The sequence below is a fragment of the Anarhichas minor genome, unplaced genomic scaffold (genome assembly GCF_050575085.1).
Source record: "Anarhichas minor isolate MPS153535 unplaced genomic scaffold, ASM5057508v1 ptg000027l, whole genome shotgun sequence".
Taxonomy (NCBI): domain Eukaryota; kingdom Metazoa; phylum Chordata; class Actinopteri; order Perciformes; family Anarhichadidae; genus Anarhichas; species Anarhichas minor.
The window spans coordinates 10,598,030-10,738,701 of NW_027466473.1; the positions used below are offsets into that span (position 1 = coordinate 10,598,030).

Here is a 140,672-nt window from a genome sequence, read left to right on the forward strand (position 1 = left end):
ACAGATGTCAATCAAGCAGAGTGTACACACAGGCATTTTCAGGGCGAATAATTGAGCTGACCTGTGGGTGCACAGGGCCTTTAAGAATATAGTAGTGAGAATATTAAATATAAGCCACCGTTTAACCACATGATGGTGCTAAAATCCACTTGGACCTGTTGTCCCTGTCACTGGATTTGTGTGACATAACAAATTCAAAATGTCCACTTCACCGGAAACCCAGCTCAATATTCCCCGGCATGCCATTCAAAGGATTAAATGAATTGCCTTAAAGATTTGTTTTTTGTAATAAAGCCATTTGTGTCCTTATTTTGTGAACCTGAGATGCTGAGTGAGCTTCAGCGCCTCCTGGTGGCTGAAGGTAAAGACACTTCAATCCTGCAAGAATAGCTAAATCTCTTCCTGTATGAAACATTTTAGTTTAACTTCAATCAACAGATATGAAAACACAAACGATCCTTACCTGAGTGATGATTGGAAAGTGTATCAAATAGCATTTCTGTGACCTGAGCACAGGTGACATGTTTTTGTTTCTGCAGTAGAAACGGAGCAAGACTGTTTCTTAACATTCAAGATATTTAAATTGTGATTGTGAAGGTTTAGGTTCTTTCCACACATTTCTAATTAAATAGGTTACTAACTACAACTATGGTATCCACTGTCAGGTGTTCCAACTTTAAACTTTGTATTATGTTGTTGCAATTACACCGTTTTTATTATAATGGTTTTAAATAGTACAATCACTGCAATACATTTCAGTTGAGATTCTTAAAATAACCGTCTTTCCAATGATGCCTGTGATAAATGTTTCATTGTAAAAGGAGAATAACTAGTTAGTTATTCTTATTTGTGCTAAAATGTTTCTAGGCTATTTAGAAACTATACCATTCATTTAACAGCGTGGGTCAATGTACCAGAACAAACATTTTAATGTCACGTACCAGGCTGAACGACACATGAAAACACTTATTTTCTCTCCGGTTGATCAGCTTCACAAGTGTATGAATAAAGAAACGGTGCTTCAAAAAAGGAAACCACAATCACTGGCAGGAGAGGCTATTATTTATTAATATTATGTACAATTATACCATTGTCATGTCCAGATAATACATTGATAAAGTCAAAGTATGAATACTGGCTCCTGCTTTATTAAGATGCGTCTTACAATGTTTTTATTTTTTTTTCACTCAACTTTGAATCTCAGATCTTTAATGTTTTTGTTAATTTAACTTTTATCAATATTCTCTATTAATAATCCTTAACGTGTATCTGAGGCACACAGGGAGAACATGAATAAAATAAGTGTAAAAAAAAAGAAGAAAACCAAAACTGAAGAGATTTACTGTGTGCGGGGGTACATATCTATAAAAACAGTGATTACATGATGTTTCGAACAGATGAAAATAAGAGTTGATATTTCCTTGGACTCTGTCGATCATCGGCTCATCCTGTCTGTCAGTGTTTTGTTGTTGTTGTTGTTTTCAGTGTTAATGGACTCACATAATTCTCTTTCCACAACCATTCTTCCTTCACATTAGCATCGCTGAGATACATGTGGTACTGAGACAAAAATAGTACAGAAAATTTTTTCTGAAGTGCATTTTGGACTTCATTGTAAACAAAGACAGAATTGTCAAATAACGTCTTCTCCCCTGTTTAACTCGAGGAGCAGTGTCTCTCAGGAAAAAGTGTGTGTGTGTGTGTATGTGTGTGTGTATGTGTATGTGTTAAGTGAATGAGCGTGTTAGACGTGTTAAAAGGCTTCAGGTAATAGTGGCATTTGTGTTTTTTATTTGAGCAGCTGAAGAATCAACTGTTTTTGTCACATTTTTACATTTTACAGATTATGTGTGTGTGTGTGTGTGTGTGTGTGTGTGTGGAACTGTACTTAAACCAGCTGTAGGTAGTGAGGGCATGTGTTCAGGTTTTGTGTCATCTTGTCCTGCATACAGCGTGTGCGTGTGTGTGTATGTGTGTGTGTGTAAACTCATATCTAAGTCATATATATTATGTACAGTACAATGTTGCAGTTTGTCTGTTGAATCTTACATACAGTGAATACAGGGTGCAAACAGTGTCCCAAGACGGGAGCAATGTCTGTCTGTTTGTTGGACGTGCGTGCGTGCGTGTGCGCGTGTGTGTGTGTGTGTGTGTGTGTGTGTGTGTTTGCGGTTTATGTGCGTGGCTCAGTTCCAGATCTTAAGGAAGCTGTCCCAGGACCCGGTGCTCACCGCCATGCCATCATCCGTCACACCCAGACAGCTCACACGATTGTCATGGCCGGCCAGGACCCCTGCAGGGGGGACAGGGACAAACAAAAGAGGAGTTGTTGCTGTAAAAATGTTCTGCTCTCCAGACTGCGCCGAAACCTTTGAAAAACCACACAGAACACAGCAACCTTGTGTCTATTGCTGCTGTAACTGGCAACACAGGTTCAGTTTTCACAAAACAAGGCTCTAGACGTGTGAATTTACTGGTAAGTCTGGCACACCCAAAAATGACTCAAAAGTCAACTTAAAACTGACAAATTATTCAGTGTTATAGTTCTTTAAATCCATTTCATGATGATATTATCTTGTATTTTCTGCTTACACCCCTCAGTTTCCAATTACAAACCACAATGTATGTGCATACCATGTTACACATTGTTTTACGACTCATTACAGACACATTATGATTGTTTTTGGTTCAGTAAAAACAAAAACGATTTGGCTATTTTCACCTAAATCCTATTGGTATACATTGGTTGAGTCATTTGCTCCACGGTGCTCAGTTAAGGACACGGACTATCACATCGACCGTCGCCCATTCAACCAGTTATCATTAACTTCATTTGAAATGTGCAAAGTATAACTGCACTTTCCGCTATTTCTAAAGGAATCTGTGTAACTCTTCATTATTTTTAAGAAGGTAAATTAGCCTTTGAATTGGATAATGAAATGAGGCATTACGTTTTCACCAAACACGCTTTCACTTGGTTCCTGAGTTAAATATTGCAGGTGATGGTCCGATAAGTGTTAGTTTTACTTTGCATTGATACAATATGGACTGTTGCCTTTTCATCCTCTAATCCTTCATATACGTAAATGTTTTATTTGATGGTGAAGTGTATGAACGCATACCTACGATCGTCCCTTTCTTGCAGAACTCTACAGACTAACTAAGACACAAATAATGTTAAAAGCAAAGTCATTTGGTGTCTCAATGAAGTAACTCCACGAGGAAGATAATCCTCACCTGAGCTGCAGGTTGAACCTTTCTAGACCTACTCTTTGAGCTGTTTCCTCTCGCCTGACCCACTCACCTGCTCTGTCTCCCTTCATGGCGTCCCAGATGTTGCAGTTGAAATCATCATAACCAGCCAGCAGCAAACGGCCGGAGCGCGAGAAAGCCACGGAGGTGATGCCACAAATGATGTTGTCATGGCAGTAGAGGCTGAGCTCCTGGTCTGCGCGCAGGTCAAACAGCCTGCAGGTGGCGTCGTCTGAGCCGGTGGCAAAGGCGCTGCCGTTGGGAAAGAACTGAGGAGGAGCACGGGGAGATGAATGAGAAGCAGGAAGTGTGGATACAGGTATATGAAGAGACAACAAGTAGGTGATTCTGTCCCCTATATAGTCCCCTATTCCCTACATGCCCTTCTATGACAGAAAACTATGCTCTCATTGGCTACTAGTGTCTCGGCACTCGGGCTGAATCTGATCAGATGATCGCGGTGTTTTCAAAACCAAATCTGTCCAGCTGTCATCCATCAGATTTAACCTGTGTGGTACATCCAGACAGTTGGAGTCTGGACTGATGCAGGATGTTCAGATATGGTGTTAATTGATAATCTTGTTAATCCTCTAGCGTGCTCCCAGTTTAAATCCCCCCCCCCCCCAAAGCTGGAGACATGACAATGTGTGACGTCACCGAGACAAATCCTGGAGGCGCTCTGTTGATCGTGTGTTAGGCGGTTTACAGACTGCCACTTTAGACCATTGTTGCGCCGATACCAGTGCGAAACATTTGGAATTCCTAATGGACATATTAGTTTATGCACAAAACAGTTTCTTGATCCATTTTTGTTCCATCTCTCTTCAGATTTGTTATTATTTCTTAGTGTGTGAAGCTTATATTTTTCTATTTAGGATTATTTTTTAAGACTTAACAAAGCTCCTGCAGAGTTTTAGGAAGAAAATGTTTCCCATCACGCATGAACTGAACTTCATGTGTAGAAATTGACGAGTGCCCCTTTAAAATGCAATCACAGATCATTTTTTTTTTTTAAATAGTACGAATGAAGATATACATATATTTGTTCTTGTTTGGTCACAGGGCCACCCGTTCCCTGAGCACACTCACACAGATGGCGTTGATGTCCGACTCGTGGCCTGTGAAGGTCTGCCGGCACATGCTGTCCCTGATGTCCCACAGTTTGACCGAGGCGTCGCAGGCTCCTGACACAAAGGTGCGGAGGTCGGGCGACAGGGACAGGCTCATGACGTCGCCGCTGTGCCCAGAGAAAACCGTGGTCTGCTGACTCGTCTCGATGTCCCACAGTGCACTGGGGCGGAGAGGCAGAGTTAGACACCGATCAGCTCGCGACAAACACGCTCGCACCGCACACTGTCTGTGTTTTTGATCTCAGTGGCTCACCATGTGGTGTCTCCTGAACTCGTGATGATTTGATTGTCGTCAATGAAACGGCAACATGACAGGTAACCTGAGAGAACAGAGCAGGTGTTTGTTGAAACTTGCATATGGACAGGTGATCCTATACTTATTTAACAATAGGTGATAGTAAAGTGGCATTCCTAGGGTATACTCTATTATATAACAGGCACAAAAAAAAACGAATATTATTGCAACAGCACAATGACTTTACAGAAAAAACATTCGGGTAAAGGTAGAGGTGATGTGAATGCCATTTCCTGCAAATCTATACATTTATATCGATCACGCGAATAACAATTCATGATGGAATTGTTATTGAGCTTTCCGTTGTGTAGACACCTGATATGTTATATTGTATTAGAGACATCTTGATATTGCGTTGCAGCCTATTCTGCACATCACGCACAGCAGCACAGTAGCCACAGTGTCACAAACCGGAGTCTCGCAGACAGGAGTCGATGGTTATTAAGACGGCGCTGCCCTGCGATTAATTGACCACGTGAACGAAGTCTTCAATGTTCAGGGGTTTGGGAGCAGAGCTTTCCAACGAGGTAGGGGTCTCATCGGTTGATGTGGTTGAGAGCGCGACGTTCTCTCACCTGTGTGGCCAGGTAGCTCCCTGCTGACCCTGACGTTGCCCTCGCGAGTCTTCAAGCAGTAAATGGAGCAGATGTTGTCCAGGCCTCCGCAGGCCACGTAGTTCCCAGACGGGGCGTACGCACAGGTCATCACCCAGGAGGAGCGCAGGGGGATGGCGTGTATCTACGCAGGCGTGGAGGCAACAGACGTTAAACTTTTGGCCTCGAAAGAAAAACCCTACACCCTAGTAATAACACTAACCTAATGCTAATGCCACTGGCTAACGTTAGAATAAGTCATGACAATGGTAGCAAAAGAAGCTGTGACGAGTCAACCACCGACGACTGATGTGACTATTTATCCAGCTGATGAGAAGAATTACTCGGCTGGCTTTACCTTGTTAGTGGTGTAGCTGTCCCAGATGATCAGTTTTCCATCTTGAGAGGCACTAACCAGAAGCCTGGAGACACAAACGTTCAAACTTCATTCATCTATTGATGGACATTCAGTTTGGCTTCGTGTTCATTTTCTGAATGAATTCAAACTGTGGACTCATTTGAAACAAACACGCCAGTCTTCCACAGTGATCGTTCTACTGGTAATACAGGCAAAACGCACTTGGAATATCCTTTGTGCTACTTGAGTCTGTACAGTGGCGTTCTAAAGCTAAAACTGCTTTTTGGATGTTTTGGCTCCGTGTTTTTGAAGCTATTAGTTTTGTGAGGCTATACTTTGCTCAGCATGCTATCACAGCGGCAATGTTTGAAGTGTTTGCTACAGTAGAGACTCACTTTGAGTCAGTGCCCCAGTGCATGGCGTAGATCTTGGCGAGGTGGCCGCGGAGGGTGCGTCTCGTCCGCATCTGAATCCGCCCCACGGGATCCAGACCAGCAGTTATCTGGGTTAGAGGGGAGAGGTTGAACAAAGCAAATTAGTATTAATAAAAATCACCCTTTTTTATTGATAACTGTGGGATGGGAGGTTCCACAGTGAAGTGTCTTGAGATTGTAACAATATTGTAATATGCCATGCCAAATTTGATGATACAAATACATTTAAATGTAAAAAACAAAAAAATCTAATTTACAAAAGATGATATTCAAGTAATGTATAAAGCACAGCACAGGAAAATGTTAAACCTCCATGTTTATACTGCTGGTGATCATGTTATTAGTTATAAATCATCAATAACTAAGCATCTATATTTTCCCAAAAATAATGAATTTATGATCACGTTTCCAAATCGATGGTCACCAAACCACTTCTTATCACTAGAATCAAACCCCCAACATCTTGAACAGATATAGCAGACATTCAGGGGCTCTTACCTGTGTCAGGGTTGAATCTCCACATGCTTTCCTGGCATCCTGTTGGACAGGGAATCATAGGACGAAAGAAACAAGACATTACACAACATGTAAATATATCAGTGGATGAAAACTAAACTCTAAAAACATTGGACTCACTCTTATCTGGTTCCGAAGCTGCTCGGCCTCCTGGCGAAGCTGCTCCAGCTCACTCATTTTGGATTTGTCTGAGCCGTCACCTGTTGGCCGTGGAAAAACTTCAAATGTCAGTCTCAGATTTACATAAAGTATCATCTCATAATTGCTGTATATGAGTGAGCCCCACAGGGATTAGCATAGTTTTATGATTTGATAATCCACTATAATCCAGGAGTCCACTTTCATCAAAAATGAATCAATTAGGTTAAATAATTTACTTAAAACACTGTTTGTAAGAAATAATAAAATAAAAACACACACATTTTAATCTCTACGGTTTACTGAACCCACACAGTGAGAAAAAACCTTGTAATCTGTTTATGGCTGTGCAACCATGCCTGGTTTAACTGAGGAGAATAATCTGTAATGACTAAACCTCCATCGAGCAGCCAGCATCGCTACTGAGCGAACACTCCCTCTAAAGCAGAGGGAACTTGTTACACTCTGCAATTACAGGTTGTGTATCAAGTCAGAACTGGTGCTAATGCTGGATACAGTCATCTGCATGTCGTCGGAGGCACTGCGGTTTGGAAGAATGAACATGGCAGGAGTTATATCATTTAGCTATGGGCCAACTGGGTGCTCTCACACTGTACATCACATCAAGCTTTCGGGAGGAAACAGCATTTCCTGCTCCTGATAGGAGCACAGTTACACATTCAAAACCGCTTCCCAAACAAGGAGCTTCTATTTGCATTTGTGCAGCAATTCAAATCCACAGCAAACATGCATACAGTGCACACTGCAAAGGAAGAGCAATCAGCTACAGTAGGTCACTGTTCCCTGGAGGGGACCTGCGACCAGATGGATCACACGGCACTAATGGAAGCCAAAAGGGCCGCATCATGGGTCTCAGTCTCCTGGCACAGCTGCTCATTTAGCCAATGAGGAGGATAAAAAGCTGAGAGGGGGGGGGTGATGCATCACAGATAAGGCCTGGATGGGTCCGACCAGATGCTCGGATGCATGTTCCGAATTGCCTGCGAGCATCGACTGGATGGCGAGCAGAGCTGTGACGAAGTCATGCCGATGGACGGAGTGGAAAAAAAAAAAAGACCCCCACACATCACAGCCAACATGACTCCACCTGCACTGATGCATGGCCAGACAAGAGGCTGTACCTCCTTCACGACGATGAGGAGGGTTAACGTTAGAATAAAGCCTCATCTGAACATCTGGGGGGAGTAGTGGCCTCTTTTTTTAAAAAAAAAAATGTTTAAAGAGCACATTTTATAACACAAGGAGAGAGAAATGATGCCCGAAAGTGTGCCTGGCCCCACCCCTTCGGATGCACATCTGATGTGGAGCTACATCGACATGGCATGACTGCATCTGCAACACTGGAGATGGAGTGCAGAAGCCGCTGCATCTTTGACAGAGCAAATGTTAATGTCAGAGAGACTGTGCGGCTCCGCTCACTGTAACCCAGGTTAACACACACACACACACACACACACGCATAGGCCTGTGTGCTGGGAGCTCCGCACGGTGTAAAAAAGCCGCAGTAAAGAAAGAAGCGGGTACAAGCCAGATTCAGATATATAGGATGTACTCCATAAGGGTCTTTTTTTGTTTTTGTTTCACCGCCCGCCGCATTTATATATAAGCCCAGTGTCTCCAAATAAGAAGGGCAGGCCCCCGTGAAAACAGGCTACATCACATATCGATCAGCACCGAGCGGCTGATGGAGGCCTTGACCACATCTCGTTTCAGATGCTGAGCTCCTAAAATGCGGATGTAGCTAAGTTAATTTAGTCGAAATGATGCCACGAATAGAGCACATCATCGCCCAGCCATCTTACGCTCCCTGCGCTGGCCTACAGCGGCTGTCACAGTGTTTGATAATGGGGTGGCTACCTGTTAATTCTCCCGATGATTTTGCAGCTTTTTTTTTTTTTTTTTTTTTTTTTTTCTTCCGCGAAAAAAAAAAGCAACGTCCCCCGGAAAAAAAAAAAAAGGAATCCCGTGGAAGGGTTTTAACTATACGTCTTTCTCACTCATTAAAAAAAAAAAAATGAGATCCACTTTAAAGTCCGTGTGTCACGATTAGGCTGTTTCCCAAACCCTTCAGCGAACAGGCAAACGGAGGAGGGCTACACACATTTCCATTTCTCTGCTTTAGTGGAGCCTCCTGAAAAAAAAAAAAAAAAAAAAAAAAAAGAAGATGAGATCTGCTGCTGCTGCTTGTGTTGCCGTTTCCTCCTCGAAATGCTTTCCCCTCCTTTTCTTTTCACGCCCGACCAGTTAACAAAAACATCTTTGTCCAAATGCGACGTAAACAAACAGAATTTCGGCTCGGTGCTCGGCCCGCATCAAGCTCTGTCCATTAAATACTACACAGTCCGTTTCACTCCGATTCTGCTTTTCGTGACGTTATCCTCGTTTCCTTCCTCTCTCTGGTTTCCTCCTCCCTCTGCCGACACTTCATCAGGACAACCGCCTCCGAGCCGACAATGAATTACTGAGTAAAATCTGCCTCATGTGAGAAAATAATGCCATTAAACAAAAAGAGAAATGCTTCTATAAGCTGCAAGACATCAACCCATCAGTAGACCGACTGCGTGGGTTTTGTCACAGTATAATGAGCCGCGGCCCTCTCGGTCAGTTATCCACACGGTTCCTGTTTTTTTTTTGTTTTTTTTTGAATATCATTATTCAGAAACAAGCAGCCAGATCACGCGGTGGGCGCTTGCAGAAGGATCCTCAAATCCGGGCATGAAGCATGTTTCAACCACACCCATCTCTTAAATACTAGTAAATCCCATGACCCCCCCCCCCCCCCCCCCCGATCAGATCATTCTGCAGTTTTGGGATCCTTTTGTCAACCTGGACTCGTCAGTTGTAGATGTTCAGAGGGAGGTTGCTCATGTTAAAAATGCAATGTTGTTGTTTTTTTACCAATGCTCATTTCATGTTTGTTTTTTCAGGATGCAGCACAATGAGTAACATATGTGGAAGCATGGCCTCGTTGTGAACATACATGCCCATCCTCTCCACTCTGACGTTACAGAATGTACATCACGCATCACGGAGGTCAAATGAACAAGAAATCACAGCATACAGAGCTGAACTGCTGGCTGGATCAGGTGACGTTTTGCAGTAGCTCCACTCTGCTGAGACTGATTCAGTTAGTGAGTGCTTTTATTTTGTATGGGGTGTATGAAATAAATGTGGATGTGATTCAGAAATCCCCCCAATGTTCTTGCATCACTCCTCATTCATTGCATCTATCTATCTATATATATATATATATATATATATATATATATATATATATATATATATATATATATATATCTGGCTGTCTATCTATCTGAAGCTGATTAAATAAAGGCAAATTATCGTCTCTATTTCTATAAGCAACTGTTTGAGAACTTAACATGTTGGCCTTTGCTCAGTGTTATAAGATATTGGGCAGAGTATTGGAAACCATTGATGGAGGCGCTTGTGAAATAAGATGGAGATGCTGCATGTCTATAACATCACAATCCCCTTTGTTCATTGTCAGAGCGTGTTTGTTTTTTCTTCTATAGACTATTTGAGCTATTTCATTTTTGTTGTTATGATAAAAAAAAAACTATATATATATTTTAACGATAACCCCACTTGACATCACAGGTCAGTCCTACTACATAATGACCCTCCTCCCTCCCTTTCTATTTATGGACGTCGTCTCTGTCCCAACAGTGACCCCTGGTGTGGAGAAGAGACATTACAGTCCAGCCGACAGAACAACTTTACACCAGCGCCTCATGGTCATACATGTGTGTGTATGCAAGTTGTTTTTAATCTTGGTGGACCCAGCAGATTAACAACTCACCACCTCATGTAGGCTCACGTTTGACTGCAAGTAAGGGGCGTGGTAACTTTAGGCAAGCAGCACTACCTCTGCTCATACAGTTTGTGGTGTTTTTTTTTTTTTTTTGCCCTCCCCTTTTGGCAGTCACGTGGTCGGTTTCCGCTCTTCCCGTGACGCTTTTGAACAAATAATAGAGGAACGAGGCGTGCCATGGCTGCTGTGTTGTTATTGGGCGGCACATCTTTCACAGCATCCAACTCTCGGGACAGCTCAAGTCCTGTCATGTCCACCGGCCTGCTGCGGTTCTATTTCGACCGTCCACTGCGCATCTGACCCGGGCTATCTTCTACTAAAAGCTGAGACCAGCAGAGAGAGAGAGAGAGAGAGAGAGAGAGAGAGAGAGAGAGAGAGAGAGAGAGAGAGAGAGAGAGAGAGAGAGAGAGAGAGAGAGAGAGAGGCAGACCTCACTCAGTGGGCCACGGAAACAAGTAGGAAGTGGGTGAAACTGTCCCGTGGAGGTTCATCAAGGTAAGTTAGGCTGTCCTCTGTGTTTTTTTGGGATGCTGGACATCAAAGGGTGCGTCTGACCGAACACATCCTGGAAGTTGCCGTTTGAATGACACAGGCACACACTGCGCGAGCGCTTCACGCCGGGTGCGTTGCTTTATGACCGCCCCGGCCGGCGCGGCCACTTCCTGCCAGAGAGCCTCAAAACGTAAACAACATTTCCCCACCACGAAGCTGCTAAATGACGTATTATTCAGCCAATGTTTTCACAAAAGACGTACAGTTTTAATGTCGCAGTCGCTCCACCCTCGCGTATGTGTATGTGACGGAAATGGTGATTTATTTGGGTGACCGACTTGTTTCTGAAGTCGGGTCCGTGGACCTCTTTGGGTGGGCTTAGGCGGTCTTGCGTGGACGCGAGAGATATGAGCTCAGTGCGCCACTGACAGCATCCTGCAGCGCACGGCCGAGAGGCTAAAGCCCACTTCCAGCATCACCGAATCGAAGGGAACTAGCAGAGCACTTGATATGGATCAGTACATGACAGTAAACAGTTATCAGTGTGAACTACTTCCCTTTTTCAACTGCTCATATCTCATCTCCCCATCATGGGGTTGAGAGAATGTTTCATAAGATGTATTTTACTATGTTTGTGAATGTTGTGCAACTGTAATACAAACAGCCAAATTACTTTTAATCAGCAAGTGGTGGACAGACTAAAGAGTAGCTCACTGGAAACAGGCATACATTTGTTAAATTGAGCTGCACCTGTAATTATTTATAAGATTGAATGATCCGTCCATTATTCTCTTGATTAGTCATCGATAAGTCATTGAGCTTGAAATTGCTCGTCCGACCAACAGTCTACAACTCAACACATCGGGGGACAAATAAAAGCAGGACATTGTCAAATCTGAGCGGCTGGAACCAGAGAGTTTTGGGAATTTTTGCTTTAAAAATGATCTGTATGATTAATGGACTAATTGTTTCAGCTCTAAAAGGTAAAATACAGTGAAGTCTTAGGTAGAAAAGAATCAGTAACTGGGTGTAAGCCTTATAATAGTGAGGAGATCATGTCCCATCATGTTGTGGTCATGTGATTCCTGTATGACTACATGGCTCACAGAGAGCAGTGTTGTTGAGGCCACAGCTTCAGTGATGAAAACTGCCTCTTTGAGGAAAGAAACATGGGAAAAGTTGAGCGCTGCTGGCATCTGAGAGAGAGAGAGAGAGAGAGAAAGAAAACAACCACGATCACCTGAACACAGAGGGGCATGCTCAGGCTGCTCAGCTGAGATGTCTGCTCTTCTCTTTTGAGCTGCGTGTAAAAACAGACAAGCAGCTGTGAATCAGGTGACTGCAAATACCAACCCGAAGTGTGAGCCGCAGACTCTCTCTGGTGGCGTTTCCGGTGCTCGATGTTTGCAATATTTAGTAGTGAAGGAACGTAAAGAAGGGAAGTGACGGGTCTGTGGAAAAATAGTAACAGAACAGGTACTAACATTGTAGTATCAGCCAGGTGTGGCGCCAATTGCTTGATTTAAATTAAGAACGGTTTTATTGTCAGCAGCTCAAAAAGCCTCACAACGTTCATGAGGCGGTGCGTGAGCTGTGCTGCTGATCACATGATGATCTTCATTTCTTGGCCAGCGCTGGCAAGGTTAGAAACCTCACTGTGTGTTTGTGGGTGTGACAAAAACAAACGCGCCTGTGTGTTTGCAGCTTGCTGCTACACTTGATTTCAACAATACATCAAGTAAACAAAGGCTGTATACACACATATGAGTTACATATATAAGTAACGCTGATATTATATGCTGCGTGACGGTTAAACGGTCACACTTTGTCCGTAAAAGATGGGAACTTGTTCAAGGACACACGTTGGCCTTAACAGTGGACTGTGTGCATCCGGGGCATGCAGCATCCTTTACCCTGCAGGCCTTCTCACAAACATGTCTGTGTGTGTGTGTGTGTGTGTGGGGGGGGGGGGGGGACATCTGCTCATGGGAGACATTTGTCTGTGGAGCTTAATGATGGCATAAGACCATGATCTCCAACTTCAACCCTTTTCCTTTCTACTAAGCATGCAGAGTGCTATACAGCCAGGCAGTTAACAGTTTGTCTCAGAGTAGTGGACAGACAAGCATGTCAGAATTATTGCCTTCCAGCAGTTGATTCAATACCGTATGTATATTTTGACACCCGTCCTCATTCATTTTGTCTTTGACAGACTGATCCCAGGCTCCTCGCACCAACCATGTCGAACGAGCGCACCCCTCTGGTCACCTCAGGGGTGTGCGGTCTGGCTGTGACCGCGGCGGCATGCGGCGTGGAGTTGGACGCCGCCAGTGAATCCGGCCCCGGGACACCGAGCAAAGACCCTCGACATCTGAACACTTTTTTCGGGGTGATGGTGCCGACCATCCTCTCCATGTTCAGCATCGTGCTGTTCCTGAGAACCGGTGAGCGGCGTGCGTGAAGAGATCAGAAGACTAGAAGGCCGCTTTTGGGTTGTAGACAGTGGGAGTTAGCATGAATCCCTTACAACACAACTGAGTCATTGTGCTTCGCAGTAGTGACTAACACTGACGTCATCGCTCTCTCTTGCAGGGTTTGTGGTCGGTCACGCGGGGCTGTTACAGGGTCTTCTGATGGTGGTTGTGGCCTACACCATTACATCTCTCACAATACTCTCCATCTGTGCCATTTCCACCAACGGTGCTATACAAGGGGGTGGAGCCTACTGTATCCTTAGAGACCAAACTGTTGTTGTCCACCGAGTGTTGCTTGATCTTGGCATTTCAGTTGAAACGTCGGCCTTAACTAAATGTGACCAGACATGATAAGCCGGTCTCTGGGCCCAGAGTTTGGAGGAAGCATTGGTTTGATGTTCTTCCTGGCCAAAGTGTTTGCATGTGGAGAGTACGTTCTTGGTCTTGTGGAGGCGATCCTCAATGTATTCGGTTCAGATCCTGGTAAGTCTTTGGTTCATGTTCTGTTTTTTTGTGAACTAAACTACCTCCACCTACTTCTTAGTACACATCCCTTGTTTTCTTCTTGCTCTGCTGTAGAGTCGTCTGTGTCCGAGGGCGTGCGCGTGCTTCCTCAGGGTTACTGGTACACGGTGCTGTACTCCTCAGCGGTCCTCCTGCTGTGCCTGCTCGTGTGTCTGGTGGGCGCCCACATCTACTCCCGCACCGCCTTCATCATCCTGCTGGTGGTCACTGTATCCTTGCTGTCCATCTTCATCAGCTCTGTGGCGGTCAAACCTCTGGATTTTGTCATCGCCCACAAGGGGGCCGGCAACCAGACCCTCCGCTACAACGCCAGCTACACGGGCTTCAACGCCACCACTCTGAGGAACAACCTGGGCTGTGAGTGTTTGGGGCTTGATGTTGTTGTCAGAGAGGATATGAAAGTACATTGACTTCTTGTACATTTTTGGGGGCATCTATTCAAGGTCTCGCTATTGTTCCTCATTTTTGTCATTGCAGCTGGTTACTCTTTGGACTACAGCACCAACTCTGTCATGTCTTTTGCCACCGTGTTTGCCGTCCTGTTCACCAGCTGCACCGGGATCATGGCCGGAGCCAACATGTCAGGTTAAAGCTTGTTGTCTCGCATGTATAATCACATTGGTGGAAGGTAACTTGTGGAGTATTTTTGCCATGATGCCACTTTTACCTTTTGATTTATGTGCATGTCGTTATGCAGAACATTGTCAAACGAGAGATTTGTTGAAACACGCGTAGCGATTCAGTAAATCTGCGTTGTGCACACAAACGTGCACACGCTGACGTTTGCTCTCGCTCCGCATGTCTCCGCAGGGGAGCTGAAGAGTCCGAGTGTTTCCATCCCTAAAGGCACCATCGTGGCCGTCTTTTACACTTTCACGGTCTACGTCCTCCTCTTCATCCTGGTCAGCGCCACATGTGACAGGTCTGAAATGGTTCATCGTGGTGTTGTCTGATATGAATCCTTAAAGAGAGATCAACAATATAAAGTCATTTGTTTCTTTTTTCTTTAGGACCCTGTTGATTCAGGATTATGGCTTCCTCCAGAGGATAAACATCTGGCCGCCGTTCGTCACCATCGGGATATTCTGCGCTGCCCTTTCAGCTGCAATGTGCGCTATGATCGGAGCGTCCCGTATCCTCCACGCTCTCGCTCTGGATCACCTCTTTGGTACGGCTTGAGGAGGTTTTTGGCTCATCGTATCAGTGCCCTCTTCACTCATTTCCTAACAGACTGTTGTTTTTCCCCTCACAGGTTTGCCATTAGCCCCGGCTACAATCACATCAAGCTCCGGCAATCCGTGGGTGGCGGTGCTGTACACCTGGGGTTTGGCACAGGTGAGCGGAGCTTCTGCGGCTTCCAGTCTCATATTTTCAGAATAACGACTGGTGACTGAAGCTGTTGTGCGTCTGTGTTTCAGTGCGTAGTGTTTGCAGGCCAGCTCAACGCCGTGGCAGGTTTGGTGACTGTTTTCTACTTGCTTGCCTACGCTGCGGTTGACCTGGCCTGTCTGGCTCTTGAGTGGGCGTCGGCACCAAATTTCAGGTAATAAAAGATCAAATCGCTATAAAAAGAAAAATAAGCAATCAGTAGGCATTGCCATTACAACAAAAACACCTGCTGTTGAGGTATACATATTAAATACTGCCCGAGAAGGACACGTTTTAGGCTTTCAGTTCTGAAACAGATGTTTCTTATTCATAGTGCCATCATTGAGTTTGGCCATGAATTCTGGCAAATAAAGTAAGAAAATCAATCTAAAATTGCTCAGTGATACAAGAAACGCTGACAATGTGAGCTAGCTTAAAGGTCTCTTCTTTTAGAGAGTACAGGCTCACAAATACAACAACAATATATATATTTAAAACCCAATCGGCCTCACTTGGATTTATTACTATCATATAATTTACAGGGCAATAAAGCCATATTTATTGTCTTATTGTCTTCTGTTTTTAATGTGACCGGCAGCCTCTGTCCTTTGTCTCTGTGTGTTTAACAGGCCGACCTTCCAGCTCTTCTCCTGGCACACCTGCCTGCTGGGCATCCTGAGCTGTTTAGTGATGATGTTCGTCATAAACCCCGTGTACTCCTCGGGCAGTATCGTCCTCCTGTTACTGCTGCTGCTTTTCCTCCACTACAGATCGCCCACCAGCAGCTGGGGCTACATCAGCCAGGCTCTCATTTTCCATCAGGTATCTGGACTCATGCCGAGACAAACGCACACACACACACATGAACAGACGGCGCCACAGCGTGTCAACAATGCCGTCTTCCTGTTGGTTTAGGTGCGTAAGTACCTGTTGATGCTGGATGTGAGGAAGGACCACGTGAAGTTCTGGAGGCCGCAGATGTTGTTAATGGTGGCCAACCCTCGCTCTTCCTGTCAGCTCATCCTGTTTGTCAACCAGCTGAAGAAGGGAGGCCTCTATGTTTTGGGCCACGTGCAGCTGGGAGATCTGGGTAATTCCCTGTGGATGGTCTGTGATTGGCCGTCCACAGCTAACAGTATTAAATTAATCTTATCTGTGAGTCATTTTAGAAGCCAGATGAAACTCACCTTTTGGCCTTTTCGTGGGTCTGGAAGCCTTTCACTGATGTATTCGATCAACATGGCATCATGTGATTAGTCTTATCATTCTATCCGAGAGCACATGGAACAAGCAGGAAATGTTAGAGCCGGTCGCATATTACTGAGGTTGTGTAACAGATCTGATTGGCTTCCCTGAAGTCACAGGCACCATCCTGGAAGACTACCTCGTGGGCTTTCACTTTCCATCTGCTGCTTCTCTTGCATCATTTAATAAGATAAAAAGTTTCCTCTGTTTCATTGTTGCATCAGCACCTGAGAGTTTACACCAGACGTCCTTACTTTCCAACGGCAGTGTTGGAAAGTAACTTAAGTCTATTAACGCAAGCACTGTACTTAAGTTCAAATTTGAGGTACTTGTGCTTTACTTGAGTATTTTCCATTTTTAATGTAAAGTATTTTATGTTTTACTTCACTATATTTGTTTGACAGCTACTTTTTAAGATTAAATCGTACCTTTTTTAGCGTTGGATCGCTTACAAAGAAGTCAAATTTACCAATAATTTGTTGAAACTTCAATTAAGAAGAAATAGTCAACCGCTGGAACCACTGGACCAGACTAATTGTATTGGTTTTGTATATAAAGTCCATCTCAACCAGCTACAACCGTGAAATGCTGCTGATGCACTGATTTACCACTATTGACAATATAATAATGTGATAATAATAATATATCAGGTCCAGGAGACATTTTACTGCAGCACATGTACTATTACTTTAAGTACATTTAGTTGTACTAAAGCTGATAAACTTAAGTTATGTACATGTACTTTTCGGTTTTAAATGCAGGACTTGTATTTGTTTTGGAGTATTTTTACATTGTGATACTTTTACCTTTTACTTAAGTAAAGGACCTGAGAACTTCATCCACCAATGTAACTGTGTTCAGTAGTTTTGAATCTATAAAATGAAGCCCTGTGTTGTATTACTGTTTGTACTCTTCAAATCTATGTATGAAATACATTTCCTACTAACTCTGCTGTGTTCTAGACTCTCTGCCATCGGACCCGGTTCAGCAGCAGTACAACTTCTGGCTGAGCCTAGTTGATAAACTCGGTGTGAAGGCCTTTGTAGACCTGACGCTGTCCCTCTCCGTCAGACAGGGAACGCAGCATCTGCTGCGCATCACAGGCCTCGGTAAGCTCTCTCACCCCTGCCATGCCCGCATTCAGCACAGATTATGATGTCGCTTTATCCGTACTTCTGTTTCTCTCTACAAGGTGGCATGAAGCCCAACACGCTGATTCTGGGTTTCTACGACAGCTGCACTCCCGAGGACTTCTTCCTACAAGATTCCGCGTTCTGTGACTCTTCGATAGGACAAGGGAGTGAGGGCGAATATAATTTTGGGGTCGACTTGCCTTCATTGCAGGCCCATTTCCCACCGGTCCGACATGTTGAGAACCCGCGCTGGCTGTCGCCAGAGGAGTACGTGGGCATCATTTCTGACGCCATTAAAATGAACAAGAACGTGTGCCTCGCCCGCTATTTCTTCCAGTTGGAGGGAGAGGGCAAAGACAGCAAGGTGGACGGGTCGGAGCGGACAATAGATGTGTGGCCCCTCAACCTGCTCCAGCCGGACAGCCGGGATTACGAGGACGTGTGCAGCCTGTTCCTGCTGCAGATGGCCTGCGTGCTCAACATGTCCAACAAGTGGCGCCATGCAAGGATGAGAATCTTCCTGAACGTGGAGACGGAGTCCAGCGACCAGGGCTGGGTGGTGAACGAGGAGACGTTCCGGGAGCTGCTGAGGAAGCTGAGGATCAGGGCGTCGATAAAGATCGTGCCCTGGGACTCTGTGGTGCAGCACCATGTTCAGCCGAACGGGGAGCCCCCCGCAGAGCCCACGCGAGCTCTGTCCGAGGAGTTCCTGTCCGCAGTGAACTGCATGTTGATGGAGCACAGCTCTCAAGCCGCCGTCCGCTTCCTGTATTTACCTCGACCCACCGGTCAGCGCAGCCAATCGCAGCAGTACTTGGCTCAGGTGGAAGCAGTGACCAATAGTTTGGGGCCAACGCTCCTGATTCACGGGGTCACCCCAGTCACATACACTGATCTGTGAGCATGCGCGGCCGTTTTGTTCACTGGTATTGTAGATGCAGCAAAGTCTTATCTGCATGAGTTTGAACTCTGGTTACATGTATAACTAACACGCAAGTTACAGTAGCAACAGTTGCAATATGTTCACCTAACGAAGCTTTTTTTTGTTGTTTTACTCAAGCTTACAAAAGGATCACGGAGTGCATTTTTAGAATATGCCACTTGAGGTTTTTAAATAGGTTATTTTCCTATTTACATATACTTGAACTGACTTAGAGATTGAGCAACAAAATGTGGGAATACTAACTTTTGTGGGTGCGGTTTATGTTGATACATCCTCTTGTTTGGATCAGCTTTAAATCCGTCTTTTCACATGAGGCGGAAATAAGAAATCTGTCAAAGATTCAGAAAAAAACAACACAATTTGTTTGGAGCGATACGGGTTGTCTATGACATTTAATATAGAAATTGATATACGTAATTTCAGGGATGAAATTATGAATTTGTGATAGCAATTGACCAAGGTAAAATGTTCGAAATGGTATTGTGTTAAAGCATAACCTACATTATCCTACATCCTCATATTTCTGCTGGACCAAGTCATCCAAAGACTTATTTTGTTTGTTTTCTGATTTTTGTTTCCCATGCAGTTCTGCAAACGCGTCTTCTTTCGCTGTGAAATGTGCGTCTCTAGTCTTCTCAAAGGGAACCGTTTTATACATGTGACCTCAGAATGATGAACAGCATTTGTTGCTGTTTGTATGTGTTTACTTGAAAACTACACTTGGATTTTGTGCTTCATGATGCAGACTGTCAAAGTACATTAAAAATGGTTTCATTGATAGTTACTCTAATCCACTATGACCAATGATGAATCAGACCAACTCGAGGCTGAAACCGGAGCAAGTACTCACATTTTTACACAATTAACTTACAGAATACATGTTACTGTTTCTTGTCACGTCTGCTGTTATAGTTCGTCACTCAAATTAACCTTTTAACATCCATGAAAGGTCCATTTAACAAATAGGAAGTTGCTCAAAAGGCCATTTTGCATGGCCTTTTGGTGTGCTCCATCTGGAGTTGTTGTCAATGAAAAAGCCTGAAAGGACTGACTCTTGTATGCTAAAGGTCATTACTGTAGATGTACATATTAAACTGCTGTTTGTCTTAGGTGTAAATATATGCTAAATGTAGTGTGTATCGGTATCAAATGTAATATTGTAAAATCTTCACAAAAAACAAGTATTTAAAAGATTGCTTGAATGCAATACAAACAGATTGTGTGTGTGTGTATTTTTGTGTAATATATAATATATGTATATATATTAATATAAATAATTACTGAGCAGATTTGCTCCATAGATGAATCAAAACTTAATGCAACTGAGAATAAATAAATGGGCAAAATATAACAATTTACATTTTTAGTGTAGTTTATTTGCTACAGTAACCATGCTATGATACGACAACACGCATTTTGAGAAATCTGTGCAGTGGTCCTTTGGTGAAGCCTATTTTCATCTGTAAAAGTCAACGTGTATGTCAGTAAGAACTCCTGTGCAGACGCAGGCACACGACTACTCCTCCTTTTGACCAAGCCTGTCCTTTTGCTTGCACACGTTTGCATCATGTCGGCTGGCTGTTGCGACGTTTCGCAGCTTTCTCAGGAGGAACGGTGACATGCGTAACCAGTCCGGCAGCAGTACCGTGAGAGCCGCGTTCTGCAGGACGATGGGGAAAGAGAAGGAGAGGCGTTAAGATATCGCTGCAGCTGACGGCTTTGTGAGTGATTCGGTCTCTCGTCCCTCTGACCTGGAGTGCGTGGGACAGACAGCCGCTGGTGTAGCTGGAGTGACCCACAGTGTTCAAGGCCTCGCGGGCGAACCCGGAAGCGCTCTTCACAAAGAAGTTGACTGCTATTTGTTTCGTCATGTTGGTGGACACCATGAAGGGGGCCACGCACTAGGGAGAAATGTACTGTGGTTGGACAGGTTGAACTTCCCTTTGCATTCATACACATTAATGACTTTTAAAAGCAATAGACTTTTAAAAGTTTAGTTTTAGTGGAACTGAGTAACTTAGAGAGTATGTTGCAGCAAAGTGACAAAATTCACACCGTTTAAAGCCCTTACAAAGTCTCTCACACTCAACCATCCACCAGGTGACTTCAGTAAGTCCCTGAGGGTTCAGGGTTTGAGGCTTTGGGAGGGACGTTGGGATTGGGCCAAACTGTATCGTTTTCTGTCACGCCCTCCGTTGTTGCCACCTGATCTCGCGCACTAGGCGAGGCGCAGTTCATCTCGCACAAGCCTATTGGGATTGGGCCAAGCGTGCAGTGTGGAAAAAAACAACATTACGCATGCCCAAAATGCCTCGTGCGGCATTTAGATGCTTTTGCTGTTTGCCAAGTAATTGGCTTATAGTTGACAGAGAAGTCACTGGTTAGTACTTATTTTAAATAAGATAGTAGCTGTTGGTCACCGTGAACCCATGTGGAGAATCTGCGCTGATCCAAATTGACAGCGCATACAAACGGGGGATTGAGCAGCACAACTGCAAACTGATGAGAACAGGTAAGTGCCCAGTGGGACTACCTGTGTTAAAGTGTGTGGGGAATGTCATATTGCGCTTTATATCAAATTGTGTAGCCAATCTTTTGGTTTCCCACCATTTATTTCCCATCTAATATTACCACTGACCAGGCAAAAAGTAGGCCACTTTTACTGAGTCTCTTATTGTAAAATATCCTTAAAAACAACAACACAGAAACAAGCCAGTGTAATGACATAATTATTTCCAATTATTTTCAAGTGTCAACTCCTCTAAATTCTAGTTGAGTGTTTCGTCTGCATTCCTCTTGCTTAATTCTTTGTTTTTGTAACATGTTGAAATAATATCTTGTTTTAAAGTAAATACAACTTTATGGGCTAAATGATCATTTTCGTAGCTTAATACATTTCCTCCAGCTTTAGTACATTCGTACTAAAGTACTCCATACTTTACCTGAACAATAATTCCCTTTGACTTGTACTCTGCATGCAGACACTGAGAGAAATATGTTACAAAAATCTGAAATAAAGAAGAAAATCACAAAACAAGCAGAAGAGGGGGTGAAGTGTCATGACGTTGTGCATTAGTGAATATGTAATTGAGTTTGTGTGTTTGGATCAATGTGTACATGTCAATAACATACTGTCTGGATGAGAAAGTACCTTAGTGGCACAATAAAGGGACAACAAAGGCTGTGGACGGACTCCCACTTCAGAGGAGATATTGATAATCAGCCCTGTCCCTCTGGGAAGGAGAGCAAAGACAAACGTCCATAAATTCATCTAATATTCTCTTTACTTCAGATCAACCGGTAACTTCTGCACGTTTGTGACATTACCTTTCAACCATGCCTGGAAGAACCAGTCTGGTCATCTGAGTGAAGAAGATATAAATCATCACCATCTTTTTTTTATGCAGCATCAGCCATTTACAAAAAAATAAAACTTCAGATATAGTGGAAAAGGTGACTACTTAAACACACAGCCATGCAGTAAATACTCACATAGATATCTTACCTGAGGGACTGAAAGCATGTTGCAGTTGATAATCTGAGTGATTTTCTGGTCAGAATAAACACACAAGAGAAACTATGAGTTAGAAATATTAGAGACAAACATGACCTCTAACAGCCTGAGTCAGAAACAATTAATCATCTGTTGTATTGCCTTCAGAAAGTGATATTTAGGATGCAAATTCAGATTCAGACAAATGTTACCTGTTCAGCATCTGGTATTTCCAAGAAATAGGCAAGATGATCAGAGTAGCTCATTCCTACATTGTTCACTGTGAGGGTTACAAAGACACAAACAACGTTTGTTAACGTTGTCAATCATTGACTGATTAAACTGAGCGCTACATGTTTGATGTTTTTTCTGGCTGCTGAGAGTTGAAAAAATGTTCATATTTTGGGGGTCACTGTCACAATCACAGTGTAGGAGGGGCGGGACAAATACCACAAAAGTAGCCTCCTCCTTGAACCGGGTGCCGTGCAACTTCAGCTCTTCAACCAAACAATTTCCAAATTTGTCAATAAGATCACACCATAGAAGCTAATATACATGCAGTAATAAATAATATTTCATTTTAGATATAGTATATACTATTACTGTTACTATCTACACAAGATAAAAGTATACATTTAGCCAAGCTTCTATATCATTTATTCACGTCCGGCATTTGCAGCAAACCAAACTGCTTGAAAATCGGTTGACAATTCAGCAAGTTATGAGGATTTTTATAGTGAATAGACTTCCTGCCTCCTTGGATATGCATGCACAGACAGTGGTTTCCAACCTTTTTTCCTTGAACTAACTACTTACTTTAACTTCTGTAAATGATCTTTATCTGCAACAGAATATGTGGTGAAACAGAATAATGTGGCTTTCTAAGTAGCCTACTATTTTTGAGTGAGTAAAATATCTATTTTAAATAATTAAATATACAGATTTTTGTGTAAATTATCCTGAAAGTATGTTATGATTTTAGTCCAAGTGCACACCCTGTGATCTTTGGCGCCCCCCAGAGCGGGCCTGGATTAGGAGACGTTGCTTCCCCGGACCAATATGGCGGCAGTGATGACTTGCTCCAGTAAACAGCAGCTTTTTCAATGTCAACTTTTCGAGAGTAAATTGCTTGCAATATTTCTCAGTTTCTAAAGCTTGTCTTGTGCTCTGTAATTGGTTGTCCTATTACCCAGAATCCCAATCTCCAGTCCCTGTAGTTGTTCAGCAATAACAGGGTAGATACTTTGGCTGTCTGTGAAGTCCACTTGGATGGTGCGGGTCTTTCGTCCGTACTGATCTTCTGTTGCACATGGAAAGACAAATGTGTTTACTGTAATGGGAAAACCATAAACTGTATATAGAAGTGTACGTTGTCACTGTGACGTCGCCCGTTGGTTTGTGGACTACTAATTCTTCAGCTTTGAAGCCTTTCTTTCATCATTTTGGCCGTGGCCATCTTAGTGTTTGGCAGTCACCATCTTGTTTTTTTGCAACCAGAAGTGACACTAGAGAGTGGCGCTAAGTACAACAGAACGATGAATAAGACACATTAGGCAACCAAAAATGTTACAATTAACTTTAAGTAAATAAAGTTTTAATGCAAAAACATTATTAACAACCTGTTGATCACAAGCTACGCCGTAAAGCATGCCCTGTTTTATGGTCTATTTTACTTAATGGGGCCATAATTTACTAAATGAACATTATGCTGTATTGACAAAGACTTGAAACTAGCAATTGAGACCATAACCTCATGTTTACAATGTTTACTGAGGTAATCGGTGAGAAGTAAGGTCATTTTCATAGACCTCTATACAATCTGACTTCTTTTTGCAACCAGAAGAGTCGCCCCCTGATGGCCATTAGAAAGAATGCAAGTTTAAGGCACCTCCTCATTGGCTTCACTTTTCACAACTGGAGGTTGCCGCCTGTGGAGAACAGTAGTAGAACAGCAGTTTTATTTTCACTTCACTCACCTATTTCTTTGGCAATCATTTGAAGTTTATCATCAGATCTGCTTAACAAAACAACATCCAGGCCTCTTTGTGCCAGCTAGGAGGAGACATACAGGACAGACAGGTTTGTTGACTCTTTTAACCAACAGCAACACTCTGCATTGGTGAGATCTCAAACCCTCGATCCAAAACAACTTAACAAATATCAACCAACTGTCTGGCTCCTAACTGGAAATTTGAACCCCAATATGGAGAGAAATTGTTGTAGTCGGAAGTTGGAGACTCACCTCACGGGCATAAGCTTTGCCAATGCCAGATGTGGCACCAGTGACAACTGCACAAACGAAAAAGCACACACGTTAGAGGAATACATTTTACACTCATTTTAGATTTGACGGAAGTTTACAAGATGTGGATTTGACTACCAAGACGACTCGACATCACCCTGATGTTATGTAAAAATGAAGGTATTACACCTGCGTTTATTAAGTAGCTACCTTTCTTTCTTGTAGTCGGTATATTTTTCTAACCTGATGCTTAAATATTACCTCTAGAACTTTGACACACTAACTACAATCAAGTCGGCTCCTTTACCAAACTCCTCAACCAGCGCTGCAAAAATACAGACATATTTAAAAAAAAATATTGCAGACTATTCTGCATCTCAAACAATCGGCATGGATAAAGCAAAGTTTGCCACATTGAGCTTCAGGTGCAAATGTTGGTTATTAAATCATCCAAGTATAAAGCAGAGCCAAAGGGAAATAGTGAGGTCAAAGGGGTAAGACTTCAAAGAGATGCTCAGGGGAGAGGAGATGTAAGAAGAGAAAACACTCTTCTACTGTATGAAGTTAAGATCCTCCTCACGCAGAAAAACAAGACAAGCCCAGTTTCTCTTCGTCTAAAAATTGTGCATACACTTGTTGGGATCTGGCCCTAGTCTAGAAGCACCCATGCTCATTCCTGTCATACAACGTCTGATGGAAACTCCAAGATGAATGACTACACCTCCCAGCACAGCCAAAACTTGATCCTGGCCCCTCATTGGCCATGAAGTGGCCCCCCACTGGGTTCGAGACCTGGTTTATAAGCGAGCAGGAAACGCCATTCGCTCTCTTCCCTCCGGACCTCGTCCTGGCAACAAGAAGATTCACGAGGAGCCGCGGCCTCATCAAACCCTATCAGGTCACATGTCACCTTCGCTGGTCGAACCTACAGACTGTGTTTTATTTTGAGTTTTGGATCCCGTAGTGCGAGAACGGATAACTCCTATGCCCCGTTCTCCCACCCTTTAGTGCACACCTTGCCGGCAAAAGAGGGCAACTGAGCCCCTACAGAGCCGAAGATTTCCGGCCTAAGACGAGCGACTCCCGCACGCCTCCGACGTTAAGAAGATCCCTCTCTGCAGCGAGGTGATCGAGTCTGCGCTAGCTCCGATAGCCGCGCCACCGGGAGCCCTCACCTCCCGAGGACTGAATGATTCCCACCACGGGAAAAGGACCCTGCCGAACGAAGCTTCTCAAAGTAAGAGTTACTGGTATCTGGGCCTAGCTTAGCTTAGCTTAGCATTAGCTTAATTTAGACTATTCGTTTATGTCGTTGTTATTCCTGTATCTTGTTGTGTTAAGTTACTGTCGTGTTATAACGTGTTATTACGCCAGCATCGCGGACCACGGAGTCCCGTTATATTGTGTATTTTCTGCTGTAACCGTTCGCATTTGATCCGTCGCTGTTAGTGGATGTGGAGCTTGTGATTCTATCACTTTAAAAACTAAAACTACGGTGGCCGACTCTCGTCTGGCCGACCGAGTTTCGGGGTGATAGGGAGACAAACTCGCGTTTCACCGCAGTGACAAAGATCTGTTTGTTTTGGGGATTCTTTTATTTTGTTTTTGGTTTTATTCTCTCCTCTTTAAATCGGCTCTGCGAGTGAGATCTAGAACCGCAACTATCACCGCAAAAGCGTGCTGTTCCTCACTGCCTCACTACTGCGCAGAGCTCGATTTTCTCTCTCTCTCTCTCTCTACTAACCCGCACACACACGTAGTTAGAGCTACTGATTTTGGGTGAACCTCTCAGACTCGTGATTACTTAATCTCTGACCCCTACCCACATGGTACACCGTCCCACGTGGTTCTAGCAGCCACCTCTCCGCCATTTTGGTCGCCGGTCTCTAGACTCACCATCTTGGCCTGTAGGCTCACACGCCCTATTGAGATTAACCACCATCACTGTTGAGTAGGCTCCCCCCTCCCCCTTTCTTTACACACACACACACACACACACACACACACACACACACACACACACACACACACACACACACACACACATATATTGATACACATATCCTTACCCCACTTTATTCATTTGACTTTAGGTATTAGATATATAATTGTATGATAGTGTTTGTTGATTTTGATAGTACTTGATTTGATCATTTATTGTTTGATTTAATAAACTCTGTTATATTTTAAAGAGCAGTCGTCTGTGATTACTTGTGCATATGTGTGTAATAATAACTGGATGTCGTGGCCTGTGCTCGAACTTAAACCTTCACTTTCACTCTGAATGTGTAATAGTACTCAGACTGTTGACATTATGAGTGAACGCTAATTATGAGACTTAGTTTTATTGTTTGGTTATTGGTCCCTGTTCACAGGGTGGTGCCCCGTTGTTATTAATAATCATTAATAATTGTTACTGACATTAATATTTCTATTGATGTCAAGAATTTAATTTCTTAGATGCTGATAAACCAAACACGCTCCTCTACGTTCCCAACACACTCTTCTGATGAAAAAAATAATTTGGGGTCCAAATAGTTTTTTTTCATCAGAAAAGTGTCAGAAGTGGAAACAAACAAACTGCACTAACTTAACAAAGGAATATGGGAAATTGGCTTGAAGCTGATGTGTGCCTGTAGAGGATCGAAATGTTTGCAGGAAATGTCCCATCATGTAGGAATGTGAACATCTTATCAAGTCCCCTTATCAAACTGCCTTCTGCTTCTAAAAGCATGAAAGCATGAAAGACAATTCAAAAATAATATAAAGTCGTCCTCTCTCAGCTATCTGACTGTAACAACTCAAGCTTTTGTTTAGCCACAAAAGCAACTTTTAAGAGATCATAACGTAGATTTCCTTTGACGTTACCTGCCCATTGCCCATATGTCTTTAAATCCACATGCCAAAGCTCCGACAAAACAAACTGTCTGAATCCACACCAACATCTCCAGGCCAGCGTCAGCAGGTGGAAAACAACAGTGAATCCCCCAATGATGGCCAGCGCGTCAATAAATGACATTTTTGCAGCAGAGCTCTCGACTGAACAGGATTTCCTTCACAGACAATGTTAAGTATATATTAGAGGAAGTGAAAACTTTGTTTACATACTCCTCCCACACTGCTCCACCCATCCCTGCGTGGTGCTGCTGTCAGATACTGGGAGCTTGGCAGACAGCAAATAGGCCGAGCCCTGGAGCCCCACGGTGCACCTAAAGCTTTAAAACTCCCTGCAGACTGAACTAAAGGAACTTTAGTTTGGTTTTTTTTAAATCGCCATTCAAAGATGCAAGATCCTTTTCTGACAAAAATGTCTTTCAAGAGCTTAACATCAAAGAAATTGGGGTGCTTTAACAGATGAATATCTGCAGTGAATTAGCCGTCTATCTCTGTTTTATTCAGGTATCAGATGAACCAACAGAGGGTGCTGCCGCTCTCTAACCGGCCACAGCTGGACCAGGATTTGACAGAGAGATGCAGTGATGACCAATGAGATACCTGCTCAGTTAAGTTATTGTGCAAATGTAATTCTGCAAATTAGTGTTTGTTTGACATTTTCTTTTATCCATATTTCAGTGTCAAAAGAAATCGCCTGGAACATACTAGTTCTACGGGTGACCATAAACTCAACAACATACAATATGAAGTGCAAGTTAAATTAACCAGTAATCACAACATTAGGGGGAAACCCTCTGAATGTGTGATTCTCCAGAGGGATGTGAAGTCTGTCAGAGTTGAATTGTTTCTGTTTATTAACTTATGACATTCTACTGTATGATAGTATTGTTATTTCTCTAGTGCCTGTTAATAAGATGTATCATACTGTTAATTATTTAATAAAAACAAACAAAACTGTCAACTGATATATTGAAAACCTCAAAACTATTAAATTGTATACAGTAGATTTTCAATTAGTTGAGTATAATCGATCTTTTAAAACTTTTGGAAACTGATACTTTGATTTAATTGTTTCTTAAATGTTTTGGCTTATTCTTCAGGCTTTAATCTTTATAGATTTGTATTGTGACATTGTGGAGGAAAAACATCCTGAATTCCCTGCACGCATGTGCACTGCAGTGAGCAGTCACAGATCTGCATGGACCAACTCCAGTTATTCAATGATAATAATAATAATAATAATACAGATTTTTATAGCACTCGTCAAAGTTCTCAAATACTCTTAACATACTGTAGGATAAAATAAGGAAACACGCAGTAAAATATTTAATACAGATGGGGGGGGGGGGGGGGGGATGATGATAATATAACAGAATAGAATAAAGATGGACTACTTAAAAACATGGTGGGTGGGTTTTGAATGATGACAATGTGGGTGCATTTTTGATGTGGTTTGGTAATGAGTTCCACAGAGAGGGGGCGACGACTTAAAGAGCCCTGTCACCCGAGGTTTGGCACTTGGTCCCAGAAGAACTGCAGGAGGTTGGCATCAGCAGATCTGAGGCATTGGGAGGGGGCGTGTTGTGTTGATTTAGGCGGCCCCTGTGGACAAAAGCCATAGTGTCTCCATGAGCGCCACAGCTTGGTGTCATAAAGATGCAGCTGGTTCTCCCATGTCTCCCTCCCCTCCAGCAAGCCCAGCAATACAGCCTGTTCCTCCAGCTCCGTGGTGTCAGTGTTGGCTCCTGAGAACATATAGTGGCATCAGTATTGCATTGAGTTTTTTTCATAACTAGTTAAAAGTTTGTTGTAGTAATGTAAATTAACACTCTTTTCAGGGAAGGTTCCCTGCTTTCCTACAGCTCTGAACAGATGATTGCTGGGAACACTGAGTGACGTCGCTGTGGGAGGCGGCCAATTGAATTCACCCGATCAGTTACGTGGGGTCACTGATGGGGGCAAACGTTTAAGCTTCTCTATCGCTCCTCCCACAGGATTTCTTTTTTTTCAGTATTTGATTAATGAACTTCGACAAATAGCTTCTTCGTAGAAAGTAAAGAATTCCGAGAGAGATGTACTTAGAAATCGTCAAATCACATGACAGCTTTGAGAGTCATGTGACCAAGCACATGCCAGTATCACACTGGCTGCTAAAGACAGGTATGTCATATTAGAATATAGATAGTGTATTTAGATAGATAAAATGACACTGACTACTACTTCATTTAGCATATTTTGCCTACATGACTGGTTGTTGGTTTGGGCTACAGATTAATAACATTCAGGGCTAAGACAATGGTCAGAGGTGCTTGTATCCTCCTGTCAGTATTGTGCAGTGTTGCTACCTCTGCGGTTGCTGGTTCTTTGCTCAACTGGGCCGCCTGTGTGTCTGACCTTGCTTTGAAGTGATCTCTGTCAGTGCCGTTAGCCATGTCACTTTTAAGAGGCTTGCAGGCAGCAGATCAGTTTAGTACAGCCCCACCTGACTAATCTGATTACTCCAGCAAGGCTGCCATCCATGTGCAAGGCAGGACAAAAAAAACAAACGCATCATCACACTTCCATATGTAGGGGACCGTCTTCAAAAATCTCAGCCGAGGACACTGAGGCTATATGCTGGATGTGTTCACTGTGTCGTTCATGAGAATCTTTGTTTTTAAATGTTTATTAAAAATGTGGAGTCACCCCAAAAGCTTAAAATCCAGCTGTAGTGAACTGTACCTGCTGCGAGGTCAAAGGAGCAACAGCAGGCTTTCAGTAGCTTACCACAAGATATTTTCAGCCCGCGGCTCCAGCTCACATAGTTCATGCTCCCCATATGTAAGATGCCTTTGCTCTCTGACTCTTATCTTGTCCAGAACTTGAAGCCCAATTTCGGAAAAGGAGGCAGGCTACAAAGATGTCAGAAACGTGGTCATATTAAAGACATCTTAACATAATCGATCAATCTACAATCTAAATGATGAGATAAAAGACCAATTTTACTGAAGTATGTGGAGAGTTTTAGCCATGCTACATTTCAGTTCGCATCTTTGGCTACTGTCGTAAGACTAGTGGAACGGCAAAGAGCATAAGCGAACGTCTCAGAGGGATTTGAAGTGCAGCAGCAGGGTTATATGGGGCAACAGATACGGGCGCCTTAATCCCTGCACCAGGTTCAAGCTTCAGGTGATTACATGCAATTCTACAATTTAAGGTAGCCATCGGGGATAAGTGTGCAATAATTAACATTGCAAAGGTTTTCTTTGTTCTGCTCTGCATGAGGAGATTTATTGATTTTTCGCTTTGGGGACATTTAGTGCTGAGAGAATAGGGGGTTTCTCAAGGTGTGCAGGATGATCAATGATGGAACGACACTTAGCTAAGGGTTGAAATTGAACCCATCTTTCTTTCAAAGGCAAAGTTCATGGGTTTTGATGAGTGGAGTGTTCCTGTTCTGGCACAAGAAGTTCCATAAACTCTCACACCAACTATGGAACTGAGTTCTTCACAAGATCATGTACTTTTTATGGTCCTCCTAATAAATAAGACAATCAGTACAGTTAGCCACCATTTTAGTATGATTCTTCCCAGTTCTGACTGTTGAAATAGCCAACCAATCTATCAATTGAGTCAGTCAAGTTTTTAAAAAATGTATTTAAAACGTTCTAAGCTACATCAGCACCTAAATGTATGCTCCTGTGTAAATGATCCAGAGTGAACATACCTTTACTTTCACCTTCTTTTTCCTCCCCACCAGCCCTCCCCTCCCCTCCCCCCCCCCCACACACACACTCTTCCCACACTTGTGTGGATTAGAAGCTAAAGAGGGCTGAGGAGTCAGAGCTTGGCTTGCCAGTCCTTCCCACTCTTACCTTTCTTTTACCTGTTACCTCTCCACAGCTTTCGGACAGCTTTTAACAATCCAGACGCTGGATCGGGGTTTCACCTCTTTCCATGCACTGTCCCTCTGTGGTTTGGGGTGGGTCCCAGTCCAAAACGGGGTCATCGAGAGCTAAAGCAACTACTGGAAATGTGGAGATTTTTCGTTTTCAGTATTGTCTTTAAGGAACTTGGATACAAGAGGAGATAATTCATTTTTTTTAATTTTTTTTTCCCACTCTCTTTGGATTACCTATGATATTGTTTCCCAGTAAAAGGACAACGATCACTGTTCCTGCTGTATACTCCCGTATACTTAATCCATCTGGAGTTTGGATGGTGCTATTCAACCGCTCCAACATCGATATGGCTCCTACAGTATGTAGTGAAACTGCTCCAGGTCAGAGCTGTCTCTTATTAAATCTGTTTCATTGAATTTTATTGTCATTGATTTACCACTATCAAGTGTCATTGTGGCCACGTTCGAATCTCTTTGCAGCAGAGCTACTCCAGCAAAGGTGAGACTGTTGGAACGCCAAGGCTTGTTCATAAAGACTAAAGAAAATACCACTATTCATGAAATGATGTGTTAACATCATTTCACCTATTCCTTATTCTCAGCATCACTTTAGAACAATGCTAGCATATATGTCAGTGCTACTCTGAACCTATTATGAACTGATAAGCCAATGACCGTATTAGTCACTTTAGAAGGCCTGTTGGTCGCCGCTTGCTTGAAGGCTAAGACTCAAATCAGCCAGTATTTTTGGCCTTTAAAATGTCATTTTTGAACCACTGACGGCTACAGGTGGTTTATATGTAAGATTTAACATAGATTTGGCCTCATTTAAGATTCAAGCACATATAAACTAGAGCTGGAGAGATAAATCAGCCAGGCTGATAAAATGGGCCGATTATAGGAGACGTATTGATATTTTGTCAGCTGATAAAGAACAAGAGATTGCAGGACAGAAATGTCAAACTGAGTTTGAGATCATTTAGAAACAGGGGTAGTCTTTTATAGTTTGTCTATCAGAGAGAACTGACAAGTTCATCTTTTAGGTGTAAAATGTTCCACTTAGTGTATATTATTGTCACAATTCTTAATTTTCTTTATTTAATCAAAGGAATCAATAACAAGATATTTGTTTATGCCATATTTAATGTAAAAAAAAAAAACACTCACCATTAGATTCTCAGATTTCGATGTTGGCCTGAAAATATCCAGTATCAGTCAGGCTATAATATATACACAACACAACAAGCACAAGATTAGCATTTTTGTCATCCACTGTTGTTTCACTAAAGGGAAATTCTTTCAGTATTTTAAGCTGTGCACTTTAAGTTTTTTAAATTCTCTTTATGAACCAGCATTATCTTGGTGGAACTTTTTTATTTCTTTCAAGCTGAACTTCCTTAAACCTCAGAAGCAATGCTCTGAATTTTAGCACTAGCTGCCACTGAAGTTCCCCTCACCACTGGCAGGTTGGTCAGGCCTTTTGCTCAGCTGTCAATGTCCCTTCTTTTTACATCAGCAGCCATTCTTAAGTGTTTCTGAACACAGAATGAAGTCAGCTGGTACAAATTTAGATGCTGGTTTTAAGAATCCGAGGAAAGAATAATCCAGAAATCAATGGCTGAGAACATCTCAAGAGATTGACTATTGAAGGGAGAAGAGATGCCAAGACTAAATGAAGACACCAAGGCCAGATTTAGCTTCACGTTACCTGGCACTTATAAACTCCAAGCAGAGCTTACCAGCTTGCCACACAAGCCATTAATTCTTCAAGGAATAGCATTGGCACTGTGGGCTCATGTAATCAGTGAGACAGATGGATGCTGACACAATTCAACATCACATTCTGTGGCACAAACCACTCCACAATTGCAAATTCAGGTCAGGGATCATGTCAGTACAAGACTGTTTAAGCCCTGAGGTATCCTTGTTTGTGTCACAGAACCTACGGAGCGAAAGCAGATCACACTAAATTGTTGAGCAACACGTTTTCTAATTGCACCTTTTTTCTCCCTTATTCCCCGGAGGCAGTGATGACTTGGGGTTGTCTCGTCGCCTGTCCAGTTTTGGACTAGAGGCCTGCTGAGTGCCAAGGGAGGCAGTCCTATCCACAAAGACACATTCACTGTCACACCACAAACTCTCCGCTCCCCCTGCTGTGTCTAAAGCATAGCTGTGAGAGGAAAATGGCAAGTCACAGAGACCCTCGCTTTCTGCACAACCTGTCCTACCACCCACGATGGCAGCACGACTCAACAAAAGTGAAGAGAAAGGGACGCGTGCGGACAGTGGCTGCAAACAGTTGCAGTGGATATAGTGTGTTCAAATCATTAGCAGCTTCATCATCAAAACCACAGTTGCCGTCATCCTCCATGCAACGCTCCAGGAGCTGGTGTGGGAACTGGCTCCTTGTGCCGTTGTTCATACTCTCATTAATGCCCTGTCAGGCCTGGGCGACCACTTTCAAGGTGGTCCTGGTTGGACCCTGGACGTGTGACCTCTTATACTCCAAAGCACTTCCTGACTTGGCAGCCCGCCTCGCCACTACTCGCATAAACAAGGACCCCTACCTCAACAAAGGCTACTGGTATGACTACACGCTGGTCAATGAGGACTGCAAGTCATCCCGTGCCCTGGCTCGCTTTGCTGAGCTGGAAGGTTATGGTGCTGCATTTCTGGGCCCTGCCAACCCAGGCTACTGCTCCTCCGCCGCTTTGTATGCAAAAGAGTGGGATGTTGGGATTCTTTCCTGGGCTTGCCTCAAACCCAACATGAATAAATTAGGGATGTATTCCAACTTCCTGCGGCCGCTGCCACTGTCCTCCCGTGTACTTTTCTCGGTTTTGCGATACTTTGGTTGGGCCCATGTTTCCATAATCTCAGAGGAGACAGATTTGTGGGAAGCCACGGGACATGAGCTGGCCTCGTCACTGAGGGCCCTTGGCCTGCCTGTCAACCCTGTGGTGACCATGGAGTCGGACAAGGATGGGCCTCAGAGAGCGCTGAAAAAAGTGCGGGAAGCAGACCGGGTCAGAGGTGAGTTTTAGATGTGATGACTGAAACAAGAACAAAAAAACATGAATGTAACAACATTAAAACGTCCTTCACACTGTTTTATTCCACATGAATCATGCAAATGAATCCGTTTTTAATCCCTCTTCTCTTCACAGTGGTGATTATGTGCATGCCCTCTGTCCTGATTGGTGGCCAATCCCAGTACGAGCTTCTGACAACAGCCTTGTTCATGCGTATGATCGACCGTGGCTACGTGTTTATCCCCTACGACGCCCTCCTCTACTCACTACCCTACAACGATGCACCCTACTATATGCTTGGCAATGACACCAAGCTGCGCAAAGCTTTTGACGGAGTCCTCACCATCACTATGGACTCTGGCAAAAGCAATTTCTATGAGGCTTTCAAAGACGGTCAGGACAGCTATGAAATCCGCAGCAGCACCCCACCAGAACAGGTGAGATTTGTGTGATACTTGTGTGTATAGTAATGGTAAATGATAATAGAAAAATATGACAAATCTGGAAGAAGAGGATACTCAAAGGCACTTATACAAACATTTGAATTGACTCAAAATCATCACATTACTGTCTCCTCTGTAAGGTGTCTCCATTCTTTGGCACCATCTACAACATGATCTACTACACAGCTATGGCTGCTGAGCAGGCCCGCGCCAATGGAGGCCGCTGGGTAACCGGTCCGATCCTGGGTGACACCAAGGGCGGCTTTGAATTTGAAGGCTTTAATCAGCACTTGAAGGCTGGCAAGGAAGGGGAAGGCATGCAAGCTCGCTATGTAGTGCTGGACTACAGCGGCATTGGCCACTATCTCTACTCCACCCATGTTCTGGATGCCGCTCATACATATGGAGGGGTCGGGAGCTTGAAATACCTCGGTCGTTCCATCCATTTTGCGGGCAGCACGCCCTACACAGACTCCGGCTGCTGGTTTAGCCCATACTTTGCCTGTACTGGAGGTGAGGGCACTAGTAGTGTCATTGCAGAAAATAAATATAAGCTGGTGCACTACTGAATAATTCAGTGCATTCAAACTGTCTTTGTGTTTCTCTTCTCTTCCCAAAGGCCTGGACACAGTCACTTTCTTCTTTCTTCTCCTTGTGTTCATTGCGGTCATTGGATGTGGAGCTAACTTCTTTAATAGTCTCAAGTATGTACAGCAGAGTAGCAGAGAATCATATCTCATCCGGTCTTGTGTGATCTTTCAAAAAGACTGATTGTTTTTCTTTTTTTTTCTTTTGTCCAGGAGAAGTGGCAGGATTGGGTTCAGCTTTGGAGGTAGTAACGGCGGATCAACAAAGGTAGTGCTGACACTGGACGACCTGGTCTTCATCAACACTCAACTCAGCAAACGGGTCAGTTCCTTGCTGAATCTCTGTCTATATACTGTCTGTATTTTGCTTCTCTCTGCTTTGCAAGTATGTGATATATGGCAGTTGTTTGCCTGTAAAAGATGATGTACTCTGAGCTGCCCCGTCCTTTTTCAACTGTGTGTGTGAGCAGAAGATAAATGATGAAAGTATCCTGAAAAGCCAGCTCGATATGAAGACTCCTCATCACTCGGTGTGCGGTCGCAGTTACTTGGCGTCCACACCAGACAGCTCCAATGTTGCTGTGTTTGAGGTGAGGCGACTGACATATTCAATAAACTCAGATTTAACCTTTTGGTTGGTTTTTGGTTTCACAAAGTCTGTCGTTTTGTGTTTGTCCCAGGGTGACTGGGTTTGGTTGAAGAAATGCCCCGGTGGACCTGTATCAGGTGTCAACAGCAACACTGAGTTTGTCTTTGTCAAGGTTTGTGAATGTATGTGTCATTATCCAAATTACTGACTTTCCATTGTTGCCAGGAAACCCCAAATACAGACTGGTCTGGTCCCTGGCCACAATAAAACGCATCAAACTGAGTGACTTGTGTCTTGATGTTTCCGTTGTCTTCCAATCAGCTCCGAGACATGAGGCACGAGAACCTCAATCTGTTCCTGGGACTGTTCTGCGACTCTGGGATCCTTGCAGTTGTGACCGAACACTGCACCAGGGGCAGCTTGGAGAATCTGCTCAACAATGAGGAAGTGCGTCTTGACTGGATGTTCAAGTCTTCCCTGCTAATGGATCTGATTCGGGTGAGAGAGACAAAATGACCAACATGCCTTTCATTTCCCATCTTGTCATGTTGCCTCATCGCTCAGATGTTTATCTCAAACTGTCATCAGGCAATGAAGTACCTGCACAATCGTGACATCGTCCACGGACGGCTCAAATCCCGTAACTGTGTGGTAGACGGCCGCTTTGTATTGAAGGTGACAGACTATGGGTTCAATGAAATTTTGATTGCCCAAGGCATTGACACTAATGAGGAAAAGCCAGAAAGTGAGTTCATGTGCATTCGCTGATTAATTTAGTGACCAAGCTCGTACCTATCAATACTTTTTGTTTATTTATTACTTTGTGCAATCTTTGTAAAGATCTGTTTTGGACGGCTCCTGAGCTGCTGAGAAGCACCAGTCAAAGGAGGATGGGCACTTTCGCTGGGGATGTCTACAGCTTCTCCATCATCGGGCAGGAGATCATCTCCCGCTCTGCACCTTACTGCATGCTGGACATGCCGCCCAAGGGTGAGTGATATGGCATTAGTAACCCCAAAGGATGGATACGTGAAAAGAAACTGTGACGTAGTAGAAGGCCATGTACAAAAGATCTATGAAGATTTTGAATAGTTTTGTACAGGTTCTATTTGAAATCCTGTCTTTTATGTTCCCCGCCTGTGGGGATAATGACATGCTGTTTTTTTTATTGCTCTCTGCTCACACTGAGCTGAAAAGAACATTACAAATATTAGGATTGTTGCTGAAAATGCTGCCAGATGTTAGTTTTTTTTAAATCACCAATGACATTCTTGTTTATTTGACAAAATTGGGTGCAGAAAATCACATTAGAGACAATGATTTTTCCTTCCGAAGTGTTTTGTCTGTTTTTGTGCATTTCTGTGTGCGCATGCATAACATCTGTGTGTGTTGACAGAGATCATCAGCAAGCTCAAAGAGCCGCCTCCGTTGTGTCGGCCTGTCCTGTCTGCTGACGAGGCCCCGGTGGATGTGATACAGGTTATGAAACAGTCCTGGAGTGAAGAGCCAGCGAAGAGGCCGACCTTTGAGGAGATCTTCAAACTGGTAAAAACACTGAAAGCGCGTGTCGATCCACGTCTACTCCTTATTTGTTGTTCTGTGTGAAAGCAGCAAGCTGGAGATGAAAATCCTGCTCCCTCCTTTTCACATCACAGTTCAAGAGCATCACCAAAGGAAAGAAGACCAACATCATCGACTCTATGCTGCGCATGTTGGAGCAGTACTCCTCCAACTTGGAGGATCTGATCAGAGAGAGGACAGAGGAGCTGGAGGTGGAGAGGCAGAAGACTGACAAACTGGTGGCTCAGATGTTGCCCAAGTGAGTGGCAACTTTACCTGACACACGACAGAAACTGACGTCATGCTCACTAAAGATCAAGGGCTCTTGAGGCCTGTAGAGCATCAGCACAATTACAACAGATTATGCTTACTTTTGTATCCTCAGGGAGGTCAAAGGTCAGAGACGGCCTCCCTGAAGCTATTAGGGACTCAGTGCTCATTTCAGCAGGGTGGCTGCTCGCTGACCTACTGTAGTGGTATCAGGTCTCCTGCAGAGATTCAACTTAATAACTCTCAGGAGCTGTGGGGACCAAAATGCGGATGAATCAACACATGTTGTGAGACTCTTCATCTCGTCATCTCTTAAGCAGGATAACACAAACAGTCAAAACGTATTTTTTTTATTTTTCCTACATCTGTCTTTCTCTCGCCATGACTTACATTTTTTTACCGAACATATGGCTCTAGTTATGCGGCAATTTTCGAATGTGGGAATATTAAGTGCAACAACCAATGATGTGGATGTGATCAGACAGTCAAACCTTCTTTAGATTTTGCTAGCAACCATGTCCCGCTAGTGGAATGTATTCTATCATTTGAATTAGTCACAGTCTGTTTCTATAGGAGGCTGTTTGTTTGTGTTAAAGGAATGTGTTAATCAAGGAATCAATGATGTGTGAAAATGTGTTTCATCAGGCCAACAAAGAATACACATCTACAATACTGCATGATGTGCCTCAGTATGTGCAACAGATCAGCACCTCAGTTGTGTTTCCTGTATGATTTGTAATTCAACTGATCTTCTGTTTCTGTTTTAGGGCTTGACGTTAGAATTGTCCCTAAATAACATCACAATGACAATCAATTGGTAACATCACATCATTTGTTAAATAGGGTCCAGCTGTGTGCACTTTAAGTGTCACATGATATAATGGAGCACCATTAAATCCATTATTAGAAAATGGTAATATAATAATATGGCATCCCCAAAACTCACGGACCAGGCAAGTAGGGCATTAATCAGAGATGCAACAAGAAAAATAAGAAAACACATTTGGAGTGTCCCACAAACTCCAAATGTGTTTACCTATTTTTACTTATAATGTCTGTTTTCTGGCCACTCTTCCATAAAGCCCGGCTCTGTGTAGTGTACGGCTGAAAGTGATCCTATATGGACAGATACTCCAATATCCTCGGTGGAGCTTCCTGCTCCTTCAGGGTCGTCTTTGGTTTCTTTGTTGTTCTTCATTGCATTGGATTAGTTTAATCATATCTTATTGAATCTTTATCATATTTAATCATATTTGTGTTTGAAATCATCACTGATCTGCCAAAGAGAGGTGTCTTTCCTGTATTTAACAGTTACCCACGCATTGAGAGGCAAGAGTCACACCATGCTGTCGTTGTGTGTATCTCAGTCATGTTTTTAGAAATGCCAGTTTGCCTGTTTGCAATGATCAGTAAGAGAAAGGGACAGCCGTAGAATGTCTGTAAAAGTCTGTTTGTGATGCCCCAAAAAAATATCAGATTACTTCGAGCAGTCTCAAGCTCAGTCTCCAGACTGTTGCTGCTTCAGCACCTCAGCAGTGTCGCCCACTCATCATCTTCCTCCTCCAGGTCTGTGGCCCAGGCGCTGAAGACAGGCAAGCCGGTCAAACCCGAGCATTTCAGCGAGGTCACGCTGTACTTCAGCGACATCGTGGGCTTCACCACCATCTCGGCTCTCAGCGATCCCATCGAGGTGGTCGACCTACTCAACGACCTCTACACACTCTTTGATGCCATCATTGGACTGCATGATGTCTACAAGGTGAGTGTATAGTAACGAAGAACGACTCTGTTTTTGAACTATTTTACTCTGCTTATGGTCTTTTTGTATCAAAATCTCTAAAAGAATTTGATCTAGGATTCTCTATGTTGTTGATGTTGTTAAATATTTCTTCTGTTGCTCCTGAATCTGATCTGACCCAGGAAATCATGTGCCACCTCAATTTATGTCCACTATTTATCAAAAGAATTCTATGCGGTTGTGTGTTTGCTGAACTGTTATTTGTTTTGCATTAAGGTGGAAACTATCGGAGACGCCTACATGGTAGCCTCAGGAGTCCCCACTAGGAATGGCAACCGTCATGCAGCCGAGATGGCCAACATGTCTCTTGACATCCTCCACTGCATCGGGACCTTCAAGATGAGGCACATGCCTGAACTGAGGGTCAGAATTCGTATTGGCCTGCACTCTGGTGAGCAATATGTCCATCCTTTCTGCGCTGTGATGCTCTCTCTATATACGGTACTAATGAGTGATTACTTTAAGAGCCACGTGCACGTGTAATGAGTAATATGGCATGAAATAAATCAAAACTTCCTTCCAGAGTGAGAAAAGGTGTATATGTTAGAGAGGAATAAGAGTACAGGAGCCCAAGCTGCTAAGGCAAGGAGGTATTTTTACCTCCTTTATCCTCGTCTGGAACTTATTCCTGGAACAGTGAAACGCTATCCACTTAGAGCGCTGTCATCCAATTAACACACTGCATACTTGAGATTTCTAACTCTAATCTATGAATTTCTTTATGCACGCAGAAGTGGTAGTTCATAGCTTTGTCTTGATTTGGGTAAATAATTGCGTGTACTTTAATTGAAATGAAAATTGATTAGTAGTCTAAAAAGAGAACAAATTGACACACAAAATGGGTTATGATGTACTGCTTGTCTAGGAGAAGCGTCATAGTCGTGTGTGTGTGTGTGTGTGTGTGTGTGTGTGTGTGTGTGTGTGTGTGTGTGTGTGTGTGTGTGTGTGTGTGTGTGTGTGCGTGTTTGTTTGCTATGTTTGCAGGCCCAGTGGTAGCAGGAGTAGTGGGTCTTACCATGCCTCGGTACTGTCTGTTTGGAGACACTGTCAACACGGCATCTCGAATGGAGTCCACAGGGTTGCGTGAGTGTCTCATACATCTTTTCTTCTTTTTTATTTTTTTTTAAAGTTCTATCGCGGTTGAGAGTACATACAGTATGTAGTTTGTGTGCATGCTGCCTGAGCCTAAACGGGGCTTTAAGTTAGCAGTCCTTGGTAATCCTTTAAGACTATCAGCAGAATTAGAGGCCAATTTGAAGTTTCGGTGTAAACGCCAACATCAGTGACCAAGTCTGACTCCGCTACATTCTGCATGCTGAATAAATTAACTATGAACTTACGTAGTAGCTGCTGAGTACACTTAACTTATGTTTAGGAATACAACTCTTCCATTTGATAGAGCTCCCAGAAGATCGTACTGTAATACATGAAACTATTCACCTTCACTATATATGAAACTCAGTACTCAAGTACTGTACTTAGGTACAAATCTGAGTATTTCCATTGTATGCAGATTTATAGTTCTACTCCACTTTATCTCTAAAGCAAGTATTGTACTTCTTTTTCTCCACCACATTTGTGTAAAAGCTTTAGTTACTAGTTTGTCCTAGTTCTTACTGATGATTTTGAAAAATGATTTTTTCTGATGAGCTGAAGGATGACTTGTTTCTTTATGTGTTGAGACATTTCTTCTACATCTTCAGATAAATAAACTATGTAAATATCCTCTTGGGTCAGCTGGAGAATGCATCGTCACAAAGCTGAAAGCAGGGCTCTTTTTCTGAGCTCATTAAGAGTTTACGTTATAGAGAAGCATGTTTCTTACAGGACAGCGACACTACAAACATGACACACAACAAATTAACACAACCTTAAACATCTACAACAGTAAAATGCAACACACACATTAAGGCAGCAGTAATATTAATCCAATAAACATCATATATAATAGTAAAATACTGACAAGTAACATTTTACTACACAATAAGTACTTTTACTTTTGATAATTTAAGCAAATCTTGCTGATAATTGTTTAATACTTTTACTTAAGTACGGATTTGAAGGCAGAGCTATAACTTGTAGTGGATTATTTTCACAGTGTGGATTTTTACTTCAGTAAACGATCTGAATACTTCTTCCACCACTGCTAAAATAACAATTAGGAATTTACGCCATTAGCAGCAAGGTATTAATGGGTAGTCTACTGCCACCAGGTGGTTTAATACCAAAATGACAGCACAGGTCTCAGATATTATCATTTTAAACCTTAAAGTTCCAAAGACAATAGAGATTTTACACGTTCAACTGATATTAAAGCCCTTTCAGTGTGGAAATGTTGCCGTGTGTTTCTGTCATTTCCATCATAGCTTACAGAATCCATGTCAACCGAAGAACGGTCGATGTTCTGAACGAGTTGAAGCTGGGATACAAAATTGAACACAGAGGCATGACAGAGTTAAAGGTAAAATGACCAGACACGCTCTCATAATGTACCCACAGTAACACCGGCATCGTAATAATAGCTAATGAATTCTAATGGTTGTTTATTTTTAGGGAAAAGGGATTGAGAACACATATTGGTTGGTAGGAAGAGAGGATTTCACCAAGCCTCTGCCTATTCCTCCAGACCTTACAGGGTAAGAGAATGTTTTGGTTGCTCCTCCACATTATGCATTAATGTGATTTGCCTGATTTCATCTTTACACTGCATTCCAGCCTCTGTGCATAAAAAGCTGTATTTCCTATTACAGGGGAGCCAATCATGGTATCGCTTTAGAGGAGATACCTCCGGACAGACGACAAAAATTCCTGGATCGACAGAAGAAGATGGGCTAGGCTGATTTTTTTTTTAAGTTCAATTTTTTATTTATTTACTGATGTTCCAGAATGAAAAGTGATACTTTCTAGATCAACATTGTTTTTCAGTGAAAAAAATAGACTGAGAGATGTGTGGAGGAAAAGTTGAACATGCAACAACCACAATCTACTGTAATTTGTGCTACGCTCAAAATGAAATCAAGCACCAGTCACAAGGGATTTCACACTCTTTGGAAATCATTTCTATACCGAAATAATCTTTATTGTAGAAAAAGCAACTGTCCTTGTATGTGTTCAACTAAAAATAGAGTATACATACAGCATGATATGCATACCAAGGTTGAATGACCGATCCCACATTGCATTGGTTTAGAGGACAGCAAGAAGGGATTGTGATGGATGAGTCGTTTACAGTATCATGTGTAATACTGTACTTCCAGTACTTCAAGTACTGGATGTATTTGTACTTGTACGGTTTTCCGTATTTGTACTTATCTTTGTGCTCTGTAGAGATATTGGAGATATTTTATCATGAGCATCCCGGGGGTGGAAGCTATTACTGTCTGACTATTCATCTCGGGTGAAATAGAACACTCACTTTCAAAGCATTAGCCTTTTGCAACAACTCGGAATTGAAACATTTTCACAGTAACTTAAGCTGGAGAGCACCGGACAGATCAGACAGGTTGAGAGCTCCGGTCGAGGGTGGCTCTGATTTTGCTTTGGTGGCAGCATTACTCTGATTATTCACACATTTGATGAATGAAACCTCATAATGCAAAAATTGTTCAAATGTGTCAAACAAATGATCCGGTTTGTTTATTTAATATTTGATGGATATAGATGAAAAAACAAACCACAACATCTTTGTGATATTGTCACCTAACATTTTGTCCCCTTACTGCAATAGGCATATTTGACTAACTCGTCAATTCAATTAGGTGTATCAAAGATAAGGATGTGCTCTAAATTTTAGATTAGATTACTTGTCCCAGTGGTAATTATAAAGATACATACTGGACATGATATTGGGGCCAAAACATCTGCAAAGCTTGAAATAATGAATAAAATCCGACATTTAATGACGGATCATTTTCAGAAAAATGCACAAGTGACCCACAAAACATTGTTTTTAAAGATATGTTCCTCTCCCTAATAACGTCATGATACTATACATACAGTATGTATTGTTTTTTAACAATGTGTGTATTGCTTTGCTGACATTTTCTACCAAATCATAGAAGATGTACACAACATGAAACAAGACCCAATCTATTGCTCACTAACGACAATGCGTTTTCACGATTGCTTCCCCTAAAGTACATGTAGCCTATTACTGAAACATGCTGCATGCATGGCTGAGTGTACTGTACAGCTGTGTGTTTAACCGGGTCCTAATGGGACAGCAATGGGGAGACCTGATTTCTGTCACGCACAGTATTTCTGCTCTGCACTGATATGCAGAATGTTTGAGTCAGTCGGCTGAAATTCTTATCTCCAATAATGTGCTTCAGCAGATTGAGCTTTCGCATGTATAGCGCAGACTTCTAGCGGAATATGTCTGGCAGCGTCTGGGTTTTTCGCCCATTATTTTCTCTTTGGGCTCTCCGGGAACCCACACAGCGACTGTATCTGAAGGTCCTATGAGAACAAATGTTCACTAAGTCGCTCCCGTGCCCAACCCCAGGGGATTTTTACAGAACATGTGGGGGAAAGCATACTCATAAAACGGGGAGGACATAGTCCTCTGAGTCATTTCTGTTTGGCTTGGGGATGTGTACATACTGTAAATTTGTACATAGTTAGTTTGTGATTGTGTCCTGCAGGGTTAGGGACTTTTTAGTGGAGTTTTTATTTCTGCTTGGGTTCCCTAAACCCCTGACACAAAAGGAAATTACCAAAAAACAAGGATTTAATCACAGTGCATTCAAGAAGCGAGCGACGACATTGTTCACGCACTCTCTGTTGGCTGGCTAATTGTCTGCTGCAGCACTGTTATTGAAGCAATGTCGGGATGTGATTTTTTTTCTGCAGACATTTTTTCCTTGGGAGCTCACTTGCTGACTCCCTTCAAAAATCGACAAAAAATGGACATGTGATGACTTGATTATCAGGTTGCTCGTGGTGTAGTCTCTCACACCATTAAGTGTTTATCGCTGGCTCTTCAAAAATGATGAAACCCCCGACGAAGACGAAATGCAGGATTCTGAATCAAGATGAAGAGCATGGGGAAAAGCTGTCTGAATGTTCCTTTGATGAGTTATTCTATTAACATAGGACCTGCGTTTGCTAGATTTTTAATCAATTTGCCAAATAGATTGATCTCATCAAAACTGAATGCAGGTGTTCTCAATGTGTCTCTGTAAATAAATGATGATTTTAGGGAAGATTGTATCGTCGTATGTGTGTTGAGGCTATTTTTCCAAATGGTGCCCTGACGGTACATTCAACTATGATCCAAAACAAGTGGACCAATAAGTCACAGGTTTAATAAAGGCCTGCAAATCACACATTAAATGACAGATTTTTAGCTTGATATTTCTAAGTTGGTGCATGTTAACGGTCAACTCATACTTTTTACTTAAAACAAGCTTTAAACTTTGAAATAGCGGTGTTGCAAATGGGCAAAGGACTTTGAAACAAGTGGTGACATACTTAAAGTATCAGCAACTTTAAAACGCCACTTAATTGTGAAGAAGAGTAACTCAATGGGAGTCTTACATCACCATTTCACCGTAAATGGCCAAGCTAATTACAGTGATGCTAACAGGTTTTCGGTTGGTTTAACACTGTTTTATTTTGTACTGGAACAATCCAATGAAAATGTAAGGATGGCTTTACATAATGCAACTTCTGTGCAACACACTGCACATCGTAGACAAACCCTCTTGAGTGTTTGAGTCCGAATTTCCTCCTGAACATTGCAAATGTTGATAAATCTTATGCATGTTTATCTAATGGATTTCCTGCTGAAACACAACCTCCACGGAGCTGAAGTTGCATTTCAGTTGCACCATCTTACAGTAACTTCGGCCAACAATTTACCTAGATTTAGACATAGAAAGCGTTATTCATAGTTTTCCTTCAGTGTCAGAGTATATTTCCTCCTTTAGGTCCGGAGATTTCCTTAAAAAGATTCTTTAAATGCCAAATGTCCTATGTGTGAGCTAGTACCGAAGACAATATGATAATATTTTGATCTACGAAATGATTCAAATGTTATGTCCAAATCATGCAGATCCTGTCTGCACTGCTAGTGATATCAGTGCCCTGAGGAAGATGTCGGCTCAAAAGCAATTCTTGTTTCTGCCACTAACGGGGGTTGCTCTCAGGACAATTTGATCAGTTTGACAGGTTGCTCTGCCAAACCTTTTTTTGGCACTTTGGTGGTGCAATCACACCCCTGGGATTCAACCACAGACAGTATGAGAGACTTTCATTCTAAAGGCCTATGTTGTTTAGCATTTTGTTTGCTTAGGGTATAAATTATTTTTTATTAATTATAAGCGTGTGGCATTATTATTCTGCTTATACTCTGTCTGTCTGTTTGTATGGCTCACCTTGTAAAAAAATCATAAAACCTGAGTCCACATTAAAAGGATACCACCATATTGTGTGAACACTGGCTTGGCCATATTGGTCCGTTTATTGCCTTTGGTGCGCCGAACCATGTGACAATAGGGCAATCAACTCTATGTATTATGATACTTTATTAACTGTATATTTAATCTGTGATTGTTATCACAGATTTAATCGGATTACTGCGAAACTGCATGTCATCATCAGCCAATAATGGCTTGCAACTGATGGTCAAGACAATCAGTTTGCAGCTGCCCAAGTGGTTGTTGAACTATCTTTACACTGATTTTAGTTTTATCTTAAATTACACTGAAAAAGGATGAATCAACTAATTGAACACAGATGAAGCCATGTTATTCAATAAAACATTATAATGCAATTTTGTATCACTATAATATTCCTAAATAATAACTAATAGTGTACTCTAGATAATAATACGCCCTTACATGTTTTCCCTGTAAATGATGCACACAGGCCTTTGCACTTACAGTCAGCATGACATCCAACTGCTAAAATCTTCCTAAATGCTGAATTAAACGACATGAACATCGTCAACGTGATCATAAACGAAGTCTTTTTTGGCTGGACACCGAGTTCCTCTGCGCACCCCAGCAGTGCTGAAGACCCCCCATGGCATTCGACTGGCAACGGCTTGGAGGTGCCAGTCGAGCAGAAGCTGAGTCAAGTCAACCAGAGAGAGCCAGGCGGAGACCGGAAACACAGCAGGTTGGCTTTCACAATTAAAGCACACTGGGTTGTGGTCACAAAAAAAATAAAAAATCAGCATACTCAGCATGTGATTTACTGAATCATTACCTTGTAATGTGGTTTAATAAGAAGGCGCTATCAGGTTTTACTCTGAAATACCAGTTCATGCAGGTAGACGACCCGCTTGCGCTGTTTTCATGTGACGACAAAAGAAAAGCCAACTATATGGTAATGCTGCAGTAATGTGTATGATTTGTACCAGTCCAGACATAGTTGTATATATATATATATATATATATATATATATATATATATATATATATATATATATATATATATTGTTGATTGTAGCATGCTTTTATTATCATAACTCTGTTATCTTCTGTTTTTGCACATTAGCTAGTAAAAAAAGGGACAAAACAGGTGTTACACTGCACAGATGCTGACCACTCAGGGAGACACTGGACAAGCCTGGTACTCACAAATATACTGTAGCACTGACGGGAGCTGCTGGGGAGGGGGGGTGCCTGCGCTGTGGTGTGCTTGTCCTACTTGCCATTTTGACCCTGACCAGAGTATAAGTGATGAAAATAGATAGAATGAGAATGGATAAGCAGATGGGTAGAAAGGCCTAATCAGTTCGACAGTGGTTTTATTTTGAAAATCTTCATCTTCAATCCCCCCCCCCCCCCCCCCCTTAGCTTGATGGTGGTGGGTATAGACTGAATGTGGGCAACCTCAGACAGGTAGAGGAGACGAACTGCACCGTGGTTGGACTCGATCGTGCAGGACTGGGTTGGGCTGCAGGACGAGCAGCGGTGGACGCTGTGCACGCTCGGTGCGCGGAGTCTCCTGCGGCTGCTGGATTCACAGTATGATACCAGATCCAAAACATGGTTTGGCTGATTCTCCCATCCTGAGCCTTCGCACACATGCTGGACACTTAAATGTGGACGCGGGGAGGACGAGGGACGTAGGCTATAGCTGCAATGGATTAATGAGGTGTACACATGGACTTCGGGTTTTTTCCCCCTGAGATTATTCCCTGCTAATATATATTTATCACCGTGTCTTGGCCATGGAGAACCAAGCAGCCGAGCCGCAGAACTATGAAGACGTGCAGAAAAGCGGCTATCTCCGCAAGCATAAATCAATGCACCGGCGGTTCTTCGTGCTGAGGGCGGCCTCGGAGCATGGTCCTGCTCGACTTGAGTATTACGAGAACGAGAAGAAATTCCGCAGTAAATCACCCGTGCCCAAAAAAGTCCTGAGCCTGGAGACTTGCTTCAACATCAACAAGCGGGCAGATTCCAAGAACAAGCACATGATAGTGCTTTACACCCGCAGCGAGAGCTTTGCCATCGCTGCGGACAGCGAGGAGGTCCAAGATGAGTGGTACCAAGCAATGCTGGACCTCCAGGGCAACTGTAAGATATGAAACAAGTGTGATGTGATCTCTGCTGTCTGTTTCTGCATCGGGCCCATCCTGGCTCATAGGCTGTTTGTTCTCCATGCACATTTGGCTCGACCATTCCTGGTTGTTCATTGCATATCACTGGCTCGGAATTGTTTATATATATATATATATATATATATATTATTTTTTATTTTTTATTTTGCTGCAGCTCTAATTTAGCAATTTAATTTGAATAAATCAGTCTTAAGTTAAGCAATTTGGACGGTGTGTTTTTAACCAAGAGGCAGGTGGATCCGACTGAACTGGGTAGACCAACACGCTATGGGCGGCATGTGCCGTGTTTGTGCTGCACAAATCTCAATGAGCGTTGGTTTTAATACACCTCGAAGCTGCGGATCATTTTCTGTCAGCAAAATGAAGCTGCGGATCATTTTCTGTCAGCAAAACGTAATTCGGTGTTTTAAATAGCGCCTATACATAACAATATTTAGATGCTCGCCCTTTTTTCTGTCTGAAATGCAGCCCGTTACATTCGACGGTGTGTTTTTGCATGGCGCAGTGGGCATATAGCAACCATCCAAGGGATGCATCATATAGTAGTAGCCTATCGTGGTGCACTCCGCTGGAGCCTGTGTTGTTGTTTTTCTGCACAGCTCTGACTGCCGTTCGCCTAACCTACATTTGTGTTACACGGTGCTGCTGGAGGAGATGGCATCGTCAGTGCGCTCTCACTGGGAAATGTGTTTCTGTTGGTCATCCTCGTGTTTACGTTGTTATCCTTATATGCTGGAGCTGAGAACACCACCCACCCTCCCTGTTATCTTTTTTTGCATTCCAGTTAGCTGAGACTGATGGGCTTGCCCAGCTTTAATTTTTTCTCACACGTTGTGGAACCTTGAATAGAGACACTGAGTAGCTACAGACCCCCATTTTGTTGAGATTATGTCTCAGGGACAGCCACCATAAAACACTGTTCCTAATTTATATACCTCTCCATAATGTGCACGGGGACGCACAAATGGAGATTGAAACACATTAATATATCATGTTACGGTGATTCCAGTGGGGATCATCTCTAATAGATTTAACATTTTTCTTGAGGATGGGAGAAAACCACTACAGTTGTCAGATGTTCAGTGAATATAGCTGTGACTGTGTGGCAAGAGAAAAAAAAAAAAGACCAAATTATAATTTGAAATGTGATTGGCATTGAACTGAAATATGATGCATTATTTCACAATTGAGAATGCTGCTTTCGGTAGATGTATTCTATACCTCCTAAGACTTAATTGATTATAGAGCTGTAGCTTAAAAGTGATGGTGATGAATTAGCTGCAGCACTGTTGCTTGGCAGAAGCTGTGACACAGTAGAGATTCATGCATGTAGAAGTTTAGCAATGGTAGATATTACTTATTAGTGTCACCTTCACTGGTTTGTCATTTTGGCTTTGATTAATATTCAAACAGGTTATGTATTATATGTAAATGTAGGGTGTTTATTAATGTATGTATGATATGTTTAGTCATGAAACTATTTAATTGTTTATTTATTTATTCTTCATTGTATTCATAGGTAAAACTCCTGAAGACTATGGCAGTAGTGGAGAGTGTAGCTCTCCGTCTCCTGTTCCAACTGTCAAGGAAGTATGGCAGGTCAAGGTTTGGCCTAAAGGTCTTGGGCATGCCAGGAACTTAGTGGGCATCTACCGGCTGTGCCTCACTGACAAGACAGTCAACTTTGTCAAACTCAACTCTGATGTGGCATCCGTGGTGTTGCAGCTGATGAATGTTCGCAGGTGTGGCCATTCAGAGAATTTTTTCTTCATTGAGGTGGGCCGCTCTGCGATTACCGGCCCTGGAGAGTTCTGGATGCAGGTGGATGACTCTGTGGTGGCTCAGAACATGCACGAGACCCTGCTGGAGGCCATGAAGGCCCTGAGTGAGGAGTTCCGTCAACGCAGTAAATCTCAGTCTGTGGGGACGTTGTGTGGGGGTGGTACCGCTTCAAACCCCATCAGCGTCCCGAGCCGTCGGCATCATCCAAATCTGCCACCGAGCCAGGTGGGCTTATCCAGACGAGCCCGCACAGAGACCCCTGGAACGGGAGGCAGCAGCACGAGCACTTCGCCTACATCACGCCACGGATTCCCGAGGGCACGGACTGCCAGCATCGGGGCCAGGTCGGAGGAGGGCGGAGCAAGTGCCAAAGGGACATGGGCCAGCTCCAGCCCAAGTCTTAACGGTTCCTGCTCAACTACGCCGACACTGAGGCCCAAGCCCACCAGGGCCCCAACTCCTGCTAAGATTACCCTCAGCCTTGCGCGGTACACGCCTAATCCTGCTCCCTCTCCTGCACCGAGTCTGTCCTCCAGCTCTGGCCATGGCTCAGAGTGTGGCCTAGTGGGGGCAGCAGTAGGAGGGATGACGATCTGCTCCTACCCTCGAGTCTCTCAGAGAGTTTCTATGTCAGGTTCGCCGAGCGACTACGGCTCCTCAGATGAATATGGCTCCAGTCCTGGGGAACACTCTCTGCTCGTACCCAGTCTGTCCGGACATCACGTACATGGGGAAGGCTCCTCTAGCTATATAGTGATGGGACAGCGAGAGGGCCTCCTCGGTTCCCATCATCGCTCAAAAGGCCGACGGATTTTGCGCAGCTCGTCCAGTAGGGAGTCTGAGGCGGAACGTAGACTATTAAGTAAAAGGGCTTCTCTGCCTTTGGCACCCCATGAACGACTGATCCCACGTAGAAAAGATGAAGATGATGAAGACGATGAAGAATATGCCATCATGTCGCAGAGTACTAATCGAGAGAGGGCTGGCTCAGGGGGTTTGCTGGCTGGGGGTGGGCAGCTTGACGCAGGAGGGAAAAAAAGAGGCAAGAGGGCTGACAAAAGCAGGCGAGAAGTGGAAGGTGGAGCAGCTGTGGATAGCGGCTATATGTCAATGTTGCCGGGAGTCACTTCTCCCGTTTCACTCTCTCTCTCCATAGGTATGTCTGACGCCAGAGCTAAACCTGGGGCAGATGATGAGTATATGTCCATGACCCCCAACAACAGTGTGTCCCCCCCTCAGCACAGCCGCCAGCCCAGCACAGAGGGCTACATGGTCATGTCTCCCAACAGCAGCAGCTCCACGGACCTCCACGGACTGGGCATGTGGGACAGCAGGGCCAGCATGGAGAGCCGGGCTGCCAGTGACTACATGAACATCTCACCTGACTGCAGCCGCTCTGCCTGCAGCACACCGCCTTCCCACCCCGAACAGCACCAACTGCAACCAAAAATGTTCAATTCCTACTTCTCCCTGCCAAGAGCTTATCAACATACTCTCTATTCTCGCTTTGAGGAGGACTTAAGCAAAGGGGAGGGAAATAAGGACAGCAGTGGGCATGACAGTGCTGGAAGGGGAGGGGGAGTGGGATACAGCAAGAGAAACAAAATTGCAGCGGGCTCTGCAGGAGGCTGTCAACTCTCCATGTCTTCCTCTTCCTTCTCCTCCAGCTCAGCCAGCAGTGAGAGCCTGGAAGACAAGTCCATATCGGCAGGGAGAGGGTTGAGTTTAGTAAGGACTGGAGCAGAGGTCAAGTTTGTGGGAACATGCACAAAAGATGGGCGCCATCATCAAAAACGTGGATCAAGTAGTAAGAGCCCAAAGCAACAAAGGAGGGGTCGTCCCCTCAGCATGTCTTCAGACATTATTAAAGCAAATACCCTTCCCAGGGTGAAGGAGAATCTGCTGCCATCCGTGTCACAAAATGTCGGTGAGTATGTCAGTATTGTGTACAAGGAGGACAATAAGTATAGCAGAGGAAGACGTTCAGGTTCTGAACGCAGACAACCTGTGATCCATGGAACCCTCCGGCCTTTGAATCAACCCCTCCTCTGCCACGATAATCCTGCTATCCTTCCTCGCAGCTTCTCCGCTCCGTTGTCCACCTCCGCCGAATACGTCAGCATGGATTTAGGGAAGTCCTCGACGCCCCTGACTCCTGTTAGATCCACATTCAGCACCCTACAGGGCCCACCAGCTGTTGCCCCCAAGGCCCGGCGTGAACACAGCACGTCCTCTCTTCCGGCAGCGGAGGGCAATGCCGGGTACAGAGCAAAAGTAAAGATGGCAGCAATGCCAACAGACGCCCCTACTCCATTCATAGACAACAAAGGTTCAGATCCCAGCATTTCAGCAAGACCTGCCATCCACCCTGGTCAACCCTCATCCATGGAGCGGGAGACAGGCTCGGGTTTCTCCCCAGTCAAGTCCTACCAGTCTCCCGAGCGGAGCGGCAGATTGGTCCGAGGTGACTCGCAGGGACGGCAGAGGCACCGTTCAGAGACATTTAGCTCACCTCCCTCCCACCCACGCCACCCGCCCTCTTCTACCTCCATCTTCCCGGAGGGCAGCCAGGCGGCGAGCCATCGGCATGGTTTGGATTGCTCACTGTGGGAGAACAGGCAGGCGGCTAGTTTATCTGTAACACCTCCGCCACAAGCCTCCACCTCATCTGCTGAACAAGGCCTTAACTATATTGACCTTGACCTGGCCATTAAGGAGAACCCTCAAGCCGGAGTGGAGCGCGCCTCTGCCGCCTACAACATCGGAGGGAGCGCCATGGGCAGCGGTGCTGTCTCCGGCCTCAACACGTATGCCAGTATTGATTTCTATAAGTCAGAAGAACTGAGAGCACACCAGAACAGCAGGAAAGATGGTCAAGGTAAGTATGACTTGGACTGCAAACCCATCTCATCTTAAAATATCTATTACATTTTTTTATACAACGTGAGATTTTGTGTTCATAAAATGCTCAGATATTCTACAGCTGAGGCTCTGTACATTCTTAGATGATATTACAGTTTATGACAGCTTGTATAAGGTCGCAGTGTCTGCTTTGGCGCCTTCATTTGTTCTGTTGTAGACAATCAGGTAATTGGTAACTGAACAACACTTGTTACAGCAAGAGGGGGCAAGACAAAGTATGAGGCTAAACTAAATGTATCAAATATTTAAATAATATGGAAAATACAGCTAAATACGATTCAAGTGTCTTATATTCCTCCTCTTCACTCAGTAGGACGCACTCAATTACTTCTTGATTGTTTGACTTTTTATAACCTTTCAAAAAAAGAGTTAGGATAACAAGCATTGTTTGCATCTTCACTTTGTCTGGAAATAGCACATCAGTAGAGCTGCGGCTATTAGTCGATATAAATCTCCAACAATTTCATGATCGATTGATTGATTCAGTAATCTTTCAAACAAACAAAAAAGTTTAGGCTGCTTAAATGTGATGATGTGCTGCTTTTCATTGTCATATAGTAATATGATTATCCTCTCGTAATTGGACTGATGAATTTGAAGATTCCACCATATACTCTTGATTTTGATATCGTCCCCCAGATTAGTCGATTAAGAAAATAATTGTGAGTTGCCCTAATTTTTTGCATTTTTATTTATTCATTGCAAAATAATGCAAAAAGAAATGATGCTTTTTTTATTCAAGATGCAATGTTATAACAGCTGCAATTATTAGTTGACTAATCGATTAGTCAATCAACAAAAATGTATCTGATTTATCGATAAAAAAATAATTAACCTAGATTTTCATTTGCAAATATTTGCTACTTTTCCTAGTCTATGATAATAAACAGCATATATCTGGGATATAGACTGTTGGTCTGACAAAATCAGCTGTTTGATTTTCTCAATTTGGGCTTTTTCACAATTTTCTGGCATTTTATAGATCAAACCATTAATAGCTGAATACGTAAAATAACCAGCTGATTTAATCAATAATTACAATAATTAGTAATTGCATCCCTAACTGACAATAATAAATAAACGAAAATGTGAAAGAAATTATTCAAAAACGGGTGAAAGGAAAGACTACATAATTCCTGGTTGCCTAGCTAGATGTAAGCTTTTTATGTGCATAATCCACAGACAAAAGTAATGTCTGGGTCTTAGTCACTCCTTCCCCTTTCATCCTCTCCTGATGTGTACCTTTGCTTTAAGCTGGCGAGCAGCACTGTGTTTCCAGGCTGCGGGTTGTCTGTAGAGTCTCTTATTATCACAAGTGGGTGTTCAGAGAGCAAAGCCAATTGATTTGTCTGCTGGTAATGAGCCATTTCACGTAAATGGAGGTAGAGAGGAGAGAACTCGGGCCAGGTGTTTATGTTCATGTGTGGGTGTGTTATCGGCTGCAGGATTTCACATGGCAGCTCTGAGGTTTTCCTCACATTGCACAGATGACAATTATTTAATGGTTAATGTAAAGTACATTTTTGATGGATGAATGCTGAATTACTCAAGAGATCTATTGCTTTTACATGCCAAGAAATACAAGTGTGTTTAAAATGTACATTCAGGAAAACATTAGCATTAATTAGGGGACTGAATGGAACATACAACTTATTTATTCGGAGCAGCTACAACATCTGCATGATTGATTCATCTAGAACTATTCAATCTCTACGTGTACATGTATATTCATAATAATTGCCTAATTATTTAAATTGGGGATATATATGGGCATTAAACATGCACAGCAAGCAAAAGAAGGCTCTGTTAATATTCTGTAAATTACTCTTTCATGTAATTTTCCACACTGCGATTAGTGATTGATTGCTTTCTATAACTGCAGCCATATTCTAATAATGGAGCTCACTATATGAAGCCTGGCTACAGGGGAGGACGGTGACTGTGCTGCAGCACGTAAAACCTCCAACAAACAGGCTTCTCAAATGTTGCTAATATCACCTTACTCCACCTGTTTTAATTACATTTTAATTAAATGCTCAAACAAAGTGTTTATTAAAACCCCCAGAATTAGATTAGGATATTTAATTGTGCCCCATGTTTTAATTGCTGTATTGTCACTTCTGCATTACGAGCAAAGTGTTCACGTGAACGTGGTGGAAGACTTCTCGGCTCTGCTGATGCAGTTTTATTGTCTTGGCAAGATGCAAAGACAATGATGCAACTTAAATCTTCCAGTTTGTCTGGTGTTTGTAAATGGTTAATGACTTTTATCTGATCCACTTCCAGCGATATGAGTCGTTATTAGTGAACAAGACCGCAGACTACCCATGTCCTCACATTCATGAGCTTCATGCAGGAGAATGAACCAGACTGCCTGCATCTTTATACTCTTTTAAACAGTCAAAAATTGTAATAATGGCTATTTGCATAAAAAACAAAAGAATACAAATGCGGTGAAACGCAGTGCAGAACATTTCCACCCGACAGTCTGCCTTTTTAACACCGCAATATGAGCGCAGAGTGTTGAGGTAGCAGACAATCATTTGACTCTCAAAGTGGTTGGAGGAAGCTGTTAGACTGCAGGTTGATTTATAAACACTTGTGTCTGAGCTAACTATGATTACCCTTTAATAAAGGCAATTCTTCTCATTTTTAGACCTCAAGAGAAAAATAAATCTTTGCAGACAATCACAACCCAGATATTTGCTTGCTACTGACTTTATTCTGCTGATATGATCAGAACTAGAGCCGTCTTTGTTTCGGTGGCTCATTCAAACGAATCAACAGTTCAAAATCCCTGGAACTGGTCTGACGCAAAGACACAAGGCACATAATATTGACATCTGCAACAGCGTGCATGAAACTCCAATCGGTAAAATCCTTTCAGTAAGATATCACGCGTCATGTGATATTTACCCAAGCAGATAGCAGGAGCTCAAACGCAATATGATTTGGAGAATATATAATCTAAACTGCTTCACCTTCTGCAGCATTTAGTGTGGGGACATTTAAGTTACATTAACTGTGGATTAGTACGCAGACTATAATTATAATAACACAATCACTGTAACAAGTAGAAAAACCTTTTTGGGTGATTTTGATTATTTCCTGCTTTTAATCCTTTTCTTTCAGATTGTTGATCTCCACAAGTCTGTGATGGGGACGGTCGGCTGCTGATCTGTTGCCACAACACAACTGAACGCTGAAAACCCTGGAAAACTCATCCCCATCCTGTCGGCTGTTTTCTGTCAACCAAATGTGTGCCACACACACACACACACACACACACACACACACACACGCACACACACAGATAAGGGAAAAGGTTTTGTTTTTGCCTTGATTCAAACAAAAATGACATTTGATCACCTTTTAGTTCAATGCAGATAAAGGATGACAATTTGATATGTGATTGTGGGCGACTTCTCAGGTGGCCGTTCTGGCAATAAAAATGTCCATCTGTACATCTTAATTTAAAACACACTGTGATTGGTGCATGAGCCAATCTTTTCAACTATTGTAAATCAATCTCAGCTGCACTCTGGAGTGTTTATTTATTCAGTGCCAAACTTGAGGTTCATGTTTTTATATATCATCCTTTGTCCATGTGTATTAAGTTAAATGATCATCAGGTGTCATTTTGACGGAAAAAGGAAGGAAATACAGATTGGCAGAGGTTTCATACACTCACTGTCAACATATTTGATTTATTACATACAGTTGCCCAAAAAAGCCTTTATACTTCGTGACCACTTTTCTTGTGCTATGGTGCCTAATTTCTGAGGTATAATTACGTTTATGGAATTGACAATGAAATTATGATATACAAATGAAATTTCGATACGATAATTATGTCTTTCATTCATTTCAGTTTTTCACACGAGAAGAAATTGGTTGGGAAAAAAATCCCACATATCTTATGCAATCTTTATGAAATACACACAAGTGTAAATGTGTATTATTAAATAGGATATCATAGGATTACAATTTCATTTTCGCACCGCAGTCGACAACCCACTGTTGTACTCGGAGCTTGAGGTTGCGGTTGAAGGATGAGAACAATGGTTTTCTTTTTATCCTTTCAAAATTGTCATAATGTAATTCAGTGTTTTCCTACACAGAACACACAGAAGTTTTATCCCTAAAGCTTTCGATGTGCACTCACACAGGATAGGTGTTTATACAGCCCCAGCTTTGATTATGCATATCCTCAAATGCTGCAGGTATTAGTAGTCAATGTATTTCAATTGTATTTGGGATATTTGGCGAATTCATTTATACGGCGGGGAGTTTAAGGATTGAAAGGAAAGTTAACCGATCATCTGTCGGCTCAGTGGGCATTCTGTCCTTTTTATAGAATTTCTCCCCTGTGTTAATTATACAATTATTGTTTTTATCTCAAAATACAAGTGACCATATTTACATACACACTAACACTTCAAACCTTCTGTAACTGCATTTAACAGAAAAACAATAATTTCATTGGATCAAAGCAGGTGCATAGACAAACAACAATGTATTTATTCAATAATCACACTATGCAACATTGCATAAAAATGGCCGAATTAACATAATGTTCTTCTGCTATGCATGTAAACAACTTAATCAAATTGGCTTCAAACGCGCAGTAAGGACAATAATTAGATTGTATGTATGTAAATGTCCTCACTGAGATGTGCTGAGGGGACCTGATAACAGACTTGTTTGGGAAGGAAGCTGAATTTTGAAAAGAAAACATTTTTAAACAGCTTAGGGGGCCCGAGTCTTATTTCTAATTTTATGAAAAATTACAATCTCACTCCCCACATATCTCTAGATTTGACTATAATATATGTATTTTTGGCAACCATAACAAAATGGTGAATACTCTTTATTACTCCACTCTTTATTTATTACACCAAGAAGAAAACTATGCTCAAAATGCCCATATTTGAAGTCGTACATGTACTTATTATAGGATACATTTGACTAGATAATAAACAATTTTCAAACGACTGTATCAATGACAGTATAAGATAATGTAGCACTTTGAGTTGACACAGACCAAATAAGATCTCAAATTATGGCATTTTAACCATTTTGTAGCACAAAAAAAGTGAAAAAAGGTCACCTTTTTGGCAACTGAGCTTTATTATAACTGTATATTATACTATACTACAGTGTACACAAGTAGAATGACAGAAACTATAGTACATGCTGTAGTCTGTTTTCCTCATTTTCATAACAGTTCTAATTCTAATATAAAGTGACACATTACAATGGTATATAAAATATACAGTACACATATAATGATTAATACTATATAGCCTAGATAACTATATACTCTTTTATAAAGTGCCTCATTTTTGATTGTAGCTGTTTTTACACAGGTAATCTGAAAATGGGAAAAAAAAAAAAAGTGTTGTTTCTCTCCTGAGTCTAAATTGTGAATATGTTGAACTTAACAGAAGACAGACCGGACACTTATATTGATATCAGTCAGCCATAATCAAATTGCCTTACTGTGTTTATCAGAAACATGAAGAGAGAAAAAAAAGAAGTTTTTTTTTTTTTTTTTTTGCAGTGCCTAACAATTCAGCCACAATGTAAGCACTCCATCGCTCTTTAGTTTGGCTTCGTCGCGCTACGGTTTGGCCAAAAAGAAACCATCTCTTTTTCACACCCTGGGACGCATCCACTTCAGGCCCTGCTTTACATTTTCATCTTGAACTGTCCACTACCAAGCAGCCACTTGCTCAGTGTAGAAGCTGACGGCCTGTTGCAGTTGGGACATTCCATCTGAACAGTGGACACTGTGCAGCCGATAGGTTGCGGAGAGAAAATGTAACAAGTGCATCTTGTACATGAGGATTCTGCATTGTATAGATTTTGATGTCAAATCATATTTTTAATGACTTTCCCTGTTTTTACTCCCAAGAAGAAATGAATGCAGTTGCCAGTGTCTTGTATATATAATAAGTTGTCCACTTCTTACTCGATATATAACAGAGAAAATGAAATTTGTTCTCCAATTCACATGCAGTATGTTTTTGAACTCCTCAGAGCAGCCAGCACTGGTGTCTGACTGCTGAGCGCGGCTAAAACACGACTAACGCGCTCGTGTACTGCTCTTATTTGGATGTGGATTATCTGGACGTGGATTCCGTTCGCAGAAGGTGTGAATCGTGCTACTGCTCTCTCCTTTTTGTCTCTACGCTCAAACACTGGGACTTGGTTGAAGCTATGAGACCGTGCCATTCCTGCTCACGTTTACTACTTCCTCATTTATTCCATTGATAACAGTCTGCTGCTGTCAAACAAATTGCCAAAAAAAAGTCTGACAACAATTCAAAAGTCTACTCTAAAGATAATTTCCAAAGAGTAGACAAAGAGAATCAGCCATAGAGCTGATTTGAATAAAAAAAAAAAAAAAAATCCCTTTTTCACTTGGACAGCCACTGGGCCAAAAGATAAGCTAAGTGTTTTCTTAAAGTAGTGTGACTTATGGTTTATGGCTGGTTACTGTATCCAAAGCTGCTGGTGGAGAGTTTGGCCATGGTGTGACATTAGCGATACTGTATATTGAATCAGGACGTGTTGGTATGCAACTAAATAGTCTAATGGACATGGTGCTGCAGTGCTAAACGCATTGCATTGGCCAACTCTTTCACGCAGCGCTCTGGCTGTGTGTGTATACAGGGTACAAACGAAGAAGGCTTTCTTGATGTATTGTTGAGACTGGTAGCTTTTCCCACATTTAGATTTAGAGTTTTTATTTCACTAACCAAATAATGTTGACATATATTAAACGCTGAGCTGCACCCTGCAAGCTGATACACATAAAATACAAATTTGAGTGTTTTTAATCCTGGAGGTAAACAGGTTGAGATATTTACTCTGAGCCGGCCCTCAACTCACATCTGAGAGGACACTCGAGTGCCTGGCCGTGATTACTGGTTCCTGGTCATTCATCAGTTGTGTTTGAGTTATCTTAACGCGTAGATAGAAATTCAAACCAGCTCCTGGGGAAAAAAAAAACAAGTCTTCCACACATTTCTTTAGTCTTCAATTCAACACCTGTACAGCATTTCCTCTGCAAAGGATGCGTTTCTGGTGCCAAAGTTGTATGTGTCTGGTGATCTCTGAGCTTTCTCACTTGAGACCCGTGACACAAATGCGAAGTTTAATTTGTTTGTTTTTTTACAAATTCGTCAGGCACTTATCAGTCACTGTTTCTAATCCTATGAAGTAAAATCTGTGTGTTGATTGAGCACAGCCCACTACTGCCAACAGTTTGTGTTCAACACTGAGAACTTTATTGCCAAACTCTTGTATAACAGGTCCATACAACTACGTGGACTAGTTCCACTTTTATAACTCTTTTGTTGAAGTGACCTTTTATAATCTCTTTGTTATTCCTTCAGTGTAACTCTTCTTATTGGGGATTACTGAGATTCTCTGACTGTACCTCATAATCTCAATTTCGGGCAGACGTAACAGTTGGCAGTAAAGCCCCTTGGAGAGTCTGTGAAGGGTTCAGGACATGACTGGCGTCAAATAGGAGGAACGCATGAATAAAAGCTGTGGATTTGGGTTAATATCATTTCATGTATTGTGTATTCAAAACTAAAGGGAAACGAAAGTGTATCCATTCTCATGACACTCGGCGGTCGTATGGAAACGCTTCTCATGTACAAAACATCACAATTCTGCCAAGTGTTAAATGAAATGCAGAGACTTGTGTTGTCTCTTCGCAAAAATGTGTGACAACATGTTGAAAATCAGACTCTAACTGTGGGAAATGATACTGTATGTACAATCAGGATAGCGATTATAATTACAATGGAAAGAGCATTGTATGTATTTTAAAGCTATTGATACTACTTTGATAAAATGCAAAAACGACTGAACAGGAACTATAGGTATGTAAAGTATACTGTGTATAGAGGAGTTTGCTCCAGGGGAGGGATGGGCATGGGGTTCATTCTGTTCATGGCAAAATTGTTTAAAACAGAATATTGATGATTCTTGTCTGTGATGTAGACAACGTCAATGTTGTTGTTTTTTTTATATAAAAGGCAAAGTGATATGAAAATTGTGTCTTTCATTGACTGCATGCCTGTTGATCTTAAAGGTCCACGTTGATGAGGAGTTGCAACATGTATTCAAGTGAGTCTAGACTGTGGTAAGCCATCACTGGTCTGAGTTTTTAAGGATAAGCCTGTGGACAGAGGGGCACATGTTTTAATCCCAGGCTACTCGCTTTAAACAGATGGTATTTTGGCAGCATTGAAGTTCAGAGGTGAATAACAACAATGTGACTTTGTGGTTTGTTGTATCTTTGTCGTTTGACTAGCATATGTTCCCATAAAATCGCAACCCTACGGGTGAGGAGAAGATTACAAGGGGGGGGGGGGGTTAACTTGCTTTTTCCCATTAGGTCATTGCAATTAATAGTTGAAGTTAAGATTATTTATGAAGGCAATTCTCTCCCCTGTTGTTTGCCCTGATCTAGGATTATAATCATTCATTTGAATCATTTAAAACTAGCCAATATGGATGCTGTGTATATTTGGAATGGCTAAATCATTAGATGTTGTTAAGAGTGAAGTAACTTTACAAATCTGCATTCTTGTTGTTCCTGTTTGAAGTCTGAATTAATCAAAATTAGGGTTGTGTTTGTCTGACTATCACAGAACAAAGAAAAAACAGACACACAATGCTCTAAATGTGTTACTCAATGAGAGAAAGCATTTAAAACTTTTTTAACTGCATGTGAACCTGCAGCACACTCATGGTAGACAATCATGCTGACTATATAGGCTCAACCAAATACTTCACAGAGCAAAGATTGGATTGTTGTAGCAGGAACGTAGAAAAGTGTTTCAGCATGCCTGCTACAAGCGTTTCATTTCAAAAGGAACTAACCAACACACATGACTTACAACACATGACTTAATGTCCTTGGTTGGAGGTTAAAAAAAATCCATTCATTCTCTGGAATGATTTTATAAAATAAAAACATAAAAACAACCAGCAGGGGGTGGTGTATCAGACGTTTACAGAAGAGAACGTGAACCGGAAGCTTTAACGTTCATGTCATAGATCCTAAATAGAGATCTTCACTCAGTGGCTGTGGGGGGAAACAAATCAACTGCAGCATAACAAAATGCAAATGTTATTAAATGTGGGGTGTTTCCGGCAATATTTTCAAATCAAGATTATTCAGCATTATTATTAGTGATATTTAGTGCACAACATAGAGGACAGAACGGAACTAGAGAGTAGAGCGAAGGAGGTTTTGGTGGTGTGGAGTTTTGAGCGGAGTGAGACCTCCCAATGTCGGCTATGAACCCTCATCACTTCGGTCACTGATGGTCGATCCACTCGTGTCCCCTCTGAGTGACCACAGCGGTGCAGCTACATGTGGCAAATAAGATAACACCGAGATAAACTGCCGTGGACGGTTTGTTCCGGTTGCGTGCGTTAGTATGCGGTCACCCGTGGACGATGTTAGCTTCGGTCAGCAGCTCGGTCGGTTACCGTTACTGTGTTTCAACGTTACGTACGGACTCTAACGTTAACGTTATACATGGTAGCGTTACGTACGGACTCTAACGTTAACGTTATACATGGTAGCGTTACGTACGGACTCTAACGTTAACGTTATACATGGTAGCGTTACGTACGGACTCTAACGTTAACGTTATACATGGTAGCGTTACGTACGGACTCTAACGTTAACGTTATACATGGTAGCGTTACGTACGGACTCTAACGTTAACGTTATACATGGTAGCGTTACGTACGGACTCTAACGTTAACGTTATACATGGTAGCGTTACGTACGGACTCTAACGTTAACGTTATACATGGTAGCGTTACGTACGGACTCTAACGTTAACGTTATACATGGTAGCGTTACGTACGGACTCTAACGTTATCCTCGACAGCGACACGTTGATGCCCCGAGTTGTAGGTTAGTTATATTATTAACACTCCTTTTGTCTCGTTTGCTTTTGCACTTAAAAAGTTAATATTCGCCGAATAGAAAACGGTGACTTTCACCCGACTTTCGGCCAATGTTATCTTACTTAACGTGTTGTTAATGGAGGTTATGTCGACACATGCTAAACGTCTGTCTCAAAACAGGCATTTAAAAGATGTTTCAGTTCTGAACAAAGAATAGCAGTCTGTCCCCCCCTGGTGGTAACCTTGTGCTACAAACCCCGCTGAGTATCTGCATTATGTGACCTCGGCAGTGTGCATTTCTGCAGTTGTGTCCCTAAAATAAGTAGAAATGCTGCGTCTGACATTTTTGTTTTGGAGAAGAAACACTGAAATAGTTACAAGTACGTTGCCAACATGAAACGCCCTCAGAGTTGTTGTACTGGGGAGCATTGTAATTTGTCCTTTGAGGACTGTAGTTGTCTAGTTCATGCAAACGTGTCAGTTGTAGTGAAATCACGTCTTCTCTTGCATTTTATTTTACTTGAGTTATTCTGTTTCCATACACAGACACATTATTACTTCACTGTAAATAATTACTCTTGGTGTAAATGAGGGCAGGTTTTATTGCAGTGAACTTTATAACCCAGCTGCTGCCTGTCATGGGTTCTGATCACACACACACACACACATTCACTGTATTAGGAGGTGAAGTGTCATTCATTTTATTATGTTTTACCAGGTAGCTGAGAGAAAGAAGAACCTCTTCTGAGACACCATGGCCCCTCACCCGGCGGTCCAGGCCGTCATCGACCTGTCTGCAGGAGCCATAGGTAACTACCGGGCTTCGTCTCCACAAAATCAGCAAACAAACAATATGTAGTCCCTCAGTGACAGGATCCCCTCTGCTTTTTATTTGCATTACCGAAACGCCTCACCGGCCATGTCTGACGTCGCAGGAGATTTTGATGACGGGTGTGTTTTTCCGGCTCGTTTCTCTCTGTGTTTCCTTTGGCTCTTTAAGCCGCTAAGTGGAGTGCATCCACGCTGTCGAGGCTTAAAATGGGTTAAATGCTGAGGTCAAATTTCAAAGTTTAAAACACTTACAAAAAAAAAAAAAAAAGAAGTATTTTCCTGTAGTTTGTGTAACAGCCTTTGTTGGATCACTTCTGTTGTTGACTGTTATCTCACTGTTTTTCTCCAAGGGGGAGCTGCATGTGTCTTTAGTGGGCAGCCGCTCGACACGGCAAAGGTCAAGATGCAGACCTTTCCTAATCTGTACCGGGGCTTCATCCACTGCGTCTCGTCCACCTACAAACAAGTGGGCCTGCGTGGTCTCTACCAGGGCACCTCGCCGGCGCTGATGGCCAACATCGCCGAGAACTCCGTGCTCTTTATGAGCTACGGCTTCTGCCAGCAGGTCATCCGCTTCACGGCTGGACTGCACAACGAGGCTGTGCTGAGGTAGGGGGGGGGGGGGGGGGGAAGTAAACCAGGCTGCCCTCCTTGTTTCCCTGAGGACACGCGTACGGTCTCTTAACGGCCTTCTGTTTGTCCTTCCCTCTGTGTCAGTGACGTGCAGAAAGCCTGTGCTGGCTCAGTAGCGTCCATATTCTCCTCGCTGGTACTTTGTCCCACTGAGCTCGTCAAGTGCCGGCTGCAAGCCATGTACGAAATGGAGTCAACGGGCAAGATTGCTAAGAGCCAGAAGTAAGTGTGAAGATCCCCTGACATATTAATCTGTCAATAACAGTGTTGTGGTGTGTGTGTGTGTGTGTGTGTGTGTGCGTGCAATGACTGAGTCATACATCCCTCTTCTCTGTCTGAAGCACAGTGTGGTCGGTGGTGAAGTCCATCATGAGGAACGACGGACCACAGGGCTTCTTCCAGGGCCTGACCACCACCATAGCCAGAGAGGTCCCCGGTTACTTCTGCTTCTTCGGTGCCTATGAGTTCTGCCGCACCACCTTTGCAGACCGCATGAAATGTGAAAAAGACGACATAGGTACTGGGACAATGTTCTGACGGGTTTATCACAAAGCACACACTGTTTCACCCCCCCCTCCCTTCAACTCAAACAAAGGCTACGCCAATATTCCACATTCATGCAGGAAGAGATCAATCCGTTCAAGCTGACGCATGTTCTCTGGGTGTTGTTGAAGGGCATTCTGGGAGAAGTTACTCTAATAGATCTAAATGAGGTTGTGTGAGGAAAAGCAGTGCTCAAAAAGTTAATTAGAAAATGTTATCACAGGGCCTCAGTCACAAACAATGCGTACGAACAAATCTGTGCTTAAATCTTGCGTGAACGTTTTTTAAATCCAGGATTCATCCATATTACTTATCTCATCTTCAGACCATGCGTACGCACAAATGAGGAAGTCTGGCCGGCCGTCTTAATGTAAACATAAACTAAATGCATCTCATCTTCATCTTTCGAATGAAGCTAATATTACAGACTACACATAATATTAGTGTAGTCTGATCTTGATCTTGATAGGCATGCACAAAAGAAAAGAAGCTGGCAGCATTCAAATGTGGCTTTAGAATTGGGACGTCAACGTTATGAATGAAGCTGATTAGAATGATTCTGATTCACTAACATACGCACAGTGATGAAAATAAGTAAGAACATTTGGACACAAATATTCCTGAATGTGCTCACAGATTCATGACTTAATGTAGTGGGATTTCCATTTTTAAAATATAGTTCTACTACATTTAGTTACTAATGTTACAGTTGTTGGACTTTATCTTTGAAATACGTCAATTAGGATTTATAACGCATATAAATAAATGTCCTCTTCATTCACATATATTTGCTTTCCCCTGCTACACATCTGATGTACAGTATCATTGAGTCACTGTTTGTGTTGAAGGCGTGGCTCCGATCATGTTCAGCGGTGGTTTCGGGGGGGCGTGCCTGTGGCTCGTAGTCTACCCCTTTGACTGCGTCAAGTCTCGTATCCAGGTCATGTCTATGATGGGCAAACAGGCGGGCTTCTTCAAAACCTTCATGACCATTGCTCGCACTGAAGGTAGGTAGACGGGGAGTTTACTGTTTAGTTCTTTGTTGATGTCGGCTGTTTAGCGTTGTCAATGGGAATGTAATCTTTGCTGTTTCCTTTGTTTAGGCGTGAGGGCACTCTACTCTGGTCTAACCCCCACCATGGTCCGCACATTCCCCGCTAACGGAGCGCTGTTCCTGGGTTATGAGGTCAGCCGCAAGGTCATGATGGAGAAGTTTGACAGCTAAAATATGCACGACACAAATGAAGGAGTACTGAACTGGAACAGAAGTATTGTCGATATAGAACCTCATCAAAACTCCGGGTGAACCTTATTATGTGTGGGACCTGGTGTTTTTTTGCCGCTTCCTGCTTTAGTTTAGCATAACTAAAAACTGCCACACTACATTTCTTTTTAACTTACACTACGTTTAAATCTTTATATTAAATAATTTTTTAGATTTAGATATAGTTTGTTTTTAACTCCCGAAAAATGCTATGCCAACTCACCACATGTATGAGAAAGATATACGTGCAGCACAGTATTAAGCAGCCATTGTTGAAGGAATTGTGAACACTCCAGTTTATCATCATTTCATGTCTACCTCGACAAAGTCGAATCCACACAGAACCACCTCTCTATGCCAGTCATTTCAAATCATTCTTTACTTTCTCTGTGAGCTGGTCGACGGGTAAGAAAAACACTCCATGAGGTTGTCTTTAACGCGCACACTCTTAAAGGGCCAGTGTGTAGCATTTAGGGGGATCCATCAGCAGAAATGGATTATAATATTCATAACCATGTTCTCTTAGAAACTAAGAATTGTTGTGTGTAGGTATTGTAATCTGCAGACACACAGCTAGATGCCACCTACACGCTGTCCCTTTGAAACCTTACTTTAGCTCATTGCGTAAAGGTTTTATTTAGAAACGTGAAGTGGCGTTTAATGATTCATTTAAGTTGCCTACAATGTGTTGTGATGGCCTGTGTTTGCGATTGTGGAATCATTCACGGCTAAGTGTGCGCCTCAGTTTTGGATCATTGAGCAGCTTTACTTTTTGACTGAAGACTTACAGGTTTTATCAGCCTCAATAGAAACAAACACAACCAGCAAAAACTCACTGTTTTTGTATTCATGTTATATTCCACTCCTGTTGTGATGAAGTGGGCACTGTTTTTGGTACCCAGTGTTTGCCTTTTTAAATTACTACACTCTGCCTTTTTTTTGTCGTGTACCCTGGATTGTTCTGTACAGGTCAATGAGAAAATATCAACTGCCTTCTCACACTGCATTCCTCGTGCAGGGTTTTTCCGCTGCTTAGTGGTTGGCTGTTCAGAAATGGTAATTGAGAAATGTAGGTATTTTAAAATGCTAACAATTTGAGATGACACTTAAATGTTTGTATGGATATCTATCCTGGTATTAATAACAGTAGTACAACCTATAATAAAGGTTTCATTGAAGAATAACTTTGTTCTGCACTTTATTTCACTTGGAATCAATTATTTTAACTGAAAAGCACATTAAAGCATAATATCAATGTGTAATGCCAAATATAATGTAACAGAATTGGACGAGCAGCTTATATTTAAAACCAATTTATTTCAAATGAACCATATAAATGGCATGATTTATTTCTAACAACATACCTTAATACATCGCATTCCTTCAGAGCTGTGTGTTTTATTGCAGTGTTAAGCAGAATGAAATGCACACAAAAAAAGTATAAAAATCGACAACGTCAAAAGTAAATATTTCATGCAAATGAAGCAGGAACACTTCTCTCAACCTTCCAGCAGGGAGCGCCAGTCAACCGTCAGGAACTCACAGCGGCTGTAAGTAAAACACACCAAAAAACGTGAGGAGAGATTCTCTGACGTGTCTGATTGTAGATATCCTTCCACCAGACACTGTGTTTTCACTTCTACCTATTCTGTTTAACCCTCTTCTTACCCCTTTCTCCATGCAGGTTCCACACAGGCAGCCAAAGAGCCCGTTGATCATCTGAATGGCACAGAAAACCAGCTGCAGACAGCTTGTGGCCAGCAGAGTAGCAAACAGTCCGATGTTGAACTGCACAATGTCCTTAGGCTCTGTGCACGTACCCCACCACGTGCTGTTGGTCAGGTAACTCGGGTCACTGTGCAAACGAGGAGGTGTGTGAGTGATCAGGACTTTAGAAACTGAAATGTCATCGGGAAAGTTACTCCAGCGTGTCACCTGTCTTTAAAAGGTGTCGTCCAAATCAGAAGTACTTTGCAGAGGGGCCCATTTTGCAAACCGAGCACTGCCACGATTAAACTGTACAGGGCACCGGCCACACCCACTGCAGCGAATGCAATTGATAAGAACATCTGCAGACGTGAAATGATGAGCAAAGGTCAGAAACGTTTATGTTGCACTTTAACACATCATTCGTTCCTCCTGAATTCTTCCCCGTGCTGACCCTCCACCTCACATTTTTGTCCTACTATTGATAAATGGCTGTTTATTAGTTTAAGGAGGAACAGGCTCAACATTTGTTTCAACCCACATTCCTCCCATTTCTTCAGTTTTTTCCCTACATTCTAAACCAAACCAGCTGCAACATGTTTCTCATCAGCCTGGTCGCAGTAGGTCCTATTTCTAAAGCAGGATCACTTTATTTACTGTACTGCGATTGTCATACTGCCCCTATTACACGTGACATCAGACAACGTTATCAGAACGTCTTGACAACCTGAAGAAAAAAGTCAAACAGGAATACATTTCTAATCTTTATGTTATTCAAAAATAGTCACGGTAATGTGTATCGGTAGCATTCAGAGCTCAAGACACATTTCAATAATCTCGCTGCATACATTCTGAACTTTATAATATTATTTACGGATCAAGAAACAGGTGTACTGTTGTGATGGTTTCAGAGTTCATGAAAGCGCAACTTATCTATTTAAAGAGGACCATGGTGTTGTGCAATGGTTGAGTGAGCTTCCTTATTTAGTTATTAAATTGAAGTGCATCTGGCCTTCATTAAACTCTTGACCTTAGCTGAAATGTAACTCAAATACATTTTGGAAGTCTTCTTTTTAATGTGTTTATTAATTGGAATCATGTCCATGTGAGACACGTACTTCCCATCATTTATTTCTACTCCCACTGATTTATAAAGTTTTTAACTCTTCACTGACCCTTTATATAGTTCAAATTCTCTTCAGCTGGAGAAGTGTATGTCTGCATATATAGATAATATAGCACGTTGCTTTATTGTTAATCATTTACCAGCCCTCATCTTTCACTGAGTATCTTAACGAGTAGTTTGGAGTGACTCACCCCACAGCGGTTCCCACAGCACCCCTGTTTTCCTGTCAAGTGGATGTAAAGGGCTGGGAGCAACACCTGTGGCAGGAAACATGATTGAACAGTAGCTAATATTCAGTTACATTTAGTCAACACCTTTAAGCATTTTCACTTAATCTTGATAACTCCCAAGCTTGTAGAATATTTTAATAAACAGGAAGTCGGTGTACCTCTTCAAACAGCGTTAAAATCACTATATGGCAGCTGCACACCAGTTAAAATCCAGTATTTTCTAGTTTTAGCTTCATATTCCTCACATTTTTCTGAGGCTGCACACTTTTTTCGAAAGGAAACTTAAGCAGCGTGTTGTCGAGCGTCACACCACAAAAGACAACTCACCATTAAACCTCCTCCAACGAGTCCCCCCATGTATTTCACCTCCTCAGTAATGTGTCCGTCTTTGGCATACTTGACGTCCCCGCCAGGAAAGAACAGCACAATGTTACAGATGATGGATATGAGCGCTAATGGGTACAGAGCAACCGCAATGCAGCGGGAGCATTTTCCAGTGCACATGTTGTCAGAGTGAAAAACTGACTGCTGTAAAACAACTTGTTGAGTAACTTTGAGCTGGAATCCGTCCTGTATTCAGAGAGAGATTCCACCTGAAACTGACCCAAAGAATGAAATGTATTTGCACTGGGAGCAGAAACCAAATGCAGAGTGTGATGTGAGGGCGTGGGAGGTGTAATGACAAGCAGATAACGTTGGCAAACAGAGCCTGGGATAGGCCGCCCGATATGAATGTGACTCATTCCCTGGTATCTTTAAGACAACGCTTGTTCTGTTGAGATGGGAATGAATTCAGGTGATCTGAGTCACATGAATTACTGATGGTCAAGTCACTATTACATTCTGTTTAGTTTAGCCACCAGGCCTCCAAAATCAGTTTCCTGTGTGTTGCTGTAAGTTATTAATGCTAAGTTTCTACTCGAGTGTCTTGGTGGGAATTGTGAGAGAGCAGAGATTTACTGTGAGACATGTTTCGACTCCGCCTATTGTGTACACTATTCTGGTATTCAGTATTGACTTTGTGACGCCAGGATCACAGCGCAGTTGGACTTTAGACTTGTGGCAGCATGCTCGGTAGAACAAGAACAATGTGTCATTGATCGACCGCAAAACATTGACAAATTACCATATTCTTGAATAGTTGAGCACAAACCGGACAGGCGACATCTTTCAGTTCCTCCACTGAGCCATTGACTGCAGTAAAGTCTGCATTGCACAAGTAAATTGACAGGAAATGTGAATTTTGACACAAAAAAGAGCAGAAGAGCCCATGCATCCCAAACAGTGTTGTCTCCGAGCAACACTCGGGCACGGCAGTGATCCTCGTCAGTGATAAAGGCTGTAAATATTAATTGGAGTTTTCTTCTAACTCAGAAGCAGTGCATGAATACATTGTGTGAAAAAGATTTCCCTTAAGGACTATTTCCTTTCATTCACAAACAAATGGATGAGTATAAGAGGTAAATACTGTAGATAGTGAATTCTGCATTGACCTGTGTGGGGATGAACCCAAGTCATAAAGTCGTAAATGATAATTCCCTTTTATCTTAAAATGTCACTGCAGGAACATAGTAAATGATTAATAATTTAATGAATATCTGATCACACCTGTTTCACTCGCTTTTGTTACTTTCACAGAACCAAATGGAGGCTGGCAAATCTCTGGCTGCAGCATCGTGAGAGAAAGTCACTTTCTCACAGCCAGGGCGTTCTGTAGCAGTAAGCATCCTGCAAGTGTCCCCGATTTAAGGCAGTAAAAGGTAAAACATAAATAATTGAGGATATGATTTCCACAATCGTGGTAAATGGCCTATACTTATACTTGGCCGATAGGATCTCCTGACATTCAATATGTTGTCCTTCTTACCAGGGGACTAACGGCCAGATATCCAGTTTGTACGTCTAACACTCTGGGATAACACTGAAACATTTGATATAAATGTTGGTACATTATTGAGTTACATTTCGTCCTGTTATACCATCAACATTAGATATGATGAAACATGACACAGAACTGTAGCAGTGGATCAGCAGCTTATATTGTTAGCCAATTTATTCAAACTTGACCACGGAATTAGCATGAATTATTCCTAATACCGTGCTCTGTTCACAACACACCTCAATACATTGCAACAGCACGAAGCATCATGAAATGCACATTTTAATTGAGTCCGTTATCAGAGACGGCAACAATTTCAAAGCCAATCTTTTATGCAGATGCAGCCAGGAACACTGCTCCCAGTCCTCCAGCAGGGGGCGCCAGTCGACTCATCAGATGTGATATGATCAAGTCTTCACCATCATGACCTGGAGTTCCTGTGAGGTAAAAAAAAAAATGTAATGAAACTGAAAGGAGGGGAACTGAAGTTTTAACTAAATATGGGACTGAACAACATGGTGAGCTGAAGTGGTACCTCTTTGTTGCAGGCTCCAAACAGGCAGCCAAAGAGGCCGTTGATCATCTGGATGGCGCAGAGCAACACCTGCAGACAGCTTGTCACCAGCAGGGTAAAGAACAATCCAATGTTGAACTGCACCACGTTCTTGGGCTCTGTGCAGTCTGCCCACCAGCTATAGTCGGCCAGGTAGGTGGAGTTACTGTGTAAAAGAAGAGGCTTATTAATAACCACAACTCCATGGTGTTTATGTCATCAGAAAGATACTTCTGTGTGTGTTACCTGTCTTTAAAAGGTGTCGTCCAAATCCCACCATGTTTGCAGAGGGGCCCATTATCCAGACCGAACACTGCCACGATGAAACTGTACAGGCCACCGGCCACCCCCATTGCAGCAAATAGAATAGATAAGAACATCTGCAGAGGGGAAATTACATCAAAGGTCAACAATTATAATGTTTACATATTTTCAGATTGTAATTTAAGCCAGTGGTGTTTTGTATCTCTAAACCCAAAGACTAATACTTTCGCAGAACTTGAACTTACAAATAAATGTTCTTTCTGAAAATGAGAAAAGGAGAAATAAACTGTGCTGTGGTTGTTATCATACCTATCTTAAGAGGACATGTTGTGCAACGGTGATGCAGCAAATTCTTTTTTTTTTTTCATTCTCAGCTTGACTGGCTTCCGTCAAACACTTAAATCTACAGTAGATGAGTGTGACAGTTCTTCTTGAGCTTAGAAACAAGAGTTTGATCAAATAACACACTAACTCACGGTGTTGCTTTTTCTTTGATCTTTTACCGAGCACCTGAAATGTCTGACTTGAAAAGTCTCACCTCACAGCGATTTCCACTCCCTTGTTGTGAAGTCAAGTTGAGGTAAATTGCTGGTATCAACACCTGTGGTGGTACACATTAGTTGACAGGGAATTAGATGCAGCATCGGTAAAACATGGTAAAAATAGCTAATAGGTGTGTTTAAACAATTCAGCACTCAGACCGCCGTCTTCAGTCAGTCTGGTTTTTGAGGAATTCCTTTTCAAACTGTGCCAAACTTGTCATTGAAAGACTTTGCCTCAGTCATGAGTGTGCCTCCTGACCACGTCATACAATATGTGGTGCCACTAATGAACAGTGCAATTGATTTTAAATGTTATTAGATTAAGAGAATCACAGATCTTGAAGCACACAAATAGGACACGGAACGGGTGAGATGACCACTGCAGAACCAATAAAAAAAAACAAAATATAATATATAAAGCAGTTAAGTTGCACATGTCAGAAACAAGTTTATCGCAGCTTTTAGACCACAGTCACACCTTTCAGTGACGGACTACTCACCATTAAACCTCCTCCAACGAGTCCCCCCATGTATTGCACCTCCTGAGTAATTTGTCCGTGTTTGGCATACTTGACGTCCCAGCCAGGAAAGAACAGCACAATGTTACAGATGATGGATATGAGCACCAGTGGGTACAGAGTAACGCCAATGCAACGGGAACATCCTCCTGAGCACATGTTGTCAGAGTGAAAACTGCCGTACAACTACTTGTTCATTAGGTCTTTGCTCAGATCCTTCCTGTTTTCAGAGAAGAGAAGTCCCACAAATGACGGTGAATTGCTGTTACATGTACTTAGTGACTTGTTTTTCGTGTACATTATAGTTGTTGGAGTAATTTTAGTCCAACAAGCTTTGTACTCTAACTTGAGTAGGGAGGGAAATCAATACTAAATATACCTCATTTCACTTTTCTTTTGTCTAAATGTATAGTTTAACACACCGAACTGTTCTGAATTCATGCATTACACTGAAAGACAATCAAGGACTTCAATAACTTTTAAACATTTTATTTAAGTTGTCTCAATAATCGGCAAACAAGGGATAAAAGCTCATGAAAACATTGAAATGTTCTATTATTTATGTAAAACCTACAGTAAAACTTACTACTTGGCCTTCCTTTTTAGATAATTCCTAATTTTTTTGAGATGTCTAACTGAGACATCTCAATTTACATTTATTTATTTATTATCTGATCACAACTGGTTTTATTATCGTATTATTCGTAACTATCATTGACATGTGAACTTAATTAAGCACGTATGCATGAGTGTATGTATGATCTATATGTTCTATGCTTGCATGTGGATTGTGATGCTGGTAAGTGTATTACTGTATGTATTTTTGTTGTTGTTTAGTGTCTCTTTGTAGTTGTTATCCATCTCTCATATTGCATCTCTTCGTAGTCATTTTATGTTTCTTTCCGGTCATTTTGAGTCTCTTCCTGGTTGGTACGTGTCTCCTTGAGTGACATTTTGGACCCCCGGGCCTGTGCACGTTTTCAGTAATCCATCCATAGGTAGATGTCATTTAAATATTTTTTAACGTGGTGATTGAACTTTCTTGTGGGGAAGAAAATCCTTAGAGACACAAATAACTAGCCTATTCAAAGCAGAGTATTTTCATAAAACCTGTCTGGAGAGTGTTTGATACATACCAATGTATCAATGTAGTATTTTGTTTAGGGAAACATATTTTTCCAACAAAGAATAGGAGGCTAGGTGGACCTCCGGACTACATGTATCGTGGGTCGGCCCTCAGAGGTCCTGGCTTTGCGTCCTCGTTTGGCCTCCGCTGTAAATATTGGGGAACCTTTGAACCCCTCCCCCTGATACTGAAGAGTAACGCAGCTCACTCCGGGCTACAGCTGACCCACCATGGCCACGTCTACCGCCAAAGACTTCCTGGTTACCTATTTAATGCCAGAAAAATGCTATGAGAGGATTTTCGTCAACTTTCACATGAACGGTGAGGCCCGTGGTGGTGATATTTATTTACTTTAAGTAAGCGCGTGAAACGGAAAAAAATAATTCCAGATGTGCGGGACGTGGGGGCGCGTGCGTGTCTCCCATAGACTGTGTATTTATCCTCTCTTAGTTACAGTTCAACGATGTAAAGTTTTTGTTTTTCTAACCTAAAACTGTGATATGCTCTTTGTTTGAGTTACTATTTCCGTCACTCTTTTACAAATTCCAGCCACACGTCTCTTATCCAGCAGTGAACATAATATCTGATTGTTTGAATGTTTTTCTTTTATGTCGCAGTGCCTTGCCTAAAGTTTATAATGAACAGAATTGTCGGGTTTTGGATCTTACTGGACGCTCTTCTGGGTAAGAAACTTAACCTTAAATCTGATGTAATCACGTGACAGCAGCAGCAGGCCATCACCAACAAACAACTAAAACAAAGGTGTCTCTTCTCCCCCATAATGATTGATCATTATTGATTGGATCTCTGTACTAGTGTATTGTTTGATCATAATGATCAGTGCTCTGGTAAACTGATACTGCTGTCCCAGTGTAGGTAACCATGACACATGATGATATCACAAAACACCTGCATCTACATCTGTGTCCATAATAATAGCAGTGTGTTTAAAAAAGTGAGTAAAGCCCAAAATCCTCATAATAGCTGTTATTCCGATACATGCCAATGCATTGGGAGCACTGCACATTTGATTCCAAATCAAAATCAAAAATTTCTCAAATTTGTTATTATGCATTTGTCTTTACAAACACATTTACTGTATAAACTGAAAAAAATGCTTGAAGATTTAGCTTTCCTGTGAATCACTGAACTAATATTTAGTTGTACAACCACTGTTTCTGAGAACTGCTTCACATCTGTGTTGCATGGAGTCGACCAACTTCTGGCACCTGTGAACAAGTATTCCAGCCCAGGACGATTGGACTACATTCCACAATTCCTCTGCATTTCTTGGTTTGGAATAAAAGCTATTATACGGATTTTGGGCTTTACTCACTTTTTTTAAACACACTATTATTTTTGGACACAACTGTACATGTCATCTGTGCAAAAGTGCAGACATTTCCACAGTACAATGAAGTAGCCAATGCTACTTTATATGGATAGTAAGAGGTTTTGTGTCCATCATTGCAATGTTGCACTCATTGTTTACATATTGATTGCTAATCTGGACACAACCACCAAACCCACTAACTAACTCTATGTTAGTTGTCTTCACTCCTCCTTGTCTGCCGTCTCCCTGCAGCACAGCTACCACAGCTGTTCAAGATACTGTGGCGAAGAAGTGCAGAGGGCCTGAGTCTGACCTCCGTGCTCCTGCAGCTGTATGCCTTCTCGTGTCCTGTTGTGTACGCCGTGGCCAACAACTACCCACTCTTGTATGTATTTAAGGACATTCAATTATTCTCAACCTGTGGTCAACAATTCACTGGCAGATCGGAGTCACATGTTTTATTTCATAATCATGTTGCACCATGCTGAACTCTAGACACCCCGGTGTCCTCAAATCGCAGGAGTTCATCTGTTTGAGTGATGCTGGAAACTAAACCAATGTCATTAGCGCGTTCAGGCTTAAAGCCACATTTTACCAGTGGTTTTCTCAGTTTGCTCTTGATTTATGAATGTGCACTGGTGACATCCATTTAAAAACTGTTGGTTAACATAGTCTCCAAGGAATTGTGGTTCTCTGAGTATTTTTCCGTTTTGCGTCTGGCAGCATGTACCTGTTATCATAGATGTGTGCTTTCCATGTGTTTTACATAAACTGCTCTACAGCGCCTGGGCTGAAAGGCTCTTCACCTTGGCCCAGACAGCAGCGATAGTCTTCCTCATCCTGCATTATCGGGGTGATACCCTCACAGGTTAGCACACATACCTGCACATGCACATTTTTTTTTCAAATTCACATACCAAATAATGTATACACTTTTAGGATAACTCTGGCATTATTCTATATTTTTCTTATTGTCAACAAATCCCATAGAAGGACCAAAACCCAAGTCTCTACCCTCTTCCTGTCTGTGGCTCTCAGTGTAAATCCTTGAAAACAGTTAAAATGCACCACTTACAAGTGACCACATCGTTTCTGGTTGCCCATGTTTTCACCAAACCTCGTCACTCACAATCTTCTTGTTTCATTTTTGGTTCCGTGTTCTACTAGAGCGCCACCTTGTGGTGTTACCTCTCCACTCATACACTTCCCACAGAGACTTTTTGGTAGAAAAACAATTACACTTTTTACTAATTTTCATAGGTTGAGATGATAGTTTAAAAAGTGAATGTTTAAGTTTTGTCCAATCACTATTGATTCCGTAAGTGAACATTCTTGGTAAAACGTTCTGTGTTCCTTATGCGCTGCATTTTTGTTGTTGTGCATGAAGTTCCTCATTCAATCCTGTTTTACGCTTGTTTGGCAGGGATGCTGCTCCTCTTGGCTTACGGGGGTGCAATGTTCCTTCTGGGCTCCTACGCGGCTGCAGCAGTTGTCTCAGTGATGCAGGCCTCCAGTTTGGCAGCTTTAATTGCAAGCAAGGTAGCAACTCAATGGCTTATCCTGTCAGTGCAATTTCTGAGCTGTCCTGATCTGTGAACTGTGAAGTGATCGTGCACAGTGCAAATCTATCAGGAGAGTGAATTTGTTTGCCGGATTTGTTGTTTCCAGGTTCTCCAAGCTAGAACCAACCACTGTAACGGCCACACGGGCCAGCTGTCGACTCTGTCTGTGTTAGTGTCGTGGGCTGGATCTCTGGGTGTTCTCTTTGCGTCTCTACAGGTATGCAATCAGGATTAACTCACAAACACAAACAGAGCTGCACGACCGCACATTTTACACCACTTCAATCTGTCATCGTTGTCTTTACTAACTAAGTCGACCTTTGTCTTGTAGGAGACCGGAAGCTTGTTCACCACTTTGTCCCAGACACTGTCAGCCGGTCTCAGCTGTGTCCTCCTGGTCCAGGTCCTCTGCTACAGGAGCAGCACCACCACCACTAAAACGAAGAGTGAGTAGAGGTGGTGGACGGTGACATATGAACACTTACATAATATGCAAATCCTTCCCGTCATTCAAGAAATGTTTTGACTCTTCGCCAGATGTTGGCTCATCAGTGAGTCAAATACAGCGCAGACGCATCCGGAAATGTTTACGGCGTCTTTTTGTACAAAAATGCCTGTGTGCTGTACTCAGATCTACTTTAAAGCATGTCCTGTGTTTGTGTAAACGAGAACTCTTGTTGTCCTGCTATTTAATCGTTCTATACATTTCACATTTTATTTCTGCATTTAGTGTCTCATTATCGTTAGATATTTAAAAAATCCTTTGTCGCTCTCTAGTGGTGTAAATAAGAATGACTTCTCGGCTCAGATCTGAGAGATTGAACGCCATCAACCTTGAAGTGTCAATGAGAGCAATTAGGGGAAAGCTCCACGAGAGGGTGCTGTGGTAGCTCTAGTAAATCATGTCAAAGACGATGATTAAAACAATCGTTTCACCTACATATGGGACTTTGAATATACTGAAACCTGTTGATGTTTTTAGATATCTAAGCAGCACTGATTTTGTATTTAAGAATCCTTTCATAAATGCCTCTGGATTGGCCACTGAGCTTCAAGCAATGCCAGCCACCGGGAACAAAATCTTCGGTGTTGCTCAGTAACACTCCAGACGTTTCACTGAGGTGAGCTGGCAGCCAGTTACACATTAACCTTGCTTGCTTTGGCAGTTACCTTTTTGTTTCCATTCAACTCAACACAAAAATACTGGTGTCGTGTGTCACCAGCTATAATAAACTATTTCTTTATGCGTTTTTATAGTGTCTCACTTGCATACCTGATGAACTGTACACTGAACTCAATTTAACGATACTGTGAATAAAATGAAAGAATTTCAACTTTAAGCCACAACTTCCCTAACATACCATTAAAATAGTGGAAGGCAATAGTACTATGTGTGCAGTATAATATGATTTGAACATGTGAATTCCTCTACTCTCATATTAAGTTCAGTCCTTATGAAACAGGGTAAAACCACAATGTCGGTCAATAAAAAGTCTACTAGTTCATTTGCACTTCAAGTTTATTGCACAGAAACTGTCAGCCCGTAACAGGAAGTTCATTCTGTAACACATTCATGAAACATAGCCGAGCGGCTGCGTGTAACATTCACAAGTCCTCAGAAACTTTGCATTGGAGCAATCTGCAAATGAATTGAGCAATTTCCAAACAAAAGTATCAAAACTACATTTAGCATTTTGCTTGTCTTTGACATTATCAGCAGTCCCTCCCCAACCTGTCTTTATTTGAGACTTTTTACTTCCTTTTATTAATTTATATAAACTAACCGCTAACTATTCCATTTGTAGTCATTGTAGATCACTTAACAGGCTTCCATTCACACTAATTACTTGAACAAGAATGGTGTCATCATAATGGCATGCGGCTACGTATCCATGTTAAGAATCGGGTGTAGTTGTTCATGTTAAGTAAATGAAATCTGATTGAGGGGGTCCTTCTAGACAATAAATATTCACACAGTCTGGTTTCTAATCTGGTTTTGATCTTAAGGAGTTTGATTGGTATTGTTATGAAACACGACAAATTGTGTATGGCTTGATGTGAACTAAACAAGTTTGTTTAACAGAAATTATTAACATTATTAAACAGATAACAGGTAAGCTAACCTCCAGCAACATAAAATAAATGTATTGGTAATAAAATCGTAATATATTTGACAATTTTCAACATACCTGTGTTATGTCAATATGTAACTAATCTCCTAAAGGGGCTCAATGACGCGGTGAATCGGTGCTCGGTTAGTTAGCGTAATCTATTCATTGTTTGGGTTTCATCGTGTTTTTTCTATCGCACTCGTCTAATTATTAATTTAGAAAAGCATAAGCGATGCAAATTAGCTCAGCCTATAGGCAAATGCTATATGAAATTAATCTTTTCAGTAACAATGGTACTGATGCATCTAAATATAAGCGCGCATTAAGCATCAAGCAATGCCGACGGTTAAGATGCACTGGACTCTGTTTGTACGTGCAGGTACGCTGGTCTCTGGTTAAACTAAAATCTAAAAATCTAAAAACTAAAAATGTTGCCACAATCCATACATTTTCCCAAACTGTGGGACACATTTGACGCTTTCTCCAGAGGGTACAGACTTAAGTCCGGTGTCGATTATTTATATATTTTGGAAAAGCATAACTGAGGAGTTATAAAAGAGCCATGGTGTTTGGCATACAGTATTGTGGTTTCCTTTACGTTCCTATGCAGGTTATCATCATATCTGTGCACATATGAGGCTTTGACATTTTCACCTTCTTCCTGACACTTTTGAATGTACTCATGTGTTTTCTTTTTGGAGTGTAAAATGCGACCGTTGCTCTTTCTCCCTCCCATCAAGAAAGACGGCCATCTCCTGGTTTTCCTTTAACCTCATAATGGTATCCTCATTAAATGAGGACTCATTTAGCCTACGCACTCAAGAGCTTTAATGAGTTACCCATTTTTCCGGGTGTTATCTGAACTGCTGGTACAGTTTGCGCAGTTCATCCCAGAAGAACAAAGACAGAATGGTGTGTGGGCCGAGCCGGAAATAAGAGGCTCCCAAGCCTTTGTAGAGTCCCATCAAGCCTTCTTTCCTCAGCGCCTTAGAAAAGCAGTCAGCGAATCCTTTATAAAGCTGCCCCTAAAAGATGAGAAAATGAAAGTCAGTCTGGATTTGATTCTCTGAATTTTAAAGCCGGATGTGATGAGTGTTTGAGCTCTCCTTTGTTATCACTTCTTACGAGTTATAATCGTTAAGGGTAACCCACTGGTTTAACAGTGTCAGGCTCACCATAGACTGTTTAAAAAAAAAAAAAAACGTTCTATTTGAATTCTTCCTTCACATTAACCACAACGCAATTTGACAGATAATAATTTGGTCAGAGTTTCCGGCTGTGTCGTAAAGTGGCTAAGATGTTTTGTGGCACACACACACACACACACACCATTAGGTGTATCTATATTTTACCAACAATGTGTTGGATTGTACAGTCCAATAAATGACTTAGGCTATTTTATTGGGATCAGGTCTCTCTACGTCAGACGGTTTGTTACATTGAACCATCTGAGGAGCCGTCATTGGAAACGGTTTGGAAAAGAAGAGCAGGCGCTTTAAAAAGACACTTGACAGGTGATTGGATGAACCATCTGTCAATCAAACTCCTACCGAAGCCGGTCGGGAAAACACCTTTTCCATGGAGAAAAGCCTTCAGTGCTGGTTTTGGCTCTTCTTTCAAAGAAGAAATAGTCTCCAAATCTGATATAACTGATTCTACTGCAGCATCTACATTAAGCTCTTAGGGAACACGCCTCTCTGTGTCATCTCGCACACGCCTCGCCCGTTGCTCCCAGTAGCTCCTCACACGACGCTGATTGGTCCGTGCTCTGGCTTACCGGAGACACTCGAAGCCTGACTAGATGGATTTTTGTGTGACAAGAGACATTGCGAGAATGGAGCTGCCATGCAAGGTAAACGCTGAATTGCTATTGCAGGGGAAAAAAATGTCAACGTTACATACGTAGTGTTAAAAAAAAAAAAGGGGTTTGATGACCAAAAACCGAAAGAAGTGTAACTTTTAATACATCAGTCTCTCTCCTGCACCTTGCCCAAGTGATCCACGGGCTGGTTGTAGAGCCGTGTGCTCACTACATCAAAAGGTGTCATCGCCATCACCACCACCACACTGCTGATCATGCCGGCACTTAGGGGCACCAACCAGCTGTCCTTTGGGAACACCTTGGGAAGAAGAAAATAACATAAGGATAAGGATAGAAGACCATAAGGATAGAAGAACATAAGGATAGAAGACCATAAGGATAGAAGACCATAAGGATATGAGAGGCTCTAGTCGCAGTATGCTAGTAGTGAGACTAGACAGGATATAGCAGCAGTGCAGTGATTCTAGACCAGTATCATCATCAAGATCTTATTTTAACTGGTCATGATCTCTTATATGCAATAAAACAGAAGGATGATTATTATGAGTGACTATGTTACACACACACACACACACACACTCCCTAGTAGTTCCAGTCAAAGCTGTTTTTTGTGCAAACCTGATGTACACAAAAGTATACAAAAAATACTTTATTACGCAAAGAAGAGGACATTTGTGTGACGCTTTTATAAAGATGGTAATACATCAATTAACAACAATAAACATAAAACAAAGCAGCACATAACAATCTTTAGCTCTTTGAAGGCCTTTTACTCGCACCGTCACTCACCCACCAGCCAATTAAAACAGCTAAAGTAGTACATGACGACTTTGAACCAGAATGTCAGGATTCTTTTCTGAACTTTTTTGCAGACCTGTCAATTGAATGCAGTTCACTGATATGTGTTTATAGTTCTGGCTTTAAGTATGAAAGATCAATTTTTTTTTATACTAGAACCGGGTCAGCAGTAATTTGCAACCGTTAAACCGGTGCACTAGTTGTGTAAGCTCCACGTTTTCAGACAGGGGGCCCAATGAAAGGTGTCGAATTTCTATTCCAGAAGAGTGCAATGCTTTGTCAGCGCCACAATGACTGGTTTTATAATCTGTACACAGCAACTGACTACAAATGACCTCTTCTCAAGCCTGCAATTAATGATTATTTTCATGATAAAACGAGCAAATGTCGTCCAGTGTTAAGTTTCGGCCCCTCGGCTAATCACAGCAGCTCTCTGCGAGTTATGCAAGACCCCCAAAACAGACATGTTTATTATCTAACAGTGCGGTCATAAGAAAGACGTGCACATGCGGTGGAAGACTGGGGAGACGGCATTCCTCCAGTCAGCCTGTTTCCACTCATCACCACTGAATTTAGATGACTTTCATTAAACCTCGGCGAGTCCTCCTAGGGAGCAGTGAAATATTCTGACCTGCAGGTCAACCACCAGCTCCTTGGAGGAGGAGAAGGTGGAGAGTTGTGCAGCTGACCCCACGCTGACCCTTGGCACAGCAGCACTAGAGCCCCTCCACAGTCCCAGAATGCCATGCTGCTTGTAGATGGCTGACAGAGCGAGGATCATCCCCTGGCAAGGAGGAGGAAAACACAGAAACAGTTTATGCCTGCCACTCGTGTTTAATACCGTCTCAGGGGTTATTTTGTTACCTGGTGCTTGTGCTGATGTCCAACTGCAATAGAGCAGGTCGACTGACTCTGCAGATGAGTCTTAACCTGTCAATCAATGGAGACGATTTGTGTTTACTTTTCCTCCAAAAGTTACAAGTGACAGCTCACCTTGAAATGTCACGGGCCGATAAACCTTAAAGGAACAGTACAAAGAAAGTCAAGCCTACTCCGGCTACAGTGAACCCAGCTACTGACCAGGTATACGGGACTTCCAATCACGGCTCCCACCACTCCAGCCACAGCCCCCGCTAACGTGGTTTTGGCCGCGCTGACCCTCCCGTTAGTGTGGATGTATCCGGAGGACTCAATGACGGCGTACGAGCCCAGCCTGATTCCATTCATAAAAAACTGATAAACAAGCCCGGGCATCAGTCCTTTCTGCAAACCGGCCAGTCCGTCCACTTTGCCGATCGTGTAAAACGCGTGGAAGACGTTGCGGTAGTAGACTTGGTACGAGCCGCGGCTCTTGAGCTCTCCCTGGAGCTGCATGCGCGTTTTGACGACTTCCAGCGGGTTGGTGAACAGACAGGCTCCGCACGCCGCCGCTCCGCTCAGCACGAAGTCCATCGCGACTGTCCGCCGGAGATCAGAGGCCCGGCTACCAGTCTGACCCGTCCGTCATGGCAGAGGAGCTGTACACGATGTACACACACTTCTTACGCGACCCGCTGAGATGGATCTGCGCGCAAACATTGGAGCACTTCAGGAGCTCCTCGTAAACTCGTAATTCCGGAATAAATTGGCAGAAATAGTTGTTACTACAGACTTAAGAGTCAGTCAATTTATTTTCATGTGTATTCATTTTAATTTGTAATTGTATTCTATGTCCAAAAATGTTCCTATTTTCCTATTCGTTTATTTTGATTAATATTTAATGTTTGTCTTGTGATTTACGGACTGAAATAGCTTACATTTATTTTATTTATCAGCCTTTGCAGAAACAAACTAATCTAATTGAAGTCATATTTTGATATTTTTGCTGAAATAACACTATACAGAAACACCCACTGCAAGATCCTAAAGTGTGATATGCTAAGTGAATTCGGATAAAATGTTTTGTTTTATAAAAAATACATTCCCATGAATAATGCATGTCAGATAAAAGTAACAAAGTATATAGTTATAATCATGTACACGGTGTACTGTAAGGATAATGGAGATATTAGTATTGGATGTACACTCGACCGGTTCCCTAAACGTCTCATCTTAAAGACTGGTACCCCAGCGTATGTACGTGGGTGTGACGCTCGTCTTCTCAGCCAATGACAAGCCCCACAGTGCTGAGTGCTGGGTGGCTGACTGGATAAGCATGTTAGGTATGCTACAAATAATGGGCGGTCAAATTGCCAGATGTCTTTCCATTTCTTTATTTAAGAAAACATAGATACAGAAAGAGTCTGTACACACAAAACTGTCCACAACAGTGGTAGGCTACATATTGAAAGTAAAAAATAGATATGTATACAGTTATATTAGCAGATTATAACGCATTATAATATGTTTATAATGCATACATGGTCATCATAGAAATTGTTACCAAACTGGTTCTTAATTGTGCGAAAACATGCTTCCACACATGCTGAAAAGCGCTCACCTTTTACTGTACTTAAAATAAGCAGCATAGATTCTTCCTCAGCTGAGTTTCCCAAACATTTTCTCAGCAGACACTTACAGCAGAAAAGCACAAGTTGGACTGACTAATTATGGCCCCATTCCAGCAATTAATGTGATAGGTTATTGTGTCAAAATGTCTCATATCCAAATGACTGTGACATAATTACCCTTGATTGACTCAAAACACTTATCACTTATTTAAATGCTAATGAATCACTCAAAAACGACCGGGGGTCTTAATCATGAATTGAAAGACAGCTACATCTTTACACACAATACTACAAACAAAACACACATCGTCTTTCTCCCTTTCCCAACTATATCATGTAAGCCAATTAGAATTTAAAAGAGTTTGAGATCAACAAATGGTCGCTAAACTATAGGCCGTAAAAATGCAGACAGGAGAATAACCGATGAGGCGACATTCCTGCTGAGAAACTCCAAAAGTCACAACATTATCTGTGTCCCACTGAGCTGGGACTCATTGATCAGACCTTTAATTTGCGTCTGCTTTTTAGTGGTCAAAGAAACCAACGGCTCCTTATCCACTCACTCGTGTATTATTGTGTCATTTTATATTACAATAAGGTGTTGTTTATGCAGTCAACATCACACCTCAGGTTGTGAATTGATTATGATACTTTTCATGTAACACCAGCATTCTGAGTGAAAAGATGATTACTGATGCCTAATCTCAGAAGAAGATGCACGGTCGTGGCCCCACTGCAAGAGGGGCCTCGCGGACAGCATTGCTGCCCCACAGCAAGAGGGGCCTATGGGTTCGATTCCTGGGCTGGATGGCCCTTTTCTTTGTGGAGCGTGGGTTTTCTCCAGGTTCTCCGGCCTCCTCTCAGTCCAAATACATGCAGTTTAGGTTAATCGATGACTCTAAATTGTTAGTAGGTGTGAATGTGGGCGTGAATGGTTGTCTGTCTCTATGTGTAAACCCTGCGACAGTCTGGCGACCTTTCCAGGGTGTAGTACCCTTGCCCAATGTCAGCTGGCATCGGCTCCAACAAATCACACTATGTTTGAGTAAAATTATCCACAAGACCTTTCCACTAGAGGGGGCTGCTTGTGCATCTGTACAGTACTGAATATGCTTTCCATCAATCTAACTGGGTCTACACCACCACCATGTACACTATAGTAGTCATCTCTGGTTGCAAAATGATAACGGTTATATTTCTGAGGTGTGTGGGTGATATGAAGCTATGGATAAGGAGTCAATCTACAGAATCCCACTGCTCCTGGAGTACAGTAAATGCAACATTCATGCTCGCTTTTCTTTATTTCAATTCTGTGGAGGAAACATGCAATAGATGTTTTATTTAAGTGCATTTCGGGATGAATCTGTTTTTATAGATTTACTGCTGAATTTCCTTTTTTGTAAAACTAGAACCATGATGGATGACATTGTTCAGAACAATAACTTTCACAACATGTCGGCCTGTTTGATTATATTCAGACATGTGCAGACACATCTATGTGGTCATAGGATGCACAATATATTATGATACTGTATTAAATCATGAAGCATTATTGCCACACTGTGATCACTCCCCGCACTGTGCAATGTGCAAAAATTATTTTTTTTAAATAACAATAAATGAATGAACCCACAATGTTATCATGTGATTCATGTTACCTGCATGAGAAACTTCTCGTCTGCTGATTTGTACACCAAGAAACAGGTGTACTAACTCACAAAGCTGTCAGTCTGCCTCTATAGATGGTCCTCATGCTGTGAGCTCAGTGAGTCACGTTGCACCATATTGGCACCACAGCGCCTCACCGTCCTGGTTTCATTCTGTCGAACTATTGTATAAGTTTAAACTGGAACAGCAGGGTGACCTCCAGCAACTAATTTAGGGAGGAAGAGAGATAAGAAAAGGGACGGGAGAGAGAGAGAATGAGCAAGAAGCGAAACAGAAATAGCATAGTTGTCCTTGGGAGAAGACTCAATGGTATAATTATCTTTTAGTAGGTCACACGGACCAAACTATAAACCCACTAGGTACCGGTGGCTGTTGACTGCAGCTACCAAACAGCTTCGGTTGTCTTTGGAATGTGGGGGAGAAACATGACATAGCAGAGCACAAGGATGACGTTTTGTAATGACATGCATATTTCACATGTAAAGATTGAAATGAGTCCATAGTTTGAGGAATAAGTGCATCTTTAAGTCACACAACAGTAAGAAGTCATTGCAATGGTGGATTTTTACTGCCGAATTCTGATTTCTCAATTCAACTGGTCTTTGTGCTTGAGAAGCCTTTTGTCACTGTTTTTATGGATTCCTTGATATACTGCGGTTGATTTATAAAATTTATTTACTATAGATTTTCTACGTGAGCCTGTGCTGAACAAATAGGCAGCTAGAAGTGACAACAAAGGGAATCTCTTACATTTCAAGTTTTATCAATAGATAAAGTATATCACTGACAATTTCAACTAACTTTTCACTGAGACCGATTAGAAGTGAAGCTCGTCTGCATTTGCAAAGAAAGACTTCCATGCCCGGCCAAATTTAAAAGAGGACTTGCAATCAGAGCATTGTCAGAGGTGTTGGTGATAAGGAGAAGAAACCAAGAGGGGTAAAATAAAAGGCAAATAAAACATTTAAGATGAACTATACTTTTTAAAACAGGGTTCAGCTCTAAAGTAATCTAGCCTGTGGATATCTTTGGAGTACAGTAAACTTTAACAACGGGGCTGCAACTGTATGAGCTATAAGAGGAACAGCAGTGTTGATCGTGAATTGTGCTTCTTCTCAGACACTTTATTTAAGGTCAGCACAGAGACCCCCACCTTCACCCGGATTGGAGTCATGCGATTCAGATTTAAGGGCTGGGAATATCAGTCACATTGTGCTGGGCGCGGGGGGGGGGGGGGGGGGGGGGGATAATAGAGATCATGTCCACCCGGCTGTGAAGCTACAGTCACACCAACTTTACCAAACCCAAGCCCCTCCAGCTCCACCCTGGTCACTGCACACACTAATGATGACCCCACCCACACAGGTCCCGTCTATAGTGAGCAGACAGAGAGGGGGTTTAGCTCAAACTGCTGCAATCTGCAGAAAGCACTGTGCTGGACCCACTCTGGCAGCCAGTGGCAGCCTTATATCCTGCACTCAGCTCTTTCTCTTTGTCATGGCGGATTGTGGATGAGCTCTCTGCTGGGGTGTGGGTCTGTTAGCAGAGGTGGGGTCTGGGGCCGGGGGCGTAAACAGGTTGTGTGTGTGCGCGCTATAACACGTACCCACAGCTCAAATTACAGATTGGGGTCTTTCTTTTACCTTTAGCATGCCTGTACAATGTCTGGACTGTGACCTTGAAAAAGTAAAATGTAAATGCACCTGAACTTGAGTTTGTCCACTTTTAAATAGGAGAGTTTGTACCGGACGGACATAAGTCAATGTAAAGTTTTTAATTTGTATTGTTCAGATGATAATGACAACTATACGGGACTTTTTTGTACAACAATTAGACAATTAGATAAATAAAAAAATGTCAGATATGAATTTAAATCAGTACCACTGAAGAGTAAATGAGGTAAACATGAGATTAAAGTGATGTTAATATGTAAAAGAAAGTCGTTCAACCAAAATATATCCTGATACATGTTGGTTCCAGTGACTAACTTAAATATACAGCTGAGTATTCTCAGCATAGCAATAAAATGTGTTTGCTTATGCTGAACTACAACAGCAAAATATAGCTTTCTTCCACCGTTTTAGTGTTTTTAATGTTTGTAAAACTATATCTGGGTTACGTCATCTTATGTGGGAGAGTCACGTCATCAACGACAGAGAGTTGAAAGTCGCATGCACATAGTATGTGATGTTTCTACAAATTCCACTTAATCATTTACAAGAACAGAACTGGTAATTGTTTTCAACAATAGGGTGACATTAGTGTAATTAAGCTCTCCAAGTTAGCCGACTGAATGTAGAAGAAAAGACTTGTTAGTCTACTTGCATCTGACAGTGTAAACTATGTCAAAAATCTTTGAAAAGTATTGTTTAACCTTAACATAATCAGGGTTGTTTCTCCTAGAGCAGTTATTCCTTTTTAGAAATACTGTGGTCACAGTTTCACACATTCACATTCACATAACAACCACAATCTGATCAGTTAGCCACTGATCAGCATTGCTGGGACAGATGATGGATGTTGTTGCTCAACAGCCCTTCATTTTATTTGAGTTTATGTTATCAAGCTTAGACAATAGGAATTATCTCAGAAATCTGGCTGACGAGGATTAAAAATCAACAACAGTGTTATCTTTGCAGTGCAAGGTCCCCTTTTGCTCCGTCCCTCACCGTAGTTCAACTGTCCATCAATCTAACCGGAATAAGTCTGTTGACTCAGGTGCTGAGTGAAATACACATTTTTGAGCATGTGACACATTTGTTGATAGTGCAAATCAATAGCAACCATTGATGCTATAGCTGCATTTTGATAGATCCTGCCCACTCAGAAAGCTTCAACTACAATAATACACTGGCAGCAAAAATGCTAAATGCTGGAATGACACTAACAACACAGCAGAGCTTTTTCACTACCACTAACTGCTTATAATGAGTAGCTGCTCAGACCTCTCTATGAGACCCATCATCCCATAAAGCCCTCGCCACTACCACTTTGTTGGTTCAGCATCTCCCATGCTCACAGATACACACCCAATGGAGAGACAGACACAGTGCAGACAGCGAACACAAAGATACAAACATCATTTAGGTGTTGGGGGGCCTTCCTTAGGGCCTGTCTACAGACCACCAGCATGAATGAGTCCCTCTGGATCTTTTCTAACTCCACTGCAGGAACCATCGAATCACTGCTCATTACTATACCGTGCAACAGAGAAAAGCACAGCGGAAAACACTGGTCTTGAGGGTCTCTAAGCATGAGGATCTTCCAGGGCTTTATGAATAACCCAGATCTTGTTGACTTGCTTGATGTCACACAAAGCAGGTGCTGCATAGTGTCTCAGGAATAATTTAGTGCAACAGCTCCCAGAGATAAAATGCTAAAACGAATGGAGGACAACCTGAAAAAAAAGACACCAAGATTGTGGTGTTCGTCGGGTTTTTGATTTCTAGAAAATAATTTGTGACTCAATAAAAAAGCGCTGATGTGGGGGAGGTGATTTAAAAGATTCATGTAATGTAATCCTGCAGTATGATGTATAAATATATCAGAATATACACCATTTAAATGTATAAACTACCAAGGAAAATGTATGATTTCACTGACATTGATGTGGTGAATCCAAGGAGAAGACGTCATCCTATATTGATTCCCTTTTTTTTTCTCCATATATCGTCACCAGTTCCAAAAGAGATAGCTGGAGAATTTGAAGCTTTGACAGCCAGTGAGATGCTCAAATCGGCTGCAACCCCATGTAGATGATGCATTCAATGCATGCTGGTATTCCCCATGCTTAAATTTGTAGAATTCCCTCATTAAATTATAATGAACCAGATTGCAAGCAAAAACCTGTCTGGAGATACAGAACTGAATGGTGTGTGAATGTTTCAGGTTTTTAGCACCAGGGACAGCACCAGAGAAGGGGGCCAGAGCAGCATCTTCTCCTCTCAGTGATGTGCAGTTATTGTTGAGAGAATACCGAAAAATGTGCTTCTCATGCGACTGTGAAGGGTCAGCACCCACCCACACACCCACCACCCACCCCCCCCCCCCCCCCCCCCCCCTACGCACACACCCCTAACCACCACCACCACCACCACTTTTTCTTTCTTCTCCCTGTTGAACGGGAGCACAGGGAACCGGCAGTGAGTGAGATTAGACGGCCCTTCTGATGCTCGGCCGCGGGGGAAGAAGAAGAAGAAGCTGCTGCGGATATCCGTCTCATACCTGCCTCAAAACGGGCTCTTTTCATCGCTTATTTTTTTGTTCTTCCCCCGCTAACCGTTTTGTGTAAAAGCGAGATATAAATATATATATAAAAAAAGAGCCTCTTTTCGTTTCGTAACGTGCTGCACCGGTAGCAGCGCGGAGGAAAATATCTTTTTTTCTCCCCGAGGATGCGGATTTAAAGGAAAGACGTTATCCGTGTTTACCTGGATCTTCTTTTTTTTAACCGTTTCAAATTAGCTTAATTCGCACGCGTTGGTAGCGGAGGAAGATATTTGCTGAAATATCGCGCACAGTGACGCGTTAGTTATCACATCGACAGCCTCTGTAACAGAAGACAAAAATAAGGGGTAAGCGTGATTTTTTTTTTTGTGTCTTTATTATGTCCCACTACCAGTAGGCTGACCCACTAATAACAAAGCTAGTGGGAGAGGGTGATGTCCAGGTGACTGCTGTTAGCTCGCCACTGCTAGCAGCTGTCCAAGTCAACAGACAACGGACCTTATTGTATCGCCGACCATTTATGAAACTCTGAAAGAGGTCGTGGTTCAAATGAACTCGCGTATAATTGTGGTTTGTTAGCCGGCTGCTTGAGACGTCTATCTGTCTGCAGCGCCTCACGTTGGTTAATGGGAACCCGTATCCTCTGCGTGTCTGTCTCCTCTTGCCTTTGTTTGAACTGGTGTCAAACGCAGCCACATTGTATCTGCGTGTTTCTGCACAACCAGCCTGTGAATCTCTGGTTCAACATCTGCAACTAAACCAACCGAGCATCGTTGCCTGCCCGCTAGCCAGGTTAGAGTGTGTTTCATCGACATGTGTGTGTGTGTGTGTGTGTGTGTGTGTGGTGCTGGCATCTTGTAAAGCTGCTGTGTGTTTGCTCTCGACATTGTGGGCTGTGTGGCTATGTTATGATAGGACTGAGATGTATGCTGCGTGCCTGCCTGGCCTAGACTGTGAGTCATTCATCGCAGGGATGCATCAGGTAAACGTGTGTTTTTACGAGCAAAATAGCATTGAAAACAAAGTCCAGTGAAGAAGTTGTTTTGAAAGGTGTGAGGTGTCGTTGCACGACGATAACCTCCTTATGTTTGCAGATATCGCGATCTGACATTTTGCCGGCTACCACGTGTAGAAGAACCATGTTTTATAGCCCGAATACATCAGCCCATTGAAGAAAAACATGGGCGACGGGCGTGCATAGCAATGGCATTTAAATGAAAGCATCATGATGATGAGCCCGTTTCAAAATGTATGTTTTTAAATGTACATTAGATGGCAGGTATCGCCCATGAGTGAGATTAGCCTAGTTATTGGAGGTAAGGGGTTGTATTCAAAGTATGGCTTATTTCTGTAATTGATTTTTGGAAACATATAGGAGCAATAAGAAAAAGAGAGCTACAACATTATTACATTAGTTAAGGAGTAGAGGGATAACACTGAAAGCCCCTCCTCCATGCAAAGCGTTGACCAACTCCTACCAGTCAAACAGGTCTACATTGATGACGTTTAACTACTCTTCTGGGCCTGATCACCAAATAGTGGGTCAGGAACTGGTAAGAGCTTTGGCTGTTTTGTTAAGCTAAACATGTGGCCTCTCCATTACAGGAGGGCCATTACTGTCAGTGGTTCTTAATACAATGTACATCAGGTTTTCAGCCCACTTTATATTCAGTGGCTGATTTACACATTGATTGGAAGCTGAATGCAATACATCGCAGTGATCAAGAGGCTGGGATGGAAAGCCCGGGGTTCATTCTGTCACATTTTATACATTTAAAGTGCCTCCTCTTTGCCTTTAAGGCCAGGCAACTGGATTATATGGAAGACTAGATTTGACAAAATGATATCAGCTAAATGGATTTTTAAAAATAGATACATGCCTAACTTAAGTAGACAACTAAATAAGCATTATTTAATAATTTAAGCAATTAGGTTATCATTATTTCATGCTTACCCATGTCTATTGCTTTCATTTATTTGTTTCTATACATACTTAATGACTCTTGTGTCGCAATTTCCCTCTTGGATCTTTGTAGTTTCTATGTAGGGTTTACCTAATGTCTCTTTAACATTTATTTTATTGTTATTTAGCAATAGAGGTATGCAGATACCGAAGCAGCACTGTGATAAGAAGTAGCATGTCTCCTGGGATTTGAACTATGTGGTGATATTCCGTCCTGGTCATCATAAACACATTGCTACATCTTTAGAGACTTTATCACTTTTATGTAGTTTAGACTGAATTTTTTTTTTTTTTAAATCCCCAATATTGTCGCAGCATTGATATGGAGGCATATGGAGAGTTTTTGTTAAATTTCTCAGTGTCAAGGTCACCCACTCAAACTGCTTGACACATTCTTTGTAGTAGATATAAATAATACAAACAAATAATTCACAGATCAGCCATATTGAATTATGTAACTATAAACTTTAAATTCTAATAATAAAGGAATACAAAGCTAATCTATGTGGTAACTCTTGAGACAACAAATTAAGAATCCATTAATCGAATAGATTTGTTGCATTGACACAGAATTCCCCACAGAGAAGCCAGCCCTGGTTTCTTTAAGCTTGGAATGGTACCACCAGAGGGAGACACGATGACTTCCCCCTCCCTGTTCACGCTGTTGAAATGATGCTCATGGAGCTTTGTCTGCAGGCAGCATTAGGTGTATGGTTGAAGCAGGCCACAAACAGTATGTTCAATAATTTATGAAGTCCCTTAGGAGCTGTGGCTGAAATCTAGCCGCAGGGGCCTGCTGTGATATTACTGAACACCAAATGGAAACTATCGTTGTGTAATTGTGCATCAAAACAAACAGTGTATCAGCCGTTGTGCAGTTCTTGTGTTTCTTTGTCTCTTTCGTGGCTTACCCAGAAACCTTTACATTTTTATGGACAATCTGCCTGTGAGGAGTAACACAAATATATTTCATTGTATTTGATAAACTTGCAGAAAATATCTGCAGATTTATCAAATATGCGTTGTTGCAGCTTTAGAAGAAGAGCACTCATTTGCAGGATGTGAGTTGCTGTGATAGAAATTCTCTCTCGGTTATATAATTAGGAAACACTTATTGATCCAGTCAGCGCTGCATAGTGTTCCCAGGAAGAACATGCACCTAAGCAAACTAGATAAATGCACCAACAACCTTTTATTAGCCTGTATATAGTGTGTTTGTTGATAATCTTGCCTCAAAAAAATCCTACTCGGATCATACCGTGTTATTGTGTTGATAGCCACAGGCTGAAATGCCGATATGCCCTTTTTGATGTAGAGACAGCCGGGTTGTGTTGCTAGACGCATGAGATATGGTTGTTAGTGGCTGGCTAGATGAACAGCATTCAACAATGGAATGGGGCTGTGGATGTGCCCCCCCCCATAGTGCTGATTCTCAAAATCCCTCTTGAACAAGCTTTTTTTTTCAGTTCCTGCCATTCACACTTTCATTGTGCTGCAGTGAAGCATATCACTAGACCAGCGTACGCCTCGTGTAGCTAGTGCTGCTTTCTGATGTGCAGTTAGTCATTTCATCATTTCATCATTCTCGTGTTTCAGATCCGTGGAGCACAGTGGGAAGTTTAGTATTGCGCTTTATTTTCATTTATCTAAACTTTCACATGTGGTTGGGTCAAGTGTAAGCCCCCTGAAAGCCAGGCTTTTGGCATGTGTGCCCTGTGTTGTCCTGCACTGGTTGAGGGTTAGGAAATATTCTAAGTTGGATCAATTCAGATTTGTCATAATGAGACTAATAAGGTTGATAGTCTGGAGATACATTTGAGCTTTTACTCACCAGACCATACCAGTTTATTTTCAGAATTTTAAAAAGTAGGTCATCAGCGTGAATATTACAGCATCTTTAAAACGAGGCTAGCTCAGCAAAATGATCCCCATAAAAAATGTAACTTATTTTAACTGAGGCCAAATACACTGAAGATCTGTCCTGAACAACTGTCATCTCATTAGCATGCACTCAGGATAGCTGTGTCATCAATATAAATGTGCAGATTATCTTGCATCTATTAACCAAACGGCAGCCAACGAGTAAAGTAGATCAGAAGTTATTTTAGTGCTTTAATCAGAAACCGTTTATTGCCAATGTATGTTGCACGTACAAGGAATTTGTCATTTTCACTCCATAGAAAGGGCAGTCCAGTCATCTCTATTTTTAATATGTCCGAAAAGTAAAGAGGGAGAATGAATAAGGGCATTACACACAACCATCTGGAAAGCTTGCTGGGTTTTCAAATGTTATTTACAGTATGGCACCTCATGTACTATTAAAGCTAATTGCATTATGCTCCCATAAATCCACCTTTCTTTATGGAAGGACTTTTTGTTTTACGTTCAGTGCCTCTCGCGTGGACAGACTTTTCATGCATATGCAGAAATTCTGAGCAGTTGTTGCACCTCTGCCTCACAGGGTCACAAAATGTTGCACGCAGGAATCTTAAAATGTAATATCTCGGTGCCAGTTCAGTAGAGAGCTATGCCAAGAAATTCTATCGTTTTGACATGGGGCAGTATTTCACTATTTGGATACCCATAAAAAAGAAAAGGTTTGCAATGAACTACTACTTAACACAAGGAATACCATCCATGTTTAGGGTTCAGTTTGTCAATCTAAGCTCTTTTGGGAGAGAGTAAATGAAGACTCTCACGTCCCTGTTCAGTTTAGTTTTAGTGCACCCAACAGCCTTTGTCAGCAGATAGCAGCATCGGCTTGTTTCTGAGAGAAAAGTATATATGATGTTGGTTTAGTGGCCTTGCCTGGTGTTGGCTAACATTGTTCCAAAGCAGCCACACTGAGAAGGCGGCCTACAGATGTATCGGAAGACATTTTTTGTTAATCCGATGCATATTGCCCCCTTTTTTTAAGGTCTAGGAAGACACAAAGGTTAAGAAACCTCCCACACATGCACGTAGACTGTTGATGTTGGGCCGTCAGGATCTGTTGGGATCAACAGACGGTTAGAAAGATCCTTTGGATCAACCATGCATCAGCATCACCACACACACACACACACACACACACGCACACACACTAGCTAGACCTGTAGGCATGCTGACAGTGCATACGCTTGCACTCGGTCTCGTGTGTTTTAAAATGGCAAGAATCAATCCAGAGTGGATTAGCCTGATCTGCATGAATATTTCATTCACTGATGTTTTTAATTTGGTTTTCTGGCAGCCATCGAGATTGAGGCTGCCACTCTGACTTCCAGCCAAATGTTCTTCAAAGCGCAGGCTAAGCTCAGGACTCATTCAGCAGCAGAGGCAAGACTGGAGCAGCAACCACTGTAACTTTAGCCTTGGTCTGTCCATGCTGTGGCATCAAACTATGATATGAATACATATAAAACATGCTATTATACACAAGCTAATGCTTTAGGTGGGCCAGAATTGCCACAATGAGAAGAAGGCTATAAAGATGTAGCCTATCGGGTGTATTTCAACTTCCCAGTAAAGCAATGCTGCATATATTTAAACTCCTGAGATGCATATTGTTTGTATCAGTGGAATTATTACAGATCATTCCTCAGGATTGTCTACTCGGGCCTCTCATTGACAAAGATTAGCAAGTGCTGCTTGGATATGAGGTGTAGGACGGAGATTGTTTACAAGTCAGGCGCTGCTTCTTTGTCCATGGCGTATAGCTAAAGGACATGGTAGTACCTCGGGGTGATGTCATGGTAGGTCCTGCTTTTCTCAGTCCTCGAAGCGTCAACATATTTTGATTTAAATTGTCCAAGATTATCAGGATATGTCTGACAAAAGAGTGAATTTGCCACAAATGTTGTATTCTACTGATTGTCTTGTTATTATGTACCGTTGTGCAGAACTGGTGCCCAAAACCAAAGTGACATCTCTATGTCCATGTGTGGAAGGCGTGCTTCCAGCTTGAGTATTTGTATATCAATGTGATGCTACAGGTCAACAAAGGACCTCTGCCGTCCTATTCAGCAGGGCATTCAGGCCGGGATCAGCGGCCCGTGGAGGGGCCTCTGATGCATATGCGCCTCTGGCTGCCTCGTCTCTGCAAACAGGAAAGGCTCGCCACGGCTGGCCTCAACTCTCTGCTGACTCCTCCATTGTATGGGGCCAGTTTGGCGGAGCGGGCTTTGTGCGATAAATTTGGGGATCTGCCTCCCCAACCCCCCCCCCCCCCGCTCGTCTGAGTATGACAGGCCAGGCAACACAGAGGTGCCACCTCAGCTTGAACTCAACTGAAATTTGTTTACGTGAAAACGACGTGTTTTCAGTAATATTTAATTGTTTTGTTTTTTTGTCAGTTTTATGAGAAGGCTGATGGCTCCTTTGCTTGGCATTACAGGGTGTGGCGGTGTGTGTGTGTGTGTGTGTCTACTCTATTCCCCCGGTGCTCTGTGGCAGTGTGGCTTGCTAATTGTGCACAGGCCTAATTCCCCGCGGGTGACTCTATTCCTCTTTTTTCCGCTCACTCTGATTAACGGGTGCAGTAACAAATAGACCAGCTGGACAGAGGGAAGCAGCTCTGGTGAGGAGGAGGAGGAGGAGGAGGAGGAGGAGGAGGAGGGATGGCGGAGACAGAAAGAGGCGGCGGCGCTGCCCGTCGCCCTGCTTTCTTCACCGGTGTCACTCTGCTGTGTGCGATACTCCGATGTGTGCCTGCTCAGCCAGAGGCTGGGGTTTCGCCTCGAGGCATTCCTCAGTGCCCCAATTTCACTCTTCCCTTTTTCAGAAGCACTATTCTTCCAAACAGTCACTTGCGGTACATGTCCCGCTTTCCCATTTTGACTTTGGAGAAAGCATGCTGTCATGTTTTGAAAAGGTTAGACTCCATGCATGCCATGCCTCGTTACCCAGCTTGAGGGTCTGTGTCGACTCCACAAAGCTTTTGTTGTGTTTACACAGCCCTGCAATGTAGCCCAGCTATTACAGTAATAGGCTGATTGTAACAGCAGCACTTATTTCTTTTGCATTAGGTTTTGTTGATTGCACTCGTGTTTGGAGAGTAATGCATATTGACATATGAAGGATATGTGACGGATCTAAATCTTTCACTACATTAATGTCTATCTTTTGGCATGCATTTGTGGATTAGACCTTGAGGGGATTTTCTTTCATAGAACCTCTTTATGCCCCCCTTTTGTGACACATCTGTCTCACTGCCTGCCTGCCTTTTTTTTTTTCCCTGATAAGAGCAGTAATGGTGGAGGTTGCGGTGCAGTAGCTTTGGGGCTAGCATCTGATTTCTCTACTTAAAGGTTTGTGCATGGAGAACATTTGACTCAGAAGGCTCCTTTGTGCCTTTACAGGTTTGCAAACCAAGGTTTTTTTTTAGTTTCAAAGTTATTTTCTGTCTCTGATTTGTTTCTCTCTGCGAGGCAACTGCACTTCACCCCGGCTAGCATGCTTGTAGGTGTTGAACTGGCCCGTTTTGTGTGCTGAATACTGATTCGCACATGCTGAGTGGGTGGATTTGTGTGTGTGGCTTTTAGAAGCACTGTGGGTGGGTGTTTGTGTGTGTGAGGTTGGTGGTGTTGGGGTGTGTGTGTGTGTGTGTGCGTGTGTGTGTGTTTCTCATCTTTTTGGCACACATACAGCTTTCTTTTTCAATGTTTATTTATATTCATAACTATGGTGGCAAACAATGATTCACTTTATTAAATTACAGATTTGTTTTCTACTATTATTGAATTAATTGCCTTGGTAAAAGCAAAAGGCATTTCATACTTTCATATTTCAAAAATATAAAAAAATTCAAAGTGCCTCACAGACATTTTAGCTTAGAAAAGTCTAAATGATTTTGTGAATTTGTAGGCTTTTGACAAAAAACGACTATTGGTATATAGTTAAACCCTAAAAGCTTAACGAGAAAATTGCATCACTCCGCATTACATCTTGCTGATTATAACATATAACTAAGGTTTTGAATGCAGGACTTTTACTTGTTGTGGATTGTTTCATCAGTATGGTATTAGTACTTTTAATGCAGAGAAGGATCTGAATCATTTTTCGTCCACTAATTACTTGTCAGTGATTTTAAGTTTGGGAACTCACTTGGCAAACGGTTAACAACCGGCTCTCACCCCGTATCTCGGGTCGCCGGTTGGCGTAGGGAGTAGACCGGCTCTTTGGTTAGTTGTCGAGTTCTTTGTTTTTCTGTAGAAGGTTATTCAGAAGACTGTCTGTAGAGGATCAACTCTCTCGTTGACCGGACTTGTGTGATATTTCACGAGAGGTGGTGCAGCAAGGACTACAAACCATCATGGCGTCTAGTAAAAGACTACAAAACCCAAAGTCATAACAAAGGTTGATGCTGAACCATTTAAGCTGATGGTTAGTGAGGGAAAGTAAGAGAGAAACAAAGACTGAGGTGTACAGAGAGAAACCTGTTTTTAAACTCGAGGATCTCTTTAAATTCATTTCTGTCATGTTTTCATATCAATGAGTAAAGTGGAGACAACAGCAGTAGTCAGAATGACCCTTTGCATTCTCCAATTAACTACATTCATTTTACAATCATTTCTACTATTGTGAAGAATCACCAGGACCTGAGGTCAATGTCTCAAAGATAGATTATGTTGTTAGCCAGTCGTGTTGGTCTAGAGACAATATTCAGGTCAGCTCAGCTTGCATGTGTGGTTTCGTGTGTGTGTGTGTGGACGAGTACAGTAGGTTGTATCATAGTAGGTCAGGGGATTGTTTGTCTGATCCATTGAGGGGCGATTAGTGCAGACACTGAGTCGAGCCTCTTCCTACCAACAATAAGGGGAGGGTTGCCCTCGATTTGCCAGACTCTTGCGGCCACACCGGTCCTGCCCCCTCCAGCCCCCACCCTGGTCCACTCCCACAGACAGATTGTCATTGACTTCATTGCTGCCAGGCCTGTCCTGGATGGTGTGTCCTCTTTGTGGCTCTTGCTTCCATGCCGTGACGTTTTAGCTATTTAAGCTGCATTTAAATCTTACCACTTTGTCAGCCGCACCACAATCAGTCGCAGGGTGTAGGTCTGCCTGTGGTTTATCATTTAATTTATAAATAATAATAAATAATTAACAAATAACTTGACACGGTGATGTTGAGCGTGAAAAGGTTGAGTTTGTGGACTGATTGTGTAACTATTGTATTATAGATAATATTAAATTGATAAATGAGGGACATATAACATGCTGACGACACACATACACACCCTCAGGGGGGTCAAAGCATTAGCCAAGTCCTGGGGGGCCAGTGAGTGGGGAGGTGACAGGTCTGGGGGTAGCGTGGAGGCGTTGTTCGGCCTTCTTCTCTAATCCCTGCATTTAGTTTCTATTCCCAGCCGCTTCTTAATCTGCCTCTAAGAGGATTTGCCAAGCTTTTGTTTTATTTTTATTTTTATTGCTAGAATGTGAGCGGCTTGTTTGACTCATCTTAACAATAGTAAGGTGTGTTAATGTGCAGGTAGCTGTTGTGTTGCACAGCCTCTCTATTTGATGAAATCCTATTTGAAAACAACGCCCGATGAGTCCCGGTGGTCTCTAATAGATCTAAATGATATACCACTTAGTTGCAGCATCCCTGGTTTGATTGTGGCTGTGGACGTTTGTTGCATCTCATCCCCCTCGTTCTCACTTGTTTCTTATATGCATCTATACTGGAAACTATCCAATAAATGCGAAATTGCCCAAAATAATAAAAAAAAAAAAAACACAATAAAGCCAAATAACGTGGCACACATCAGTCACACTTTAAGTTGCTCCTATAATGGTTAATTATTATGACTGAACTCTCTCTTCTTGCAGTTTTAGGACAGCTAACAGATGGATGTAAGCTTTTACAATCTCCACCACCTCATTCCCCCTCTTTTACGCTACGCTCAACGATGCTATTGCCTGTCTAGTATGTGTTTTTTGCATTAAATAATTCAGGGAATTTGGGCCCAACCTAGATGTACACTGGCGGTGTACACTATTGATGGGTATCGGTTCTGTTATCTAACTCCAGGTTTGATTTAGAGGATGTATTGACTTTCATGGCATGACGAGTCCAAGAATCGTCCTAGCAGACACATTACCGACAGCATTACATTCAAACGGGTGAATCTCTGTCATCAAACCTCAAGGAAAAGAACAGAGGATGAACACACAGCCTCATTAATGTGTGCTGTGTTGCATAGCTGGCCTACTTAATCTCATCTAAAGCACCTCCTCGTCTGTTGCCTAGAATCTCTTTCTTCCAACCCCTCACTGTAGTGCCATGTAATCTAAACCAAACTCATCCTGTCAGACATGATGGAGAGTTTATATGACCAAATGTTAGGAACCTTGAACCTTGAACAGGGTCTGCAGTCCTGAGTCATTCTTAGCCATAAACACCTCCTCACCAAACCCCATCATTTTTCGACAGCTGTCCTCTCTCTCTCATCTCAATAAAAGCCGGCCACGGCTACCAGACACAGCGAAAGATAAAGTAACCGGTATTAGCAAACTGACTACTCAACCATGTGTATTAATCTGTACAAAGCTCTTAAACAAATGGCCCCAGTTAGTTAATGGGTCTCTCTGGTGGGGGTGTGGAGGGGGGGGGTGTAATCTTAATGTAGATCCAGTGCATAATACTAAGGACAGGATCGGTCTGGTCATGTGCAGTAATGTTTTATTAAACAATGGATTAAAATCGTTCACAAAAATAACCATTGTTATTGATAGAACATGGTTTGAGGCGCGAGTATATTTTTATCTAAATACATGCAAATAAAAATGCATTTAGTTTTAGTGTATGATCTTTTAAGAAAAAAGAATTAGGTTTTCGACATTATAGTTTAATGAATTATACTGAATGTTATATAGAGTCATATTAGCCTCTATATTGAGTGTATTACACACACACACACACACACACACACACACACACACACACACACCATTAAAATGAATTAGAGATGGATGCATTTGCGTCTGGCTCAGGCTAAAAATCTGTCAGCAAAATGCAGAGACTCATCCGGTTGGAGAACGGGTGTGGGACTGACCTCCTTATGGCGTAGGCCTATTGATTGTTGCCATTTGAGGGTACCCTTGGTATTATAATTGGATGCTGACTTGGTACAAACAGCAGGGTAGTAGGGAGGTTGCACGGCTAGCAGTGAGTGCAAGGACAGGTACTGAGAATAATAGGTGTTTTATTCTGTGGGGCTTTGACCACTAGTAGGGCTGTCGAGCCGTGTGTGTGTGTTTGTTTGGTTGCATGTGCAAGTCAAGATCCAATCAGTGTATATTGAGGTGGTTGATATTACTTGTTGGCCTGGCAGGCAATTGTATTATATTATTGGTTGGCTAACTGAATGACTTCCTGACAGTTGCCGAGCATAGGCCTATTTCAAAGTTTTTATCTCCTTATACCCTCTGGCAGTTGTACCGTCTAGGCTTCTATTTGCATATGACTATCACTTGAGCATGTAAAACTCGAGTGCAGCTGTGATGACAGTGTAGGTGCTGTATGTTACAGAGCATCATCTGGCCAAGCATGAAACGGAAACACACTCTCTGTTTCCAAACTGAATCTTCCAAACATTAGCTCGAGAACATTTTAACGGGTCAGTCTTGTGAAGCTTCTGGTGTCACGCAATGTTCCCTCCCTTCTCCGTCTATACTGAGTTTCGGTGCTTTTGTGTCTCCGTGTCTGAATTGCAGGTTGAATGTGTCTTCCTCCAGCGTGGACACCATGAGCACCATCTCGCCGACGGACTTTGACAGCTTGGAGATCCAGCAGCAGTACAATGACATCAACAACCGCTGGGACCTGGCAGCAGAGACTGACTGGGATAATGAGAACAGTTCAGCGCGCCTCTTCGAGCGCTCGCGCATCAAGGCTCTCGCAGGTATGCCACACGTTTGGAGTTTAACTTAATCATATACCGTATGGTAACTGTTTTTAAAGTAACTTTTTTTTAATATGCAACAGGAGTTTGAGAAACAGACGACATTTAGAGACCAAATCACAGGCCAATGGTAATTTGCACCGATCTAATGAGGCTCTGTAGACTGAGGGACCAACTTCATTCTTTTCTGTCCCAGAAGGCACAATTCTCTCTTTATAGGGCAAGACCGAAATACCTCCAAAATGAGGACAAAGTCAGGCAGCTGTATCGTCAATTCACCACAGAGCAATAAGCAGTGATGGAATGAGGTGGTGAGGCTCGTTTTCAGGGCTGCTGTAGATGGTGTGGCGAAAATCCAACGTCAATATAGCAACACCTAAAGATAAATGAACCATCTAAAATGTTGACAATGTTAGTCAGTTCTCTCAAGTCCCTTAATGTGACCATCATTTTCAAAAACAGCCATTACCCGACTGTCCAGTGTTCCTGGATGACGATGTGTTTTATGTGCCGGAACGCTCCGCAAAAAGAGATTTGTTGCATTGTGTGCTGTGCTCAAACAGTGGTCTTACTAAAATGAATGAGAAGGCTGCATTTGATTATACAATGTTGGTCTGAAGGCAGCTTTATTCCCCACCGTACTCGCCTACCCTTGAGACGCTTGACATCCTTCCAATTTGTGCAAATGCATGTCTGTTTGCCAGCCTGTCCTGTTGGAGGCTCCAACTAATGTGACCCAGGTGAAAATCCTGTTGGCTCTATTAGTTGTTGATGTTGTACACGCAGTGTGTGTGTGTGTGTGCGTGCGTGCATGTGTGCATGTGCACCCTGTACCTTCCTGGTTTCACACTCTAAGGATAAAATATCTGTTCTAAATTGTCAAAACAAGTTGCAGTATCATGGAGAACCCAGCAGAGGGGAGCAACAGGCAGGCGTGCACACACACACACACACACACACACACACACACACACTCAAAAACCGCATGCTCTAATGGTTTTGAGCACCGCTGTAGTCAAAGCAATTCTACAAAGATAAACCTCATTTCACTTACAAATACAACCTGACTCATTTCCTCATGCCAAAAGGAAACTGACTCTAGGTGTTGCCCTCTTTGTGTTGCCTGGTTGCAAACGCATTGAACTATATTTCAAGATATACTGTATCTCGCTGCCATGTAATTATGGAAAGCAACAGAAGGCTGTAATACTATTATGTGTGTGCGTGTGCGTGTGCGTGTGCGTGCGTGTGCGTGAATACCTGTGACACAATCTCCGTTTCACAAGTGTGGGCTTGATGTGCACATTCTTTAACATGCTGTAGCAGCGATACCCTCTAGGCATAGCCACTGCCTTTTACAACTCATCCCCTAATGTCAAATGCTCCTTAGGTATGCTTTTCTTCCTCTCTCACAGCCTCTCTTAATTCAACTGTCTGCTACTTCTCTATGTAATATGATTGCCTCATTTCCTGATTCACACCTCTTACACCCTTCCAGTCTTTGAGAGCAGCAGCTGCCACTTGTTTCACAGTAGAGAACCACCCCTGTGTTAAGATAATGCTCATTTGCATAAATAACACATATCTACCTTCCTATACTGTGTGGGAAGCAAAACAAGCCTTGCAAATTTGCCTTTTTGTTTTAAGCAAACGCCCAGCTTCACACTCAAACGGTTACATGTTGCTTGTGGAAGCATCCACAGTGGGAAAGCAAGAGGCTTTTTGAACTTTAAAAAAACAAACAAACAAAACAAACTTCGACTTCATTTCACCGGTTAAGTACATACATGAAATCTGACCTCTGCATGTAGCCCATTCTAGCAGTGGGCTGCTGTAAAGCGGCAGGGGAGCAACCCGGGGTTCAGGACCCCGCTCAAGGACACTTTGACACTTTTACTGTAAGAGCTGGGGATAGAACCGCCGTCCTCGTGGTTAAAGGATGGCCCGCTCTACCCACTGAGCCGCCCCAAGCAGCCATATGCCTTTCATTTACACTACGTTACCGTTATTCTTTATAAACAACACAGACGCATGAATAGTAGAGTATCATATCGAGTCACTGTGCAGCATTTGGTAGATATTTGGACTAAAACTCAAGTGATTGTGGCCTGGGTCCAGACCCTTTGAGTGCCAAGGAGGGAGACCAACACTTAGTCCCGCCCGTGGTGCTGATTGGCTAACGCAGTTGTTACGGCCAGAACCGAGGAGCAATAAAAACATTGGACACTATTAACAAATTAATTTCACATATACTGCTTGTCTTCTCAATATATATATATATATATATAATAACATCGCAGGCTAGTTCTGTTTCCGCTCCACTCTTAAAACACCGGCACAAAGTATCACCTGTCGACTTAGAATGAAGTTAGATTCAGGCGGATACATTGATCTCTAGTGTGTTTTTCCCCATTGAAATCAATCAGAGTGTCAGACTGAAGATTGAAACGGTGTGCAACGAGTTGACAGTCCTGTCTGATATCAGGCAAAAGTGATAATGGAACTCTGAAGAGAAGTCAACCCTACTTGCTCCGGGGGGATTCCCTCTCTTCAGATCAGATATTTACTGCCAGTGTTTGTAGTATGGTCCAGCCTTCCGCCCTCCCCCGGCTCCCTCGAAGGGGTTGTGCTGTAGGATGGAATAAAATGTGCATGCTCAGCAATATATCTCTCCTTTCCCCCCTCTGGTAGTGCTTACTCCTCCGCAGCTTCTATCTTTTTCTCTTTCTAATCTGTGTTCATTCACCACACCAGACCATCATTAATTCTCATTAATTCTCCCACATCTCCCTTTAGCAGACTTCCTCACTGTTTGTTTTCATATTTCACAAGAATCTGAAAATAACTGTTAATCCTATCCAGTGTGTTTATTTGTTAGTGTATCTAAATGACGGATGAGTCGTAAAGGGAGGAAACTGCCCAAACATAATATGTTAAGACCCATGTGCCAGACACACAAACCTGCCATCACATCTGCCTCTCATGCTAATTTGGGATTGTGATGGTTGATATATGCCCACTGGGATCTTAAATGGCCATTTACCAGTTTACCAGCTCTCTGCTCTTCGTTTCTCGCTGCATGTGACCACTGCGTAGCCTCTGTTCCTCCCAAGGAAGTGTGCTCTCCTCGGATCTCATTAGTCCAGTCCCCCTCCATAAACACCCGGTCGCAGAAGGCCCGGAGCATTGGGTCCTCTAATGAGACCCATCCAGATGCTCCCCGCTCATCTGGACAAGCACAGATCAAAAAAAAGCAACCAGACCTTTTTAACCACGGCCCCCTAACCAGACCAAAGGCTATCCTCTCCTAAGAAAGGTTGTGACCTTAGTCCTCGCTGTGTTTACAGTCTTGCACACACAGGCATTCAGTACAGCTGTAACCTTTAGCTTTCGCATTTTTTATGGCGATAGCAGCTGCTAGATAGAGTAAACCTTCCAGTCAATAAGTTATTCTACTTTCAAAATATATTTATCATTTTCTTTTAATGTATTGTTTCAGCTGACCGTATTCTTGGTGTGTATTACACCGATGTACGTCTTTATTATTGGAGCACAGCCACGGAAGTCAAGTGCACATAAACCTGCTTGAGAATCTGAAATATGCGCTAAAAGGCTGTAATTGCTGTCGCTATATGATGTTCCTTTGTTCAGTGATGGAGGAAAATAATTGTTTTGTAACTTTCAAACGCCATCACTACTCAAAATACGAGTCCATTTTCCTCCAGTGTTTGCAAACAATCATTTTAATCTGGCTGTGGAAAAAAAAATCAACCATATTTAATATTCATAAAAAGCCAATAAGAAACTTTTTTTTTTTTTCCTTAACAAGTTGCACCACACATCATTTGTATAATTGTCCCTAATCTAGTAAAACATAAAATGTGTTAATCCTGTGCAGTTCTATAATTGTTTTAGACTGGTAATGACTCACTTCCACCCCCGCGCCGGCCTCACCATCTGCCTGACAAACAGACGCACACGTTTATAATTTCCAATCTTGTTCAGGCAGGAAAGAGCTCGTTGTGTTGCCGATACATTCTCAACGACTTCCTTCCTGCCTTAACGCCTTATCACAGGGCCTGACCACGTGAACGGGAAAAGGAAGATCAAATCTTGTCTTAGAGAGTGATAGAAATAAGAACCACACACAGCGAGACGACAGGATAAGAGGATGCGATCTAATGGGGACTTTCGTGATGTACCTTCTTGGCAGGCCCCCCCCCCCGGCTGCTCCCTGGCATTAAGGTGGAGTTGTGTAATCTGCCTCGAGCTACACCGAGCATAGAACTCTTAATGGTTTAGTCCACCTCCACACCTCCTCCCTCCCCTCATCTTTCCACGGTATTCTTCCTTCGCGCTCCTCCCTCAAACACACCTTATGCAAATGACACAATTTTCAGACGGCACAGCAGGCTTTTGTTTACACAGCGATCCGACCGCAGCCGGTTGCTGCTCTGCTCCGCTCCAGCAAATGTGTGTTCAGAGTTTGGAGGGAAGGAATAGCCAGCCTTGAACATCAAGGGAGCGCAACCAACAGTTTTCACTCTGCTCAGAGGCCACAAAGTGTGGCGAAATTCTTCACAAGAGAGGAGGTGAAACGAGAGAACATTTTGTACTTCAGCTTTGTTTGAAATGACTTTTTGAAAAAACCCTCCACCGTTGCACTGCTGTATTTTCATTGGACAAGGTGGGACATACAGTAGAAGAGGTGAAGAACAGGCGGCAACATTTTCAAGCTTGCCTTGTGCCTTTCTGAGGCACAGCACTGAGGGGGATCTAGAAGAAGAGGAGGACAAATCGAGGTGTTTTTTTGGATATACACAACTTTTATCTTCTGGAAAGCTCTCTGAAGGATTTGACACATTTGTTGTGGGAAAGGTTGCCTCTTGTGTGCTATGCGGGAAAACTCCCATTCACTCTGTATCTGAGAGGAATATTAGGTGAGAGATTCAGAAAAACACAAGGCCATGGACCTGGACCGCAGGGACAGAGAGCCCTGCTTGTCCCCAGCAGCATTCGTTAATCAGGTGCAATACTCTAACATCCTGGAAGGAAGGTTCAAACAGCTGCAAGGTAAGAGTCACACTGACCTGTCGATACGGTTGAAAGGGAAATTCCACTCTCTTTGGGAATTTATGATGCACCTTTTATCGAATGGTTTTAGGTTAGCTAAGCCGATATATTTGAATAAAGAGTTGTTTTATTGACGTCACAGGTTTGAGCCTCAAGTTCTTTATTGTGTGGCGTATGGAAATTAAAAGTTATTGATGAGACTTTTCACACATGTCCTGAAATGTGAAATATTAAGTAGAATAGGACTATTTGGTAGTCCTACAGCAGGTGCTCTGGGTTGTGAACTAGTCCTCAGTAATAGCTCAGCATTTCTCTGGTATCCTCCAGTGAGAGGTTAAAGAGACTCCTCTCTCTCATTTAGGTTCTGTTTTTTAGTACTTAATGTGGAGAGAATCTAATGGAGCCTTGTAGACACACAGTAGGCTTCAGCTCAGCTCTAAAGCAGGCAGTCTGGCACCTGATCACTGGGCCACCTGTCCTTTCTTATCTTATTACAATGCACAGCTCTGTCTCCGGTTAAGGCCTGTGAGGTCCTGCAAACAGGAATCATAGAGGCCAGTGGTTGTGACATAGGACGTAGAAAATTATGTGGTAATTAAAGTTAAAAGCTAACATTTGTAAATGTTAAATGGAGGCAAAATCAACACTTTTATTTTATTGTGTGAAGGTTTTTAGTGGATCACCATGTGTACCTGTTAGAATTCTCGTATTACCATGTGTTGTGTTCCTGCGAGCTTTAGACCCCTTAGTCACAGCCACAGAGATAAAGTATTTGCAGTAGCTGAGTGTGTTCGGGCATGAAACTGGTATTTCAGTCAGCGGTGTGCATGAAGATCAGTGTTTTGCTCGTTTCCTGTCCCTCCCCGGTTGCTGTCTGGAGCGGAGCGCTGTTATAGAGCGTGTTCGAGGGGCAAGTCTACGCTGCATGTTTGGCATTCTTGTAGTGGACCCACAATAAATTAAGCAATATCTTGATTGCCAACGAGGAAGAGATTGGTCAGATTCAACTATTCAAAGTCACGCACAGAGAAGCCGCGGGTACATGCCTACATATCTTTTTCAACTTGTCAGCCAAGAAAACCTATACTCGTGTCATTTTTGGGGTCAGAGATCGGAAACAAATTTTACGCTGACAGGAATTATTCACACTTCCCTACAACAAGAATATTGTGAAATGAGGTTCATTCAAACCGGAGTCTCTTATTTTTGAACACATGGTCAGGAGAATGGAGATGACAGATGTGTGACACGGGTTATGTTTTTTGTTGTATTGATATGTTCTCGGTGGAGTTTGCTGTAAATATACCCATGCACACATACTCAGACACACAACACATTTTGGCAACACCCACTTGTATTTCCAGTCTGACTACCCTTCAGGCTCATTCTTTATGTCACTCCCTCCCACCCCGTTCTAAACCATGGTGTGTGCTGATGAAATAGAAGATGTGCGCATACATAGGTTTGTGTCCGCTTCACACAAACGGAAGCATTTTGCAAACCATACACTGTGTTTGCATTCATTTGAAATATTTGTCACAATCTTACTTGTAGTTTATGCAAAGTAGGTGTTCCCCTACTCAACCATACAATAAACATCTTAACAGAGAAGAAGTGTTTGCGTTTCTTAGTCATTTTTAGTGGCAGGAAATTGGTAAAGACTGATTTTCAGGACCGATACCATGTCATGAAAGGACTGAACACATCTAGCATTGTTTGCCCCAGTGGTGAATGATAAGTAACTAAATAACTACGGCCAAGGATGACTGGCTTAATGGAGCACTGGGCCACATGGCTGAATTGAAGGGAGAAGAAAAAATCTTCATCTTTGTGCCATGGAACGGTCTTTATTGACACATGGCGGGACATTTGTTCACCGACCTTCACATTATCCTTTAACCCATAAAATCATTCATGTCCAATTTAAGAGAACATATACAGCTATTTCAAACCCTGACGTTTTCTAGTGGCCCAAATGACACCATGCGCATTATATTATGCAATCTTATGGTTCCTCATGTGTAAAATGCAATAGAGAGATGCGTGAAAGTCTATATTGCTCAATGCTTCCTGATATTGATTTTGGCGCCAAGACAGATAAATTGTCAGCTTGATATTTTACGTTGCTGTTCATAGATTAAGTGTAGTTTGTTTGAGCCCAGGGTCATTGTCCTGGCTACCTGCACTATCTGAGTCAACTGCTGTGGACTTAAGTTTGGACTGTCACTCAGCAGGCATTAGCAGTATGCCTCTATACAAATACACAGTACTTTGACACAAACAGAAGGTTTTTTTGCCTTCAAGGCAACACACACTCAAACGCAGAAATGTGAAAAGATGTCCAAACAAAGTCTGCAGCTCTGATGTTTTTTTTGTACTGAATTGACTCATTTCACACTGTAGTTTCTGGTTGTTATCTTTCAGTCTACCTCTATAGCCTTTTTTTCCTCATGTAATTGTATTCTGACATTTTGGTCTGTTTGGCCAAATCCCAACAAAGAGGAGACCAAGACATGTTTTCTCTCCCTCGGTGAATGCCTTGCTGCCTGGATCAGAAGCCTTTCTGTTCTTACATACTTTATTCAAGAATCTGAATTTTTTAAAGAGATCAATGTCGAGTTTTAGGTCAAGTTTCACGTCTAGTGGCACACTGTGAATTGAATGTTGTAATTTAATATTTCTAACACTCCTGGTGAAAGCCCTGACTCCAGCGGCCTCCAGCTGTAACTCAGAGTCACATTACCGTGGTGAGGTTTCACCACACGCACACACAAAATGCCTTTTGTGTTTGTACAGTTTTCCCCAATATTGACAGTTTCCTGCTTGGAAGGGTAACAAGAAAGTGCTGTTTTGGATGCTGTAGGAAAATGATTGTCTTGTTGACTTTTCACACCCTAATGTGTCTAGATGTTATGGCTGAGAGCTGCCTGTTTCTGTCTCTTTGCTCATGTGATTGGCCTCGGCCGGCCCCCTCCTCCCCTATCTTCTCCATTATGAGCCGCAGCTGCAGATGGCACAGAGGGGCATGACCTGAAGGGCATGTTGAGTTCCTTCACTGCCTTCAGAAAAGGGAAAGAGGATAGTTCTGTAAGAGAAGATTGTATCTTATTCACCCTTTCAGTGTTTGTCGTTGTAAGAGCAAACCTGTTGGCTCGGCAAAACGCATTGTCTTTCTAAACTTGTGGCCACAAACTGTTAAGTGTAACAATAACTCACGCCACATGAGGCAATGCGGCGGTTTTACCACAGCCCCTCTCTCAAAGTCTTAAGCAAAGGAAGGGCAGTTCTGCTTTTACAAGGAGAGAAAATGTCAAAACATGTGCATCTATACGTGCCATTTTGCTCACTTAGTTTTGCACTTAGTTTTTACTTGTTCACAGTTGGATATTACAAATAATTGGTCTGACGTTATGCAGGGATGCCCACCTAAACGCTGTAGACATGTAACACAGGGTTTCAATTTCCTGCAGAAATATACAAAGTAAGAGTGAAATAATAAGTGCACTCAATGATTTGATCAAACAGTGTCGGGTACATACAATACCACATTCTGTACTCTGATTGAAGTTGTTTTAGACTTCCTAGTACTGTTCTTTTATAACTGAAGCAACTGTTGACTTTGAATGTGTAGTAGATATTTGAACCTTAATTTTAATTCTAATACATACAGATTTACAAATCCAAACTCCTTGATGGTTTGTCCTCATTGTTCTCATTGCCCATGGCATCCATTCAGTATCACACTCTGAGCTCAAACCACCCACTGGTGTCAGTAAATAATGGGAACCACTAAGCACAAAACATGCATCCTGCTTTGGACTATTTGACTTTTTTTCGTCACTACTCTTTGTGATAAATGCTTCATGAAGACAAATGACAGACTCAAATTCAAGATGTCAAGGCCGTCCTCTAATGAGTGCCTTTGGTCTGCTCTGTAATCTCAAACAGCACAACAGTGTCAGGAGGACTACACATATTTGTGTATTTTGTAGGCTCATGTATTTTTTTTTGCAACCTCGACTATGTGAATTTCCATGCGTAAATGAAAGGTAAGCTTGAACTTGGATTTAGGGTTAGTACAGTTTCATGGTTATGTTTACATTTTCGTTTGTGTGCCAGATGTTGCCACTAATCCAACAAAGAATGTGAGATGCCTGAGCTGTTTAAGATATCGGATAGATTCAGTGGAGAGACACCAGGTTATGCTTTCATCCAGATTTACTTAAACATGCTAAACATGGTAGATATTTAGTGTCAAACCAGAATGTCCATACATACATAAAGTAGACACACGTACATACACACCAATCACAATGTGGTTTTCTGATCACTTTATATACATCACACTTGACTCTTCCTTAGTTCTTCAGTTGTTTCATGCACAGCTTAAATGTTCAGAATTAACTATACAAACAATGTTAGTAGTACAACAACCTGAGATTGCTACAGTTGCATTTTAGAATATCTTTCATATTTTATATATATTGTAAGATATATATAATCTGAGTAAGGGCAGAGCTGAAAGCGAGAGAAGACTCAGACTCACACAGAGTGTTTTCCTCTGTCTTTTAGCACAAAACCATAATCTTGTCTGTGTGGGAATGACCAAGAGAAGGTTATTAAAGCAGATTAATGGAAGCAGTTTGCTCATTCTTCTTGAGAAGGGGCTGACCAGAGGCACTCATTACGCAAGCTCAGGGTGGGAGAGGGACCGGATGTCGAGAGCTTTGAAGTCGAGGGCATTTCAACCAGCCAGGAAGGGAACCAGGAAGGGTTAGGGAGGAAGGCATGACCTGGGCACGACATAAAACCAGATTAAATTGTTAGCAGCACTTAATGATTACCAGCCTGTGCATGCATTTCCTATAGCTCCTCTGAAAGCTTCTCGCATGTTTGGGAGTGAGAAAATAATCACAGGACCGGTAGTCCAGTGGGTTTGACAGTGAATGTGGTTCATGGAAATGAAAAGTGGACAAAATATGCAGTGTGCATTTGTTGCTATTGTGCGAAGTGCTTACCATGGTAAGCTATTTATGGATGGAGTCACTCCTTGTCCTCTGCGCTGAAGTGACGCCACTGGGAGCCAAAGTGCAGTGTCATGCAACACAACGAAGGGACGCAGGATTCATTGAGAAGACCGTGAGCAGCATAGGAAAACTTAAATGGGCTCAGCGGGAGGTCTCTGTCTCTCTGTCTCTATAGCTCCCCCCCTGCACACTGTCTGACATGTAATACATCAGTCAGTGTAGGGATTGTTAACCAATGTGAAACACTTGACAGCACGGGGCTTGAATGTGTTTTCAGATTTTAAATATGTACCAACAAAAACATTTATCAATTTTTCAAAACATTCTGACAATACATGCTACAGATCTATTAATTAATCCAAATTCTTTCTTTTTATTTGTATTTTGCCATTTTCTAGAGATCTGTCTTTGGAACACTGGCTAACACGGTAGTACCGTATTTTCCGCACTATAAAGCGCACCGGATTATAAGGCGCACCTTCAATGAATGGCCTATTTTAGAACTGTTTTTATATATAGGGCGCACCGGATTATAAAGCGCATAGAATAGAATAGCGTCGTAAGCGTGTCTCTTGAAAGGTGCCATTTTGGGGTCTTTATACACACAAGTGGTGTTGGACTAGGAGTAAGCACAGTACCGGTGTTTACCGCGGTGCGGCTTTGTAGTTTACCAGTCGTACTGAAACATTTTGACAGAGCGCCGTGTACAACCAGTATGGATCAACCAATTAACCAATTGATCCATATATAAGGCGCTCCGGATTACAAGGCGCACTGTCGTTTTTTGAGAAAATTAAAGGCTTTTAAGTGCGCCTTATAGTGCGGAAAATACGGTACACTCAACAGCCAGCCATCGTGGCTTTATTCCTGTGTATTTCATAGCATCAATGATGGTTGTTCACTCGAGATTTGATTTGACCCTTGTTGCAATGGGGACCACTTTATTTAACAAAAAGTGGCATGCGGAAAATATAGAAACTTTCCCATGGGAAGTTTTAAATCGACATTGTTTTGGCTATTGTTTAGAATATGCTCATAAAGCTCTGCCACCTCTGACCGCCCGGGCCGCTGCCTTGCTCCCCACAGTCGCTCCCTCCCTGTGGCTTCCAGTCGGGGTTTCCTCGAGGCGCGTGTTCAGCCGTTGGGCCTCTCGTCGCCTCTCCATGTCCACCGGCCCCGCAGGTGGCGTTTCAACCAACACCTGTTCTTGGTCTCGTCCCAACCTCCTCGCCCCCATAATATGAATTAGTGACATAAGACTTGTTTGTCTTAAACGGCACATAGTGTAAGTTGTTCTGATGTGACATTGTTTTCCATTATGGATGTGCATGAGCCTTGGCTCAGCGATTCATTGTGTTGTATATGTCTCCATTTTATCACCAAATATGATCCGAGCCTCTATGAGCCACACAGACAGGATCAAGTCTGGCGGCGTATGTGTTCAGATTACCTGTAGATAATCATCGTTATCAACAGTGCCAAAGTTTATTTGGGGGTTAAATAGAAAGCAACAGCAAGCTAAATCCCAGCACCTTCAATAGTAGATACTGCACTGGCTGAGCCAGGCCCCCACTATACTCCCCCGCCTTGACGTATACTTAAAGCATGTTTAAAGTGACTGGTCATGCCCAAATATGCCTTTGAAACATCCAATGATGCCTGTAACTACTAGTTCTGATCTGCCATTAGTAAACAATGGGGAAAAAAACATGGCCGAGGAGATTCTAATCGCTTGTTTGCCTTGCTTACACAAAAACGGGCTCAAGAAGTACAGGCAGATTTCCAGGATAGTCCAGGGAGCTTTCAATGCTCACTTCTGTGAAATTTAAATGAGAATATATTTAATTAATGCTTTTAAGGCACATACAGTACTACTCAATGATTTAGAGGTAGAGTCCAGTTTTAACATTTATCATATTTTGTATTGTAGTAAAATATCTCAGAAAAAATAGGTTGTTGATTAATACATATTAGATATAGTGTATACTTGTTAGGAATGCATATAACATTCAGAGCAGCAAATATTTATTTAGTGGTGGATCGCAGGCATGTCGACATAAGTAAATAAGGCAGTTTCATGACACTTTGCAGCCTCTGACGGTGGTACGTTGTATTTTTAGTGTGGGCAAACTATTGCCTTAAACTGTCCACGTTTCAAGGCTGGTGTGGAAAGATATTACTGATTATGCAATGCTTAGTAAGACTAACTAGTAATTACTAGGCTTGCTTTGTAATGCTCACAATTTCCCACTGTTCTCTCTTGTCCTCTATTGTGTAACAATGTTTTCAGGCTCTTCAAGTATTTTGCATCTGACAACATGCGGGAGACATAGTCTCGGTTTCTTGTCTCACCTTCAGCCACCAGCCTGTTCTCTGTTAAAAATAAACAGTTTCTGTTGCAAAGCATTCTTACGGGTTAGTAAAAATGATAAACCATTGACGTGGATGTGCAAATGTTACAGTTGACATATCCTCCTGTGCACTAACCACACAATCCACAAATGTCACATTGTTAGAGAAAACAGCTGCACCGCTGTTGGCCTTATCCACCGTAACAGCAACTGATGACAAGTTTGTGTTTGTTTAACAGAATGATATTCGTTTTTGTCTATCCTTGTGTGCTTGTTCAGTAGCCTTGTTATTAGCAGCGGAGCACCAGCAAGGTTGCAGTATTTCTTCTTCAGGACTCCTGCCCACTGCCTCCTCCTCAGGGCCGGGTGTGTGTCACAACATGACCAAGCGCCAGGAGGAATGTAGGCTCCTCAACTGAAGCTCACCTGCCACAGTAATCCACCTCTGCTGGCTCATTGAACAGCTTCAAATCGCTTAGTGGTCCTTTAATAATGGAATAATCTGTTAACGTGGTGCATGGGAGAGATGGGAAGAGAGACAAAGCAGGTTTAGTGAGGCAGTTCTTTGAAAGTTCAAATGAGAATAAAATGAAAAAGACCCAAAAACTCAAACAACCAGCACAGCCTTTTACAGTATGTAACGGACCAACCAGGGCTAAAATACAGCAGGGCTGTTTGCCTGATAGTAGTCGTTTGAGTGTGATTTATTTGTGCTGAATCTGGAAATTTGAAAACTCAAAACAACACATTGTTGAGGGCTTTTTCATAAAACGTGTTGACTCATGTGTATATGTGTACTTTTGCAGCTATTCACCGTAATGTCATTGGGTTTATCTGCTGTTCAGCTCTTTGTCTGTAATGCATGTGCCCTCTCCATTATTACTCAGCCCTCAAGCAGGAAATTAGAGAGGTATGCCGGGGTGAGACATCAGTAGATGATACACAATGCTCATGTGCTCGTGCAGCCTTGTGTGAGATACGGACATTTCAAGAACCAGTTAATATTTGGAAATTTAGATTTTTACTACTCTACTACACAAGAATACAGCCAAATAGACGATCATGGGTATTCATACTACAAGCAGGTACATGTCACTTACCAGCAGTACAAAAAGCCACATATTTCTCTTTTTCATTTAATGTTCGGCTCTCTTCTCCTACCCACTTCCATGTGTTGTTCTGCTGCCCTCAGCGCTGGTGCAGAGCACGGACAGCCTCATTTTATACTGATTAATGGAATATATTCTGTTTTTGTTTCGTTTAATGCTGGTCCGTGCACTTTGGCAGACACTGCTGTCAGGAGAACTGCAACCGAGGCAAGGAAGTGCACAGACATTTTTAACATTAGCTGTGACCGTCTTTATTGTTTGTTTCAGGAAATGATCAGCAGATTGCTGTAACTTTGCTGTTAAAGCACAACATTACAAGAAGCTATCTGTATTAGTTATTTCAATAGAGGACCTCTCCAGTAGTACAGTATCGATACAAGGGAAACACCTACAGCTCGCAACAGGTCAAGCGTTACGTCCCCTGGTATTACTCCACCTTAGAAAGCTTGTGTGACATTTCTAAATCTTGTTCTTTTTTTAGCTGACAGTTGGTAGAGTGGTGATTTGCACAACATGCTGGCTTTGGTCACTTCACATTGCTCTTTTTGCAGTGGCTTAGTATTTCGTAATCAGTCAAAGACAGTTATGAGCTAATAAGTAGTAATACTTCCTGAGCCACTAATAGCTTTCTTTTATCATGCTTCAACCAATCTCATTCACTTTCACTGCAAAACAAAACAAAAGATTTTTTTTTTAAATTCCACAAGAACTGTCATTATTGTACTGACCTCGTGATTAAATCTCATGGACCTCTTTTGATACGACTATGTTCAACTTGCTGACCTTCAAAATGTCCCACTATTACATGAACTGCCTTCATATGTGGACCTTGCCTTCGGGGTTGAAAGCCGATAGTGTTGCATTTGAACGTTACAGTAGTTTGCAGTTGCAAGCCTTACGTTCTACATGAGATCAGCATGTAGCATGCATGTGGTTTAGAGAAATGCAATGTGTATTGTTCTATAAAACAAACCATGCTGTCCGAGCTTTAACTTCAGTAAAACAAGACCGTTGGCAACATTTAGTAATAATACTAAGAAATGGTTGAATCGAATAGGGAGAAGGATAGTTTGTGTACAGACCTTCCCCCTCAAGGCTGATTTGATGCAACATATGAAGCGCACAAGATGTAACTTTTGAGTTCATGTTGTTACACCAAGCTGCTTTGAAGGCTTTTTCTCATTGTTTTATGAGCGACATTTATCTTCACCGTTATATTTCATTCCACACGGATGCATGTAGGTTTTGTTTTGTCATCTCATTATCACAGAGCTGCTCCTCTGATCCATTTACTGTCTGCTTCAGGTCATTAAGTACAATGGTGCTTTCAAAAGGCAGGAAGACCTTGCGTCCTAGAAATGAGGTCACCTTGTTAGGTGGCAAAGCTTCTTACTCCCTCGGTCCATATGTCTGAGCTGCTGTTACAGCTTAATTTATTGCGATTCTTTTTTTTTTTAGTCCTGCTCCAATGAAGAAACCGCAAATGCCATTGTCTTCATGTGCAGTTTTGCATTGTCACTTTTCTCTCCTTAAATCACATCATCAGAGTAATTAGCAAAGCACACGTGAGCGGAGTCATCAGTACACTTTGGTCCGAGGAGTGAAAACCTCTCACTAAGCTGTCAATGCAGTGATCCTATAGAATTAATGGCGTAGCTTATCTGTGAAATGAACTGCTCAGGACCAGGGCTTAAGTCCGCGTGATTTACTGTCATCCGTGTGCTCTCAGGAGTGACCAAAGTTGGAGACTCTGTTGGTGTTTGTTTCGAAACCAAATTGATTCTTTGTAAATATATATATCCCTGGCGGCATTGATATTGATGCCGGTGGCATCTCAGTCAGGGGAAGTCAATTGTACTCTTGGTATAAATCAACTTCAGCCCCTCTCTCTCTCTTTCTCTCCCTGTTGTTTCTTTTGCAGATGAGCGTGAAGCAGTACAGAAGAAGACCTTTACCAAATGGGTAAACTCTCACTTAGGCCGTGTGACTTCTCGCATTGGTGACTTGTACACGGACCTGCGCGATGGCCGCATGCTAATCCGCCTTCTGGAGGTGCTCTCGGGAGAACAGCTGGTCAGTATAATCTGTGGTCACACAGAAACCCCCCCCCCCCCCCCCCCCCCCCCCCCTCTCTGTCGTAACCCTGACCCAGGTCCTGAGCATGACCCTCACCCTGCACCACAAGTCAGGAGGAAGGAGAAATCATGCTCTCCATTTCTTCTTTCTTTTGTTATGTACTTCTCCTCCTGCTTCGACTTTTAAATTGCTGCCGCCCTTTCGTCTCCATGTATGTTGTAATCTTTATTTTTCCTCTGCTCCCCTCAGCCAAAACCCACTAAGGGCCGCATGCGTATCCACTGCCTGGAGAATGTTGATAAAGCCCTGCAGTTTCTCAAGGAGCAAAAAGTCCATCTAGAAAACATGGGTTCACACGACATTGTAGATGGGAATCACCGTCTCACCCTGGGTCTCATCTGGACCATCATCCTTCGCTTCCAGGTAACATATAGAGTAGTGTTGAAGAGCGTGTGCCACGTTGCTGAAGCGGGTTTGGCTTTGAGACGTCAGGTCTCTGCATGGAGCCCATCCTCAACCTCACAGATATCGTAATAGAGGTTAATACTGCTGCAATGTGATTTAATTAAAAGATATTCATGCTAATATTTTAGTCTAACTTACTGCCATTACTTTTGAATCCTCCCTGAAATTTGGTATAATATACAAACGGATAATAGATTATAGTCATGACATTGCAAGGACTAGTTATCTAGCAATTGTGTAAAGTGGTGTGGGAACAGTCTTAACTAAACAATGCTGTGCTGACAGATCCAGGACATTAGTGTGGAGACGGGGGACAACAAGGAGAAGAAATCCGCTAAAGAGGCCCTGCTGCTTTGGTGCCAAATGAAAACTGCTGGGTGAGAAAAGAGTGGGAAAGGGATGACTTAATCACACGGGATAGATACTTTTGATTTGTTGAAGATATACCTAACCGTTTATGATATTAGTGGTTTTACTGAAGTGGTAACTGATGAGTTAATGATTGATGACTTCTTATCTGGCCTCTGCAGATACCCCAATGTCAACATCCACAACTTCACCACCAGCTGGAGGGATGGCCTGGCGTTCAGTGCCATCGTGCACAAACACAGGTCATTGACTTCTTCCTGTACCTCCTACAATACAACTGGCCCCTGTTAAGCATATACTTGTGATTAATTATAACAGGTCTTTCCTTTAAAGAATCTTCACCCTCTCTTTAATCTTTCTTAACCTAATGATGAGCACCTGTCCCAGTACCAGGGGGCTCAGGAGTGTTTTTATCCCCTTTTCTATTTAGGTCTCCTCCTACTCCTCCCATCCTTCAGTCTGCAGTCTGGCTGAAAGGATGAAAATAGGGAGTAAGATGACCTAGATCACAGAAATAATAACCCACTTATTTTTGATGAAGAGCCATGCTTGATAACTCTCTTGCACACCCTGCTGTTCAATGCAATGAATGTCTAATGTGATACTTGATATATGAATGCAAACATTGCTTTCATTAGAGTTAGTGAACCATGGGATATTCATGTAAACCATGACGCCGCCATTTACATGATCAGGCCCCTTTCAAACTACAGTCACAACAGCAGGCACTTACAATATGCAAATAGTTTGTTAAAGCAATGCGATTTCATATGTTTCATGAACTAGGAACATGCTGTGGAGTGTAATGTTTCATGACCATTGTACAATTCAAACCTCTGGGCATGCTCACTGAGCCTGCATGAGGAAATAGCATTTTTTGTCCGCATTCTCATATTTTGGTAATGCCAATTCATGCCTATTTGGTCATTAAAGTTTGAGTGATTTACTGATTTTTACATCCTTCCAATGCATTAGTAAGCTCAAAATTCAAACCTGGTTCAGGCAAGAATAAGCAATAATTGGCAGGAACAGCTTGCCTAATCCACAGATAAACCTGTGTGCCTGCAGATGACTATACCTAAATCGAATGGATCATTTAATGCACTCTGGTCAGTAAACATAGACATGCTTTGGAGTGGACTGCTAAATGTTTTCACTCTATACAACAGATAAGTGATGCTATATGTCTACATGTAAGCCTGAATTGTATTGCCATTGGCTTTCACCCTGCTCTGCCATCTGTTATTATTAAAACCATAATTGGTCCCTGGTCTTTGCAGACCCGACGTGATTGAGTTTGACAACCTGAAGAGGTCCAATGCTCACTACAATCTCCAGAATGCTTTCAATGTGGCTGAGAAGGATCTTGGGCTCACCAAGCTGCTGGACCCAGAAGGTGAGTGCGTAACGCCTCCGCAAAAACATCGAAGCCTTTCTGTCACAAGTCACGCTGACGGCCTGACACCGTCCAACAAGGCACTAAACTGTCGTTCGAAACAGACTGATGCCTGTTGATGGCAACACCACATCACACGTCGGCTACAGTGACATCACAAAAAGCATGTCCAAAGATAGTAACAGTTTGGCGCCAATTAAACTCCCCATTCATGCTGTTTCGATACTTAACTGTGTTGTTTGTGCATGATAAGGTTTATGGTCACTACAGTAAAAGAAAGACTTCCGTGTACATCGATCATGTTTCTTTCTCTCCAGATGTTAATGTTGATCAACCCGATGAAAAGTCCATCATAACCTATGTGGCAACCTATTACCATTACTTCTCGAAGATGAAAGCTCTGGCAGTGGAGGGCAAGCGAATTGGCAAGGTTAGCTGTGTGTGTGTGTGTGTGTGTGCGCGTACATTATGTGTAGAGTTGCCTTGATTCACAGATCCCTCTCGGTTGCAGGTACTGGACTATGCTATCGAGGCTGACCAACTGATAGAGAAGTACGAGACCCTTGCCTCGGAGCTGCTGCAGTGGATTGAGCAGACCATAGGGACGCTCAATGATCGGCAGCTAGCTAACTCACTGAATGCTGTGCAAAACCAGCTGCAGGCTTTTAACTCCTACCGGACTGTGGAGAAACCCCCCAAGTGAGTGGGTTAATATAACCCAGTGAATGAACCCAATGCTTGTTATCAATTGGGATCCAAAGTGAGAAGCTGTACATTATGTCAAACCAAGGTGGTTTCTGTCTCCACAGATTTACAGAGAAAGGAAACTTGGAAGTTCTCCTCTTCACTATCCAGAGCAAGATGAGAGCAAACAATCAGAAAGTCTACATGCCAAGAGAGGGCAAACTCATCTCTGACATCAATAAGGTATGGGTTGCTCTACAAAAGGGCTCGAAATGGTTTTCCAACAAGAAACATAATCAGCATGTATGTTGTATTGGTATCCTAGTTGCAGGTTGTTACAAACTTCCTGTGTTTTCTTGTGGCAGGCATGGGAGCGACTGGAAAAGGCAGAGCATGAACGGGAGCTGGCACTGAGAAACGAGTTGATTCGCCAGGAGAAGCTGGAGATGCTCGCTGCACGTTTTGACCGCAAAGCAGCTATGAGGGAAACGTGGCTGAGTGAGAACCAGAGGCTGGTGTCTCAGGTAAGACAACTAAAGACAGACACGTGTGGCTACAGATGCATTCTTATTTCTGACTTGAATACATTGAACAGTTCTGCTGTGATTGAGCTCACTTTCCTTCGTTATTAGGACAACTTTGGAACTGACTTGGGAGCTGTGGAAGCTGCCACCCGCAAACACGAAGCGATTGAGACGGACATTGGGGCATATTGGGAGCGCGTGGCCGCTGTGGAGGCCGTTGCCAAAGAGCTGGAAGCAGAGAGGTACCATGATGTGCGGCGTGTTACTGCGCGGAGGGATAATGTGCATCGACTCTGGGAATACCTGAAAGAGCTTCTGGCTGCACGCAGAGAGCGGCTGCACGCCCATCGTGACCTCCAGAGACTGTTTGAGGAGATGCGCTACATCATGGACTGGATGGCAGACATGAAGGTACTGACCCAACGCAACACATGCTCACTCTGTTTAACAGTGCTCACCATGTTTTAACTCGTTTGAACTGCTGCGTTGCATTCCTACTCTCTGTTGGCTTTGTTTTTAATCAACAAAAAGGAATTTCCTAATCCTCTCATTAAGTTGGTGTTTGTTCACATATGTCCTCGGCAGCTTTAGTGTCTGTGCTTATCTGAGGACCATTAACAGCAGTAATTAGCCTTTTACAGGCCTGAGCTGTGTTGGCTGTCATTGGCTTTACTGAGGTTGGCTGAGGTCTTTTTTTTACCTTACATGGTTAAATCTGGGTTTTAATTCTAATAATTATTTAATAATAATAATAGTTTTACACTTGTGAATATTTATCAGTTGTGTATCTGTTTAAAATATAGCATGTATGCCGCTCTCTGCTACTCTGAGGGCGTGGCCTCGTTGGCCACCCACCACCTTAAATAAATATCGCACTATTTGCTGCTTTTGAGCTTTGACCCGTTCCATTGTTAGCGTTTGAGGTTTTCTTTACACTTCCCAGTTGAGAAACAGTTAAAGGTGTTTCATTTTTATGGGGGACAGCTGTCTGTGTTTGTTTGTCTGGGGTGGAGTTGTTCAGGACATGAATCCATTTCTTCTGTCATTTTCAGTGGTTACTGGTATATAATTAGAATGCTTGTAAACAGTTTATTGTCTGTATTTAATTGTGTTTGTAGCAGCAAGTTAATGGTCTGAAGCTACAGCTTGTTGAAATTCTGCTGTCAGCCATTACTGGTCTTTGGCCGTTTAAAATGTCACGATGTGCCAAACATAGCTCATAAAATGGTAATGATTCAAAATGTATAAATAAATATATATTTGTTTTAAAAGTTAGTAGACAAAATACCAAAACTAGATTCCTACCTTGTGGGTGCGGTTGCAAACAGTTTGGAGGTTTTCTTTTTTTAAATTCTATTTATATTAAATAACAAATCTTCTGTTTTAGGGTCGTCTGCAGTCTCAGGACAGTGGCAAACACTTGCATGATGTGTTGGACCTACTGCAGAAACACACTCTGGTAGAGGCTGACATTTCAGCTCAGGCAGAGAGGATCAAGGCAGTCCAGGGAACGGCACAGCGCTTCACTTCCTATGAACAGGGTGAGTCTACAGATCATGTAGATTTAGTCTCATCTATTTGTGCACAAGATCTAAGTGCCATGTATTCCTGCCTTTTCTAATTGCCAGCCTACAAACCGTGTGAGCCGGGACTAGTGAGTGAGAAGGTTGACCTCCTCGGGCAAGCCTATGAGGAGCTTGGTCAGCTTGTTGAGAAACGCAGAGTGCGCCTGGAGGAGTCACGCCGCCTGTGGCAGTTTCTGTGGGATGTGGGAGAAGAGGCAGCCTGGATCAGAGAGCAGGAGCAGATCCTGGCCAGTGGAGACTGTGGCCGTGACCTCACTTCTGCCCTTCACCTGCTCAGCAAACATGAGGCCTTCAGGGACGAGATGGCAGCCCGTTACGGCCCCCTGAGTAACAGCATCGCTGCCGGAGAGGCTTTGGTTGAGGAGGGACACTTTGGAGCCCCAGAGGTCACCGAGAGGATTCAAGACATCCGTGCACAGTGGACACATCTGGAGGAGGTGGGTGGTGATCCCGATTCATTGTATTTGTACAGTATAAATGGTTGCATTTATTGTTTTTTTTTGTGTTTGTAATTGTCCTGCTCAATCTGCTCCCCAGACAACTAGGCTCAGAGAGCAGAGCCTCAAGGAAGCTGTGGCCCTGCACCAGTTTCAAACAGATGCCGATGACATGGAGGTATGGGTCATGGAGACACTTAGACAGGTGTCAAGTCAGGAGGTGGGCCATGATGAGTTCTCCACCCAAACTCTCGCTCGCAAGCAGAGGGAGGTAGAGGAGGAGATCCAAAGTCACCGCCCCGGCATCGACTCCCTGCATGAGCAGGTCCAAGCACTGCCAGAGGCCTATGTACATTTCCCTCAGGTATGTGTGCTTTATTTTTTTTAAATAATTTTCGGTGATGACTTACTGCTTGTGGTGCTAAATATTGTTTATGGCTGTTTGTAGGTGGATGGTCGCCTACCTGCTATTGAGCAGAGTTATGAAGAACTGGAGTCTCTGTCAGCAGCTCGGCGCCAGGCTCTGGAAGGTGCCCTGGCCCTGTACCGCATGTTCAGTGAAGCTGGTGCCTGCCAGCTCTGGGTGGAGGAAAAGGAGCAGTGGTTAGATGGCATGGAGATCCCTACCAGACTAGAGGACTTGGAGGTGGTGCAACAGAGGTTAGTCTGGGCGAAAGGGGAGAATGTTAATACAGAAGATTTAATTCGTCTGAAATCGTATCCTTTGAAAAGATGTGAATTAATAAGCTTTCTTTCTTTATTATCTACCGAAATATCTAGTCTATTAGATTAGACTTTTCCGAATGAGTGAATTGATGCTGGTCTATTATTTATGGCTGCAGATTTGAGACACTGGAACCTGAGATGAACAACCTAGGCACTCGTGTCACTGATGTGAACCAGGTGGCCGAGCAGCTGCTGAGCTCCGAAAACTGCAACAAAGACCAAATCCATCAGACACGAGACCAACTGCACAACAGGTCAGAGCAAACATACGAGGCCCAGTAAAACCCACCATGTAACACAGAAATACATTTGTCCTCAATCAGCACTGTGGTTAGCATTTTAGCCTAAATATTACATCTGCTGCGGTCCCTAGATGGAAGGAGTTCGAACAACTGGCTGGCCAAAAGAAAGTGGCCCTAGAGTCGGCCCTTAACATCCAGAACTACCACTTGGAGTGTAACGAGATCCAATCTTGGATGAAGGAAAAAACCAAAGTGATTGAATCCACCCAGAGCCTGGGCAATGACCTGGCTGGAGTGATGGCGCTGCAACGCAAACTCACTGGCATGGAGAGGGACCTGGAGGCCATTCAGGTATGAAGAGGTCACATGCAGTGACTCATTGGTGAGGGATGGGAACGGAACAGACTGTGTAATAGATAGTCAATTATTAGTAGGATTATTTTGGGCTTCGTGTTGAGGTATCTTGTTGTCATATCTGCGTTAAAATCATTTTTCATATCCGTTCAGGGCAAACTGGATGACCTGAGCAACGAGGCTGAAAAACTGGCCTTGGAACATCCAGATCAGGCAGGAGAGATCCAAGGACACCTGGCAGAGATTCAAGAGGTGTGGGAGGAGTTGAACGCCACCATGAAGCGGCGCGAGGAGTCATTGGGCGAAGCCAGCAAGCTGCAGGGCTTCCTCAGGGATCTGGATGACTTTCAGTCCTGGCTGTCCCGCACCCAGACAGCCGTGGCCTCGGAGGACATTCCAACCTCTCTGCCTGAGGCTGAGAGTTTGCTAGCCCAGCATGAGAGTATTAAGAATGAGGTGGACAACTATAAGGAGGACTACGAGAAGATGCGAGCGGTCGGCGATGAGGTGACCCAAGGTCAGACAGATGCCCAGCACATGTTCCTGGCCCAGAGACTCCAGGCGCTGGACACTGGCTGGCATGAGTTGCGTCGCATGTGGGAGAACCGCCACAGTCTCTTGGCCCAGGCCTTTGACTTCCAGACTTTCTTGAGAGACGCAAAGCAGGCAGAGGCTTTCCTCAACAGCCAGGTTAGGAACATGCACTGTGGAATTAAAGCCTGTACCAGAGAGTTATAGAAACTAAATGAATTCATTGAAACAAAAATCATTTATCAATGTTCTGCTTTATTGGTCAGTGGCTACAGTCCAGCAGTCGATGCCAAATCCCTGTGTGTTTCTGAAATACTAGATATACTGCATGATTTAAGTGGAGGATTGAGTCTTTAAGCAGAGCATGGGTTACTACGAGTTGGATAGAAATGTAAATCTAATTCAAATTACATCGCAAAATCCATTTATAGTCTCAATTAAATACAATGGATCAATCAAATTGATTCAATGTTTGAGATTTGCGATGCCAAAAGTAAAGGAGTGAAATATTTTTGTCACTCTGCTCCCACAATGTTTTTTAGGCCAACACATGCATGTTCTTCTTCTTCTTTACCCTCATGTTGATACTGTGTTCTTTATCCAATATCCCGATATATCAATTTGGCATTGGAATTAGATAATTGCACATAAGAAATGTTTTTAAAGAATGGCATTCCTTTCCTCTCTGTGTAGGAGTATGTGCTGTCCCACACAGAAATGCCCACCAGCCTTCAAGGAGCAGAGGAGGCCATTAAGAAGCATGAGGATTTCCTCACCACCACAGAGGCCAGTGAGGAGAAGATAACTGGCGTGGTGGAGGCTGGACGGCGCCTCATTAACGACAGTAATGCAAACTCTGATAAGATCCAGGAAAAAGTCGATTCCATCCAGGAAAGGTTAGAGCAAGCCACATTGAATGTATTGATGGTGTAATATTTGAAGACAGGATGTGTATTTAGCTTTCTGCTTAATTTTCTCCAGGTATCTTAAAAATAAGGAGGCTGCAAATGAATTGCTGGCTAAGCTTAAGGACAACCGGGAACTGCAGCACTTCCTCCAAGATGGACAGGAGGTAAAAAATATTTTAAATAAAATAGCATAATCAATAAATGAGTAGAAGCTGCTTATGGGATAAATATGTGAAAGTTACCTATAATTTTGAGTATAAATGGCTTCTTTAATCATAAAAAACAAACTATAGAATTTGTGTTGATCACTTGTATTTCTTTATGTTTCGTTCCCTGAAAGTATGCAACACTTAATAATATAAAGAAGTTATACTTCATCCATAATGCTATTCTCTTTTCTGTAGCTCACGTTGTGGATAAATGAGAAGATGTTGACGGCACAGGACATGTCTTATGATGAGGCCAGAAATCTTCACAGCAAGTGGCAGAAGCATCAGGCCTTCATGGCAGAGCTGGCCTCCAACAAAGACTGGCTGGACAAAATTGATAAGGTGTGGCCATTTTTATATACATTATATAGCATTTCATTGCTATTTTTTTCTGGGGACAATCTGGCACGACTGATATTTCCAAAGCAAAATGAACCTGAATTCAAACTTGTCCTTGTTTCCTGTCTCCAACAGGAGGGTCAGGCACTGGTGGCCGAGAAGCCGGAGCTAAAGCCTGTTGTTCAGCAGACCCTGGATGACCTACAGCATCAGTGGGAGGAGCTGGAGGGCACCACCCAAACCAAGGCCCGGTGCTTGTTCGATGCTAACCGGGCAGAGCTCTTTACACAGAGCTGCTCTGCTCTGGATGTCTGGCTGAAAAACCTGGAGGGTCAGCTGCATAACGACGACTATGGCAAGGATTTGACAAGTGTCAACATCCTGCTCCAGAAGCACCAGGTAGAGCACACTGTAGAGCACAATCCATGTCCTCTTTGCTGTCAAGAAATACTGTTCATTTGAATCTACAGATGGCATTTTATTAATCCTGCACTGCCAAATGTTAAGTGGACACTGTCAAATGTCATATCTTCTAACATCTTTGTACTGTCGCTGCGTAGATGCTGGAGCACCAGATGGAGGTCAGAGAGAAGGAGGTGCAGTCCCTTCAGTCTCAGGCTCAGGCTCTGTCCCAGGAGGACGCTGGAATCGCTGAGGTAGATGGTCAGCAAAGGCGTGTCACTGACAACTTCTCCAACCTTCAGGATCCTCTCCAACTGAGGAGACAGCGACTACTCGCCTCCAAAGAAGCGCATCAATTCAACAGAGATCTGGAGGATGAAATTGTGAGTCGAATCACCTGATCGATTCCTTAAATTAGATGTAAAACATTTTGTGTTTGTCTTGCATCCGTTTTGCCTGATCATGTTTTATGAACCGGTTTGCTTTTCCCTCAGCTTTGGGTGAACGAGAGGATGCCCCTGGCAGACTCCACAGACCATGGAAAGGACCTGCCCACCGTACAGCTGCTAATCAAGAAGAACCAGGTACAGTGAATACAATAACTTTGTATAAATTGTTGTAATGCAGGGTAATTAAAGGAAGATAAAACTGACTTACCTCTGACTTATTAAACGTTTTCAATGAATATACACCTAAGGCAAATGGGAGATGCAGACAATGCCAACCCACCCTCTCTGTTTCTGAATCAGACATTGCAGAAGGAGATCCAGGGCCACCAGCCTCGCATCGATGACATCCATAGACGAGGCCAGACTCAGAGCCAGGTAGATGGTGAGAGGCAGTCTGTCCTAGAGGAGCGCCTTGTTGAGCTGCGGGACCTCTGGGACCAGCTGATAGCCGAGACAGACAAGCGCCATGCCCGTCTAATAGAGGCAAATCGCGCCCAGCAGTTCTATGCTGATGCAGCGGAGGCGGAGGCCTGGATGGGAGAACAAGAGCTACACATGATGTCAGAGGAAAAAGCCAAGGTAAGACGAGACAAAATAAGACAAAAAAACTGCTCTTGGTGCTGCTTTTTCACAATCTTTTGTCTTGACAAAGTATCATAATTTCCCATTTGTCTCCCAGGATGAGCAAAGCGCACTAGTGATGGTCAAGAAGCACCAGACCCTGGAACAGGCACTTGAAGACTACGCCCAAACCATTCACCAACTAGCCAACAGCAGCCGCACCATGGTCAACGGCGAACACCCAGAGAGGTAAGAATGCAGAAATGGATCTAAATGTTGAAGTGTCAACTGTGACACAAGCCTTCTTAAGAAAGAAGTTGTCCACCCACAACCCACTGATCTGTGTTGCTCTCTTTTCTATCTTAACACAGCGAGAGAATCACCTTACGGCAATCCCAAGTTGACAAACTGTATGCAGGGTTGAAAGACCTCGCTGAGGAGCGTCGTGGGCGACTTCAGGAGAGACTGCGTCTGACCCAGCTGAAGCGGGAGGTGGATGACCTGGAACAGTGGATTGCTGAGAGGGAAGTGGTTGCTGGCTCCCATGAACTAGGACAGGACTATGAACATGTCACAGTAAGTTTCTTTTTTTTTTTTTTTTTCGTCACATACTTTGTAGACACTGAAGCTCAGGGAAATTTGGCTGAAATTAATGACGTTTCCCACTTCTGCCCTGATTTTTCTTTCTACAGATGCTGAGGGACAAGTTCCGGGAGTTTGCTCGTGACACCAGCAACATTGGCCAAGAGCGTGTAGATGGTGTAAACGGGCTGGCGGATGACCTGATTGAGTCGGGTCATCCTGAGAACGCTAGTGTGGCTGAGTGGAAAGACGGGTTAAACGAGGCTTGGGCTGATCTGCTGGAGCTGATCGACACACGCACACAAATGTTAGCAGCCTCCTATGAGTTGCACCGCTTCCATCATGATGCCATGGAGGTGCTTGGACGTATGAAGGAGAAGAGGGAAGGGCTGCCTTCTGACCTTGGCCGTGATCTGAACACCGTTCAGCATCTACACAGACAGCACAACACTTTCGAAAATGACATCCAGGCCCTCAGTGGACAGGTCTGCTCTCTGTTAATAAAGAGCTCTCATGTGAGATGCCAAAAGAGCCATGTGAACAGAAAACTGAATGTCTCCTCTTTGATCTCATAGGTGAACCAGGTGCAAGATGATGCAGCCCGGCTGCAGAAGGCTTATGCTGGGGAGAAGGCGGATGACATCAACAGGAGTGAACACGCTGTGACTTCTGCCTGGGAAGGCCTGCTTGAGGCCGGTCAGGCCCGCAGGCTCCTCCTGCTGGACACTGTGGAGAAGTTCCGTTTCTTCAACATGGTGCGAGACCTGATGCTCTGGATGGACGGCGTCAATCTGCAGATAGACGCACACGACAGCCCCAGGTGACATTTCATGCTTAGTTTTCCAGTTGCGGTAATGAATGCTGTTATAATCAGTGCGACGAGTATAATTAAATCTCACCTCATTCTCCTCTCCGTTGTCCCAGGGATGTGTCTGCTGCAGGGCTGGTCATTGCCAATCATCAGGACATCAAGTCAGAGATTGAGACCAGGGCAGACAGCTTTACTGCCTGTATTGAGATGGGACATTCTCTTATCAACAATAATCACTATGCAACTGATGAGGTACTGTGCACTGGGTCACTTTCACTGTTATCTGCAGTCATGTTATTGCATATTTAAAATAAAGTCTCTGAGTGAAAATGGAACATTGTGGGTTATTGCTTAAAGTCAATCTTGTCATGCGTCTTCTCGTCACTGAATGTTTGAATCTTTGATTCACAGGTCCGGGAGAAACTGGCTCAACTCCAGCAAAAGAGAGAGAAGATCAACAAAAAGTGGCAAGACAAGATGGACCATTTACAAATAGGTATGCCTGCTTTGCACGTTGTATAGTCTGCATGAGGGCACGTTGTATAGTCTGCATGAGGGCACATTGAAGCTTGTCGTGCCATGGCAAATGAAATGCGGAGGGTACTGTGTTGTGGTTGCTACAGGGTAAAGGTAGCAGATAAAATACAAACGGGTACGTCCAGTTTGAAGGTTATCATGGCATCCAGAGGTAAACGGCAAAATGCTACAAGGCACACACCACACAGCATTCTATAAGGCATGTGTGCTTAAAACTATTTGATTGGTGGTAATTGCGTAGTGGCAAAAATTGAGCCAGGGCAAATTTTTTATTTTTTTGAATGTTTTTATTTTTTATTTGGTGGTCTGAAATAGACCAAATGTGTACCTGACTCATTGCTAATAGTTCTTGATGCTGTATTTCTCAATGTCCCGGTATTTGTTCACTCTCTATCTCTTTCTTTTTCTTTTTCTCTCCGTCTTCTGCGCCCCTTGTCGCTGCATCGCAGTGCTGGAGGTGTTGCAGTTCGGACGCGATGCCTGTGTGGCAGAGTCCTGGTTGGCAGGGCAAGAACCTCTGGTGCGAGCAGCAGAGCTGGGCTCAAATGTGGATGAGGTAGAGAGCCTAATTAAGCGCCACGAGGCCTTTGAGAAACTTGCTACAGCCTGGGAAGACCGCTTTGTGCTGCTGGAGAAACTTACTACGGTAATTAAAACAATGACTTGCATCACATAGCAAAAATGTTTCTGTGTATTTGAGAATGATGTGAGTTAGTTCTGAGTGGCCTGGTATGTACAGGTAGAGGATGTCCGCCACTCATCTATTAGTGTAGGCATTGATCCTCCCTCACTCATGTGGCGTTACGTTTAGCTATCACCACTGACTTTACATTTCTCAGCTTGAGGAGCATGAGCTCCAGAAGCGGCTAGAGGAAGAAGAGAGAGCAAGGCGACCCCCTACACCACCCCCAGCAGAAGTGGCACAATCTGAAACAGAAAGTCATGTACACGATTCTCAAGCCAGGTAAACCAAAGAGGACTTCCGGTAGAGCAGAGCCGTGTTGATGTATAGTACAATTAGACATTGTTTTTAATATATTTTATTAACATGCTTTCCACTCGCTCTCCAACTCAGAACCAGTCTGGACCAGACTACACTCAATCAGTCTGTGTCGGTGAATGGAGTTCACAGCGACAATGACACATCGCAGGTGAGTGTTTTGTGGATCCAAATCCTTTGAACATAACAGGCTTTCTGCTCTGTGGTGCAACAGAGTCATTTTCTACCTTAGGGCTCTGGCATGTAATGTCCTTTCCATGTTTCATGCCTCATCTCCTACATTATGACTCCTTCCATCAATCTGTGTTAAACAGTTTAATAGAGAAAGATGTCTGAAAAAGAAATGCTGGTTATTTGCATTAATGTTAGCATGAGATGTCCACATCTAATAATAATACATTACTGGCAAAAACATGGCAACAGTTTGTTGCAAACAATGAATATTATTAAAATATATGAGTTTGAGTACATTACACTACATATATCACTGTATTTGAGTGTGTGTCCCTGTCTCTGTCTGTTCCACTCTAATAATAACAGTGTTCTTTTGACACACATTCCTTTGTTATATAGTGACATTGCTATTATCCAACTGAAATAAACTATCTGTGTTTTTACCAGAAAATAGCCAGTAAAACAAGAATACCTATGAAATAGTATATATGGAGCAATACTTTATGATCGGGATAAGATTTGATTGTAGGTATTGTTGATGATACTTCCACACGACAAATGATTTTGTGATGTGGAAGCACTTTTTCTGAAAAGAATCAGTGCCACCCGGGATTTACAGAGGAAGAAACCCACCCAACACCTCAGGAAGCCTGATTCAATAGGACAGTGCACCTGTAAAGGAGGGGGTTGGGATCTGGGTAGGGCACAGTAAACGTCCATGCATGTCAGAATGTTACACTATCCTAGTAAAGAACCTCACTGGCAGATGAAAATAAGCACCTTATGGAAAGCAGAAGTAAACTTATGTCAAGAGCCATTTCTGTATTAATGGAACTTCATAAATTTGACGGTTTATGGACACCGCTGTTATGAGCAGCCGATCATAATGGTGATGCGTCTGAACCCAGTTTCTCACTTTCAAGTTTCTGCCGCAGACGAGACTTCTTAACAATTTCTTATTGCGTTTTTATCAGCAGTCAAAATCGCTACCGTTGTCAGTGGGAAAGAAATCAGAGCCTAAACGTGTGTGTAAGCCAAAGCAGCCGGAGCGTGTGAGTACCAAGCCGTGGTCGGCTGTGTAGCTTCCCCTCGCCCCCCCCCCCCCCCACCTCCCCGTCACAGCCTCCGCTCAGCTCCTGGTCAACTGCAGCGCCTCTTTTCTTCTGTTGAGAAGCCATCGCTCTCTATCACAGACCCAAACCATTGCTTTATTTATTTATCTTTCGTTAATGAGTCCCATTGCTGTTTTTAAAGGCATGATGCAGATTCATGAGCAGATTGTTCTCATGGATCAAGTCTGCTGTTGTATGTGTGCTCATATTGACCAGGACAAGAGTTACTGTAAATGTGAAGCTCGGAGTTGTAAATGTGCTAATGTGGTGATAATTGTATCGGTTCTAAGCTGATTTATGTGTACCTTGTTTTAGTCTTTCCCCACATGTGTACACTTCCTGTGATGAGTGTGAACGTCATTCAACAGCTCAAAAAAAGGCACAAGAATGTCTCCTGAGCTTATATTTTCCTCTGCTGTCACAATTCAGTACTTTAAGAGGCATCCTATAGTCTTTGGATTTTGTATTTAGGATTCATAAAGTAAATGAAAGCTAGAGATGTGGATGGTTTAAGGCTTTAGAGTTGTACTGTAATTGTGTGTTTGTGTGTTGCAGTTATTAAGTTATTATTTATTGATTTATAGAGAATATTTACATTACAAATTGGTGTCTGCCTTTGTTTCGAAAGGTATATCAGGTTGCCTCAGTACATTTAGATTATTTTTCTAACATTTTAACTATCCATGTTCAGTGTAGCATGCATTCATGCGGGTTGTTTTAATTGTATATCAGTGTACTGTGCGTTTATGCGGCTACACTGTTATCTCAGGTAATCACACAGTGCCGACAAAAACAAGCGTCATCATGACTTTTCACGTACGGCTGTGAATGGCTGCTTTGCTGCTCACTGCTTCCATCCAGTCACCATGTTTTTTTTCTACCTCCTCACCACCATTCATGTTCTGGTTTGAACCACAGGGCTCCGAGTCCGAGTCGGTGAACGGACCAGGCAGGGACAGCGGGCTGGCATCCTCTCGCCTTGAGCCTTCTGCCACGTTACCGAGCAAAGGTGGAGCAGAGCCCGATGCCATGGAGGGGATGCTCTGTCGAAAGCAGGAGATGGAGTCCCACAGCAAAAAGGCAGCTACCAGGTGAGTGTTGTTATTGGTCAAGTGCATTTAAATAGTCATCAGAGAGCCGAGACCAGACTTGATTTCAGTTAAAAAATATTGAAAAACTAAGTTGGTTGTGTCTTAATCTGTCCTAACGTGTTTTAATGTGATATGCTGTAGAACTCTAAAACGTCCGGCTCATGTCTACCTTATTTCATCTTATTTAGTTTACTCTGTTACATCTTTCAAGTTGTGTTTTGCAGTGTCACTACCTTTCTACAATAGTCAAGAGGAATATTGTACCAAATGTCCTGATCTTGTTTCTTTGTTCCTGTAGGTCCTGGCAGAACGTGTACTGTGCCCTCAGAAAAGGAAGTCTCGGTTTCTATAAAGACGGCAAGAGCGCTAGCAATGGCATTCCATACCACGGAGAGGTACCCATCAGCCTGGGAGAGGCTGTGTGTGAGGTAGCACACGGCTATAAGAAGAGGAGATTTGTATTCAAGCTCAGGTGAGAATAGAGGCAATTAAAAACCCCAGAACAAGGATTCCCGATAGAGTATGTTTTTCACCCTGTTCGATTTTATAAATACAATGAAAGGCGATGAAATGCCAAGATGTAGACTTGATAGCTTGTATTTGACTAACGGTTTACATCATCAACACTGTGTCTGCAGGCTAGGGGATGGGAAAGAGTACCTGTTTCAGGCGAAGGATGAGGTAAGATGTATAAAACAGAATGACTCTACTAAAATAAGTAGTTCAATACAAATGATGTGTGTGTGTGCTGTGACCGTGCTTGACGATAGTGACGTATAATAAATGTTTTTTTTTTTTTTGTTTAAAGGCTGAGATGAGCTCCTGGATCGGTTCCATCGTCAGCGCCATTCCAACAGGCTCAGCAGACTCGCCCGTAGCTCCACGGGCGCTCAGCCGCGCCATGACGATGCCTCCCATCTCCCCCGGCTCAGGTGAAGCCGGAGGCGTTACCATGCGCAACAAAGACGGCAAAGAGAAGGACCGCGAGAAGAGGTTCAGCTTCTTTGGCAAGAAAAAATAGAACACTTGTGTTATCGCTGGAAACTACATTTGTCTAAATTTCAACAAACTGAAGCGGTCAGAAAGCAAAAGTACAGAGAGGGTAACACAAACACACTGCTCTCAGTGCAGACCCCGAGGAATCTGTCGACGGCTACTATCGTATGTGGCTTACAGAGAACTTTGTTTCTTTTCTTTCGCTCTTATTCTCTCCCTCGCCGGTTTCTATCCGTCATTTACTTTTTGTTCAACCAATTCATATTTCACATTTAGCTGCACCCAGCAACGAAAGCCCTCATCCAAATTCAGGCAATTTCAGCCAACCAGCGGAGCTTATTGGTGTTAAGTCAGTGACAGCTGTGGTTGGCATTAGTAGGGATTCAGGACCAGTTCAGTTTCAATCCACCAAAAACGGCCCTCCTTCAGAATGAATATTTTCTCTTCAGTGAGTCTTGGCTGGGTCGTGGTGGAAACTTTTCATCAATGGCCGTTTTGTTCTGCAAGGAATACAAAGGCCTAAGTAAGTACGAGTCTTGACTAGCTGAGCCGTTTTGATGCCGTGTCACTAATAAAACAATGGATGGTGGCTTTACACTGGGGTGCACTCTGGTTTTATTTCCCCGCTTTAAAGCGCTCTCTCTTTGTGGGAGGATCACATCACTCTTTTTCTCTGTACTTTGTATTGATGTTATTAACCTGACCGATTTATTATTGCTATTATTATTATTATTATTATTATTTATCTTTTGCTATTGCTGGTTTGAGAAAACAAGCTAATTAATTTTCCATTAGATATTCATGATTAATGTTTTTGGTTAAATTAGTGGAGAATGTCGGGCTTGCCCTTGTATGTAATATTTTGTTTTGTTTTCTAGGAATGACAGTTGATGAGGTGTTTTGAGAAAAAAAATAAAGCTCATAAAATTTTAGAAGTGTGCAGTAAGTGATCACAAGTTTCATTGGGAAAATAATATATATATATTTAATAAGTGGTTATATTTTTTATTTTGTCTCTAATTTTGCCTGTATTTGATCATTTCTTTTGAGTGGTCTTTTCTGCTTGATTTTCAACTTTTTTCTGTACAAAGCAGAGAAGATTAGTTTTCTAGTGTGTGCGTGTGTGTGTGTGTGTGCGTGTGTGTGTGTGCGTGTGTGTGTGTGTGTGTGCGTGCGTGCGTGGGTGTGAGTTGTGGTGCTGTGGACTTTGCACGTTTAAGTTATTCCTGATCAAACGTGGCTGCTTTCCGGTACGCAAACGCAGACAAAAACCAGACACAAACACAAAATAATATTACTGGAATGATTTCATAAAATTAGCTTTTCTTTGCTTCTGGTTTTTATTATATGTGAGCTGACATTACCCAACGGAGTTCCACAAGACGGTTTAATTATTTTTGTTTTAGTCTTCTAATATCTATATCTGTTCTCTCTCTATCTACTGGTGTGACGGCATGGGGGGGCTGTTTGTAGATAAGAAGCTGAAGCACATTCTCTGTGGCAGACCGCGGGGATGCAAGCAGGTCAGATGGACATTTGGACAGGTCTCATTGAGTGAAGTGAGGGCTGCGGAAGTGAAGAATGCGGCGTATGTGCTACATGACAGACGGGTGTATTGAGCCTTACTTGGACCCACTACGGATACACTGAACCCCCTTTTTACAAACCCTAACCCTCCATTCGAACAGTCTTTAAGGAAGCTTTCGTAGTACGAAGACGGGAATGTTAAAAAAAATGTGCCCTGTGGCAATGATCTAATGTATGTCAGTGGGTTACGTATGCAGGTACAACATGAATTACAGTAACCACGGAAAGCTCTGCTCACTAACTGGCATAGAGGGAAGAGTCCTAAATTGTCTCTAAGACGAGCTTTGTGCTCTTGCATATGTGGCATGACTTCATGTAGGTTCATACTTGTATGTGTGTCATCGTTGCCATCTGTTCTCTTCTGTGTTGATGTACTCTGAAAACATGAGATCACTTCATATTCAGGGCTGGAGAGCAACTAATTCTGTGTAATTGGCATTTACAGTAATCTGAAACAAGATCATGGCAATCCAATATATTTAATGTACAAAATATGATAGGTGTTTTATTTAGTCTGCTTAAATATGGTACATGTTTCAAACGATGAAAGCATTTACAGTTTTTTGTGAGACTGTAGGCAGTAGTGACATTTTATATAAATTGATTGTTAACTGTTATTATAGTCAATCACTTAAATCCAAGTTTTAATTGATCTTTCTAACTGCCAAAATGCCACAAGAAGTTACAGGACGACAATTACAAGAATTTTAAGAGTTTTATGAATTATTTCAAGTATAGGTTTCAAGTAATCAATTATTTTGTAATTTATTTCACCTTGAAATTAACTCTTTAAAGCTGGTAATTGCCTGGATGTGTATAGCATGTCTTGGAGGGCTTGAAGTCCACTGGAATGTCACACCAAACTGTTGTGACATCACAAACAGCTGGAAATAAACTGGTTGCAGTTTAAACAGGTCGGCCTTATCTCGCAGTCCCAAATGAATGTGGAACCAGTGATCTATTGCTCAAAGACCCCCGAAGCCAGAGATGTGAAATCTGTGAACATCCACTTTGAGACTATTGAACAGCTGACGGCACCCTGGTCCAAACTTTCTCAAACTGACTGCCTTTGTCTCTGTCAGTGGGGTTTTGTATCTCGGGTGGGCGACCCAGCTCCCAGTTTGAGTATCCTTAAACAAAGCTATACGATCATGGGAACCAAGTCAATGAGGTCATTGCATACACAAGTGAGCCAATGCAGTTAGCGTACATTGTGCACAATTTTTCGAATGGAGGAGTCATTCTTCCCCAGTGGATGAGCTGTTTCTAGTGATCATTGCTACCTTTTCTCTGCTCCGGACATCAGACAACAGCGTTCAGTTGATGTCCGGCTCTCGATGTCTAAAGGTCACACAGTGTATTTTCTTATCGGCTCATTTGAATGTGAATGATTCAAATTAGTTTGGCCAAATTGGTCACGAGAAGCAAAAATATTTCGCATACTTGACATACTGTACACAAAACTTTCTCTTTCTCACACACGCGCACACACATTAATACTGTATAACGAATGCAGAATGACCCTGGCAATCCAGTTTTGTGGATGTGTCCTCAGCTGGCTGTGATTCGATGTTGCATACGGCATCCTTTTTAAAATAGCATCGTGCCACTGGTGAGCTTTGACCAGAACGTGGGACGTAATGTATTATTGATGTCAAAGAGACATGTTTTTGGTAATGAGAGTACTTGTAACAATGGAGTACTTGATGAAGAGGAAAAAAACACAACTTTTACTTGTATTAGATATGGGTGAAATCAGACTGGTGACAATTTGAGCTTCCTTTTTTTTTTTTTTTTTAGAAAAAGGCAGGACACTTGCTGTCTAGTGGGAGCTTGTATTTTTTCCTCCAGTGGTCTGTCTTGCAGCATTTGATAAGCCTGTCCTCCTACCTTCATTTCTCATTACTTTTGACGAATGTCTGTTCCTTCCTCTGTAATTCAGAGTTGTTAATACCACTACTATTATTAATTGCTATTATAATCATTATTGCTACTGTTGTTACTATTACTACTACTGTTACTAATGCAACTTATTGCAAAAATTATAACTGCTGTCCATTTTCAGGTACGTGTCTGTAATACCAGACCCTTCCACACGATGTCAGTGTGCTGTGGAGCATTTTCATTACAAATCGAAAATAATGTTTGTTGACTTGTGTATCTACATCTAATATTAGGAATAATAAAACATGGTTTAATCAAAATCATGATATTGTTTGGGGTTTGTTTTATGATAAAAAGGTTATCCACCGCACCAGCTTTTATTCTGTTTGGTGCACAAGAGAGAGAGTCAGGTTTTCACAGTAAACTGTATTGTTATAAGTATACAGAAAACATTGTCCCTGGTGCAATTTAGTATTGTTCTAGGTTAAAAATCAATGTCAGAGATACCCTGATATTTAGATCTTACATTGCCCATCATGCAACTTAAGTGTCTTTCATTAGACTCTTGCCTCCTTAATGGGCACCACCTTTCAAACCCTGCACCATCAGTTTGTTAGGCAGGGTTATGTTTTTCATACTTTGGAAAGCTCATTCCAGAGCTAAAGACATTATACAAATACTGTATTTTCACAGGATAAGTAATACTCCCCATGACGAGTAAACTGAATCCCGTGTGTTAAATTAGTGGGCAAAATTAAGATGAACAAATAGTTTTTAGTTCAAACATAAAGGTTTTAACTTCCAATTATATTTATTTAAATATATTTATTTCATTGTTTGATCAACACCAATGACGTCATGTACTATCTCAACAATGTACTGTTCTGCATGCTATTGTTAGATTAGAGGAAGAATTCATTTCTTTCCTCGATAGAAATTCTCATGAAAACAAAACAGCAGTTTCATGTACACACTACAGAAAGATAAGACAAGTTAAAGGAAACCTTGAGTGAGAATCCTTTAGTTTGTCAGCCTGTTGGTGCGCGTAAATTCATAAAACAATTTGTCAGCTACAAGAGAGCAGAATTGGATCATAATTTGAAAATAAATAGTATAATTCTTCTCCGTGTTCACATTTTACTACAGTACATGTGAAATATAGTTGTTGTATGGGTGTAGAGGATGTTGCTGCAGTGTAGTCATTAAGAATAATATTAATGATGCAACTGCAGCCAATGAGGTCAAGGATGATCGATTAATGACATACAGTAGGTTTATGATGAATAAGTGGATGAAAGAGCAGCGCAAACCTAGAGAAACCTGAGCCTTAGTTTCATCACAGTGGTTGTCTCTGTACTGGAGGTTGACAATAGAAGAGGATGAGGATGGTGGTCAAAGACCTCAGAATAAAAGATACATCATATATAAGTATATATTGAGAAAGGCTGTATGGGGGGCCGAGGAAACGCCTCATGGAGCAGTTTAACTTGGTCTGTGCTGTTTAAATGGTTTCCTGGGACTTGAATTTAAAAGCCATGACGGGACTGGAAGAGTCAACTAAAAGCATTTAGGTGTGAATAACACAGAATTATAAATTTGAAGTTCAAATTCACAGTGGAACTTTTCAGATGAACCCTAACTATGAGGTTGGTGACATTAAAGTGTAAGTGTAGCCTTTACCTATAATTTGTAAATGTAATTTGGTAACAGTTCAGGTGTTACTCAAAACATTAAAAATAGCTCTATTGTACTTTTATCAAGAATATAATGCAGATGGATAATTTATCCTCCATGTATATGAGCTGCTGACGATAACATTTGTATGAAAATAAGTCAGAATCACATTTGTATTGCTTTGTATGATAAAACATCCTGCAATGCCACAATGTCCCAGTAAGGGGCGCTACGTGTCACGGTCCTGCGCTATCTGCCTACAAGTCCTGACGGAGGGCACACATAGCCCGCGGCCACTTTTCCCGTCTACCAAAGCAAGATGGCAGCTGTTGTTGAGAATGTTGTCAAACTGTAAGTGTTAGACTTTTCTACACACCTTCACACCTAAACCAGTCGACTCAAACCGCGGTCACATCACAACAAATGTACGCTCGTACAGCCAATGACCGCGTCACCAGCTAGCTTACCACCATTCCCTCTGACTTAGTGAGGTTAGCCAGCGTCGGACCGTCGTGTGTGTGTGTGTTCACATCCTGGAATGGAAGTGTTAAGTTAGCAGGCACGCAGATGACGTTTCTAAAAAAACAAAACACGAATCACGAGGCAATGTAATAGAACACGCGTCAATTTGATCATAAATGTATTTATGAAGGTAATACGGTTACTTGTGTCTTGCTGGCCAAACGGCTACCGCGGTGCTAACGTCGGTGAAGTACAGCAGCTAGGTGGCTCTCGCGCTAACGAGCTGCGGCTGTTAACGCAGGCTGGAGTGCTTCTGGCCAACTAGTCCACAATGAATGAAAGAGTGGCCTCGGAGATCACTCCTTCTATCTGGGGACCAAAGAGTTAGTCACTGTAGCTATCACATTTAAAATAAAGTTACTGTGGACGTTATTACAGTTTATAGTGACCCACTTTGTAGTAAATCGTGCTTCCATTTCCGTTGACTGTGCGTAGGTGCTCATGTGGTTGATTTTAGACGTTTTACGGTAATTAACAGCTTTTGGCTCGGTCCTTAGTTACTTTGGTAACATATGAAAACATGAAGCGTGTGTTAAGATGCTTAACTTTTTTAACTTCTTCAATGGTTACTTAATTTAACTAATTCAATTCTGTCTTAGAAATTAAAACGGTAGTAAAGTAAGAAGCATGTAAGAAGCCTCTCGAAATAGCAACACAGACGGATTTACAACATTATACTCAATTATTACATCTTTACATTAGACTGAATAAAATAGTGAGATGTGTCATTAAAGTTTTACATAAGCCTGTTTGTCTCACTTAGCTTTCCTATAAGGGAATAAGCTCACAGCCCTGTTTGAGTATATTTATGTTGAAAACACAGCACAGTTGTGACTGACTACCGTGCTCTTTGTTGTTGATGTACCAACAAAAGAGCACCTGTTGTTGCACTTGATAACGAGTTAGTCTGAAGTACAAAAGTCTTGTGAGTGAGCGAGCCGTCTTTCTACGGTGGCAGCACAACAGAGAAAGAGAACAGGCTTTAAACTGACAGAGGGTTAAAAAGTAAGACTGCACTGGTTTTGAATTACCCACACCTGCTGATTT

The 140,672-nt window shown here is 42.5% G+C and overlaps 12 protein-coding genes across 16 annotated transcripts in view; 7 read left to right on the top strand and 5 right to left on the bottom strand.

Annotated features, from left to right (window-relative positions):
* Positions 1–1,044: 1,044 nt before the first annotated feature.
* Positions 1,045–9,359, bottom strand: gnb2 (guanine nucleotide binding protein (G protein), beta polypeptide 2). Its single transcript, XM_076101805.1, has 10 exons — positions 8,595–9,359; positions 6,699–6,778; positions 6,561–6,599; positions 6,024–6,130; positions 5,629–5,692; positions 5,253–5,415; positions 4,636–4,702; positions 4,342–4,543; positions 3,305–3,521; positions 1,045–2,293 (listed from the first exon to the last, which is right to left on the bottom strand). Exons 2-10 carry the CDS (start codon positions 6,753–6,755, stop codon positions 2,187–2,189), a joined length of 1,023 nt encoding a protein of 340 aa, XP_075957920.1. The 5' UTR covers positions 6,756–6,778; positions 8,595–9,359; the 3' UTR covers positions 1,045–2,186.
* Positions 9,360–10,648: 1,289 nt separating this feature from the next.
* Positions 10,649–19,966, top strand: slc12a9 (solute carrier family 12 member 9). Its single transcript, XM_076101635.1, has 14 exons — positions 10,649–11,064; positions 13,274–13,505; positions 13,654–13,788; positions 13,881–14,018; positions 14,115–14,417; positions 14,538–14,645; positions 14,871–14,982; positions 15,071–15,228; positions 15,313–15,395; positions 15,479–15,603; positions 16,058–16,250; positions 16,344–16,518; positions 17,636–17,782; positions 17,866–19,966. Exons 2-14 carry the CDS (start codon positions 13,301–13,303, stop codon positions 18,705–18,707), a joined length of 2,724 nt encoding a protein of 907 aa, XP_075957750.1. The 5' UTR covers positions 10,649–11,064; positions 13,274–13,300; the 3' UTR covers positions 18,708–19,966.
* Positions 19,967–20,103: 137 nt separating this feature from the next.
* hsd20b2 (hydroxysteroid (20-beta) dehydrogenase 2) lies at positions 20,104–27,518 on the bottom strand. Its single transcript, XM_076101636.1, has 11 exons — positions 27,353–27,518; positions 24,485–24,531; positions 24,219–24,294; positions 23,432–23,542; positions 22,455–22,522; positions 22,255–22,299; positions 22,077–22,111; positions 21,901–21,982; positions 21,692–21,757; positions 20,501–20,650; positions 20,104–20,409 (listed from the first exon to the last, which is right to left on the bottom strand). The coding sequence occupies exons 1-11, from the start codon at positions 27,501–27,503 to the stop codon at positions 20,266–20,268; spliced, it is 975 nt and encodes a 324-aa protein (XP_075957751.1). The 5' UTR covers positions 27,504–27,518; the 3' UTR covers positions 20,104–20,265.
* A 5,924-nt stretch (positions 27,519–33,442) lies between these two features.
* gucy2d (guanylate cyclase 2D, retinal) lies at positions 33,443–42,993 on the top strand. Its single transcript, XM_076101778.1, has 18 exons — positions 33,443–34,292; positions 34,427–34,728; positions 34,875–35,247; positions 35,354–35,438; positions 35,538–35,643; positions 35,792–35,911; positions 36,002–36,082; positions 36,232–36,408; positions 36,499–36,655; positions 36,751–36,900; positions 37,307–37,455; positions 37,566–37,729; positions 39,307–39,499; positions 39,755–39,929; positions 40,523–40,621; positions 41,905–41,999; positions 42,092–42,174; positions 42,289–42,993. The coding sequence occupies exons 1-18, from the start codon at positions 33,443–33,445 to the stop codon at positions 42,371–42,373; spliced, it is 3,444 nt and encodes a 1,147-aa protein (XP_075957893.1). The 3' UTR covers positions 42,374–42,993.
* A 4,712-nt stretch (positions 42,994–47,705) lies between these two features.
* On the top strand, positions 47,706–53,461 carry LOC142959895 (insulin receptor substrate 1-B). The gene is made up of 3 exons (XM_076101403.1): positions 47,706–48,069; positions 49,633–52,773; positions 53,457–53,461. The coding sequence occupies exons 1-3, from the start codon at positions 47,721–47,723 to the stop codon at positions 53,459–53,461; spliced, it is 3,495 nt and encodes a 1,164-aa protein (XP_075957518.1). The 5' UTR covers positions 47,706–47,720.
* An 8,471-nt stretch (positions 53,462–61,932) lies between these two features.
* Positions 61,933–67,223, top strand: slc25a15b (solute carrier family 25 member 15b). Of its 3 annotated transcripts, XM_076101859.1 has the most exons (8): positions 61,933–62,775; positions 63,487–63,577; positions 63,704–63,719; positions 63,950–64,208; positions 64,317–64,454; positions 64,574–64,749; positions 65,624–65,782; positions 65,879–67,223. In XM_076101859.1, the coding sequence occupies exons 3-8, from the start codon at positions 63,713–63,715 to the stop codon at positions 65,998–66,000; spliced, it is 861 nt and encodes a 286-aa protein (XP_075957974.1). In that variant the 5' UTR covers positions 61,933–62,775; positions 63,487–63,577; positions 63,704–63,712; the 3' UTR covers positions 66,001–67,223. The 3 variants fall into 3 exon arrangements, with proteins under 3 accessions (XP_075957974.1, XP_075957973.1, XP_075957972.1); XM_076101858.1 differs by lacking the exon at positions 63,704–63,719 and having other exon boundaries at positions 61,933–62,771; XM_076101857.1 differs by lacking the exon at positions 63,704–63,719 and having other exon boundaries at positions 61,934–62,775.
* Positions 67,224–67,578: 355 nt separating this feature from the next.
* On the bottom strand, positions 67,579–69,606 carry tm4sf21a (transmembrane 4 L six family member 21a). Its single transcript, XM_076101404.1, has 5 exons — positions 69,430–69,606; positions 69,064–69,129; positions 67,975–68,108; positions 67,708–67,894; positions 67,579–67,587 (listed from the first exon to the last, which is right to left on the bottom strand). The coding sequence occupies exons 1-5, from the start codon at positions 69,604–69,606 to the stop codon at positions 67,579–67,581; spliced, it is 573 nt and encodes a 190-aa protein (XP_075957519.1).
* A 1,526-nt stretch (positions 69,607–71,132) lies between these two features.
* On the bottom strand, positions 71,133–73,017 carry LOC142960617 (transmembrane 4 L6 family member 4-like). The gene is made up of 5 exons (XM_076102543.1): positions 72,841–73,017; positions 72,337–72,399; positions 71,781–71,914; positions 71,517–71,700; positions 71,133–71,418 (listed from the first exon to the last, which is right to left on the bottom strand). The coding sequence occupies exons 1-5, from the start codon at positions 73,015–73,017 to the stop codon at positions 71,389–71,391; spliced, it is 588 nt and encodes a 195-aa protein (XP_075958658.1). The 3' UTR covers positions 71,133–71,388.
* LOC142960616 (mannose-P-dolichol utilization defect 1 protein-like) lies at positions 72,039–78,131 on the top strand. The gene is made up of 7 exons (XM_076102540.1): positions 72,039–74,305; positions 74,602–74,667; positions 75,570–75,702; positions 76,100–76,185; positions 76,741–76,856; positions 76,986–77,096; positions 77,211–78,131. Exons 1-7 carry the CDS (start codon positions 74,215–74,217, stop codon positions 77,331–77,333), a joined length of 726 nt encoding a protein of 241 aa, XP_075958655.1. The 5' UTR covers positions 72,039–74,214; the 3' UTR covers positions 77,334–78,131.
* Positions 78,132–78,386: 255 nt separating this feature from the next.
* slc25a35 (solute carrier family 25 member 35) lies at positions 78,387–83,130 on the bottom strand. Its single transcript, XM_076102539.1, has 5 exons — positions 82,691–83,130; positions 82,475–82,540; positions 82,242–82,394; positions 80,976–81,110; positions 78,387–80,015 (listed from the first exon to the last, which is right to left on the bottom strand). The coding sequence occupies exons 1-5, from the start codon at positions 83,060–83,062 to the stop codon at positions 79,845–79,847; spliced, it is 897 nt and encodes a 298-aa protein (XP_075958654.1). The 5' UTR covers positions 83,063–83,130; the 3' UTR covers positions 78,387–79,844.
* A 23,142-nt stretch (positions 83,131–106,272) lies between these two features.
* sptbn2 (spectrin, beta, non-erythrocytic 2) lies at positions 106,273–134,898 on the top strand. 2 transcript variants are annotated; one of them, XM_076101158.1, is made up of 39 exons: positions 106,273–106,910; positions 117,319–117,470; positions 117,723–117,896; positions 118,224–118,315; positions 118,469–118,549; positions 119,588–119,703; positions 120,021–120,133; positions 120,215–120,402; positions 120,513–120,630; positions 120,753–120,911; positions 121,020–121,322; positions 122,299–122,452; positions 122,540–122,934; positions 123,035–123,298; positions 123,383–123,594; positions 123,777–123,914; positions 124,034–124,253; positions 124,410–124,946; positions 125,481–125,683; positions 125,769–125,859; positions 126,100–126,246; positions 126,379–126,642; positions 126,804–127,028; positions 127,140–127,229; positions 127,395–127,673; positions 127,774–127,904; positions 128,027–128,231; positions 128,348–128,722; positions 128,813–129,057; positions 129,162–129,300; positions 129,460–129,544; positions 130,035–130,231; positions 130,425–130,549; positions 130,661–130,736; positions 131,734–131,811; positions 132,790–132,962; positions 133,261–133,434; positions 133,601–133,643; positions 133,771–134,898. In XM_076101158.1, exons 1-39 carry the CDS (start codon positions 106,805–106,807, stop codon positions 133,981–133,983), a joined length of 7,080 nt encoding a protein of 2,359 aa, XP_075957273.1. In that variant the 5' UTR covers positions 106,273–106,804; the 3' UTR covers positions 133,984–134,898. The 2 variants fall into 2 exon arrangements, with proteins under 2 accessions (XP_075957273.1, XP_075957272.1); XM_076101157.1 differs by lacking the exon at positions 131,734–131,811.
* A 4,462-nt stretch (positions 134,899–139,360) lies between these two features.
* dpf2 (double PHD fingers 2) overlaps positions 139,361–140,672 on the top strand; it is an 8,013-nt gene continuing 6,701 nt past the window's right edge. For both annotated transcript variants that reach the window (XM_076101159.1, XM_076101160.1), the window contains exon 1: positions 139,361–139,454. In XM_076101159.1, the coding sequence (XP_075957274.1) occupies positions 139,423–139,454 (32 nt within the window). In that variant the 5' untranslated portion in view covers positions 139,361–139,422. The remainder of the gene's footprint in view (positions 139,455–140,672) is intronic.

Coding starts and splice junctions, on each gene's coding strand:
- gnb2 (XM_076101805.1), bottom strand. CDS start 6,755: ATGAGTGAGCTGGAGCAGCTTCGCCAGGAGGCCGAGCAGCTTCGGAAC. Junction 5,416..5,628: donor ACAGCTACACCACTAACAAG/GTAAAGCCAGCC, acceptor ACGCCTGCGTAG/ATACACGCCATCCCCCTGCG. Junction 3,522..4,341: donor CGGACATCAACGCCATCTGT/GTGAGTGTGCTC, acceptor GCTCCTCCTCAG/TTCTTTCCCAACGGCAGCGC.
- slc12a9 (XM_076101635.1), top strand. CDS start 13,301: ATGTCGAACGAGCGCACCCCTCTGGTCACCTCAGGGGTGTGCGGTCTG. Junction 16,251..16,343: donor AGGCTCTCATTTTCCATCAG/GTATCTGGACTC, acceptor CTGTTGGTTTAG/GTGCGTAAGTACCTGTTGAT. Junction 17,783..17,865: donor GCTGCGCATCACAGGCCTCG/GTAAGCTCTCTC, acceptor TCTCTCTACAAG/GTGGCATGAAGCCCAACACG.
- hsd20b2 (XM_076101636.1), bottom strand. CDS start 27,503: ATGTCATTTATTGACGCGCTGGCCATCATTGGGGGATTCACTGTTGTT. Junction 22,523..23,431: donor ACTGGAGATTGGGATTCTGG/GTAATAGGACAA, acceptor TAACCCTCACAG/TGAACAATGTAGGAATGAGC. Junction 21,983..22,076: donor CTTCCAGGCATGGTTGAAAG/GTAATGTCACAA, acceptor TCTCCTTCCCAG/AGGGACAGGGCTGATTATCA.
- gucy2d (XM_076101778.1), top strand. CDS start 33,443: ATGGCAAGTCACAGAGACCCTCGCTTTCTGCACAACCTGTCCTACCAC. Junction 35,439..35,537: donor AACTTCTTTAATAGTCTCAA/GTATGTACAGCA, acceptor TTTGTCCAGGAG/AAGTGGCAGGATTGGGTTCA. Junction 39,500..39,754: donor GACTGCATGATGTCTACAAG/GTGAGTGTATAG, acceptor TTTTGCATTAAG/GTGGAAACTATCGGAGACGC.
- LOC142959895 (XM_076101403.1), top strand. CDS start 47,721: ATGGAGAACCAAGCAGCCGAGCCGCAGAACTATGAAGACGTGCAGAAA. Junction 48,070..49,632: donor GCTGGACCTCCAGGGCAACT/GTAAGATATGAA, acceptor TTGTATTCATAG/GTAAAACTCCTGAAGACTAT.
- slc25a15b (XM_076101858.1), top strand. CDS start 63,523: ATGGCCCCTCACCCGGCGGTCCAGGCCGTCATCGACCTGTCTGCAGGA. Junction 64,750..65,623: donor ATGTGAAAAAGACGACATAG/GTACTGGGACAA, acceptor TTTGTGTTGAAG/GCGTGGCTCCGATCATGTTC. Junction 65,783..65,878: donor GACCATTGCTCGCACTGAAG/GTAGGTAGACGG, acceptor TCCTTTGTTTAG/GCGTGAGGGCACTCTACTCT.
- tm4sf21a (XM_076101404.1), bottom strand. CDS start 69,606: ATGTGCACTGGAAAATGCTCCCGCTGCATTGCGGTTGCTCTGTACCCA. Junction 69,130..69,429: donor TCGTTGGAGGAGGTTTAATG/GTGAGTTGTCTT, acceptor TTCCTGCCACAG/GTGTTGCTCCCAGCCCTTTA. Junction 68,109..69,063: donor GCTGTGGGAACCGCTGTGGG/GTGAGTCACTCC, acceptor TCACGTCTGCAG/ATGTTCTTATCAATTGCATT.
- LOC142960617 (XM_076102543.1), bottom strand. CDS start 73,017: ATGTGCTCAGGAGGATGTTCCCGTTGCATTGGCGTTACTCTGTACCCA. Junction 71,701..71,780: donor ACGACACCTTTTAAAGACAG/GTAACACACACA, acceptor TCTTTTACACAG/TAACTCCACCTACCTGGCCG. Junction 71,419..71,516: donor TTGGAGCCTGCAACAAAGAG/GTACCACTTCAG, acceptor TTTACCTCACAG/GAACTCCAGGTCATGATGGT.
- LOC142960616 (XM_076102540.1), top strand. CDS start 74,215: ATGGCCACGTCTACCGCCAAAGACTTCCTGGTTACCTATTTAATGCCA. Junction 75,703..76,099: donor GCCAACAACTACCCACTCTT/GTATGTATTTAA, acceptor ACTGCTCTACAG/CGCCTGGGCTGAAAGGCTCT. Junction 76,857..76,985: donor CAGCTTTAATTGCAAGCAAG/GTAGCAACTCAA, acceptor TGTTGTTTCCAG/GTTCTCCAAGCTAGAACCAA.
- slc25a35 (XM_076102539.1), bottom strand. CDS start 83,062: ATGGACTTCGTGCTGAGCGGAGCGGCGGCGTGCGGAGCCTGTCTGTTC. Junction 82,395..82,474: donor GACATCAGCACAAGCACCAG/GTAACAAAATAA, acceptor CCTCCTTGCCAG/GGGATGATCCTCGCTCTGTC. Junction 80,016..80,975: donor CCGTGGATCACTTGGGCAAG/GTGCAGGAGAGA, acceptor CTCATCTTTTAG/GGGCAGCTTTATAAAGGATT.
- sptbn2 (XM_076101158.1), top strand. CDS start 106,805: ATGGACCTGGACCGCAGGGACAGAGAGCCCTGCTTGTCCCCAGCAGCA. Junction 126,247..126,378: donor GGCTGGACAAAATTGATAAG/GTGTGGCCATTT, acceptor TGTCTCCAACAG/GAGGGTCAGGCACTGGTGGC. Junction 129,301..129,459: donor ATCACTATGCAACTGATGAG/GTACTGTGCACT, acceptor TTTGATTCACAG/GTCCGGGAGAAACTGGCTCA.